A 144,179-nucleotide genomic window follows, 5' to 3' on the forward strand; every position below is an offset into this window, starting at 1 on the left:
TATACTAGAATTAAAGGAGACATACTGGTGGCCAGGGATGAATGGTCACATTCACACATTTGCAATTAACTGCCATGGCTGCAACAGAGATCGCAGCAGAGAACGCCGCCAGATACCTGACTACAGTGTAGCCAGCCCAGTACAGACACCATTGTTAGACAGCATTAGACTTTCTACACGCAGACGTCCCTGTGGACAAATGCGGTCCCACAAATATTAAGACAAGATTCATTTGGATGTGGCCTCAGCGCTCGGCTGACGCTCGAACTGTTATAAAAGCTTTGCGAGTCTTTATCGGCACATACGCAGCCAGCATGCTACATTCTGACCAGGGTGCTGCGTTTACCTCAAAAGCTTACAAGGAAGCCATGGCAAATCTGGGCATTGCATTGAGGTATTCCATCCTGAGGGAAATGTGGATGTGGAGAGAAAAAAAACGGGACATAAAGCAATCTATAACAGCTAGGGTATTAGGCTCGGGTGACGGGAGGGTCAAACATCTAATAAGTGTCCAATGAAGTCTTAACAATCTGCCAAGAAGTTCTCTAGGGGGATTCACTCCATATGAAATCCTTTTTGGAACTAGAATGATTGTTCAGGACCTTGATCGTCACGCTTCAGTGGTGGAACAAAAACCCTTTGTTATCAAAGACCGTTCAGCTGTTTTGTAGGACTAAAATGAAATAAGAAAAAGCCAAAGCAACGTGTTAGTGAAGCCAACGACCACTGAAGAAAAACCACCCGTCCTAGCAAAGCCTGCCTGGGTTCCAAAGATTGTGGATCTAGTCAGAGAAAAGATCGCAGACAAGAAGGAATTTAGGCCTTCTTACAGACAACCAGTACCTGTCCTATCAATCCAAGGTTCAAGAACAGTAATACTGCCGCTCCTTGCTGGTAAAAAGGAGAACAGGTTCGTGTCCATCAACCTGGTCAAAAATCTACACTAAGGGAAGTAACACAACACTTATCTTTACTTAAAGATGGCGCTGATCTGAGGGACTTCTTAAAAGGACCTACTAAACCGCGTCATAAACGTCTTATATATGCAGGTACCTATGCTGCTTATAATGAAGCATGGAAGATTACACAAGCAGAAACAGCAGACCGAATATGAGAAATTGATCGTATTAACATAGAGAAATGTCTCTCTGTAGTTGACAATGGGTTAAAGACTCTGTCATCCAGAATATAAATGTCTCTCTGTAGTTGGCAATGGGTTAAAGACTCTGTCATCCAGAATATATTCTTTGGATAGCATAGTATCCTCTGCCATAGACATAATGGAACAGGACTTGGTCATGTTACAACATGGTCAGTCACAATTGTGTTCTATGATGCTATTGGGCTGGACGTTACAAAACCTTTGTTCAGGCTATGTGCCTTGTCGTCTAATCAACACCACCTCATTGTTTTCTGAATTCAGCCTTACAGATAAACAAATCACACTGGCACAGAGGGGAGCAGACTATACGATGCTGAGCATTGAAAAACTGGAAAGATTGCCATTATCTGTTTCTGAGAACCAGCAACAGAATGGAAAATACACGGTACAATCACTCCACCTGTTATAATTTTCCATTTTCAGTATTGCTTAAAACATATACCAGCAGGCGTGTATGAAAGGTTGAGTAAAGAATACATCAAGACATCCTGGGATTTACCTTATACACACAGATGTTGTAGTGGGGGGAAAGAAGTGTTTCTTAGTGGTACAAATTGTAAAAACGCACCAAGCGGTTCTCTCCTATGCCAGGGTATGAATTTACACGGGGTCTGCGATGGTTCCTCGAACAACTTATCCTGCCACCTGCAAGGTTCACCAGCTGTGGTGATTGATCCAATTATTAGGCAACTTTCTAATGGAAGTTACATTATGTTGAGTGATCATAGATGCTGTGGCATGTTGCCAGGAATACCCTGTCTCGTAACAGTGTCAGCCAGGGTCACTTGCTGTATGCAGGTATTGTTTCCTAAAACGAAGACAGACGGGGAGTCGCCGTTATGGCCTTCACTGAACATCTCTTCTATACGAATTGATACTTCAAGCAGAATGAAAGCCATTCTTTTACAAAAAACTGTGCCACTGACATCGGCCAAAGAGACGTATGATCTGCAAGTTCCAAGGACTTCTGCAGCGATAAATGCCCTTTTATCCACAAACTGCCCTATACATTTCTCAGAAATGTTAGGACGTATCTTAAACATGTCTGATGTGAGTGGTATTGTACATGTATTTAAGACAGTTTTTTTAGGGACTGTTAGCACCGTTTGAAGCAGTCCTAGGAATATTTCCAAACTTCGTACACTCTGTGTTTGGCGGACTGCCTCTCATTTTGGGACTCGTAGCAGGGATACTATTTTTGCTCCTTCTGCTCCAATATGGCGTTTTAGGCTCTGGGTGAATTTTCCCTATTCATGCCCTTATATAGGTAATATTCACATTGCCCTTATATAGGCATTGAAATCAAGCCCTTATTTAGACATAGCTCATGCTACCCAAATACGGGCATGGCTACTTCCACCCGTACAAAACAACACAATAATTTTTTGGAAAATCGGCTTAAGCAGTTAGGGAACTTCCCCATTGCTTTAATATTGATTTGTCCAAGAACTCATGTACTTTGCAAAGAAGAACTATTCCCTAGGGGTTCTTTCCTGACGTTATTATGCCCAACTTTACTATGGCATTCCTAGACACCTTCAAGGTATAAATATACCTTCACTTGTTCTAGCAAGACACAGTGGTTCGGAGCAGTTTGACTATCTACTTGCAATCAATCAATCAATCAATCATGACACTTGTATAGCGCACTACTCACCCGGAAGGGTCTCAAGGCCCGATGCAGCTCGCTACAGCAAGTGCCGAAGGAAGCCGACTCTCCAGCTGACGCACTGATCAGGAAGCTGTCTCTTCCCCTGCCGAGAATCCAGCTCCAGTGTTTCCAAGCTCTCCTTGCGGGGTGTTGGGAAATCGAGTCCCGAGACAGAGATACCATACCTCCTTCATTCTAACTAAGGCATAGAGCTGATTAGAACCTAGAGAAATCTTGGATAGATTCTTGGCAAAGAAAACTAAACCTATGCTACACAATACTTACTCCTTCCCTAGTACTAGAACTTAGGTTAGGTACATTGGGGTAGGCATATTTTAGAAGCATCAGTTGAGTATTTTAGTCAATGTTATTTATGTATGTATTTTTATATGGCTTAGAAACCATACAATGCTCTTACAGTATTATTTTATAATATTTTTCTCGCTGTACGCGTTATACTTTGCAGTCTGCATTACGATTGTAGCAGTTCACTTCTCTTGCATGAGAAAGAAGACTGTTCAATAAACCCTTTTTATTGAAAACGCCCGTCTATCTATTTCTCTGCAACTCTGTAGAAACAAAGCATGCACGATTGATTGAGTGAAATACTTATCTATTGTGTCCGCGAATCTAGAGATATATTTCTTATTCTTGGGAAACAAAGTTGTCATGTTTATGCGGTTGTCAGAAACTAATCCCTTCTTGTGAATTCGAGAAAGTTTCTAGTGACCTCTGAGCTAGCTGGCATTCACTATTAAGTTTAATATATTCAATAGAGACCTAGTCAACCTCAGTCCTACGTCTAATCTATAGGATATATCATTCCAATGAGCAGAGCCTAATGGGAATATAGGAACTACACTACAAAGGGGAGCATAGAGATGGGTCTGTAGTTCTTGAGGTCCGTCAGGTCGGCAGAGGGTTTCTTTAGTAGGGGGTTCATTAAAACAATCGAATGTTGACAGCTTCATTGAAGACAAAGGGGTAGCTCCGGGCTTAGAGTGGTTGGTATAACTCTTCTGCTTCAACATTCCGATGTTTGTCTTTCTGTTTGTCACTTTTAATTTAGGACATTCTTTCCTTACTGGGTGGAATGTTCTAATAGCCTTATAGCCCTTCTGCCTCTTTATAGGCCCTTGCCTGTGGCTCAGCCTGTTAATCGGGTTCAGGGCCTTTAACAACAGGGATAGCCATCAACAGCTGGCTATAAGGCAATAATAGGTATATTTAATGAACATAGGTGCAAAAAACACTACAGTAAAAAAGGCACAAAAGAGCAAATACTGTGATTGGGTCAGAATAGTCTGTGCTTTCCATTATATACATGATAATTATAATGGGTCAAAAATAGTTGTCTTGTGGAGCAGGAGGGAAGAATTTAGAAGGGCTGTTTGGAAAATTATAGTATTAAACTGAGATTTGGGGTGATTCAAACAGGGATATAGGAGGGAAGGGTCTGGAAAGGGTTATTTAGGAGATCATAGTAGCAGAGTGAGGTTTCGGATGAGTCAGAGAGTGGAAGTAGAGGATATATTGAGAGAGGTATACAGTGAAATATAGAGTAGAGCATTAGAGAGTCGACGTTTTTTTTTACAGTAGCAGTAAAGAAATAAATATATAGATACATAAGTACATATTAATATACGCATTTATATCAAGAAAAACACAAAATGTAGATACATTCATATAAAAAAATTAAATGTTTATATACCCGGGGATATACTGTACATTTTTGTTTGAGTATGGTGGTTATGTAGGAAAAATCCAACTCTTGAGTAGCCTGCTGAAGATAAGATAGTTATCTGTGGCTTTTATGTTTGGGGGTAATGTATTCAATAGTTTGGTTGCTTGAACAGAGAAAGGTGTGCCACCTATGATTTTTTTCTTGTATGGTGGGATTTTGAGGTGAGATGCTAATCTGGAGTGGAAGTTCCTGTGTTGAATGTATTTGATTTTATTCCTGATGAAAAGTGATCCTGTTCCATGTATTGCTTTGTGGTTTATACAAAGCAGCTTGAATGTGGATCTTCTGGCAAATGGTAACAAATGTAGGGCCCTCAAGGCAGGGGAGATATGGGTTGGTGGCTTTCCATGTAGGATTAGTCTGACAGCAGAGCTCTGATTCCATTGTAGTCTTTTTATAGATGTTGAATATGGTCCTTGGTGGAGACCATTGGTGTAATAAAGATTAGAAAGTACAAGAGAGATAGTGTCTTGGACCTTGTGTGAAAATCCCAAGTGGGGGGAGATGAATCACAGAGTTTTCATAGTAGTGAAGCTTGATCTTGCTAATTTGTTCACTTGGGCATTCATTGATACCTCGGAATCCATGGTAAATTCAGGAGGCCTCATTTATGAAAAGTGACGCATCGCTGCGAGAAAACAGCGATGCGTCACTTTTTATTGCGCCCTCCATGCGACACCAATGATGCGTCATATTTACAATATGACGCATCATTGCGCAAGGATTTACAGATACGTCAGTATTTCTGATGTATCTGTAATCGCAAAAGTGACGCATTGCTGGAGTGTGTCACAAAAGTGACGCAACTCCAGAAATGCGTCCTTTCACATGGGGCAAGCCCCATGTGAAAGGGCCTGCATCAGTCTTACGCCTGCTGTGAGGCAGGCGCAAGATTTTGACGCAATGGCGTCCTAGAAGAGACGCAGTAAATCTCATAGATATCACTGCGTCACTTCTACGACCTTTCTTGCGTCAATACGCCCCCCTTGCATACATTATACCTGGTGCAGGTATAATGTGGCACAGGGGTTTACAAAGTGACGCATCTACCTAGATGCGTCACTTTGTAAATATGGCGCAACAAGGCGCATTTTTTACGCCACTGGTGCGTCACAAAAAGTGACGCACCGGCGGCGTAAAAGTGACGCACAGCCTCATAAATGAGGCCCAACGTTTCTTACTTCCTTCAATATTTTAGGAGATGGTCACAGATAGTTAGGCCAGGCGCAAAGTGGGTCTTAATTTTCCCTATCGCTACATGTGAGCTTTTGTGTTTTGGAAGCGTTCAATTTGAGATGGCTCCATGTCATCCACTGATGTGAATTTCCTATATCTTTGGGGTTTTCCAGTTTAAAGAGTATTTGTACGCCATCTGCATAGTTATAACATGTGAGCTGAAATTCATTGATGATTGCTTGTAATGACTCCATGTGGATGTTGAAAAGCATGGGTAAGATGATAGAGCCTTGAGGGACCCCTGCTTTTGTGAAGTACAGCTTGTATAAGAAAGGTGGAGTATGAATGACATTTGTTCTGTTTTAAAGGTAGGAAGTGTTCCAGTCGAGGGCCGGCTTGTAGAGTGTCACGGTCAATGTGTTGAAGGCAGCTCAGAGATCCAAGAGAAGTAGTTCAGCAACCCCTTTGTGGTCTACTATGTTTTTACGGTCCTCCCAAATGGTGATGAGGGTAGATTGCTACTCTTCCTCAAAGTTTACCCTGAAAAGGTTCTTCGTAATCAGTCTGTGGTTGACATGGTCAAGCAGGTCTAGGTTCGTTTTCCTTAGTAATGGACATATGTTTGACTTTTTTAGGTGTTTTGGAAAGATTCCCGTAGTTACGGAATTGTTGATTAATTCTTCTTACTGGTGTGGCAGCAGATGTAGTTAGAAACATTTTCTTAAATATTTTTGGTGGGGCAGAGGCAGAAGGGCGGCGATAGGCCTGCTTGCTTTTACCAGATCCGCAAAGTCACTTTGTGATATTTGTTTGAAGGAGAGGCCTGGTCAGCCTGCTCTTGGAGGCTCTTTTAGAAATCGGTTGGTTCTGGTGGCTTTTCTTTGTTTTGAATAGGAGTTCAATGTTTCTGCTTTGGTTGTGTAATGATTTGCCAGTTTGCCAGTTTATCCATGAACTCTTGAGTAATGCATTTAGTTTTAGGAAATTCTGTGAGAATTTTGTAAAATTCTTTATTTGCATTTTTAGAATCTAATTCTGCACAGTGCCTTTTTCTTGCTTTTTTGAAAGCTGAATTGTATAATCTGTTACGTTTCTGTAGGTGAAGTTTGTAGGTGAAGTTTGTCCTACCATAATAAAGCACTCACAGAATAGGCCAAAGGTCCTATTGTCTGCATAGAAAAGAAATAAGCAATTGTGGTACTGTGTCATGGTGGGGGGCACACGAGGATGAATTTTTGGTGAGTATGGTATTTACAGAACAGGAATGCAGGAATGAATGACCTGAGTTGAATGAGAACAGGTGTATACAGTGTAGCTAATTGTGTAATCAATACCACATTCTACCCATTCTACCATGTGTTGGAATAAGTCAGGCAAAGAGCAAGGTAAGCACAATTGTTAGAAATGGCGGTCTCTAGTTGGCAGAGGTAGGTACCTTTGTCCTAATAGGTACACTTGGTTCTAGTCAGGGTAAGTGGGATACACCTCTAAAATAACCCCTGCTCACCCTCTTGGTAGCTTGTCACGAGCAGACAAGCATATCTCAGAAGCAGTGTGTTAGACGGACCGGGAGGGTCGGACGAGGATAAGGGGAGAGGTCTCCGGGGAGAGCCGTCTCCAGCGATCGTACAGACAAGTAACTTCCCCCCCACAGACGGACACCACACAAGGGTAAAGTTCAACAAGACTTTATAGGCAATTCTTTAAGGTTACGATGGAACGGTACAAGGAGGTCTGGACTCAGGGGTCCCCTCGGTTCTGGTCTCTGGCTTGGGAAACGGGTAGCGGGACAGTCTTGTTACCAAAAGATGAAACTAGCTCTCAATCCTCGAGCTCGGCGTTCTAGATGATCGGGCCGCGGCGGAGCCAGCAGGTCCCGAGATGGACGAAGGAAACGACGGGTCGCGGCGGAGCCAGCAGGTCCCGATGAAGATGGTGAATGCAAACGGTCCGCGGCCACGCCAGCAGGTCCCGACGACGATGAAGGATATGAAGGTTACGAAGGTTGCAGCAGCACCAGCAGGCAAGACGATGGTGCACGAGACAGAGCTATGGCAGCGCCAGTAGTCCGTCAAGGATGAGTTCTTCTCTGCGTCTCTCGACTCCAAGATACAACTGCCTTCCTGCTCTGGAGCTGCCCCAGTTATAGGGCTGGTGTTCTTTGATGTCCGGACCCTCGCACTTGGAGGTCGGGAGGTCCGGGATGAGGGAGTTCAGACACCCAGCAGGGGGGTGGAGCCAGCGCCCGGGGAGGCGATGGGCGAGCGGCACCTGGCGGGGGAGAGCCATCGACACCTCTTTCCCCCAGTGACTTGCCAAGTAGCCCGCTCACCTCCTGGGTGGATGGTGGTGCCGGGATGTCTGAGACCTGGCCAGGCCCAGGGTTGAGGTCGATCTGGGGCCAGGCGGCCTCGTGGTGGAGTGTCCATGATGGCGCCCAGGATGGGCGCGCAGGCCGGCAGTGAATCAGGCCCACGAGGCCGACATGTTCGAGGGTAGGGGTCCCGGAGGGGACGGAGGACGTGTAATGGTGGGGTGTGGTACCTGCGTGACCGGGCTCGGGCCTGGTCGGGCCGGGGGAGAGTGGCCCTTCATGTGGCCTGTCCAACATGCGTCCCCCCCAGCTGAAGGCGGGGAGAGTCACCCATCCTCTTGGGGACTCTCCTCGTCGAGGCGGAAGAACCGGGACAGGCCATCCGCGTTGGCGTGATCTGGCCCAGGCCGATGTTCAACTGTGAAGTCCATCCCTTGGAGGGAGATGGACCAACGTAGTAACTTCGGGTTTTCTCCCCGCATCTGCATCAGCCACTGCAGGGGTCGGTGGTCGGTCTGCACCCGGAAGTGGGTGCCAAAGAGGTAGGGCTGGAGTTTCTTGAGGGCCCATACCACGGCGAAGGCCTCCCTCTCAATGGTGCTCCAGCGTTGTTCTCGTGGTAGGAGTCGCCTGCTGATGAAGGCCACTGGCTGATCAAGGCCTTCGGTGTTCACTTGAGACAGGACTGCCCCGATGCCATGGTCGGAGGCATCCGTCTGGACGACGAACTCCCGGCTGTAGTCGGGGGCCTGGAGCACAGGGGCGGAACACATGGCGGCTTTCAATTGTTCGAATGCTGTTTGACACTCTGGGGTCCAGTTGACTTCCTTGGGTTGATTTTTTGACGTGAGTTCCGTGAGGGGACCCACTATAGTACCATAGTCTTTCACGAACCTTCGGTAGTAGCCCGTGAGGCCCAGGAAGGCTCGTACCTCGGTCTGGGTGATGGGGGGCTGCCAGGACTGGATGGCGGCAATCTTGAGCTGCAGAGGGGCCACCAGGCCTCTTCCCACCTGGTGTCCGAGGTAGGTTACAGACCCTTGACCAATTTGACATTTGCTGGCCTTGATCGTGAGGCCAGCTCGCTGAAGGGCTTGTAGCACGGCTCGGAGGTGGTGGAGGTGCTCGGTCCAATGGTGGCTGTATACAGCGATGTCATCTAGGTAGGCGGCGCTGAACCCTTCGAGCCCCGCCAGGACTTGATTGACGAGCCGCTGAAAGGTTGCTGGGGCATTCTTCATGCCAAAGGGCATGACCTTGAAATGGTAATGGCCATCGGGGGTGGAAAAGGCGGAACGTTCTTGGGCCCGGGGTGTGAGGCCGATTTGCCAGTAGCCCGCCGTCAGGTCGAAAATACTGAGGTAGCGGGCAGCTCCCATGCGGTCGATTAGTTCATCTGCCCGGGGGATGGGATGTGCGTCTGTTCTGGTGACCGCATTTAAGCCCCGGTAGTCGACGCAGAACCGGAGTTCCGGCGTGGTGCCAGGGGCGGCTGCTTTGGGGACCAGTACTACAGGACTGGCCCAGGGGCTATCTGAGGGCTCGATGACCCCGAGCGTGAGCATTCTTGCTACCTCTTCCTGGATGCAGGCCCGTACCCGATCTGGCACGCGGTAGGCCCGGTGGCGGATAGGGGGGCTGTCCCCTGTGTCCACATCGTGCACACACCAGGAAGTGACACCTGGGGTGAGGGAGAACAGGCTGGCGAACTGTGACAGGAGGACTCGACACTCCTGGTGTTGCTCTCGGGTGAGGGCCTCCGAGAGTCGGACCCCATCCACGGAGCCGTCTTTCTCCTGAGTCCGTAGGAGGTCAGGGAGGGGCTCGGAGTCCTCCTCAGCCCCATTGTCTGTGGCCATCAGGAGGCTGAGTTCTGAACGCACAAAGTGGGGTTTCAGTCTGTTAGCGTGGAGGACCCGGAGGGGGTTCCGGGAAGATTCCATGTCGATGAGATAGGTGGCAGGACCCTTGCGCTCGACTACTTTGAAGGGCCCTGTCCACTTGTCTTGCAGGGCGCAGGGTTCGGTGGGGGACATCACCCATACCTGTTGCCCAGGTTCAAATTCGATGGAGGAGGCATTCCGGTCATACCACTTTTTCATGTCCTCTTGACTGGCCTCTAGGTTGGCTTTTGCCAGCTCTCTGAACCGCCGGGTCTGGTTGCGGAGGGTTAGGAGGTATCGGAAAACATCTGGTGGGTTCTTTAGAGGGGGCATCTCCCAGCCTTCCTTGACTAGGCTGAGCGGCCCCCGCACTGGGTGTCCATATAGTAGTTCAAACGGGCTGAAGCCCAGGGACTTCTGGGGAACCTCTCGATAGGCGAAGAGGAGGCACGGCAGCAGCACGTCCCACTGGCGGCGGAGGGGCTCTTCCAACCCCCCGATCATCCCTTTGAGTGTGCGGTTGAACCGCTCAACGAGTCCGTTTCCTTGAGGGTGATAGGGGGTCGTGAATCGGTAGGTAACCCCGCACTGTTGCCAGAGGGACTTCATATATTTAGAGATAAAGTTCGTGCCTCTGTCGCTGACGACTTCTCGGGGGAAGCCCACACGGGAGAAGATCCCCAACAGAGCCCGGCCGACTACCGGGGCTGTCACGGTTCGCAGGGGAACAGCCTCGGGGTAGCGGGTGGCGTGGTCCACTAGCACCAGGATGAATCGATGGCCTTGTTTGGTGCGCGGGTCCAGGGGTCCCACGATGTCTATCCCGACCCTCTCGAACGGGGTGGTGACCACGGGAAAAGGTTGCAGGGGGGCTTTTAGTTTGCGGCCGCTCTTTCCACTGGCTTGGCACGTGGGGCAAGATCGGCAATGTTGGTGTACATCGTTCCTCATTTTGGGCCAGAAGAAGTGGGTCACCAGACGACTATAGGTTTTATCTTGACCCAGGTGTCCCGCCAGGGGGACATCGTGGGCCAGGTTCAGCAGAAAGTCTCTAAAACGGAGGGGCACCACCAGTACTCGGCTAGCCCCCAGCTCCGCGATTCTTTGCTCACTGTACAGCAGTTCATTGTCCCAGTAGACCCAGTGCGTTCCGGAGGTATCCCCTGCACTTTGGGCGAGCGCTTGTTGGCGGAGTCCCTCGAGGGAGGGGCAGGTCTTCTGTTCTTGGCGAAATTGTTCTTGCTTGGGCTCCCCCTCTTGAGGCCACTGGTCGATGTTAGCGAGGTCTGGAGGTTGAGCTGGTTCTGGGGGGACGTCACGGTCGGTGGTTTCGGCTGGGGCGACCGGAGGCGGTGGCGCCGGCCATTTGGGTTCCTCTGGACGGGGGTTGGCACGGGCGGCCATGGACCGGGTGGTGACGCACGCCCAGTCCGGGATGCCTAACATCCCCAGGTGTTCTCTTCGTTCTACGGCTGCCCACGGAGAGCTTTCAAGGTCATTCCCCAGGAGGCAGTCTACGGGGGCATCGTCTCGGACCGTTACCTTTAACATGCCGGAGACCCCTCCCCATTCGAAGGGGACGCAGGCCATCCGACACAGACTTTCCGAGTTATCGGCTGAACGTACAGGGCAGAGAATGTTCGGTAGATATTGTTCTGGGGTCACCAGGTGACAGCGGACGGCTGTTACACTGGCCCCAGTGTCACGAAGGGCTTCGGCCCGGCGTCCATTGATGCTCACCCATTGGCTGTATTTCTGGGTGTTAGCGGGTAGGGGGACCCGCGGAACCATGTCTCTCCCCCCTAAGCAGGCTAGAGCCATGGCGGCTGGCTCCCATTCTTGGTGTTCCTGTTCATATTCCTCCTGTTCCTCTGAGATCTGTTCCTCCCCCAGAGCAGCAGCGGCTACTTGGCGGGGTCTTGGGCTCTGGTACTGGGGGCAGTTTGGGTCGTTTGCATAGTGTCCGACTCGTTGGCATCGATGGCACGTAACATTGGCTCGATATCCCGGTCGCGCCGGGGTGCTGCCCCGGTTGGCCGGGGGGGTGGTGCTGGTAGCGGGGGCGACCGGAACGTTGTCTCTTCCGCGTCCTTGGCCTCCTCCTCCTCCTCGGGGACGGTGTTGACCACTGTTGTTCCGGTTTTGTTCGTAGGACCCATTTCGGCCCACTCTGGTGATTTCCCACCGGTCAGCTTCGGCTGCGAGCTGCCGGGGATCCGTTAACTTGCTGTCGAGGAGGTGCTGGCGGAGTTCAATGAAGCAATTGTTCGACAGATGCTCCCAGACCATAAGATTGAACAGTTGTTCGTAGGTTGTGACCTTGCTTCCTTTGATCCAGCCTTCGAAGGCTCGGCTAAAGTAGTTTACATAGTCCACCCAAGTTGTACCCGGGTTGCGGGTGCAGTCTCGGAACCTCTGACGGTACATCTCGGGTGTGAGGCCATAGCGGGTGAGGAGGGCAGCTTTCATATGGTCATAGGAGGTCATCTGGTGGTCCGGGAGTTGCAGCAGGGCGTCGCGGCCCTCATTGAGGAATCTCCCCCACAGACCGGCTCCCCAATCGCTTCTATCGATCCGGTGTGCAGTCATAGCGATTTCATAGGCCTTAAACCATTGCTGGATGTCGTCCTCTCGGAAGTACTCTCGAACGACATCCTTGGGGATGTGTACCTTTTTCTCTGTTACCCCTGGGGTGTGGGGTTGCTCGGACACCCCTACTTCTTTATTCTGCTTGCGTAGGTCGATCTCAGCTAGTTTCCGCTCATGCTCATATGCCAGTTTCTTTTCCTCGAGCTCCCTTTGTCTCTGTTTCTCCTCTCTTTCTTCTCGGAGACGCAGGTGCTCTAAGTTGATTTTTTGTTCGGCCAATTTAAGTTCAATGTCCATTTTGAGCCGGGCCATTTCCAGCTCGTGTAGTCTGGTTTTCTCTCGTTCCTGGATCTCGTCTTGCGAGAGACCCGTTCTTCGCTCCTCAGGGGCCGTGGTGGTTTTTGCTGCGATGCTTTGATCCGAGGTTCCGGCAGCCCCGGTTTCTGCCCAAGATTCTAGGGCCTGCTTAAAATCGTCTTTGGTACTTAGTCCGGTGGTAGCGATACCTAGTTCGATGCAGAACTGCTTTAGTTCACGATGGCTGTACTCGTTCAATTTCTCCATCTGGAATTTCTCCGTTGATCCGCTTTCTTTAGTTGACATCGTGATTCGCCGTGGGGTGAGCTACTCTCTGTACGGTTATGCGGTGATTCGGATCGCGCCGCTGGCCACCAATGTTAGACGGACCGGGAGGGTCGGCCGAGGATAAGGGGAGAGGTCTCCGGGGAGAGCCGTCTCCAGCGATCGTACAGACAAGTAACTTCCCCCCCACAGACGGACACCACACAAGGGTAAAGTTCAACGAGACTTTATAGGCAATTCTTTAAGGTTACGATGGAACGGTACAAGGAGGTCTGGACTCAGGGGTCCCCTCGGTTCTGGTCTCTGGCTTGGGAAAAGGGTAGCGGGACAGTCTTGTTACCAAAAGATGAAACTAGCTCTCAATCCTCGAGCTCGGCGTTCTAGATGATCGGGCCGCGGCGAGCCAGCAGGTCCCGAGATGGACGAAGGAAACGACGGGTCGCGGCGGAGCCAGCAGGTCCCGATGAAGATGGTGAATGCAAACGGTCCGCGGCCACGCCAGCAGGTCCCGACGACGATGAAGGATATGAAGGTTACGAAGGTTGCGGCAGCACCAGCAGGCAAGACGATGGTGCACGAGACAGAGCTATGGCAGCGCCAGTAGTCCGTCAAGGATGAGTTCTTCTCTGCGTCTCTCGACTCCAAGATACAACTGCCTTCCTGCTCTGGAGCTGCCCCAGTTATAGGGCTGGTGTTCTTTGATGTCCGGACCCTCGCACTTGGAGGTCGGGAGGTCCGGGATGAGGGAGTTCAGACACCCAGCAGGGGGGTGGAGCCAGCGCCCGGGGAGGCGATGGGTGAGCGGCACCTGGCGGGGGAGAGCCATCGACACCTCTTTCCCCCAGTGACTTGCCAAGTAGCCCGCTCACCTCCTGGGTGGATGGTGGTGCCGGGATGTCTGAGACCTGGCCAGGCCCAGGGTTGAGGTCGATCTGGGGCCAGGCGGCCTCGTGGTGGAGTGTCCAAGATGGCGCCCAGGATGGGCGCGCAGGCCGGCAGTGAATCAGGCCCACGAGGCCGACATGTTCGAGGGTAGGGGTCCCGGAGGGGACGGAGGACGTGTAATGGTGGGGTGTGGTACCTGCGTGACCGGGCTTGGGCCTGGTCGGGCCGGGGGAGAGTGGCCCTTCATGTGGCCTGTCCAACACAGTGTGTAAAGCATTTGTGAACACACACAGTAATACACTGAAAACACTACAAATGGACACCACACCAGTTTAGAAAAATAAGTAATCTTTCTCTAAACCAAACAAGACCAAACGACAAAATTCCACAATACAGTAAAAAAAAATATGACTTTCAAATGGTAGAAAGCAAATTGCAGATGCAACACTTTTCATACAAAGTACCTTTGATGTGTCTTGCACACAGACAAAAAGGGCTGCTGGGAAGGTGATGCATTGGTTCCTTACACTCAGGGAAGGTGATGCGTTGGTTCCTAGCTCCGGGGGAGATGATGCGTCGGTTCCTTACTGCTGCGCAGGGGATGTGATGCGTCGGCTTCTTTCTGCATGGTGAGGTGATGCGTCGGTTTCTTACTGCGTCCCCCAACTGTTGCTAGGATCCTGCTGCTACACAGAACTGTGCACAGAGACCCAGGACATCATTGAATTGTGGTGTACCAGAAAACCACAACCTGCTAGCATCAGTGTCACATTTGCTCTTCGTCTATAGCAAAGTAACAAATGATTAGACAACCTAGAACATGCGACTTAGGACCAACTCACGAATGGTGGGAAGGGAGAACACTCTTTCATTATACTCTCATATAAGCATGGGCGGAAAATCCGTTCCACTTGCGGATTTTGCGGATTTTTGGTAAATTCGCAATCCGCGAACGCTCTCAAATTTACCGAAAATCCGCAAATTCACACGCAGCGGATTTTTTTTCTTGGTGATACAATTTTGCGGCGGGCGGCGTTCACTTACCGTCATTCAGCGTTTGCCGAGTTGTTTTTCCCGATATTTTGCGAGTGCTGCGCCATTTTGGATCTTGCTGCGAGATCCCGCGGGAGTTTGGCGACCGCGATTACGTCATCGCGCCCGCCACCTTGCACAGCGAGAGTTTGTCAACGCGAGTACGCCGTGATCACGTATCGCGGGAGTTCGCAATTGCGAACCCGTGCATGCGGCGGGCAGCAACAATCTCGCACTCGCGAAAACACAAAATTTGCAATTCTGCACAAGAAATCCACCAGCAAGCAGCATAAACCTTCTGAAAATTATGATTTTTATCAGAATAACTCCTCAAGTTGACATTTGCCTGCACTTTTTTTTGCAAGGAGTCCATTTTGGGGGGGGGGGAAGGAAGTGCCCCACAGTCTCCAACTTCCTGTTCCTGTCCAGCAGGCTCCTCCCAGTGCTTTCTTCATGTGCTGGTCACTTTCATTCGGATTCTTCACCTGGAAGGATTACTTTTTGTGGATGCTGCTGGATATTTGGATTTGAGGCCTTTTTGACTTTCTTTGGATCAATTTTGGATTAGAAATTTCACAAGTAAGTTTGTTTGGGGCATTACAGTTGCTGCAACTACAATTTTGTAATTTTCGATTTTTGGGCTGTTGTTGGGGCCTTTTGCCCAGGGGTACTCAGTGGTGGGTGGACTGAGTCTTTCTGTGGGGTCTCTTTAATAAAAACATCATGGAGGGCCTGGATGGCTTGGGATTGTGCTGATTTTTCTGTGATTTTCGTTTTTTTGGGCTGTTGTTGTGGCCTTTTCACCAGGGGTAGTGAGTGGTGCATGTGCCTAGACTTTCTGTGGGGTGTCTTGAATTTAAACATCATGGAGGGCCTGGATGGCATGGGATTGTGCTGATTTTTCAGTGTTTTTCGATTTTTTGGGGTGTTCATGGGGACAGGCCATGTGGTTGGGGGCCATTTTTAGTGCTGCTACAGGCAGGCCCTGGCCATGTGCTGGGAGGCAGGGGGTCATTTTGAATGCAGGCAGTGTTCTTAGGTCTGCAACCATTTTGCCTAGCTTTCAACCTTTATACCCAGGGGTAGTGAGTGGTGCATAGGCCTAGTCTTTCTGTGGGGTGTCTTGAATTTAAACATCATGGAGGGCTTGGGATTGTGCTGATTTTTCTGTGATTTTCGTTTTTTTGGGCTGTTGTTGTGGCCTTTTCACCAGGGGTAGTGAGTGGTGCATGTGCCTAGTCTTTCTGTGGGGTGTCTTGAATTTAAACATCATGGAGGGCCTGGATGGCATGGGATTGTGCTGATTTGTCTGTGTTTTTCGATTTTTTTGGGTGTTCATGGGGACAGGCCATGTGGGTGGGGGCCATTTTGAGTGCTGCTACAGGCAGGCCCTGGCCATGTGCTGGGAGGCAGGGGCCATTTTGAATGCAGGCAGTGTTCTTAGGTCTGCAACCATTTTGCCTAGCTTTCAACCTTTATGCCCAGGGGTAGTGAGTGGTGCATAGGCCTAGTCTTTCTGTGGGGTGTCTTGAATTTAAACATCATGGAGGGCTTGGGATTGTGCTGATTTTTCTGTGATTTTCGTTTTTTAGGGCTGTTGTTGTGGCCTTTTCACCAGGGGTAGTGAGTGGTGCATGTGCCTAGTCTTTCTGTGGGGTGTCTTGAATTTAAACCTCAATGGAGGGCTTGGGATTGTGCTGATTTTTCTGTGATTTTCGTTTTTTTGGGCTGTTGTTGTGGCCTTTTCACCAGGGGTAGTGAGTGGTGCATGTGCCTAGTCTTTCTGTGGGGTGTCTTGAATTTAAACTTCATGGAGGGCCTGGATGGCATGGGATTGTGCTGATTTTTCTGTGTTTTTCGATTTTTTGGGGTGTTCATGGGGACAGGCCATGTGGGTGGGGGCCATTTTGAGTGCTGCTACAGGCCCTGGCCATGTGCTGGGAGGGAGGGGGCCATTTTGAATGCAGGCAGTGTTCTTAGGTCTGCAACCATTTTGCCTAGCTTTCAACCTCTATGCCCAGGGGTAGTGAGTGGTGCATAGGCCTAGTCTTTCTGTGGGGTGTCTTGAATTTAAACATCATTGAGGGCTTTGGATTGTGCTGATTTGTCTGTGATTTTCGTTTTTTTGGGCTGTTGTTCTGGCCTTTTCACCAGGGGTAGTGAGTGGTGCATGTGCCTAGTCTTTTTGTGGGGTGTCTTGAATTTAAACATCATGGAGGGCCTGGATGGCATGGGATTGTGCTGATTTTTCTGTGTTTTTCGATTTTTTGGGGTGTTCATGGGGACAGGCCATGTGGGTGGGGGCCATTTTGAGTGCTGCTACAGGCCCTGGCCATGTGCTGGGAGGGAGGGGGCCATTTTGAATGCAGGCAGTGTTCTTAGGTCTGCAACCATTTTGCCTAGCTTTCAACCTCTATGCCCAGGGGTAGTGAGTGGTGCATAGGCCTAGTCTTTCTGTGGGGTGTCTTGAATTTAAACATCATTGAGGGCTTTGGATTGTGCTGATTTGTCTGTGATTTTCGTTTTTTTGGGCTGTTGTTCTGGCCTTTTCACCAGGGGTAGTGAGTGGTGCATGTGCCTAGTCTTTTTGTGGGGTGTCTTGAATTTAAACATCATGGAGGGCCTGGATGGCATGGGATTGTGCTGATTTTTCTGTGTTTTTTGATTTTTTGGGGTGTTTATGGGGACAGGCCATGTGGGTGGGGGCCATTTTGAGTGCTGCTACAGGCAGGCCCTGGCCATGTGCTGGGAGGCAGGGGGCCATTTTGAATGCAGGCAGTGTTCTTAGGTCTGCAACCATTTTGCCTAGCTTTCAACCTTTATGCCCAGGGGTAGTGAGTGGTGCATGTGCCTAGTCTTTTTGTGGGGTGTCTTGAATTTAAACCTCAATGGAGGGCTTGGGATTGTGCTGATTTTTCTGTGATTTTCGTTTTTTTGGGCTGTTGTTGTGGCCTTTTCACCAGGGGTAGTGAGTGGTGCATGTGCCTAGTCTTTCTGTGGGGTGTCTTGAATTTAAACATCATGGAGGCTTGGGATTGTGCTGATTTTTCTGTGATTTTTGTTTTTTTGGGCTGTTGTTGTGGCCTTTTCACCAGGGGTAGTGAGTGGTGCATGTGCCTAGTCTTTCTGTGGGGTGTCTTGAATTTAAACCTCATGGAGGGCTTGGGATTGTGCTGATTTTTCTGTGATTTTCGTTTTTTTGGGCTGTTGTTGTGGCCTTTGCACCAGGGGTAGTGAGTGGTGCATGTGCCTAGTCTTTCTGTGGGGTGTCTTGAATTTAAACATCATGGATGGCATGGGATTGTGCTGATTCTTCTGTGTTTTTCGATTTTTTGGGGGTGTATAACTGAACTGATGTTCCTCTGTCTTCCATTGCTTTTAGGTGCACAAGACTCAAGAGAACCACCAGTGCCAGGAAGCAGTACTGCAGCGGTGTGTGTGTGCAGCATAACGTCACGCGTCGTCACGTCTGGCCACAGACAACTCTGCAACTCGTGCAACTGCGGCCTGCTGTTCTGACCTGCTCTGAAGAAGATGGCCCCAAAAAAAGTTCCCCCGTAGCTCCTCTAGCAAGAAAGTTGCCAGTAAGGAGCAGAAGAAGCAAGTTACCAAGGAGACTGGTGTGCCGCCCGCCACATTTTTTGGGAGTAAAAAAAAAAGTACACCTGCAGCAGCAGCGGGATCTGCTGGGGACCAAGCTGGGAGCAGCACCCCCGCTCCTTTGGGCTCAGTGCCACCACCACCACCACGCCAACTTAAGTCCAAGCCCTTGAGTGCTGCAGAGGCACTTAGTCTAGTTGTTCAATCACCATCGACCAGTGATAATGGCTCATCGCAAGAAAGTAGCAGCAATGTCCCTGAATCAACACAGGTTGTTGTAACTTATCTGACGAGTGTTGAACAACCGCAGCCGCAACAACCACCACATGTGCAAGTACAAGCCCAAGTACATGTGGAAGGAGAGGCAGCGCAAGGAGATGCGCAAGCAGAGGTGCATGGAGGGTCACAAGTGCCCACAATAGTTGTTCCTCCCGAAGTAGGGGCACATCAGGAAATCGACAATCAAGCCAAGGTATCATTTGAGGAAGCCACTCCTCCTGATGATTATTCATTGTCTTCCACATCCCTAGCAAGGAAAAGATCAAGGGTGGTGTTTACATCTTCTTCAAGCCCACCTCCTTCTGATGATATGGATGAAAATTGGGAACCACCACGGCCGTCTGAGAGTGAGGCACACCATGATCTGACAAAGGTAGTTAAGCGTAAAAGGATGGTCGTCGAAAAACTCATAGTTATGGAGTGTGATGAGGCTCAACAAGAAGTGGCAGATACTGCTGCTGATGAAGACTGTAACAACGTCGACCCAGTCATCATAAAGGTCACTGAAGCCCCAGGGGGCATGCAGCAAACAGACATTTAACCCTAGCCTGAGAAGCTGCTGAGCGTGATGATGTTGTCGATGAGGAGGCAGTGGAAGAAACACCACAATCATTGTAGTTAACTAGTACACCAACACGTACCGCTTCCATATTTCTTCCTCGCCAGAAGGGACCTCCATCCACCTCAACCTCAATTAGTGGTGGTGAAAGTGCAAAACGTACTAAAGTTCGGCAATCCACATCCTCCACTTCATCTGGCATTAGCAGCAGGACCACCACCACCAGTATTGCCGCCTCCTCCGGCCCCCAAAGACATTTGAAGTCCGCAGTTTGGGACTTCTTTAGTGTTTGCCCAAAAAAGGAAAACCTCGCAATTTGTAGCATTTGTAAGCATGCAGTTAGTCGTGGTAAGTTTGGTACCAACTATGGTACCGGAGGCCTGAGAGGTCATCTTGAGAGACAGCACGCTGTCCAATGGTTTGCGCACCTAAAGGAGATCAAGGAAGCCCGAATTGCAAGTCAAGAAAACGTTGATGTTTCATCTGATGATGACGAGGAGGAAGAAGACGTGTCAAACACTTCACTTACCCCGAGTACCCCTGTCAGCAGCACACCCCATGTGAGCCACACTAAGAGTGTGGGAGAGAGTGACACACCAATGCGAAAAAGTTCATCAGCGAGCGTAACTGGGTCGAAGAAGTCATCATCATCATCCCGTAAATGCTTGGTCCAGGGCAACATTAGAAACATGTTGTTTAAAGAAGCGCCATATGAACGCAACCACCCACTGACGCGTCTGTATAACACTAAGCTGGCTAAAATGCTAGCTCTGGACCTTCTCCCTTTTTCTTTTGTAGAAGGGATTGATTTTCTAGAATTAGTGGCAGCGCTCTGCCCTAAATGGAAGGTTCCTAGCCGGTTCTATTTTGCCAGAGTTGCGGTTCCAGCACTACATGAAGATGTGCTGGAGGTGATTGGGGCAGCTTTGCAGAAGAGTGCTGTTCACACTATACATCTGACAACAGACATGTGGACCAGTGGCGCAGGCGCTGATTACATGTGCATCACTGCACACTGGGTCTCTTTTTCAGGGGTTAAAGCAAAGCTAAACGCAGGTGTTGACCCGGACCAAGTTTTTAAAGCTGCTCGGAAACATGCAACACTAGCCATGTTTGGCTTGGAGAAACGTCACACAGCACAAAACATTTTGGATGAGTTTAACACAAAGGTCCTTCACTGGCTGTCCCCAAAAAAACGCCAGATTGGTTATGTTTCCACGGATAATGGCCACAATGTAGTTAAGGCCATGGAGCTGGGTGACTATTTCAGAGTGCCATGTTTGGCGCACTGTATAAACCTGGTTGTTAAAAAATTCTTGAGTGATAAAGACAGTCCAGCGTGCGAGGTAGTGGACACCTGCCGAAAAATGTGCAACCATTTCAGCCATTCTTTTAAGGCCCGGAAGCATCTGAGGAGCCTGCTACATGAACGTCGAATGCCAGTGAAAGCACTCATCCAGCAGGTGGCAACACGGAACTCAACCTTCTGCATGCTTGAGTGTCTGTATGAGCAGTATACGGTACTCGATCACTATTTCTTAAAACAGGGTACAGCTCAGAAGGACCTGAGGATGGATGCGGCGCAATGGGACATAGTTAAAAGCCTGACAGACATGCTTCGTGCAGTCAGCAAGGAGGACTGTAATTTGGGAAAAGCTATCCCATTGTTGTACATGCTGGAGCACCAACTGAAGGCGGTGTCTTCTGTGTTTCAAAAAGATGAAAAAAAACCAAGACCCTTTTGTTTTGGCGGAGAAATTATTAGAGCGCCTACAAGGTGATGAACGTCTTAAAATGATCCACTCAGAACAGCATTACATTTGTGCTACTATTCTGGATCCACGCTACAAAAAGGCGCTGGCAGGCCGAGCATTCTTTCCTTTTGCTGATGAAGATGTTACAACAAAGTACAAACGTTGGCTAGCCTTGTCAGCCAAGAGGTTTGAAAGAGAACGGCAGCTCATTGAAGGAAAAGGCAGTACATCAGCATCAGCATCAGCAGGCCATCCCCAGTCAAAACAATCCACTTCTGCACCTGTGGCTGTGGCACAAGTGACCTCTCAGCCGTTAAAGACACCGGCAACCGGATCATCTGCACCAGACACAACTGTAACATTGGATGCTGAAGAGGATTGGCTAACTCTGCTTGGGTTTGGTTCTCAAAAGTTCACAGCAAAAGCTAAGCAAAGTGGAAGAACCTTGGAGGACCTTGAGTCGATGGTGCAGGACTATCTGAATGACTCAACAGAAGTCTATGTTAATGCTGACCCATTGGCGTATTGGCATGGGAAAAAAGAATTGTGGCCACCGCTCTCCAACCTGGCTTTAAACTACTTGTCTTGCCCACTCGCAAGCGTGTCTTCTGAACGTGTTTTCAGTGCTGCTGGTGGCATTGTAACTCCCAAACGGAGCCGCCTCCCGCCCAAAAATGTGGAGAGGTTAATAATGATCAAGATGAATCAGCACCTCATACCATCAGATTACAAAGTACGAGAAAGCACGCCGGATGAAGACGAGGTGGACAGCAACGTAGATGAGGGAATTTCTTCTCTGTTAGGTGACACTGAGCTCACCCTGCCTGAATTCGCAGAGTATGATGACGAAGCCTTATTCTTATTCCCTGACACCGAGCCCTGAAAATGAGACAATAAATCAAAAACTTTCTTTTTCGTCCTTATTCACTTTTATTCCTGTGTGTCTGTCTTTCTTTGTTGTGCACAGTTCATATAATTCAAACTTTAATCACCTAATCACAAAACCAAGCCCATCAGCAGAACTGTCTTCACTTGTTTGCTTATTGATTTGAAGGTGCCGCAGTCTGCATTCCTCAGGTTCACAAGTTCAGAAGAACATGCTCCTCTATCCTCCTCCTCCAGACTACTATTTCCCTCAAAGCAGAGGGCTGGATTACGCCCAATGAAGAAAGACTCAGCACTTGTGGGGGTGTTCTACTTCTTTGCGGGTGAGTTGACGGCTCTGGGGCCATTGCTGGGAAGCTCTAATACCGGATAAAAGTGGTTTGGACCAAATCGGAGGTGGAATTTTGTTTGCGTTTTTGCTGACTTGCTTGCCTTTCAGGTGCTCTTTGGGGCGGTTCCGGGTGTTTGTGGGTGAGTTTTGGGGTCTGGGAGCACTGCTGGGCTAGTCTAATCTTGATTGCATTTGCTTTTCAGGAAATCCGTGGTGGAAAACGGGAGTTATGACCTAGCTGCACAGCGCGTTTGGACCGAAGGCCAAGAAATATTGTAAGTATGAGATTTTCCTTTTTGGCTGTTTGGGGGTGTTGTGCTTTTTGGCGGGTGGGTTGGCGGGTCTTGGGGCATTCCTGGGAAGGTCTAATACCGGATAGAAGTGGTTTGGACAAAATCCATGCAGAATTTCTTTTTGCTATTTCTGTCATTTTGCTCAATGTAGCGTTTTTGGGGGCCTGTTTGGGGGGCTTCCTGGTGTTTGTGGGTGGGTTTCGGGGTCTGGGAGCACTGCTGGCTATGGATACTTTAGTTTGCAAGAGGTTTGAAGCAAATCCATGGTGGCAGAGGGGAGTTAGGGCCTAGCTGCAGAGCGCGCGCGGAGTGATTTTGGAAATTGGCAAGAAAATGACTAAGTCCACATTTTTGTACTTTTGCTTTTTGGCTGTTTGGGGGTCTTCTACTAGTTTTCTCCTTGGTTGACGGCTCTGGGGCCATTGCTGGGAAGCTCTAATACCGGATAAAAGTGGTTTGGACCAAATCGGAGGCGGAATTTATTTTGCGTTTTTGCTGACTTGCTTGCCTTTCATGTGCTCTTTGGGGGGGTTCCGGGTGTTTGTGGGTGAGTTTTGGGGTCTGGGAGCACTGCTGGGACAGTCTAATCTTGATTGCATTTGCTTTTCAGGAAATCCGTGGTGAAAAACGGGAGTTATGACCTAGCTGCACAGCGCGTTTGGACCGAAGGCCGAGAAATATTGTAAGTATGAGGTTTTCCTTTTTGGCTGTTTGGGGGTGTTGTGCTTTTTGGCGGGTGGGTTGGCGGGTCTTGGGGCATTCCTGGGAAGGTCTAATACCGGATAGAAGTGGTTTGGACAAAATCCATGCACATTTTTTTTTGCTATTTCTGACATTATGCTCAATGTAGCGTTTTCGGGGGCCTATTTGGGGGGCTTCCTGGTGTTTGTGGGTGGGTTTCGGGGTCTGGAAGCACTGCTGGCTATGGATACTTTAGTTTGCAAGAGGTTTGAAGCAAATCCATGGTGGCAGAGGGGAGTTAGGGCCTAGCTGCAGAGCGCGCGCTGAGTGATTTTGGAAATTGGCAAGAAAATGACCAAGTCCACATTTTTGTACTTTTGCTTTTTGGCTGTTTGGGGGTCTTCTACTAGTTTTCTCCTGGGTTGACGGCTCTGGGGCCATTGCTGGGAAGCTGTAATACCGGATAAAAGTGGTTTGGACCAAATCGGAGACGGAATTTTTTTTGCGTTTTTGCTGACTTGCTTGCCTTTCAGGTGCTCTTTGGGGGGGTTCCGGGTGTTTGTGGGTGAGTTTTGGGGTCTGGGAGCACTGCTGGGACAGTCTAATCTTGATTGCATTTGCTTTTCAGGAAATCCGTGGTGGAAAACGGGAGTTATGACCTAGCTGCACAGCGCGTTTGGACCGAAGGCCGAGAAATATTGTAAGTATGAGATTTTCCTTTTTGGCTGTTTGGGGGTGTTGTGCTTTTTGGCGGGTGGGTTGGCGGGTCTTGGGGCATTCCTGGGAAGGTCTAATACCGGATAGAAGTGGTTTGGACAAAATCCATAAGGACAAGCCTTTTGGCACTTTTTGTAACTTAGGTTTCGTTAGGGTTAGCCCTAGCAGCAGGATTGTATGTGTTTCGGGGTGTTCTAGATTTTTGCAACTGAGTTCTGGGGTCTTAGAGCACTCGTGAGAATGTGTAATTTTGGTTGCAAGTCATTTGAAGAAGATCCATGGTGGGAAAGGGGGGATTTGGCATAGTTAAAGAAAGCCTTTGTCACTATTCTTAACCTAGGGCTCGTTAGGGTTAGCAGTATTTCTATTGCATGTGTTTGGGTGGGGGGGTTTTCGAGTCTTGGAGCGATGTGGATACTTTTGCTTGCTTGCAAGTGGTTTGAATACAATCCACGGTGGGTAAGGGGGTATTTGGGCCTACTTTTACTTTCAAAGTACGTTTTGTCACCAGTTTTCTGCTAGGCCTCGTTTTTTGAGATCTGATTGGGGGTCTTCTACATTATTGCGACTGGCTTTAGTAAGGGTCTGGGTGGGAGCACTGCTGGGAAGGTCTAATTTTGTTCTAAAACACAGTTTACAGTACACCTAGCTTGACGGGAAAGATCCGCTAAATTAATTTGCCCATACTTATTTATCCTTCAAAAGGTGACTCAGACAGAGTACGCACTTTCAAAAATATTGTACTGTCTATTAGGAAAATCAAAGTGTGACTTTTTGCACTACACAGCGTACATACCTTATATTTATTTATCAGTGGTGTTGTAATATATCACTTCCTGTTTTTCGTTCAATAATTACAGGCCGGGTTTCAGTCTGTGCAATGGGGAAAAAAGGATGGAGTCAGGCTTCACATTAGCGAGCCGCAATTCAGCATCCGCCAGGCAGGCAGTGGACAGGGTGTCTTCTGGTCACCACATTTGATAGATGAAGCGTCAGCTGGAATGGAGGAGTGCCGCTAATAAGAGGAATTGTTTGCTGCATGCAACTTACTTACCAAATTCAACAGGACAACTACAACAACATACAGATACAGTATCCATTGTTTTCTTCTATGAGTGTGACTGCATTTCGTGGATCTCTCTCTGCTTCTAAATTGATCCCTACAGCCATTCTATAGGTTTTACTTCGGCTATTTTTTAAACCTAATTTAATGTAAGAAGTGTTTCTCTGAGTGCAGAGATAGGCAAGTGAAAACGCTGCAGCCCTGTACTGTCGCATTCTAGTACTACTTACTTTTCAGTAACAATGCATGCAGTAGTGCATTCACTTCCTTTATGTCACTTAAAAGATTTATGGTTAGCTTTGTACCCAAAGATTTCTTTATCTTCAATTATTGTTTGTCCATGCTGTGCTTTTTTTTTCTTCTCTCAACAAAGCCTACCCAAAAAGAAACCCCCATTCCCATCCATTTTCCAAACCCTAACCCTCTTCCCCCGGGCTGTGTGGTTTTGCTTGATGTGTGCCTAAATAACATCAATAATTCCACACACTTGCTGGGGAGGATAAGGTCATAGCAACAGGCTGGTGAAGGAATCCGAGGATATCTTCAATACTTAGTCAGCTTCAGTACTATTTCTTGTAGTAGTAGCCAATGTCAAAGAAATTCAACGCAAGTACTAGTTATACTTTCAATGCTTTACCATTTGTTAGGCTACATTGTGGCACTGTTCTAGTGTACTGTCACCTGCTATATTCTCTATCGTACCGTTGTAATGCTACAGTAAGGTCAAACCAGGTTTCATTTTTTTTTTCCATAGGCATGCAACTGCCACTGTGTCACACCACTAGTACCACCGCAATGAGGAGGACATTTCATCCGCCCAGGATTGCCAACCTTAATCGCCATTTCCCGTGGAGCCAGCCCTGGGCCTAGCCCTACTTTCAAACACAAATTAAAGGTAAGATAAGCGTTTGGTTTGAGGTAGTATAATGGAGTATTAGGAGAGACGAGAGATTGACGGTAGTACTACTAAAGTCCTAGGACTATTCAGGAAAACAAACTTACTGTTAAACCCCCACCCACCAGACGCAAAAGCAGTAAAAAACAGGTATGGTCAGATAAAGTTTCAAAAAGTATATTTTTGTAGCCCTAACAAAATAATCTCCCGCAAGACCCTCCCTAACCCCAACGATTGTCCTTCAAAAGTCCCAAAAACAACCCAACTCCCAATTCCCACCCCCCAAAAGTCTCTAAAAAAGGGGCAAGGGACACTACGGCAGGGTGCTGTTGACTTTAGCGGCCAGGGCATCATGCTCCTTGCGGAGGGTGGCATGGTCGAAGCGGAGGCCCTCCACCAAGTTCTTATAGGTTAGGACCTCCTGCTCCAGGTAGGACACTCTGAGGCATAAGCGGCGCTCGCGTGCCTTGCAAATCCTGTGGGGGGCAGCTGCTGTCTTTGCTGCTCGGCGGTGGTGGTTGGCTTTGGTAGTCTGGCTCCGTACCGCTGGAGCACTGTGCTGGCTGGCAGCCCGTGGGGGCACGGAGGAGGATGCAGCTGTCCCAGTGGATGTTGTTGTTGTACCGGTAGACTGCGTGTCCTCCTCCTCCAGGGCCACCAGCCGCCGATATTCGGCGACAGTGGCATCCAGCCTCCGTTGCCGGGCCATTCGAGCCAGCTCCCTCCTCCTTGATGGTCTGTTTGATTTAGAAGGAGCAACTATATGAAGAAAGAAAGACATAGTCTGTAACCAATGCTCCTTAAGATTAACAGAAAATGATTGAGCAGAAAGTTGTGTCACAGTACAAGTAGCAAATTGAAAGCACAGTACATAACTATTGAGGACAGTAACTATGTAACCTCCGACTTCTTCATCCTTGCTCTAACATTAGTGGGAGTTTAAGGAACAAATTCTACGAGCACTATGGACTTCCATTACAGTCGACTATGACAGTACACCAGTCTTATTCTTCTTCTTCTCTCTTGTTTAGGAAAATTGGTACGTTATCTTATGCAAGCCGGCATAATGCCAGCGCAGTGAACTTGCACCCGAGAAAAACAGACGCACACCATGATGAGTGAGACAGACTTGCGTTACTGTACCGGTCCAGTACATGCAGGTGGTGAAGCTCTTACATTTCTATTACGGGTGGCACTGAGAATACTCTGTTAAAAGGGCTACTGCTTAATTAATTTAGCTTTCACCCTAGAGTGCAAATGAGTATTAGAAAAGGAAAATGAAGAAGCTAAATAATCTGATTATCTATCACTTCACATGGGATGTATTTGATGACATATGGGATGACTTTAGGTGCTTTGCTTATTATTGAGTGAACAGTGATACACTCACACATGAATGACGTACTACTACTATACTAAAGTTATTAAGAGAGGTAGGGAGTGTCCACCGTAATAACCGGATATATGCTGTGCTTGCAGTTGCAATACAAACTACTGCTACTATTCATGGTAGTATTTGGACAAAATTACAACTTCTTTTCCTTGCCTTTCCTACACTGGAACGGACGTGCGGGTGCGGTATTACATGCTCTTCAAAGTAACACTTAGTTCATCCAGTGACCGTCTACTCTCTCTAGATACACATATGCTATCTAAGAGTCAGATAGTACCATGATCCAGGCATCCATCCATTCAAAGTATATTCACACATACAGTTTCTGTTTCACCCACCCAGGTTGTTCTCCTTTTACCCATCCTTGCTTCATCATTCACCCAGCCATGCACCATACCATATTCTTTCCTTCCCAGCCACCTCGAAGACCAAGCAAACACATATCATTCTTCTTTGCCAGTCATCATTACATTTCTCGTCTTTCCACACTTACTTACACCCTTCTTTCGCTTTTCGTTCATCCCATCCATCAAGTTCATCTCAGGTCTGATTGGGATTCTTCTCGCCAAAAACTTCACAGCTAAGTCGAAGTACATTTAGAGGAGGCTACTACCTGGTTGATTTATAATACACCCGTGCAGAAAGCACACTCTGCAGTCTTCAATCTCAATAAGTAAGGAATATATAGCTTACCTCTGCCCGCCACCACCGTGTTATCCCTCACAGGCATGTCCGGCACTTGCACCGCCTCCTCCCCAGAGTTGTTCCCCTCGTCCAATACCACCACCTCCGCGCTGGCCCCGCCTCCAGATGTTCCACCTACAAAGTACATTTAAGAATGTTAGAATACACCACTCACTACTATATAATATTTGGTCTAGGAGGAAGAAAGAAATGTGAAAAAAACAGAATACAATGTAATAATTTGTGACTGTCTACTCTAAAGTAAAAATGTCCCTTTTTCCAGGGAAGGCTGTTGTCTTGCTGCACTTTTTGGCACAACTGATGAATGCTTGCTTTTTATTTTTAACACGCACCACTTTTTCTCCTAACAGACAGAAGCTTGACTTCTAAGAACACGAGCAGGATCAAGTTCAAACCAGGTGAGAGCTCAGCTCGACCACAAGAAATGTGTCCAATTAATTGTCAGCACTAAGCACTTTTCCATTTTCAGTAAAACGTTTACTTTTATGACACTTGATTTTAATAAATGTGTTTACTTTTAATAACGCTATTAAACTTAAATAGACTCTGTGGTTTTTGATCCTCCAGACTATAGTGGATGAGCTAAAGGTTTTGGAATTTTTGCAAGCATGAGACCGTGCCTCTGACATCATTGGGGATCAATCATTGGTGACTTTGGGAGCTAAATGACTCTGCCACACTATCTAGTCAGTAAGGAGATTGGGGGTTCAACTACAAAGTCTGATATCACTGAGGTATGTGGAAAGTCTAACAGCACCTATTATAATTGATAAGCTAAGCAATGCATTATTTAGTGTCCATAGTTCTGTTTGTGCAGATTTGTCCCTGCAACAGTAGTAGAATGGATTGTCCTACTATCCAAACTAAAAGTAAAGTAGTATCTTATTCTTTCTTGGTGGTCATTCACCTTTTTATTGTTGGCAATTGTCAAAGCATAAACATTTAAAAGACTTGAAAAGACATTATGGACAATCCCAGAGGACTGCACTCAGTGCATAGAGCTATTGCTGACTAGAATGGGAGTCCAATGGAATTGCCAAATGTGCAATCTTAGTTAGCTACACAGACAGACTAATAAGAAGAATCTAGTAATACCACAGGGAGTCATAGTCAAGGCAGGATAAGAATTGTTATGTTATGTTATGTTATGTTATTTTGTGTCTTTTATAACGCTCGGCTACTCAAAAGAGTGTCCCGGCGCTTTTAGATCCAGTCTACAAGAAGATCAAAGACGATTTAGAAAAAATCGAATGAGGAACGCTAGGAAAAAATAAGTACTCTATATTAAAATTAAAACTTACTGGGGCCAGCAAAGGAGCCCTCGCCTGCCCGATCCTGACCTGCATCCTGAACAGCACCCTCCTCCTCCTCCTGTGTCCTCTTGCCCCTGGGGCGAGCTGATGTACAACATGAAAGAAAGAAAGACCAGAAAACATGGATGATATTTGTCAACCAAATTAAACATTTCAAAAGAACAATAACAAAATATTTTGGCGAAATAGCAAATAGACATCTATTCCACGGGATATATTGACCGATCTCATGTGGTCTACTACGTTATTAGTATTGCTTGATTTGCGGACTGTCGAATTGGAAACTTCTTATGTAACTCACTAAACAAAGTACTAAAAAGGTTTTCCTAGGATTGGCAGGCAGCAGTCCGCAGCACGCAAAGTGACAGACAAAGTCCATCGTGATTGCAGATCAGCGACAACACTAAAGTTTCCTACTACATTAACCAGTCATTAAAATACTCAAACTATCAATCCACCACCACTATTTCTTCTTATCGCCATGTGTACAAAGGAAGGACTGGACTTGAGTCTGTAGGGGCTGATTTAAAGGCCCTTTGCGGCTCTTTTGCTCCATTGTTGCGTGACTTTTGTGACGCAGCGGCAGAACAAAAGAGGCGCAATGGTGCGGCGTATATTAACAACGTGACGCATATGGGAGATGCATCATGTTGTAAAGCCCTGCGCCATCAGGGGGCGTTCCTGCGCAGGAACGCATCCTAAAAGTGGCTGAGGGAAATCTACAAGATTTCAATCACTCACTTTAACGACAATGATGCGTGACTCAAACCCTGCGCCTGCTTGAAGCAGACGTACGGCTTGACGCAGCATTGGGGAGATAGGGCACCCCAGAGCATTCATGGAGCTGCGCCATCATTGCGATGCAACTCCAGCAATGCGCCGCCTTTACGGCACAGATGCGTAACGCTTTGGTGACGTTTTGGGCCCATGGTGCGCCGCATTGTAAATACGGCGCACCATGGGTGGTGGTGGCGTGGCGCACAATTACTGGCGCATCCCTGCTACTTTGCAGGGATGCGCCGGTAATTAAAAATCTGAACCTTAGAGGCAGATTTATGTTAACTGGCGCATCCCCAGGGATGCGCCAGTTAACGTGCGCCACAGTGCGCCACAGCTCCACCACCCATGGTGCGCCGCATTTATAATGCGGCGCACCATGGTGCAAAAACGGCACAGATGCGTGACGCATCTGTGCCGGAAATCTGGTGCATTGCTGGAGTTACGTCGCAAGCGCGACGCAGCTCCAGCAAGGTTCGGGGGTGCCCCATCTACACAAGGCTGCGTCAAGACCTACGCCTGCTTCAAGCAAGCGCAGGGTTTTGACGCAGCATTGCCCTGAATGTGACTGAGTGAAATCTCATAGATTTCACTCAGCCACTTTCAGGAGGCGTTCCTGCACAGGAACGCCCCTCCCCCCCCTGCGCTGGAATGCCTCCTTATGGCGCAGTGCTTTACAACATGACGCATCTCCTAGATGCGTCACGTTGTAAATAGGGCGCATTGTTTGCGCCGCAGTTGCGTCAAATAAAGTGACGCAATTGCGGCACAAAGAGGCGCAATGGTCTCATAAATCGGCCCCTTAGGGGCAGATTTATGTTAACTGGCGCATCCCGAGGGATGCGCCAGTTAACGTGTGCCACAGTGCGCCACAGCTCCGCCACCATGGTGCGCCGCATTTATAATGCGGCACACCATGGTGCAAAAACGGCACAGATGCGTGACGCATCTTTGCCGGAAATGTGGTGCATTGCTGGAGTTGCGTCGCAAGCGCGACGCAGCTCCGGCAAGGTTAGGGGGTGCCCCATCTACACAAGGCTGCGTCAAGACCTACGCCTGCTTCAAGCAGGCGCAGCGTTTTGACGCAGCATTGCCCTGAATGTGACTGAGTGAAATCTCGTAGATTTCACTCAGCCACTTTCAGGAGGCGTTCCTGCACAGGAACGCCCCCCCCTGTGCTGGAACGCCTCCTTATGGCGCAGTGCTTTGCAACGTGACGCATCTCCTAGATGCGTCACGTTGTAAATAGGGCGCATTGTTTGCGCCGCAGTTAGGTCAAATAAAGTGACGCAATTGCGGCGCAAAGAGGCGCAACGGCCTCTTAAATCTGCCCCTTAGTGTCTAGCATTACGCAGTTCTTTAAACTACACTCATACATAATTTCACAGGCCAATGAAATGAACACTAAATCGAAAACAAATAAGCATAGTAGCAACACTACTGAGAAGGAGAGCAGTGCACCTGAAATGCACAGAAGATTTTGAAATATAATTTACCTACAATGTAATCAGCAGCATTATTGCTCTTGGTAAAAAACAAAAATTTGCAATATAATAACAGACAGAGCAGGAGAAAACAGAGTAGTAAAGAAATAGCTACTACTACTCACCAAGCCCGGGGATCTCAAGGCCAAGCAGGTCGAGCAGATCGCGTTCACGGTCCAGGACATCCGTCCAGCGGTGGGTGGCCTGGTTGTAGGTGCGCCGGACCCGAGAGTGGTGGTACATGGCCCGGCACACCTTCCCCTACCGCTTCCGGCGCTCCCGGATCCCGTACCCGCTACCGATCCTGCCGCCTGCCATGATGGTCCTGGGGAGGCGGCGCTGAACATAAAACACTAGTGCGGCCACCTCCTCCAGGCTGAAGATCTCCCGGGGTGCGACTGTCTCCCCCCTCAAACGCCCACACGGGAGCCGGGCACGGGGTGCGGGACCCTTCCCCTTCTCGGGATGCTTCCCGGCTCACTTCACCATGGTCTGGGCGGAAAGGAAGCTAAATATTAAAGAAAATAGAATAGGGAAGAGAAGAAAAGAAAAGAGTTTAAAAAAGTAGTTTAAAATTAACCAAAAGTAGCAGAAAACACAAAAATATAGGGCTAGAAAAATAGAGGGATAGATAATAAGTAAAATAGATCAAAAAAAACTTCAAACAAGCAAAGGATGACAGAGATTTAGAGAGGATACAAAAAGCATGCCCAGAACCATAGCAATGAATGAGAAACAAGATGGCCGCGCCCGTTCACGACCGCGCGGGTAAGTTCGCGGGAGATTTTCCTCGCGAACACACGCGAAATTGTACTAGCGAGCTTCACACTTTGCGAGATTACACTTCGTGCCCGGAAACGGAAATACGTCATGCAAACAAGATGGCCGCGCCCTTGAACGACCGCGAGGGTAACTTCGCGCCTTGCGCTACAAGCGGCTCGCTAAAACGCACAAAACCTTGCGAACTAACACGCCGCAAAAAAACCAAATCGCATATTCGCACGAATTCGCAGCTTCCGAATCCGATCTCGCGCAAGTTCGCGCCCCGCGAATCCAGCGAAATTGCAGAAAAACGAGTTTTGCAAAACTGAAAGCACTCAGCAGGTGCAAGAGTTCAAACTCATCATTAGTAACCATTCCCTGTAGTGCTTCCTGACTGGGGCCCCTCCAGAGTTCAGTCGCTAGTTGCAACAATTGTATGACCCTGCTCTGACCCTCACAGCAGGCTCATAGAATAGCTATAAGTAGGCCACAAAGGTCCTGGAAAAAAAAATTGCACTGCAGAGAAAGCAAATTACTGATAAGGAAGCAGGTGCCAGACCTGGAATTTTAAAACAGTGACACATTAATAAACCAACCCCAAATTAATTCATGTCAGTTGAAGCAGGGCAGGTGTGCTTGTTTTTCCCCCCCATTATCTACAGTGATGATGTACCAGAGGGTGGCATTGATGTACCAGAGGGTGGCATGGGTGAAACAGAGGGTGGCAGTGGTGAAACAGAGGGTGCTGGGAACCTGTGATGATGAACCAGACGTAGAAACAACATAGTCGCGACCGTTGTGAGCCGACAAGTAAGTTCGCAATTGCGAACTGGTACCAAACCCTCGCGAACTGGCAGAAACCCTTGCGAATACAAAAAAAAAAGAATCTCCAAATTCGCGAGAATTTGCGCATTTTGCGGATTGCAAGTTCGCAAATACGCAAATTCGCGAACGCCAGATTCGCAAAATTCGCCCATGATTACTCTCATACCAGTCCACAACAGGAGTAAATAAGAGACACAGGTACGGTTAAAATATTTATTTTAACGAAGTGCTCTCAGGTGCAGTATCTTTGCCAACATAAGCAGACATATGATTAGAAATAATATGATCAGCATTGTTACAATTCCATAAAATACAAAGGGAGAAATCATATTACAATGATGGTGAAAACAGGTTTTATAGTGCCTAGTTATAACACCCTCCTTATCAAGGAACTATGGTTTATAAACTAAAGAAGGTCTCTTAGGTTTGGAAGTGGGAACCCATTACCTCTCAGCTCAGCAAGAGTGAATCACATCAGGATCAGCAAAAGCTCTCTGCATCCTTGGAAACGGAAAATCTTCCAAGTGTGTGAAATCATGGCTATTGTGCAATAATAAAGGCGCCAGAAACTCAGTTGGCTCTCAGCTGCCATTTGTTGTGTCTAAAAAAGTGTTAGCCGATAAGTTCGAAAACAGCTACCATGTTTTGATAACCTTGATGGCTTCAGCACTCACTGTGCAGACTAAGGTCACGATGTAAGTCTAGGGATGTCGAAAAACAAGCCTTTCTCATGTGAAGACATTTGCGCAGCCTAACTTACAAAAACAGCTATATGCAGTGTTGTGTGCAAAAGCAAAAAAAAAGGCAAAATGGCGTTTAAACTTCTAATAAGCCATGCTAACATAACATGTGTGCAAACCAGGCTTAGGCCACACTACACCCTCCCTTGATCGGAGAACACACAAAACGAGGGCGATATTTGTAGAACGCAGAGTTCAAGTTTGAATGAGACAGAATCAAGTTCAGAAATGTTGCCAAACATGGTAATTGGGAGTAAAAAATCTGAATTAATAATTATCAAACCTATCAAAAGTTCATGGGTGGCCATGGAGTGAAGAAGACCTAAAAAAAATGTAGACAGAATAATGCATCAGGGAAAGAAAACAAATCACGAGTCCAGTGATGGAGAAGTGTGGCTCAATGGTTAGAGCGGCAGACCCTGATGCAGAGTTCTAGCCAGAGTTCGGGACCAGGGTTCAATTCCCGCCTCAGCGGGTCCTGGGCTCAACTTCCTCGGGCCTGATAATTCTCGCCTTGGTGCCTATTCTAATCATGGGTTCCACTCTGCAACTCTGGGCAATAGTTTGCTTAATCTCCACAATAAGCATGGGCGAATTTTGCGAATCTCGCGTTCGCGAATTTTGCGGATTTGCGAATTCGCAATCCGCAAAATCCGCGAATTCCCGCGAATTTGCGGATTTTTTTTTTTGTGTTCGCCCGTGTTTCTGCCAGTTCGCGAGGGTTTTTACAATTTCGCAATTTGCGAACTTACCTGTCGGGTCGCAAGTTTTGCGAACTTGTTGTTTCTACGTGTCCAGCCTGTTTGGGACACTCTTCTTCATCACTGCCACTCTCTGTCACCACTGCCACTCTCTGACTACTCATGCCACCCTCTGGCCCACCCATGCCACCCTCTGTTTCATCACCACACCCTCTGGTTGTCCAGTGTACATTATTTTCGGCAAAGCAAAGCACACCTTCCCTGCCTCAAGTGACCTGAATTAATTTGGGGCTGATTAATGTGTCACAGAATATTTTTTTAGATAGCACCTGCTTCCTTAGTGCGCCCTGATTAGTGATCTTTTGCACTTGCTAAGTGCTTTCATTGTTGCAAAATTAGTTACAACACCTGCCCTGCCCCAACTGACAATAATGAATTAGGGGCTGATTAATGGATTTTAACTTCCAGCCTGGCTCCTGCTTGTCTCCCTTAGCTGTAATTCAGGACCTTTGTGGCATATGTGTAACTATTCTGAGGTTCAGAGCAGGGTCACATAATAGTTGCAACTGGCAACTGAACTCTGGAGGGGCCCCTCAGGAAGCACTACAGGAAATGGCTACTAATGATGAGCCTGAACTTTTGAACCTGGTAAGTAGTTTCAGTTTTGCTAAGATCGTATTTCTGCAATTTAGCACTTATTCGCGGGGCGCGAAGTTGTACTGGGAAGCCGCGAACTCACGCGAACAGTGCGAGCAGTGCGAGCAAAATCCGCTGCTCGCGGATTTGCGGATTTTGCGGGAGATTCGCAAATCTCGCGGATTGCGAATTTCCCGAAAATCCGCAAAATCCGCGAGCGAAACGGATTTTCCGCCCATGCTTACTCCACAACAGCCCCAACAACGCTAGGATGCCTGGCTTCACCTTGGGGGTGAAAATTGCAAAAAACACAGTTGATTGACAGAATGTAGAACAATGTCATACATTCACCCCAGTACAAGGATCTGGACCTAAATCCATCGTTTTTTTGCACTCCACACCACCCTGGGTTAGACACTGGCTATATGCAAATCAGCTCTGACCCTGTGCCTCATGGGAACAGTCCAGTCCGAACTACCAAGCCATGTCTTTCCCAGACCGGAATCAAGCATCCAAGGACCGGTTTCTGGCTATCAGCCTTCATCAGCCTGGATAGCTTGACTCCAGTGGTGTGGAGAGCCTGGGACTCACGTCTGAGTATACCCAGCACACTCGGGGTGAAAATTGCAAAAAACACAGTTGATGGACAGAATGTAGAACAATGTCATACATTCACCCCAGTACAAGGATCTGGGCCTAAATCCATCGTTTCTTTGCACTCCACACCACCCTGGGTTTTTCAATTTTCACCTTGGGGGTGCCCAGGAGTGGGCACTTCACTGGGAAAAGCCAGGAAGGGTTCCTCAGCGATATTCGTACAAGCGCCTAGATGCCCATGGGTGATTTGTGCGCTATACAAGTACCACACATTTACATTTACAGTACGTGTCTATGAAGCAGAAAATATGTCACATCAATCCAACAGCGTAAAGGCACAGTATATTGCAACTGCCTCCAATAGGAAGCCGTTGATATAATCCGTGAACATTTCAGCCATCCAATTCAGTAATGGAAAGAAACATACATGTTCTTCAATAGCGGGAGCCTCTAGCACCATCAGAGGACAAATCGGGCTTTCTTTGATGTAACTGCGTGCCAGAAAGTCATGGGCTGCAGTCCATATGTTCCAATTGCCCAGGGCCCCATGAGCTGCTGCGCAGGCCATAATCCCAATTCCAGAACAATCAAGTACATGAGCAACTAAGAGACTCATTAGTAGATCATAATCCGGGTCAGGAGACACCATGTTGCAGAGACCCAAATCCAGAGCCCATTCAAATCTGCAATCCAGGCAGTGGAATACTGGTTGCACGCATGTAAAGTAAGAGAACCGGAAAGATAAACCATACGCCACACTCAGAGTCACCAGAAGTAGTGATCCATAGTATTCAAGCATCCCGTTACGAAGCTGGAGCAGCCAGGGCAGACAGTCGTGGGGCACAGAATGTGCTACCATTTTGGAGGAAGCAAATTAACAGCAGTACGCCGGCACCCAAAGCAAGAATTAACAGGAAACCGCCAAAGACGCTGGAAAAAAAAGAATGAAAAAATGCAGGTATCACAACAAATATAGTTTGGAATGAGGTCACAAGGCAAGAACTTACTACTTTAAAAAAGTGTGCCAGGCCCGTGGTGGAAGAGGCATTGAAAATTGTGTGAATCAAAGCACCAAAATGCAGGGGCAGATCTGTATTTAATAAGGCATTTACCTCAGTACGAGTGTTAGCAACGTGATGCACGAATGTTTCACGCACAGATGTAAGGGCCACTTCTTTCTGGGACAAAAGAGTCCTTATTCTACTCATCTTTTTGAACTCTGCTTTCAAGGTCAGAATAAAAGGCCAGATGGAAACATCGAGTCTCTCATGTGGAGGAGGAAACAGAACATTCCTACAGCAGACAACACGTTGGGAAACAGTAACGATGTACGGAATTCCCGCAAGCATACCACAGCAATCTTCATTATTTAATAACAAATAGCTACCATTTGCTAACAATGTGAAAGTGGGAGTAATAGCCGGGGCGGGGGTGCCTTTTAAAACACACGCAAGATTTGGTGCTGTCATATTACACGAACCGTGCAATTGAAAATTTCAACAGACTAATGAGTGATCAGTAGTGGAAGTACAGTCTTCACCCTTTAAATAAACTTCATTTCCTTCCCTCAAGCACCTATATGTAAATAGGAGATTCCACACTTCATGGAGAAAAGCGCTACCTAAAGGCTCAAATCTGCCAAACTGCCGAATTTGGCTCGGCCACAGAAAAAGGTAATGGCTCTAATTTCCCAAAATGCAACAGAGAAAACGTGGCGTCTTTCATTGACATAAATTGTTGTTTAACAGTCAAATTAAAAGGCAAAAATAGTGAAGTCGTATTCATGTAATCCCAAGGCACTTTCCCAGCCTTTAACGTTTGAAGAGTCCATGCAAACTGCATAATAGAACGTATCTGATTTTGGCCGTAGTACAAAACTGCAACATCTTCTTGTACAATATCAACGACAGATGAAACAATATTATCTAACGTGTAAATACGGGAAGAAAGGGTGTTAATGCTATTATCTACAACTGCAAGCACTTTTTCTAAATTGGCCTGATCAATAGCCCTGAGCCTAGAAGCAGCTTCAATTTGGGACAGTTTCCAAACTTCGTTGTAAACAGCATATATCCATCTTTTCGATCTGCCAGATGCAGGACCTTTCACAAAATCATTCAAATCGACGGTGTCAGTTAGTTTAGATCAATGTAATTTCACTGACACCAAGGTCGAGTGTTTGAGCCAACTCTGACACAGAATAGGTGGTGACCAAATGTTGACTTTCAAATCGGGGATCTATTCTAACCTCTGTATAGCCAACGGTCAGACCCAGAAAACAGTGCTGGCAGGAATCTGCACTTTGTTGCCACAGCAGCCAGCCTTCGGGATTCATGCTCGAAACAATAAAATAGGAGTTTTGCAACGGGGTCTGTAAATCACTAAGGGAAGTACTGGTGTTATTATTCCATTGGGGGTATTCACCCAAATCAGGAACTGAAGGAGCATTTCATTTTTTAGACGTAGTCAATCCAAAGAAGGTGGTTTGTGAAATAGTAGCATTCAGAAACAACATATGGTTTGGGATGGGACATGCACGATGCAAAGCCTCCGTACCTTGCACTTGCCAACTTTTAGAACCCCAAACAGATTTAAGATCAACTGTATCTTTCCACAGCTCATAGCCCCCAACAGCCAATTGGTCATTAAAGGACTTTGAATACAGTAATTTAGTCTAACCTTGGAAGAGGACTTCTCAGTCATCCTAAAATAAAATGCACCAGGGTTGGTTTGAGTAAAATCAGTAAAGTAAGAAAACGTCTTTAAAAGAGTTTTAGAGCTGCCTTCAACAGGTGCGGGACAATGTTCCCACTGAGTGTAATTAAGCACCGTTCTAAACGTGTTTGCTTTGTGCAAAAAGTGATTTCCATAGGGATGGTAACAGAATAAATCGGCATAATTAGCAGAATCTAGATTCAAATCCTCAGCATCAAAGGCAGCATAATATTTCAAATCAGAAAATAGAGCCTCTACGGCCTGGACATCCCAATCATCAGAGCAAATATTTTGTTTAACCACATCCCCCATAGAAACACAAAGTATATTAGGGAAATTAATAACCTCTGTGGGACCATGAATCTGGAACTTTACAGCATCCCATACAATCCCATCTAAGACAGGCCAAGCAGTTATGTTCACAAATGTCTGGTCCCTCTTTATTCTGTGTGAGGAGGAGTGGGGTGCCAAAGTTCCATCAATTAGCCTAATCGTAGATCTTTCCTTTACATAGTGTCCGTTGACAAGACGGAAAAAATACACCACTAATCCAATGGACATGAACAAAAATGTTTTAAAAAGTACCAGCCAAATGTAAGTCCAAGGGGGAATCAAAAAATGTTTTTTGAACCAAGCAGTAAAAATCTAAACTTTCGAAGGGGACTTTGAAGTGGTAGAGCCAGTGTCAAATGAAAAATGTGATTGATTAGCCACACAAGTCTCCAAATCAGGCATAGACAGGTCAGTGGGGTAAGTGTATTCAGTATCATTAAGAGGATCACCAGCCGGTGGATTTAACAAAGGATTCTTCTCAATGGCAACATCAGGCCTGATGGTATAATCTGGGGCCAAAACAGAGTTTCATAGCATTGCTGGACAAGAGACTGCAGGTGTCATACTAAGAAGAATCGGCCACTCTGTGCAGTTTGACATTGTCAATGGAGATGTACCTGTTCCCCTTTCATCCAGGAAGCGGTGATAAAATGACTGTTCTTGTACCCTGCATGCCAAGCACAGGAACTGGAGCTCAATAGGAAGGCCTGAATTCCTTCTTGTTCTCAACCTTCTCTCGGACCAGTTCTCCAACTCGGGGTAGCCAGCCAACTACCGGAATATGCAACGCAGCATCAGATGTGGAGGGCAAATGTTCCTTTGCAAGACTGTCTCTGGTCTTTTGTAGGTTCTGTAAAACATTAGAATGTTCATCTACGTCAAAGGATGTGGCAGACGCCGCCATGTCCAGACCCTCAAGGTCCGTAATGAACATTTTGATGCCAAAGAGCATTTTGTATGGGGTCTGCCCACCCAGAGACCTTCTAGGGAGATTATTAAGTGCACGCTGAACACTATTGAGGTGGGTGAGCCATTTCTGGCCTGTACCTAATACCTTAACTGTCAAGGATTGCTATAAGTCACGGTTCATCCGCTCCACAACACTATTGCCCTCAGGCTGATATGGGGACAAAAATTTGACTCGGACCCCCAATGAACGCATGGCATCCTTGTATGCCTTAGAGGCAAATGCTGGACCCTGGTCCGACAGGAAGGTGCCACATGCAAAAATTCCCACAAAGACACACAAAACCCTTATGACAGTTCTGGAATCAGCACTGCGTTGTGGCCACACCCACACAAAGCACGAACAAGAATCAACTGCAACTAAGATGTACTTATACGCAGTATCAGAGGAGAAAGGACCGCAGTGGTCTAAATAAACACACGCAAGTGGTTTATTAGATATGTACAACGGTGTCTGGGGCGGGCATGCATCCGTAGAAGGTTTAATCTGCTGGCAAGTGTCACAATGAAGGACATAATCATGGGTCTGTTTGTACAAACTGCGCCACCAGTAACGCTGCTATAGGAGAGATACAGTGGCCGACAAGCCGGCATGCGCTGAGGCCATACCCTCGCGAGCCGCTGTAATCAAAGTCTGTCTGCGGTCCGCTTTGGGAATCAACCTGTCACCAATGTCATTAATTCTCACATAAGGAACTTTATCAGGACTTAAATGATAAGAGTATTTAGAAGGGAAACCTTTCGGGTAATTACCTCCCTTCTCTGTTGCGGCAATAGCTGCCAAGATGTCATCATCAATCTTACTTTTGCAACGTATAACTGCTGCTACTGAATATGTTGCAACTGCTGTCTTGGCGGCTTCCTCTGCAAGACTATTGCCAACAGCATGAACTCCGACACGCTGGTGACCCAGAGTATGCATTACAAAGACAAGTGGGAGCCTCTCTTTAAGCTTGGCCACTCAAACCCAGATCATTTTATGTTTTTTTATGCGACCTTTGGAGTCACAGTAGTCATTTTGAGTCCAAAAAGATAAATTGTCATTGTATGATTGAACACAGTAGTAAGAGTCACTTACGATAAGAGTAGTCACACAGGGATCGGAGTACTCCAATGCAAGCATCAGAGCACAAAGCTCTGCCAATTGGGCAGTACAGTCCCCTAATGTCTGTGTATGCACGACATCGGACTTGACTTCACCATCCTCCATAGTACCAACCACTATTGCGCAGGCCGAAACATATGCATGCTTTGAACCGGTAGCAGCTTGCGCACTACCGTCAGTGTAAATGATACAATGAAAATCCTCAAGTGGGCGCATAGTGAGAGGAGCAGGGTGAACGAATTCATACGGCAAAAACTCCTGAGTCTGCAGAGAGGAATTAAAAATGAACGTGACATTCCAAGATGTCAATGACGTGGCCCATTGTATCCACCGTGGGTGCAAAGCCTTTGAATTTGGTACACTGGCTTTCGTCACTGCCTCCAAGGCAGGATACGGAGTAACAACCAAAATGCATTTTCCCTGCGCCAAAGCACGTTCCTTAAGAATCGCCATTTGCACTGCTGTCAAAACTTTTTCCAGAGTGGAAAACCACAACTCAGCCGAAGTGTACAAGTGTGACTTGTAAGCGATAGGGACTGTGTCACCCTCATTAAAAGTGAGGTACGTGAAAACCCACCACCCCTGGCATGATTCAAATCACCAGGTTGGTGTGGTTATCACGAGTCAACAAGAATTTAGATTCTAGAAGATCAGCCTGCAAAGATTGCAAGATGGCTGTATGTTCAGGTAGCTAGCACGATATGGAGTAAGTTGGTTTTATCAAGGCTTAAAGAGGCTTGATACGCTGGGCATAATCGGGAATATAAGTATGCCTGAAATTCAAAAAGCCCAGCAAAGATTGTAGTTTGTTCAGTGTTGTTGGAGCGCGCAGCAGTGCACATTTCTCCAAGAACTAAGGAGCCTCTACCTTCATTGTTGTGCTCGTAGCCCAGGAACAACACTGTGCACTCTGCAATGTGAGATTTCGCAAAGATGAATTTATAGCCAAAATCTGCAAAACGGCACATAATGCAGTCTACACGACACAAATGCGGCCATAATTCGTCGTTTGTGAGATAAATGTCATCCACATACGAACATGCATCTGAGTCGAGTCCCTCTAAAAGAGAGCCTATGCCGGCGGCAAAGACGCCTGGACTGTTTTTATAGCCCATAGCCAAATGACGAAATTGGTGTTGTTTGCCACCACTGGGTAAAGCTGTCAATTGTCTACGAATAGGGGACAGATTATGGGCAAAAAAAACATTGGATATGTCAAGTGTGGCTTTGAACCGTTTGCGTACGGGACTATCCACAAGTGCAGAACTGTGAGCATTCTGTACCGCACACGTACGACAATGGGAGTTTAAGTGGCGGTAATCCTGTACCAAACGGTACAAATCATCAGGCTTAGTCACAGTAAAAAGAGGGTTATTCATCGGAGAAACACATGTTTCAATTACACCCTGATATTCAAATTTTCAAGGATCTATGCACCAGGAGCTTTTGCTTCACGCGCATGGGGTATTGGGGTTGAGGCTGTGGCATAGATCGTAAGGGAATCTCATGTCTGGGGGAAGATTTGTCCCAACCGCAGTGATTTTGATACAAAGCCGGCGCAAGCGCCTTCGCCCAATCTTCTGCAAAATGCATGGCCTGCTCCTTCGGCACTGTGTGCGCGAAACTAGGGAGGATCACTTCCTCCCCTTGCGGAGTTGCTAAAACAAAAGGGGGAGGCCAGTCGACCTCTGCCAACAAATGTCATAGGTAGTAGTCAGATTATCCCAAAATACCCCTTTTATGGTACGTTGTATGTCACTTTCAATTATAAGGACAATGTCATAAAATCTTTCAGGGGGAGCTACCCTAGTGTCAGCTGTCTCAACCACAACAAATGTGTCAGTCGCTGTCACCTTTAGTAGTGGACGCAGGTCCTCTCGCACTATGGTAATCTCTGCCGCGCTGTCCAACAGCGTCAGCGCCCATGTCAGATTCTGAAGCTGCGTTCTCACTATCTGTGGCATATCTCGCTGTTACAGCAGCAACCTTCTTCTTTTGAAACTGAGGCCTCGTCCTGCTTGCCTTTTACATCAGCCTTGCAAAGCTGCTCACGGCTCTGTTGGGCACCTTGTCCTCTGCTTTAGCCTCCTCCACCGGTGGGTGAGACCGATGTTTCCTGCAAAGAGCGAGGAGAACATTGTTCAGGTACCTGAAATCTATCAGGTGACTTAATCGTAGTGCGGTCGCGCAACTCATATGTACGCTCAGTAGGGGCAGGTATTGGTGAAGCAGGACAGGACCCCTGTTTCTGTTGCTACTTTCCCTGTCTTTTATTATTACTCCAATTTTGTTTCGGAACTATCTGGCGATCATCTTCATCAGAATTCGACTGAGTCTGCTGCTGTGCTTGTTTTTTAGCAAAAAGCTTTACACCAGTCCTTTATTACTGCTGTGTTGATGCCTGCTTTTAAGCTTCACTTTCTTTTCTTTGTCCTGCATACCTGCACATTAAAATTTTAAACGCACTGGAACTTTGTTCCACAATTCTTTTTAACTGTAGAATCGTGCTGTGACTGGGCATTTCTTAATCCCTGCGACGTTATCTCAGCCTTTAGGGAGAACTACACCCTTTTAACTCGGCGCCCTCCCCTTCTCGCTTCAATTGCGGGATAGAGGAAGGACACTGCCGGCTTCTAGGATGCCCCTCCTGCGCTGACCGGCAGGTATTTAAACCACCCGATGCAAACGCGCAGCGAGGACAGTCCTTTATTACTGCTGTGCTGATGCCTGCTTTTAAGCTTCACTTTCCTTTCTTTGTCCCGCATACCTGCACATTAAAATTTTAAACGCACTGGAACTTTGTTCCACAATTCTTTTTAACTGTAGAATCGTGCTGTGACTGGGCATTTCTTAATCCCTGCGACGTTATCTCAGCCTTTAGGGAGAACTACACCCTTTTAACTCGGCGCCCTCCCCTTCTCGCTTCAATCGCTGGATAGAGGAAGGACTCTGCCGGCTTCTAGGACGCCCCTCCTGCGCTGACAGGCAGGTATTTAAACCACCCGATGCAAACGCGCAGCGTGCGCGTGCAGCGGGGGCGCCGATGGTGCGCCGGAGGCGCGCCAGAGGCAAGCCCGTCTGCGCCCGTCCGTGCCCTGCAGCGCCCAGCATCCAGAAACCCTGTCCGTGACGAGGCAGAAACCCGCTGCCCTGCCTCATACTCATACTCTGCTGAGGAGCTGCGCCGGTTTGGAGGTAATTCCCTCACTTGCCCTCCCGTTGACCTATCAGCTAAAGTCCCGGCAAAACGTCCCCACTGTCATCTTGCTCTCAGGAACGAAACTGGGTTTGCAGTGCAATCATCTCAATCATATAAGTTTTGTAGCATTAACTGCCGCTCACTGCCAAAAAACAGAGATCACATTTTTGACCTACTTACCTCTAACCAGCCTGACGCCCTGTTTTTAATAGAAACCTGGCTTCATGCCAGTTCCGGACAAGATGTGGCCAGTGCCCTGCCACCCGGCTACGTTATTGTCAGACAAGACAGAGACACTGGGAGAGGGGGAGGGTAAGCAATTATTTTTAAGTCCACTCACTCCTGTCATCTGGAAGCTCTCCCCTTCCCTGACTGTGAAGCCGCTCTGTTCAAATTAGCGGTGTGCCCCCAACTGACATTGTCAGGAATGCTGATTTATTGTCCCCCTAACAAACCAAACCAGTGGCTACTAACCGTTGCGGAGCAATTAGCTTCACTTGCTCTGAAGTCAGCCAATTTTACTATTTTGGGGGATCTGAATCTCCATTTAGAAGACACCCAAAATAGCGTAAGCAATATGCTTCTATCTGACTGCGAAGCCGTTAACTTAATACTATGCAACCAAGGCCCAACCCACCAGGCGGGACACTTACTTGATCCCATCATTTCTAATATCTTGTTTGATTGTAGCGTTCCCGCTCTTCCCCTTCACTGGTCTGACCACTTTGCCATTCATTTCAGTCTGGCTGCAGAGAGTGCTAAAAAAGCGACTTTTTCTGGCGCTATGGGCAATTACAGGGCCTTGACCAAGCTGAATATCCTGGCGTTTAATGCCTCACTATCGGCTAGCCGCCCAGACATGAAGTTAACATGTACTTCTCTGAATCAGGAAGTTTCCCACTGGTTGACCTCTAACATTAACCGCCATCTGCCATTATGCTCTAGACGACCCATTACACACCTCCCTTCGGCCCGAGGTTCACGGACGACCTGAAAAAATTGAAGTCCAAATGCAAACATCAGGAGAGAGCCTGGAGAAAAACATACACCCCAAGTGACAAACTGACATATCGTTCAGTTCTCAGGCCGTACCATCGAGCCTGTAGAAAGGCGAAGGCCCTATATGTTTCGGAGACCATCAATAGTGCCACCAGCCGGCCGAAAGCCCTTTTTTCAATGGTGAAGAAGCAAGCTGGCTCAAACACTTCCCCTACCCTATCGGTTCTGGGAGAAACCCAATGCAATGAAATCGCCGACTTTTTCATATCCAAAGTCGACACAATTTATAACTCTAATTTCTAATTTAAAAATATTTCTAGAGCGCAGCGTGCACCTTACGGTTTCTTGGCGCTAGGGGGATCGGCACGTGAGGGAAAAAGACCAGAACAAGAGATGCTCTCAACTGCTTCCATCGGGTTACTTCATGACCCTCCAATTTTGGGAACTCATGGTTTTCCATCTTCTACGGCACAGGTCACAGAGTGGCCCCAGTTAGATCAGAGTTCGCTTCGGAACTGTATGGCCAGGGTAAATTCAGGTTCTCCCCTGGATCCTATTCCAATCGATATTCTTCGACAGCTATCGCCTGATATACTCCTGGTCATTCAAGAGCTCCTCAACTCCTCATTACGGGAATCCATCGTCCCGGGTGAATGGAAAAGAGCCATGGTGGTTCCACTCCTAAAAAAAAACCGGCGCAGACCCTAAGACGCTTTCTAACTTCCGCCCCATCTCGCTGCTGCCAATGTTCTCAAAGTTCTTGGAGAGGCACGTTAACACACATCTAACCTCCCACGTGGAGACTACTGGCTTCTTGCATTCATCTCAATCTGGGTTCCGTACCCACTTCTCCACGGAGACCACTCTCTTGGGGGTCACTGAGAGCCTTCGCTCTCGCCTCGATCAGGGCGAAACCTCGGCGCTAATACTTTTAGATCTAAGCGCCGCATTTGACACGGTCTCGCACCCTGTCCTCTTGAACGCTTTGAAGGCGGCTGGGGTGTCCGGTTCTGCGCTGGCCTGGCTGTCCTCTTTCTTGAGCGGACAATCATTTCAGGTTGTTTCTTCTAACTCCTCTTCCTCTGCCCGCGCGTCTGCGCATGGGGTGCCCCAGGGGTCCTCACTGAGCCCTATGCTCTTTAACATCTATGTGAGGCCCCTGGCAACCATTGTGGAAGACACTGGTCTTTCCCTTTACTCCTACGCAGACGACACTCAAATCATCTTTTCCCTTTCCTCGGCTGAGTCAAGTGCTCCATCTGCTCTCAAACAGGGACTCAGCCTAGTGGCAGAGTGGATGCAGTCGAACCTCCTGAAACTGAATGGCGACAAGACGGAGGTGGTCATATTGGGCAAGCATAAACATCTCTGGGGCCCCCAACATTGGCCGCCTGAAATGGGCTTGCTACCCATGCCTGTTACGCAGGTAAGAAACCTTGGTTTTGTTCTGGACGACTCGCTTTCTATGCGGCACCAAGCGGTCTGAGTGGCAGCCACCTGTTTTTCCATCTTAGGGTGGCTCCGGAAAATCCTCTGGATGCTCCCGGACTCAACAAGGCGCACTGTGGTCCAGGCCCTGGTCATCTCCCGCCTGGACCACGGCAATGTGCTCTACCTTGGAGCCACCGTGGAAATCCAGAGGAAACTACAGCGTGTCCAAAATTCAGCTGCACGTCTCCTGTGCAATGTCCCCTGGAGATCCTCCATCTCCCCCTATTTAAAAGACCTACACTGGCTCCGTATTGAAAGCCGAGTTAAATTTAAGGCCCTCTGCTTCATGTTTAAGATCAAGCAGGGGTCTGCTCCGGCATACCTCCAGTCCCTGGTCCAACAATACTCTCCACCTCGTCTTCTTAGATCTTCATCTTTAGGGAACTTTTTGATTCCACGTTTTAAACTGACGAGAATGGGCGGACGCTCCTTTTCCTGTCTGGCTCCTAAGCTATGGAATTCTCTCCGTGTTGCGCTGAAACTCGAACCTTCTTGGATGAAATTTCGAAGAGATCTTAAAACCTGGCTCTTCCCTCAGTGATAATTGTTGGGACTTTACCGCCACCACTATCGCCGCCGGGAGACCCCATGTGGGTAGCTGAGCGCCCCTCAAGTTTAATTACAAATCCCCAAACTATTATGGCCAAGGGTCTTATAAGCCTCCATAATAATTTTCAGTAACTGTTGGTTTTTTCGGCCTCGGGAACATCGCGCAAAGCATTAAACACTTGGAAGCTTACCGCATCACCCTCAACATTAGGAAGGACGAGATCGCGAACCATGTCAAACGCTCCCACGAGGCGCATTCCCAACTCAACAGCCGCCTCCGGCCCGTGTTCATCTTGAACGCGTTTAATGACGGAGGGTAGGACAGCCATTGACGGGGTGCCCAAGCACCTAGTATAGACTGCCGAAAAAATCACACCCCATGTGGTACAGTCATTTACATCCGGCACTAAGTATTTCTGCAAACTTAGAGTCAGGATCCTGTGTTTTTCCACATGAGTGGTATTAGGAAAAACTGCCTCCAGTTGGTCAGATTTCTCGGCAAGCCAGAAAGGCATCTCATCCTTACCCTGGGGACGCTTGCTCATAATCGCATTACCCATAACGGGTCTAAGCTTCAGCCCATTTGGTCCAACTGGATGCGCCGCGCCTCCTGGGACCCCACCCGGGAGGTTGCGGGAACTATAATGAACCAGACCCCTTATCACTGCCACTGCAGAGGTATAAAGGGGCCGTAATTCATCAGCTGTACATCGCACCACAGCAGGGTGCGGGGTAAAACCAGCTAAAACAGGCCAAAACGCGCCTGGACTTGACAACGGTCCCATTCTACCCGATGTTAAAGTGTGGGGGAGGGCGCTATTAAAGCAAACGCTGTGCTGCCAAGCATAAATCGGAACCTCCTGTGTTCTATATGGAGCCTACTCTGCATCACGGCAGTCGGAGTGTAAGAATGAAACACATTAGTATTAGCATCAACCGCAGGAAACGTAAACCATGAGTAAAACAACTCAAACGGGTGAGCTGCGTCAGCAGGTACAACAAAAACCACTGCCATGCCTTCTAAAGAGACATTGAAATCCTGCAAATGATTGAGCACAGACAAGCGACTGTGAACTGGGATATCAACAGCAGCCATAACAACACAGAAAGATCTAAGTACAATGCAATAAAATGAAGCACAACTGGGTAGTAATTCAATAGAAACTGTTTTAAAATATCAAGCTTGAAAATACCTATTTAACTATAGGAAGGTTCATCCGTCACCACTGTTAACCGGAAACAATAGTGAAGGGGTCGTGGACTGATACAAGCACTACTCAAGAGTCTCACAATAGGACCACTACGTTAGGTGCACCATGTTGCAAGGATCCTGCTCCTACACAGAACTATGCACAGAGACCCAGGACATCAGTGAATTGTGGTGTACCAGAAACACACCTCAGTACCTAGAAAACCCCAACCAGCTAGCATCAGTGTCACAATAGCTCTTCGTCCTATAGCAAAGTAACTAATGATTAGACAACCTAGAACATGCGACTTAGGACCAACTCAGGAATGGTTGGAAGGGAGAACACTCTTTCGTTATGCTCCCATACCTGTCCACAACAGGAGTAATTAAGAGACATACTAAGGTTTAAATTTTTATTTTGACAACGTGCTCTAAGGTGCAGTATCTTTGCCAACATAAGCAGACATATGATTAGAAATAATATCATCAGCATTGTTACAATTCCATAAAATACAAAGGGAGAAATCATATTACAATGATGGTGAAAACAGGTCTTATAGTGCCTAGTTATAACACCCTCTCTATCTAGGAACTATGGTTTATAAACTAAAGAAGGTATCTTAGGCTTGTACGGAGGACCCAATTACCTCTCAGCACAGCAAGAGTGAATCACATCAGGATCAGCAAAAGCTCTCTGCATCCCTGGAAACGTAAAATTTTCCAAGTGTGTGAAATCATGGCAAATGTGCAATAATAAAGGCGCCAGAATCTCATTTGGCTCGCAGCTGACATTTGTTGTGTCTGAAAAAGTGTTAGCCAATCAGTTCGAACAACAGGAACCATGATATGATAACCTTGACAGCTTCAGAACCTACTGTGCAGACTAGGGTTACGATGTAAGTCTAGGGATATCGAAAAACAAGCCTTTCTCATGTGAAGACATTCGCGCAGCCTAACTTACAAAAATAGCTATATGCAGTGTTGTGTGCAGAAGCAGCAAAAAGGCAAAATGGCGTTTAAACTTCTAATAAGCCATGCTAACATCACATATGTGCAAACCAGGCCTAGGCCACACTACATAATAATGCAACAGACCTGATGCCTCGATGTGATGCGGCGATCTGGGATGATGCGTGGGTTCTTGCAGCCACACAGCAGGCCTACCGTCAGAATCAGTGCGGTAATCCCGGACTTCGGAGACTTCAGAACAGGATGCAAGCTCAGTTTCAAGCCCTTGCAGATCTTCCTCAAGCAGGGCACACAGCAAAAGATCCTTTCTCCTTTCCTTGGCAGCAAGTAGCCACTGCAGGCCAACCTCAGACAGCAAATAGCACCGGGGCAGTATTGCTCCTCAGCCTCTCCAGCTCTTCTCCTAGGCAAAGTTTCCTCTTTATTCCCAGAAGTGTTCTAAAAGTCTGGGGTCTGGGCCCGCCTTTTTATAAAGTAAATCTCTTTGTTCTCGCCTGGGCTCTGAGCCCAGTCCTAACCAGTTCTGGGGAGCACTCTGCAAGTGAAGTAGTGTGGCTCACTGGTTAGAGGCGGCAGACCCGAGAGCAGAGGACGGCCCGGGACCAGGGTTCGATTCCCGGCGTGGCAGGTTTCTGGACCAGGGTCAGCGGACTCGATAATTCTCTCGCCTCGGTGCCCACTCTGATCAGCGATCACACTCGGCAACTCTGGGCATTAGCTTGCCTCATCTTCACTAACGGCCCCCCAGACCGCCGGGGATGCCTGGTCTCACCCTGGAGATACCCATTAAGGGACCATCTCTCAGGGAAGCCAGGAAGGGTTTCGCAGCGGTCGAAGCGCCAGGACGCCTACGGGTAGCAGTGCACTATATAAATGCCTACACACAAGTGAACAACAACCTCCATTGTCAGTGCGAGCCCTGGCTACAGACACACCACAGAGGGGCGGAGCCATCATTATGGAAGGCACACACAGCTCTATTCAAGTGCAGGTGCTACTCTTCCCACCACTCCAAATGCAGATCAGGCCTATTAAGCCTGGCATTGACTCATCTAGACTCTCTAAAGCCACTGCACATCCCCAGCCCCTGTCACTCTAAAGCCAGACAGTCAATATGCATCCTAGGAGAGGCACATTGGATGGCTAAGCAAGAAAATACCTTCCTTCTAAAAGTGGTATTTTCAAACTCAGAATGTAAAAATCACCCGCACTAGAAGATGCATTTTAACATTCTGAGTTCAGGCATACTAAACTTTATTTACCTATCTTGTTCCCAGTGGTAGTTATGCTTATAAGATGTTATAAGCAAACTCCCTATTCTCTCCTATGGAAACAGATAGCCTTACAATAGTGAAAAATTAAATTGACAATATTTCACTATCAGGATGCCACACACATCAGGGCATGTCCTACCTTTCACATACACTGCACCCTGCCCACAGTGGTACCTTGGGCCTACCTTAGGGGGGACTAACATGTAAAACAAGGGAAGGTTAGGGCCTGCCAAGTGGATGCACTTGCCAGGTCAACATGGCAGCACTAGACTGTAGGTCAATGCTAGGGCCTGTGTTGAGGATGTGTTGCTAGCAGAGGTTTAGATGAAGCTGCAGGCTGCAGCAGCGATGCAAAGTGCTTGCAATGGGAAAGTATACTCAGCAAAGCCGATGCATTGATTCTGCTTGGTGTTGCAACACGCAGCAGAGGAGATGCGTCAGTTCTGCTGGGTCCAGAGATGCACTGGCAGAGCTCCTTAAGGCCCACTTTTAAGGGTCCAGGTGTGGGGTGGCAACACTTGGCAGGGTACAGCTTACAGTTGTAGAGTCCAGGTGCTGGTTACAAGCGGCTAGCCCTTAGAGTCACGCTGGTAGTCCTCGGTACAGGTTGCAGGTCCAGTTCTTCTCACCCAGTTAAGAGGGGATGCCCTGGGCAGCACAGCACAGCAGCATTCCTTCAGGTTGCAGTCCAGCAGAATGACAGTCTTTTCAGCAGCACAGCCATCCTTTGGTCCAGAATTCTACTGAAAAGTTGGTGTCTGAGATCCAATATTTTTACCTGGTGCTTCCTTTGAAGTGGGAAAAACTTCTAGAGGTTTCCTTTTGGAGTGCACAGATTGGCTGCCTCCCGTGATTTTGCAGCCGACTAACTACAGGGGATATGGTGCCCTTTGTGTGAATGCAGGTCACAGCCGATTCAGGTGTAAGTGGGGCTGTGTCCAAATCTGCACCCCATCCTGCTAGTGATGGTCCATCCAAGCAACCCTAAGCTCTCTATTGTGTGTGGCTTTCTTGGAGGAATACACAAAGACCAACCACCAACTACATCTAGTCATGTGACCCAGAGACAGACTACAGGCACTAAATGATAACACAGGAAAATGTCAACTTTCTAAATGGGCATTTTCAAAATTGTAACTTGAAATCCGACTTTACCATAATATTTCTCATTACAATACCAAAGACACCAAACATGAACTGTTTACCTGTTCCTATTTGAAAGTTAAAGCTTATTAAATGTAATAAGGTAGCTCCAATGTTATCCTATTGGAGAGGCAAGCCTTGCAGTAGTGAAAAACGAATTTAAGGGTTTTTCACTACCAGAACATGAAAAACATAAACGTACATGTCCTATTTATTAAATACATGGCACCCTGCCTTGTGGGCTGTTTAGGGCCTACCCTAGGGGTTACTTATATGTATAAAAAAAGAATGCAAAGGGTTTATTTTTCCAGTTCAAAATCACAGTTTAGAACTGCACACACAGGCTGAAATGGCAGGTCTGAGACATTTTTTAGAGCTATCCTTAAGTAGGTGGCACTATCAGTGATGCAGGCCCCCTTGTAGCATTTAATTTAACTGCCCTGGTCACAGGTAGTACCACTTTACTAAGGGCTTATAAGTAAGTTAAATCTGCCATTTGGGGAGAAACCAGTGGTCCTCACAATCAGGAGCATAGAGGGAAAAACAAAGGACCCAGGTTACCCTCCACTCAAAGTGTACTCAACAACAAAACCTGGTCCTGATTCTCAGAGGTGTTTATTCTCACATCACCTGTCCACTACAGTGTGTGGATGTACTTGAATCTACCAACCACATTATTTCCCTAGACAGAGTGTACCTCCTTTTTGTCTTACTAAAAACCGTTGTGTGTCTACATATGTCTGCGTGGCTACCATCCAGATGCCATACTCAGTGTCTATGAAAAAATGTGTGTGAGGAAGGAAGGAACCTCATGGGAGCAACCACCAGGGAACTACTGACTGGTACTCGTCAGTTTGTTCCTCTTATCATCATTGGCTCCTTCCAAGAAAGAAAACGGTGTAAAAAGTGTAAGTGATATTAAGGAACACAAAAAGTGATTCTGCCTACTTACATCTATATTCACCCTACTCCCAGGGTGAGAGAACCGCTATTCAGTGCTCTACCCTATTAAAAATGGGTTCGATGTCCCTAGCTAAATGATACTCTTTATTCTTGCTGGGTATCTACTCCTATTAAAAACCTATGCTCCACAGTTGAGCTTCGTTTTAATCTATAAGAAGCCAACATGTTTCGTTGCCTGTCTTACTTGGTCGGCAACTTCTTCAGGGCTGGGGGTTTGTCTTGCCACACACTGCTGTAAATATCCAGTGCTCAAATCTTTTTGTGGTCACCTGCTGGCATACCTATGGCCACCCGTGGACTGGACTTAACTATGGGTCCTCTTTAATTCCTTGCGGTCGCTGTATGTCAACCATCACCTTGGATAGGCTAACACTCTATCGGGCTCCCGATAGAGCATTATGCTCTATCGGTGCACAGTCCACTGGTGATATTTAACTCACAAGCCCAGGGTACACTGAGGGGCATATTCTCAAGGACTTATCACAAGTTATCGGCACTTTATTGCAGCCAAAGTCATTATAAATATATCACCCCATTCACAAGCTGGTGCTAACAGTCCATATCACCAGTTTACCCACGATAGCAGCTGCAGAAAACATCGCCACAGACGACCCCGGCAACTATAGCTAATGAGATGCAGAGTAGGCGTTTCTGTGCAAAAAGCAGCGACAACACCAGTCCGCAATATTCTCAATGACCAGCCAGATCGGCGATAAAAACACAAAACATGCGATAAGGCGCGTTAGCAGCAGGAAACTAACACCTGCTCTGACCTGGTGCAAAGTCGGACTACAACCTGCACCACAAAAAGGGAGCCCAGCCCAGAGCCACACCTGAAGGGCAACAGATGCCATGGAGCCACTGATTATGCAGCTTGGAGCCCCAACAGGACCAAAACACCCACTGCCACCCCCGCTGGACCTCTCCCAGTCCCCCCTCCTGGCAAAGACATGCCACATCATCTGCATGGAATCATGTACCAAATAATCAGCCTGATGTCGCAAATCACATCTGGTGACATGCATGTGTCATCATAAAAATGAGCATCACACATTTGCCTTCAAATCAACAAATGAAACTTTATTCAAATAATCACAAAACAGAGAAGAAGACACATGGTGGCTCCCCTTGTGACAATCCGTAGGTCACAGCCTGCAAGACAAAAATCATGATGAGAAGGTGTGTCCTGCACACATCAAGGGACAGAGAGAGAGCGAAGGAGAGAGGGAGACAGAGAGAGAGAGAAAGAGAGGGAGAGAGTGATAGACGGACAAAGAGGGGCAGAGAGTGATAGTTGGACAGAGAAGAGGTGAGAGTGATAGACCGACAGAAAGGGGGAGAGAGTGATAGACCGACAGAGAGGGGGAGAGAGACACAGAGAAAAGAAGAAAGGGGCACGGAGGAGAGTGCCGACACTGCGCACCCAGGCCACACTGCTCACCTGCTGCCACCAGTGTGTCTCTAACCACGTGCCGGTATGTAGTGCAGCTCACCAGGTCCCACATCTGAAACATCCGTCATCTGAAACAGAGTCCAGATACATGAATGGCAAAGTACATACAATTGCACACAAGATCATCGCCTGTCGGCCCCTGCGCACACAGGCAGATGCAACCCATCCCCTCCCACCGCCCAGCGGTGCATGCCTGCCCCTGCGCATCCAGGCCTCTCTGCTCACCATCCGCCACCAGCGTGCAGAAAAGAGGGCATAACACTTGCTAGTGCAAGCCCCAAGCCTGGGGCCCGAGGACAGGGCATCCTCAACATCATGCAGCCCCGCTCCGCAGGCCACCAGGTCTGACATTTGGTGCTGGGTCTTGATTACCTCATGGCAGAGGATATACTACTGCACAGGGCATCATCGCAGGCTGCACTCCCGCTCAGACCTTGAGGTGCCACTAACTCCGTGACCAGCGAGGCAATACCACGTGGCGGTAGGCCTGCACTGCCCACTGGCTCTGGCCTGCACTTTTGTCCAGCAGAGCACAGAAAACCTGAGCTGTCCAGTCCACTGGGACGGGGCATCATCGCATGCTGCACACCCGGTCAGCACTTACGGTGCCCCTACCTCGGTGTGCCGAAAGTCACCGTCCCAGACACCCACAGTCCACTCCATGCGCTCCAACGGACCATGGCTGACATTGCTGGAGCCCTGACTCAGAGACCAGAACAACTGTCCAGTCAGAGTGGCTCTAGCGATGTCACACAAGAGTTGGGAAACATGCAGAGGTTAATGGAGACCATGAAGCAGACCAATGTGGAAAGAAGAGCTGCTATTGCTGCACACCAGCAAGTGGTTGCTGGGTTCCTCAATGACCTTAAAACCATCCTCATGGCATTGCTGCCACAAGGCCTGGCGCTGATGCATGCTGCTGCTACCACTACATCCACATGTCCGCCCCTGAAGTGTCAGTGCCAAACAGTGCGACAGACATCCCACCTCCAGTCCCTGAGGTGTTACTGCTACACAGTGCAGGAGACAGAAAATCACCACACGTGAGGCACACGTGAGGCACATGTAAGAGCAGGGTATGAAGATACGGATGATGCCTCATTTGTGGTAAGAAGGATGCAGTAGCATTCATCTCCGCCATGTGGCTTGTGCTAGCTGCAGTGCATCTGATGCCACCAAGTCTGTGCCCCAAAAGCCATGGACCCCTATGGTTGGGTATTGTTGTGCGGATGCCATCATGTCACCTCCAGGCCTGCGGAATGTGGTGTCGCAGGGCCCTGGGTCCCTTTGTCCACATGCACACCACACGGATACACCCCGAGAGAGGTCGGAAATGGCATTGAGCATGTGCGCCCGGCCCTTTTTATTGCGCGGGTCACATGTCCTGAGACGCGTGTGCTGGATGGGTGTGGTGTAGGTGTATACCAGCCATGAGGGAGTGGCTGTGGCATGCTGACAACTTGACCTGTGACCAGAAGATCACTACAGGGAAGTCCTGGCATATGTAGAGTTGTCGTCCCCCGCATGAGCAAGTGTAAGGGTTTGTACAAAGACCCAGGGCTCTGGGCATGGTATCGTAAGGGGCTGGACAGGGAAGTAACAAATGCGTGTGTCGCTGTTATGGCGTGGGCACCACCTGGACAACATTCGGCAATGTGTCACCCTGTGACCCAAGTCCAACGACATGAGCCTCATGGACGTAAGAGGAATTCTCCGACCCTACGTTTATCCATGCTACCACACGACAGATCATAGACACAACACATCTGTGTGATTCAGAATGTTTAATGCACATTCAGTGGAGTGTATTATCTAGAGCAGTACAGGGTTGTACACACCACACATGACGATGTTGGCCCGTGGAGTGCCAGACAGAGTCCTTCAGGGAATGACAAGTCCAAAGGAAGGGGAAAAGTACAGTCCGCAGTCTGATTGCTGTTTCATTGGCGATCAAACAGGACATGGCAGTCCATGTCGAGGTCTAAGGTGAGTGTCGCAGGGTGAAGCTGGGGACAGTGGAAGGTGATGATGCAGAGGGCAGTACCAAGCTGAAACCGGCCACATGGCGGAGATGAATGCTACTGCGTCCTTCTTACCACAAAGGAGGTGTCAGCCGCATTTTCGTCCCCTGCTCTTACATGTGCCTCACGTGTGGGTGGTGGTGTTCTGTCTCCTGCACTGTGTGGCAGTGACACCTCAGGAACTGGAGGTGGAATGTCTGCCGCACTGTGCGGCACTGACACTTCAGGGGCAGACATGTGGATGTAGTGGTAGCAGCAGCATGCATCAGCGCCAGGCCTTGTGGCAGCAATGCCATGAGGATGGTTTTAAGGTCATTGAGGAACCCAGCAACCACTTGCTGGTGTGCAGCCGTAGCAGCCGTTCTTTCCGCATTGGTCTGCTCCATGGTCTCCATTAACCTCTGTATGTTTCCCAACTCTTGTGTGACATCGCTAGAGCCACTCTGACTGGACAGTTGTTCTAGTCTCTGAGTCAGGGCTCCAGCGATGTCAGCCATGGTCCGTTGGAGCGCATGGAGCGGAGACTGTGGGTGTCTGTTAGGCACCGTGAATGGTCCCTGATGGGACTTAGACACCCACGTATGACACCTAGTTTGTCTGCCATGCGATCGAAGCCCACCCGCACCTGTTCAGCCAGCTGCTCCAGGCACCCCAAAACATGGCATTGGAAGGCCATATTTTCTTCGTGGGGGTCCTGGGAGGCAGCCATAGTGGTGGCTGCTGCCTGCTGTGTGGTCCGTTAAGTGGGTGAGGTATCCTCGATGCAGCTGGGCTGCCCTTCCTCTGGAGGTGTGTTTGGGAGGCTGTCAATAAGCTCTTGGAGGGCGTCGGAGTCGAAGCTGTGGTGGTACTCTTTGTCCTCAGAGAAGAGAGGGTGGGGCTGCTCTGCAGGAGGTGTTGACTCTCCCTCTGCAATGTGAAGAGGAGATGCAGTTTAACACTATGTTCACATGTATGTTATCGCATTGTCCATGCTTACATACAGACTGCATGACTGTGTACATCGTGGCTGTTTGGAAGGAGCTGCCTATTTGAGGGGGGACAGTGGACATTTTGTCAACAGGCGTGTGTGTGTTTGTACTTGTGGATTTTCAAACCACATTTCCCTGCATAACCACTTGTGATTGGCCAGTGCGTTCATCCAGTCAGCACCAGTTGTGTCCTGTATTCTGTTGTGGCCGTGTTGCGGTTTGTGCCATATTGTTGTCAGTGTGGATGTGCTTTGCCTAATGTGTACGTGCTGCATTTTGGGAGAGTCGCCCCTGCAGCTCTGATTTTGCTGCCCCTTCTCTATTTCATGCAATGTACCTTTGACTTCCGTGCTTATGCAGTGCTGAGATGTTGCACACTTGGATACATTGGTCTCTTGGTGGGATTTGGCGGCTGGGGCATGGTTTGTCCGCAGGTGTACTCTACTTAATTGTACATGTGTGCCATTGTGCCCATCTCCATCCCCCCAGTCCCTGGTCGTTACTCACCCGGGTGCTGTTGTGCCCGGTCATGTTGAGCAGTGTTTGGTCCCCCGACTCCTGCCACAGTCTCCCCACTGATGACTGTGGACATCATTTCCTCCATCTCATGCAGCTCCTCCTGTGGTGCTGGACTCCCACCTCCAGTCTGCATTGCTGCGTTCCGGTTGTTGGCGAGTTTCTGCTTGGTTTTGCTCTTCACATCATTCCAGCGCCTCTTGACCTCTTCCATTCTCCTCTTCAGTACTCCAACTGCATTCACCTTGTCCACGATGGACTGCCATAGTCCATTTTTGGTTGCCAATGACACAGTGGAGGTGACGAACAGTTGTTGATGGTGTTCACCACCGCCGTTATCAGGATCCTGTTTTCCTGCGGCCTGAAGCGCTTCTTTCTACTCTTCTTCTCCTTGGCCTTCCCTGATCCCGAGGTCCCAGGCAGGTCCTCCGGGGGGCTTTCAGGGTTCTGATTCTCCTCCATACTTGCTCCGGCACCATCCATTGTGCTTCGCTGTTGTTTGGCATTTGTTTGTCTGTTTTTTTCTTCTTTTATGGTGATTTTTCCTGCCTGACACATGTTAATTGCAGGCCTGTAGCTGATTTTCACAGATTTTTGTAACGCAATTAGCCTAATTGCAGGATTTTTTGAATTCATATTTCGCATTTATGCGGCGTGGCGTTGGATTTAATGCGGACATTTGCCGTGTTACCTGGTGACCATCGCATGGGGCCGCCGTGTTGAGAATGCTTCGTTAACATGGTGTATTTTCCCACAATAGACTGCTATATTGGGAGTTGCGTTAAGTTACTTTTGCGATGGTTATCACACGTTCTTGAGAATATGGCTCTTTGTACCATATCCTGGGGACTTGCAAGTAAGTTAAATGTGCCAATTAGGTGTATAATCAATTTCGACGTGTTTTGGGAGTCAGCACACATGACATGGGGCCTAGTTAGCAGAGTGCCAGTGCACAGAGTCAGAAACCAGCAGCATTAGTCCACAACCTAACACCAGGTTACCAGCCTCAACGGCAGCCCCACGCCACCCTAAAAGAACTATGCAACAAATCATTGCTGTGATGGTGAATGTGGCTCATTATTTGCAATCAGTGGGTGACTTAAATGTAAAAAACAATTGTTATTCTGCGAAAAAATCAAACTTCATAGCAAGCTTTTTAAAGGACAACTTCCCACCATGTAATGTGACCACCTCGGCAAGCAAGGGGTTACATTTAGAGCGTTCCTTCATATATACTTACGCGCTGTGTTATTCAGATTTAAAGATATCAAATTGCTGCAATTCAAACTAAAAAGAACCAACAATTTTGTCCTTGAAAACTATTCAAATCCTTTCTCCATCTGTTTAATACAAGCAGCGAAGTATGTTTATTCTGCAATTTTGAGGCTTTTAAAAGTGTTTCGAGAAAGCAGTTAACAAGTAATAGCCCGAGGAACCAAAAGCTGCTCTTTCTTACAGGGCACATTTCCCTCTTTATAGAAACTCTCAGGCAGCATGCAGCAATTTCTGCTGGCAGTGAGGTATTACATTGCAATTACCCCAGATGTAATTGTCACACGGAGTATTTCGCAACATTCTGAAGTGAAAGTGCCTCCAAGCTGTGCCTTTATTGCGGAAGCACTGCCAGGGGCTGTGAGTGAGCAGCTCACAGAACCCGTCTTTTGCACCATTGTAGACCCAGACAAGATTGTCTCTGAGTGACTGAAATATTTTCGTCTGCGCCGATCCGCATTGTGCAAATACAGAGTTATAAAACATCCGCGGGCATAAACTCCATTTTACATAATGAGCACGCGGATGCAGCCAGCGCCATCACTCGCGGGAGCGGGATGAATCACTGACAGTTTATTGTTTTGATGGCAGCCGATTCCGTATGCAGCCAGCCAACTTTCCCGCGTTTACACATCACCATTCGGGCAGAATTGCCTTTGATGTTATGTTCTGTTTTGACAGGAAATGGAGTTGTGCGATGAATGCGTTGTGTAAAATGTTCAGAGGAAAATCGAGGATTTAGGATCTGCATTTTTCGCAGAGCAATCATGTTAGATTTCGTCAGTGCTTAATTTGAGCCGGTGGTTGCAAGTGGGGCCCATCAGCACTCAGTTTTGGCCCGTATTTTTCCCTATCAGACTTAGGCCGGAGCAAGAGAGAACAAGCATTTGCAATGCAATAGGTCACGCATTAATTAAGTTTGAGCTATTGGCATTGCTAAATATTGCAACACAAATTGCAACAAAAGTCTATAAATTGTAGGCCAAAAAAAGTGTATTTATTTCTGTAGCAATGGTGGCATGCTGCGCTTTAGATGAATATGTTTAAAAGTAAAGTGCACCACACTGCGATTGCTATAATAGTTATTTGTGGATGCGTTAACAATTGACGTGTGCCCTGATGGCTGGTGGTGTGTGTGCCTGTAGAGATTGTGCACTGATGGCTGGTGGTGTGTGTGCCTGGTGGAAGTGTGCACTGCCCGCTGGTGGTGTGTGTGCCTGGTGGTAGCATGCACTGACAGCTGGTGGTGTGTGTGCCTGGTGAAAGTGTGCACTGACGGCTGGTGGTGTGTGTGCCTGGTGGTAGCGTGCACTGACGGCTGGTGGTGTGTGTGCCTGGGGAAAGTGTGCACTGACTGCTGGTGGTGTGTGTGTGCCTGGTGAAAGCGTGCACTGATGGCTGGTGGTGTGTGTGCCTGGTGAAAGTGTGCACTGATGTCTGGTGGTGTGTGCCTGGTGAAAGTGTGCACTGACGTCTGGTGGTGTGTGCCTGGTGGAAGAGTGCACTTATGGCTGGTGGTGTTTATGCCTGGTGAAAGCATGCACTGACGGTGGTGGTGTTTCTGCCCGGTGAAAGCGTGCACTGATGACTGATGGTGTGTGTGCCTGGTGAAAGTGTGCACTGATGGTGTGGTTGTGTATGGTTGTGTGTGTGTGGTTGTGTGTGTTTGTGTGTGTGTTTGTATGTGTGGTTGTATGTGTGGTTTTGTGTGTGGTTGTGTGTGTGGTTGTGTGTGCATTTGTGGTTGTGTGTGGTTGTGTGTGTGATTGTGTGCGTGTGTGTGTGGTTGTGTGTGTGTGTGTGGTTGTGTGGTTGTGTGTGTGTGTGGTTGTATGTGTGGCTGTGTGTGTGGTTGTGTGTATCGTTGTGTGTGGTTGGGTGTGTGTGGTTGTGTGTGTAGGTGTGAGTGTGGTTGTGTGTGTGTGGTTGTGTGTGTGGTTGTGGTTGTGTGGCTGTGTGTGTGGTTGTGTGTGTGGTTTTGTGGTTGTGCATGTGTGTGTGGTTCTGTGTAGTTGTGGTTGTTTGTGTGTGTGGTTGTGTGTGTGGGTGTGTGGGTGTGTGGTTGTGGATGTGAGTGTATGTGATTGTGTGTGTGTTGGTGTGGTTGTGTGTGTTGGTTTGTGTGTGTGGTTGTGTGTGTATGTGGTTGTGGGTGTGCTTGTGGTTGTGTGTGGTTGTGTGTGTGGTTGTGTGTGTGGTTGTGGTTGTGTGTGTGTATGTGTGTGTGGTTGTGTGTGTGTGTGTATGGTTGTGTGTGTACAATTCACTTTGTTCACACTGAGCTCTGTTTCCAAAGGTCATGTAATTTGTACATGTGATTTTGAAAGTATTGTATCTCTGAGAGCAGCACCCACTTTTTTTTAGATACCTGCTTACTAGACGACACATATCTTCTTACAAAGTAAAGGAGGCCCTCCCTTTGTCGGGAAAACAATATAATTCTGTTTTTAAATGAGTGAAGGAAATGCACAATTGGTTAACAACAAACAGGGTGCCCATAGGAACGTGCAATAATTAAGGCCAAGAGACTGTCTCTAAGTTAACACCCGCAATAACCTCCGAGAAAGGGACTTGTCTAGAACAAGCATTGTAGGCAAACTCTAGGAAAATAAACGTGATTACCTTAATATATGTGTTGGGGGAAACTGATGGTCTGGGGCTTTGCTTCACAGCAACAAACTACAACCGTAAGTGCAAATCCAATAGGAAAGAAAGATTTGCGGGAACTGTTCGGTTCATCATTCATGCCAACGTATGTTTACAACCCAGTGTTCTCAAAGCACCAGTTATTTTCTCATGGCACTCAAGTTAGGAAGATTGAGTCCCAAACATGTTGTATTCCTTTTTAAAGTCCTATAGTTTTAATCAGTAAGAGCCTCGTGGAGAAACACATATATAATTGATATGTAATATACACAAAATACTTTGTTGTGTAGATCTTTTCTCTGCTTATAGAGGCCCTACGTAGTGAGCACACTGTAAATCAGAAATTTCGGACACACGTTTTTCAGTGGGGTCAAGAGAATTCGAAAGAAATGCCTTTCATTAAAAAAAAGACGGCTTGTACATAAGAGAGTACAACGAGAGACGTGTGGCGAGTAGCAGAGATTGTCAGGAAAGGGGTCAACTCACTTGTGTGATAGACACAGGGCAACAGCGCTAGGAAGGGGGCAGAGTGACATGATGCTGAGGCAGCCAGGGAGCAGGTATGGAGGTACAAAGATCGAGCACACGGGAAGGGGTGCTGTGACAAGGTGTAGATGCCGTGTGGGTAGGGAACAGGTATGATGTATACAGCCAGCTGGAGCGCAAGGGATGTGGCATAAGTCTTGAGAGGGCTGGTATGAGTAGAGAGAACCAAATCATGGATTTTGCAGTACGATCATCCTTCGCGCCATCATAGACCGCATAAGCCTTTAACCCAGAGTGTGCTTGCTTTGTAAACAAGCAATGCGGTGATAAACACACAAGCAAATGCTGAGCGTCGGATTGCTTTACATGAAGCCAGTGTTTTTTATTTTTTTTAACCTATGCCACCAATGAAAGGAGGAGACCCTGCAGAAGATTGTACATTAGAATTTTGGAACAGTTACCCTACGCTTCTGATTAACGTGTATATAGATCAACTGCTGCTCCAGTCACAAAAGTTGCAACTCCACACAGCAGCACAGAACCCAAAGCCCTCCTTTCCAGATCTCCAAATGATTTGACGTGAATGAAATGGAATGAAAAGAATGTATAAAGCCCACTATACCCGGAGGTGTCAACGGGCTAACGGAAGGCGCCCATAGCTTAAAAAGTGCTGTTTGCAGCATACATAAAAACGGAAGAAAATGAGAAAAAAAAGGGAGTGTGACGCGCGTGGAGCGCACGCGCGTCACCACAAGTGCTACCTTGCCGGCGATGAGCTTGCTATAAGGCGCATGGGCGCGCTCTTGTGCACTTTCTAGCAAGCTGATCGCCGTCAAAGTAGCATTTTTCAGAGCTACAAAATGTCTCGGAAGAGTACAGCGCATGCGCTGCATCAGGTCGAGACCTAAAAATACTAAAGTGGAAAGAATGAGGAAGCGAAAGATGGAAAAATATTGACAAAGAAAGAAAGCAGAGATGAGAAAGAACCTGGGAGAGAGAGATAAAGCAGCAGGCTGTGCCTGGTGGTAAATCAAAGAGGCACGAGGTGGAATCAAAACTACGCACCTTTGGTATTTGGCAAACCTAACATTAAGCAACACCCGCAGCGGGATTCTGCGAACCAAGGGGCATATTATGAAGAACGGCTTTAAAATTATCGCTGGTTTAGCGTCAGAAACTGCAGCTAAAGCGGCGATAATGGGCTTGATAATATGCCTTGGAGAATTCCAATAGAAGCCCATGTTGACACCAGAACATGGACTTCTATAGGAATTCACAAGGGCGTATTATCAAGCCCATTATCGCTGCTTTAGCTGCAGTTTTCTGCGGCTAAACCGCCCATAATTTTTAACGTAGTTCTTGATAATATGCCCCCAATTTGGGCCGCCACTTATTGTTTTACAAGGTAAGTCCTGGATTTCAAGCTCAAAAGTCTAGTAATGTGGGGGACCTTTTGTGACGTAAAGAATATGCTGCCACCTGGCAGGTAAATGTCTATTTATTCATTTTGTCCAAGTTGTTTTAGGAGTTATCTTTCAAAGGAGTTGCATGTTGGTGATTGTTGGGTTACTCTGTGGGTATTTTGAAGTGTATTGGAATGCTGGTGTTTATGTTCCTATGGGTCATTGGCAACCAGAGGTTCCAGATGTCAGATGGCTGCTGGGGGTCTGGTTGCTGACGGTTGATTAAAGCTTTCCTCTACCTACCTGCGTGTCCTCTTATTTTCAGTGGTGACGACTGCTGCCAGTACCATTCCCTCTGTCTTCATCGCTGTGCAGAAGTGTTCTCAACTTTTAGGTGAGCTGTGTCTCCCCTTGTTCATTGCTGATTCTGCGGTCCTGGAATTTATGTTGTAACCCCTGTGCCACTCCTTCACTGCTTTGCACTCCAGATGACGATGACAATTCTTCCGGAAGATCCTGGTATCGGTTAAACTAAAGCTCTGCATAGCCTTCTGGGGTCAGCCTTAGCGCGGGTAAGTGAGAGCTATTGTCTCTAAAAACACGCAACACAGCACATATGACAGAACGTATCCCAAACTTACGCCTGAAACTGTACGTGAATAAAGCGACTGGTGGTCATAATGAAAAGTTGGTAGGTCTTCCATTGACTTCCATTCTATTGCAGGGTAATGGTATTATTTACACTTTACTACCGGCATTATGAGTGATAGGCACCACTGTTCAATAAAGACAATTGAAAAGTGTCATTCTAGCCTACATTTCAAGTGACAGGCACAACTCCAAAGTTTACAAGCATTGGTAAATGCAATAGGTTTCGCCTACGTGATTATTAATCATTTTGAAAAAAATACGTTTTAGCTTGGTGAGCAGGTATATTATTTATATAGCAAACTAATATTAAAAAGGGGGTACCTGACTGCCAGAAAGTAAGTGTGCAACATGCAAATGGTGTACAGGCTCACCGATAGATGTAATGTAAATAATAATACCTTACTGTATGTGGGACACTGTAGGAGAATAAGGGACAAGTAGATACAATGGGCTGAGCCAAGAACAAAAAAATAGTTGCAAGGAAAGAGACATTTAACTCTCATAAGCCAACAGTAGAGTAGCCTAGGTTGGAACAGCAAGTTGAGTTAGAAGAAATAAACACCTGGTGTAGGAAAGAAAAAGAGTGAACTCACAGAAACATTGGATATTGAAGCAACATCACAAAGATCAGATTGAGCACCGAAAAGTGAGAAATCAGACAATGGTGATGAAGAGTTATCGTAGATCACCTCAAAGATGGCAGATGGCTTGATCTAAACCCATTAAAAGTGTATCCCAGAGCAGCCATGAAAACAATGCTGGAAACCTGGTAAACAGAGGGTTTTAACAGGTTCCACAAGTAAGACTCTAGTCATGCCCAAACCATAAGCGGATCCAAGGGTGGTCCAATTGTATCAAGAAATAGGTCATGGTTTGTGCAGGCAAACGTAATCACATGCACAGTACAAGCACTGTGTAGGCGAAACCTAATCACACTCACAGCGCAAGTGCTGGGAGAGGAAGATCACCATACTCACGAAGGGACTGGAAGGATGTTAGCGCTTGATGGTGGGTTTTAGGGTGGCCATGTAGGTGTCATTTTCTGCTCTGTGAGGGAGAAGATGGAAAAGAGGGAATAGTGCCCTGGAGAGAAAGGAACAGTGTCAGTGCAAGTCGATGATTTGGGACCGAGGGAAATTCAGAAGAGGTGTAGCTTGCTTTATAGAAGTGTGTGCGTATCACAGAAGAGAGGCAAAGAATGTAAAAAAACTTTTGCCAGATGTGAACAGTGCTACAACAGAAGTGGTCATAACGTGTTGAGAGCTGGAGGCAGATTTGTAGGTATGCTATGCCATAACAATGTACTAGTTTCCCAGTGGCACTTCCTAGATGTGGAACCTGGGAAAACCCAAGGGAACATTTAGCGAGGGTAATCAAATGCAGCAGGCAGCACTAGGCAGCATTGGTCAAGTATTTTCCAATGGAAGGACTGAGAGTGTAATGGTTCATATCTTTGAGGAGACACATGTATTTATGGAATAGAGGCCTTACGGAGTAAGAGGCTTGAGGTTGACCATTGTGTGGGAGAAGGGAAAAACAAGCTTAAGAAAGGTAACTTAATAAGGAGTGTCTAAAATGTTTAATAATAAAGCTGCCTCTGAGTGGTTGAGACTATGGAGGCTCAATCCTGGCTCTGGACAGAATTCTGTATCAGCCTTTGGTCTCGAGGGACTATACAAGACTAATAAGAATGAGCTGGTATCTCAAATCTCAACATTCTTGGAACTAAAGAGAAATCGGCATTCTGCAAGGTACAGTTGGTCTTAGCAGCTATGCAGTGGCGCAGTACAACAAGTAAAAGTTAGCAAAAAAGGTCAACAGTACCCACCCTGCAAGTGGCACCCATCACAAGGGGGTATTAAGAGGCGGTGACTGAAATAAAAGGCAGACAAGTATTACACTGAATTACCACATTAATCACAAGGAGGCCACCATGTTCTAGATGCCAGAGTTGCACCCTTCTTTGTGCTGGTGAGGACCTAGGGCCTCTTCAGTGAAAAACGAAGGGCACAGAGAAACAGCGCTTTAAAAGGATGAAATGCATGCAGCCACGGGGAGATATTATGTAGCGCAGTGTAGGCAAAATATTTTTTAAAAGGTCACCTAAGTGGATGAAAACAGTATTTGGGCCTCGGGACACTGATAAGAACAAACACATGAGGAACAACAGGAAATAGTATGCTACAGCCAATAAAAATTTGTTGTGGGGTTGTTTTCTTTGCCGGCTGGTTGTTCATTCACCAGTACCATTTTGGAATTTGCCTACGGTTCTGCAGGGTGTACAGGATGCTTTGTTTGAGACTGTGGAGTTGGCTGACTTCAAGTTTCTTTCAGCAAAGGTTGTTTTTTCTGGTGGCTATTGCCTCTGGGAGATGGGTTGGGGAGATTGAGGTGCTGTTGTCCTCCCCACCCTTCCTCTGTTTTATTCCAGACAAGACAGTGCTTTGTCCTAGTCTGGCCTAAAGTGGTGTCCTCTTTATATTTGGATTCTGATATTGTTTTGCCTACCTTATTTACGTCTCCTGTGTCTGATGATGAGGTGCGTTTACATTCTCTGGATGTACATTGTGTGCTTTCTGTGTAATTGCTATGCACTGCTGTGTTTCACAAGTCTGATGAAGAGGGGTTGAAAGCCTTCTCTCTCTACCTTGTCCCATTGGATTAAGTTGGCCATTTCTCATTCTTATTCCTTGACTGGCCAACCTGTCCTGGAGTCTTTCCCTTGGAGGTCTACTAGGGGTAGTTCTGCCTCCTGGGTGGCATTTAACGAGGCTTCAATTTGGGACATTTGTTTTGCTGCCACTTGAGCTTTTCCCTACATATTTATGACCCATTACCATTTGCAATTGTGTGGTGATGTATCCTCTGTTTTTGGTTTGGCTTTCTTGAGTTCTGTGGGTATTCCTGCAGTTTACTGTTGTTTCGGTCATTGAATTAAATTCACTTGTTTTGCTATGTTCATGATGTTCTTGTCGAAATCAGTTTCTTGTCTACGTAAGGACAGTGAGAGGAAGACAGACGAGGAGGTAAGGTCTGGGTAATTGTCCATCTCTTCCTCGTCACAGTCCTGAGTTTCCTCCCACTTCTCCTTCTTGCTCAACTGATTTTTTCTATGCTTACTTATTTTAGGAATTCCTTCCCAGTAAATGAAGTATTTGAACTCATTTGGATCTTGGTTTGGTAATTATGTTCTGCATGGATGGAGATAAACTTGGATTTGGAGTAATGAGATTTACTGTTAAGTAGCCGGGCATTATTTAATGACACTTGGGGCCCGATGTAGGTAAATCTACATTTACCACTTCATAAATACCGAATCATACCGAATCGGTATTTATGAAGTGGTAAATTAGAGGGGGGGAGATGTAGGTATTTCAGATTCGGTAAATACCGAATCTGTAAGATTCGGTATTTACCGATTCTGTAAATACCGATTCGGTATCCCCCATTGCTTCCTATGGGCCTTGAGGCCCATAGGAATCAATGGGCATTACCAAATCGGTAATTACCGATTCGGTAATTACCGATTTGTGCAAGGGTGCAGGGGGTGTCACTTTGACACCCTCTAGCACCCCAAAAAAAAGGCATGTGAGCCATGTGGCACACAGACATGCCCTAAGGGCATGTCTGTCTGTCACATGGCATAGGTGTGCATGCACACATGTGCATGCACACCTGGATTCGGTATTTTAACACCCAATTGGATTGGGTGTTAAAATACCGAATCTGAAAGTGAACTGAAACTGTAGTCCCACCTACATCCCAAATTTAAAAAATCGGTAAAATTACCGATTCGGTATTTTTGCGATTCGGTAATTTTACCGAATCGGTAAAATACCGAATCGGACAAAAAAAGGTCCCCTACATCTCATTAGGCCAAATACCGGTCGGTAACGGCAGAAATCGGCCGTTTCCGACCGGTATTTGGTACCTACATCGGGCCCTGAATGCCTAGGTTAGATGATTGGGGAAGATGCAAGCCAGGCAGGTCAAATGAACATGGAGACTTTACAGTTTTAATTCAGTGGTCATTATGAGAAACCAGCCAGTAATTGCCTACTGGAAGATTGACAGTAGCGGGGATGAAAGGTTTTACACCTCCAACCAATAAATAAAAGAGCAGTTCATCCTCACTGCAAATACACTTTAGCTGCAGTTTCCTGCCAATAAAACAGCAATAATTTTATCGCTTGTTCTTGATAATATGGCCCGTGGTCTGCTCAGAAGTAACGGAATCCGTGCATCTTAAAAAAAATGCGATCAAAGTCAATCTACTTGCCAGATCCGCATTCCTCGCATTACAAACTCAACATTTAGTAAACTTGCGTTTTGAATGTCCTGTAAGAAAAATGCTTCTTGGGTGTATTCTCTGGGATCATTTTGAACACCTTTTGATTTTGTAGCAATTGTAAATTATGTATGGCATTTTGCTGCAGGCACTGTGTTATTGTTAACTGCAGTCAACGTAACGAATAGGCTGTTTCTTGATGATGAACAGCCATTTTAGAGCTGAGAACATGAAACTATATTCTTTTGCAATGGAAAAACAGACCCTTCGGTGATAAAAGTGTTCTCTTCAAGCTATGAACTGAATATTGACTTAGCACACAATGGTGGTGGTAATATGCTTTTTTAGGAAAGGAGAGGAGAACCAGGGCCGGTTAACTCAACCATAGAAGTCAGTAACATTTTATCACTCAGTTCACCTGTCTGAAATGCCTTCCACAAAGCCCTGTGAAAAGTACCAGCACACCTCCTATCTTTCAATGATAATGGTAAAAAATGCAGCACAGAAAAAATAACACATTTTCCAAATATATTTCACTGAGGCTTAGTGAGATTGTGCATCAGTCCTGCAGTCCTTTCATTCTTTCCGTCTTTGCTGTATTAATGATAGCAGAGGGTGAGTTAGCTTTTCATGCATGGGAATCATTCATTGAGCAAATAGGTCACTGGCTTCGGGCTATTCTTCCCGTTTTGTGACATTTTCAGGGAGATGGATGGGTCATAGAGTAGCAGCTGCTACAAACAAGGTGGTGCCTGCCACAGGGCTTTGGATAAGCCTTGAAAAAAAGTCATTCTTGAAATATTTTTCAAAGACTTTCATGGATAAAAAAGATTGTCAAAGGAGCTGCCCTACAGATGGCATTTAGACCCACAGTCAGGAAAATATCAGCAAATAAAATAATGTTGTCTTTACAAACAGAATTAACAATTTTGTGTCAAAAATCATGCTCTCAAATTAGATCTGTGCCCACAATGAAATTGCATCCTTTCAGTGTGTAAGACTTTAGGTGAAAGTGCTCCTGCGTGACCCCTTCACTTTTCCAGAGCCCCATGTATTAATATTATGATCACAAATAAGTTACTGGTTTTTGCACACTGAATGCATTGCGACCCAAACTTCATTGAACAAAATGGCCATTTGGTAATATTCACAGATTTTTAGGCCTGTAATATGAATGAGGCAGCCAGGATGCTGTTTGCTAATCCCAACGAACAGTCTGTGAATGCAGAGGTGGAGGCCTGCAAGAGTCAACAGACCTTCCTCCTTGCTTTCACATTCAGACAATGTCTTTTTATAATTTCAGTCCCTATTACCAAAAAAAGGACATGGTTGCAATCAAATAGCCATTCTGTGAGTTGCATGGTGAGAGCATTCAGAGCTTCCCTGGAGCCAATTGAGTAGAATGTGGGAGAAGAAAAGAGAAATGGGTAATACCCTAATTAAAAATATTGGTGTGAGAAATTTGATTATTATTTGAAGTGGCTGGTAGTCCTTACTAGGCCAAGTAAGTACTCAATAATTTTAACCTGAGCTAAACCCTTGGTAGCTGTAGCACAGAGCAGACAGCTAGGAGAAACAAGTGTTAAGCATTTATCAGTAACATCCCAGTTAATAACTAGAAAATTCAACACAATAGAAATGCCATTATAATTTATAACAATAGATCAAACCTTACGGAAGAGGTTTACATCAAATAAAAATCTGCTGTACCGAACCAGAGATATACATTTTCATAGTTGTAGATGTTTCTACAGCGACTTCTTATTGATTTTGGGGACCCCGGGATAAACCTTTTTTGAAGGCCCCTCTTTTCAACAACTTTGAATTTATTATCCATTTTCAGCTAAATCACGTCTATTTCAAAACCGTAAAAGTTAAGCAAGCAATAGTAAATAAAAAAAAGACAAATAGGCAATTCGTTATTTCAAATCAGCACTTGTACCCTTTAACATTCCTCCTTTTCTTGAGTTGCTCTTGGACTGCCACATACAGCACACATATTAGCATGGAACTAGACCATGGGGCAGCCTTGTATGAGGCTGTGGTATGCTTGCCAATATTCTATGACCAAAGGAGGTAGAGGTAGTTATTACAGCTTTAGAATTCAGATAAATTAGTGAGGGGCCCTGTCATGACCAAATAACGAGGCCCTTTAAGGTGGGGCCCTCAGCCAAAGCCCAATTCGCCCATGCCTTATACGTCTCTGTGTTTCTAGTGCCAAAAATTGCAAATCGCAAACTGTGGTTACCTGGTCGCCCTGAACTGTGTCACATTCAAACCTTAAAGCCGAGAGCAATAGGGCGTGGGTTGGATACAGCGATCAGGTTTAGTTCAGTGGCACGTTTACCTTTTGACTTGTTCTTTGTTTTGGAGAAAATCCTCATTGACAAAGCCGTCAATGGGTTAGGGTGCCAGTTGAATCCTAAGAGGGGCATGCCATCCAAGGTGCAGGGCCTTGGTAGGAGTCTTGGCCTTGGCATGACGTTCGGGGCTCTGTGTCTGATGGCAGCAAAGTTCCAAGCAGGCAAAGTTTGAAGTTTGTAGCTGGGGAGGTCTGTGGTCTGGAGGTCAACCTTCTTTAAGGTGGGGCAAACCAGCACTTAAATCAGAGAGGTGATGCAACTTCAGCCACTACATCCAGCTTTACAGTTCTTTATGGGAAGAGAGTCGAATCTTTGCCAGCAAAGGGCACCTTTTGGGAGTTGGGATTCAATCTCATAAAAGGGTTCAGGGCAAGCCAAGTAAGAACTAGTCAGATGGTCTCAACGGAGTTTGGGCTTCTTGCAGCTTTTGAGTTCTGGGGGCTTAATAGGAGGCTAGTCAACTAGTTTAGGAGATCACTCTTAAGTCCTAGGTACAGGTGGGAGCAGGTCCAGTCCTTGGGATTTTTCTCCACAGGTTAGTGATTGCAGTCCTTTTTTTGAAGTCTGTGGTTCAGCAGGTGCAGTTACTCTTCTGTCTTCCACTGGTCAAGAGGTATTCTGAAGATGGTATCCAGGGTTGCCTTGGCAGAATCTTTCTTCCCTTGGTCACAACTCTGGACAAACCCTTGAGGTGCATTTTAGGTAATGCAGAACTCAACCTACAAAATCAATTTTATGACAGGTACCCCCACTAGGATTGGTGCCACTCTGGCTACTTTGACAATGGCAGGGGCATGCCAACATGTGAGCTACATCTAACTTTGATAGAGGCTGGTCATTTGAAGCATGTACAGTTGATTGTCACATCCCCTAGGCCATCCAGTCAAGAGGAGGTCACACCTCCTCCCAGCCAAGGCCATTTTGTTCGCTTTCCTGAGAGCAATTCATACCTCCCAGCAGGCTGCTATGGGTGGAAATATCCATTACAATGCAATCATTACAATGCACTACCTTTACAACGCAGCTGTTACAACACAACTGCCTTTACATCGCATGCCATTACAACACATGCCATTACAACGCATGTACCTACAACGCATGCCATTACAACGCATGCCATTACAGCGCATACCATTACAACGCATGCCATTACAACGCATCAAAAGGTAAGTAAGGTGGGTATGGGTTTTGAGGTACATGGGTATTGTATTTTTACCCCCACACTATCCAATACTTACCCTACTGTTGCACTCACTGGAATGGGAATATAATTTTTTACCCCTACACTATCCAACACTTACCCCAATAGTATTATGCGTTATAATGGGATGCGTCGTAATGTTATGTGTTGTAATGGTATGCGTTGTCAAAGTAGTTTCTAAAAATGCATTGTAATGGCATGCGTTGTAAAATCATGAGTTGTAATGGTAGTTGCGATGTAAAACCCGCATAGTAAAGGCATGTGTTGTAATTATTTGTATTGTAACGTCGTATATTTGCTAGGGACACTTGGGGATTTAATGAGAAAGGGCTACTAGAGGCTTTAGGCAGGAACATGTCCACTTACAAAAAAAGACACCATGCTTGTGTCCATATGGGTGCCACAATATATTCAGGCAAGTAAAACATATTCTGGCCACCCACATATGTCCCACACATATGAATGGGCAATTGAATTCTTTTAAATGTGGCCTGATAGACCTTTACAGGGGAAGCTGCTGCACAGTCTCTCCACCAAGAGTGCAGGCAAAAAAATCTGTGTAACTCTCAACAGCAATTACTGCCAGGTCAGACAGAGGCATTTTAGCCTGGTAAGATGTAGTAGTGCCCAACCTCACTCGGATTGGGGTGTCACTTGGGGTGACATACATCAGAAGTGCCAAGTTCTGCTGATGAACCACATACTAAATAATTAAACACTGTCAAAGGACTTGCAGGTTTTGCAGCTCACTGGGGATAAACAAGTACAGGACAGGGTGACACAAGCTTTTCCAAACCATGTAGCATACCTTCGTCCCAGCTCTGGCATGCACATATTTGAAGGGCAGGAAAATATATGGAATTACTGTTGTTGTTCCAAGTATACCTACTCTCCACCATTTGTTAGTGCCAGCTGGATGTGTGCACAGTTCCTTGCACCCACCGTATTAAATGGTTTGCTACTGCATGAAAGCACACTTTGACTGGAATCACCTAATGGGAATTTGACTTGTCACTACACATGCCCATTGTGCATATGCAGAAGCCAGTGGCACAGTAGTGTATGGGGCTGAAGTATGACTGTATCAGTACAGATAAGAGGTTACTTGCCGGCCTCAATGTGTCACAACATTGATATTAAGCATTCCATCTTAAATTTATATGGAATCATGAACTGATGGGCTGCCACACGCATTAGGCTCCCTCAGGTTCAATACTCTCTTGTAACTCTCCTTGGCTTCCTATTGCCAATCATATGCCAGCATCAGGGGTATGTTGTTAGGTTCAAAGAGTGATGCTGGTGAAGTGCATACTCTTGTGTGATATATTCGTAATTGGTTTTCTCCCTTGTTGAGTGCTGAGTCTTTGCACCTGACGCAGGAGTGCTACATTTACTTACCACAAGCTTTCATGGGATGTATGACTGAACCACTCATGCATTTATCACTCATGCCGTTACAACTCAGCCTCTGCCCTGACTGTGATGTTACCACGCATTACCGTACCACGATAGTCATTACAACGACTTGCCTTGGGGGGCGATGAAATTCAGAATAGTATAACTTACTATTCCGACTACAGTCTACCCAAAGGTGGGGAAGGTGTTAGCCTATAAATGCAACACTAGTCCAACAACACACCCCCTAAAGCAAGTTGTTGTAATGATTTGCATGGTAAAGGAATGTAAACAGCCTGCCGGAGTGTTGAAAAAGGCTTGATTAGAGTTAGGGCCAGATTATGAATCTGGCGATCCTTGTACCGCCACACACATGGTGGCGGTGGCAGATCCAGCCACTACCGCACCCGCTGTCCGACCTCCCGATTACAACTTGGGCAGTCAAACCACACAAGAACCGCCGGCTCTGCCAGGGAACTGCTGTCACCTGGCATAGGAGCGACCATCAGATGCTGCAATATGCTTGGCGGGACAGCATATTACAAGGTTTCTGGCAGAGAGGAAGCAAAGGGGACCCTACAGGGCCCCCCCTGTGCCTCAGAAATATATGGATGCACACAGGGGGGACATAACATGTGCCCCCCAGTGTGCATGCACATAGTTTACTGCTCGGCATAGACTTACGAGTCCATGCCGTGCAGGAACCTTTCGAGGCATTCCCATTGCGGTGTCTTTTGAAAAGGCACTGCCGCATTCTAAAGAACACCTCGAGGGTAACTGCCATGTCGCCCACCTGCCAGACTACGAATAAATCATAATCTGTTGGACGGACAGCGCAAGCTTTGGCGGATCGGTGGCGCAGCGGTTTGCACCGCCGCGCCAAAATATCATAATGTGTCCCATAGTGTTATTTTTATCAGGAGGTTCAAATTTCTTAACTGTCACAAATAATTCTTTAGATGAGTTTTTAGATGTTTTAATCTTTGAGGGAAGTACAAGTTTTTTTTCTTTAAGATGAGGGTTTTGTAGTCACTAATTGTAATTGTTCGTAGATGTCTTTAAAGAATCGTCATTTGTTTCTCCATCTACGCTCCTGTCTATGACAACGTTGTTCCTGAGCTTTTAGTTTGTCTGAGAAACAAATGATATGGTGAAAAACGTCCCCAGTTAATGTGCGCTCTTTCAGGAGCAAGCTGATTAATCACAGGCCCGTGCCATGGAGAGAAATCTTGAATGGCTGAGTCTAGATCATTAGAAACATCGGGCTTTGAGCTAGAGAGAGCTAAATTAAATTGAGATGTCTCTGTTTTATGCTAGGCTCAACCCTTTGCGGCGGTTTAGGAGGTGTTGATTACAGCCAAAGTTCAAACATAACAGCCGCAGTGAGGGGGTAGATTTAACCCCTTCCATGCTGATGACGGCCCCCGGCCGTCATGCACCACGGTGGGCGTGTGCTGATTGTAATGGTCAGCGGTCTAGTTTACACCCTCATGCACCCATACATCCGCAGGCCAGGCGTGGCCTGCGGGAAAGTAATAAAAGGGGTGCGCCTGCACGGAGGCGTCACTTCCGGCCAAGAGTACGAGTGTCCGAGGGTCATTTACTGCCGCTGCGCGCTCTTGCCCCTGCGGCCTATGCAAGTGGCCATAGGCCTTCACCCCCCCAAAAAGCAAACTTAACACTGGCGACAGAGGGTGGGATGCTAGCAAGCACCCTGGCACCCACAAGACGAAGAAGCGAAGGTTCGTACCTGGGCCCCGCAGGAGCGGCACACTGAAAGCCGCGCGTCGGCGCTGATAACAGAAGTGCTTGAAGTGAAGCACTGGCCTGAGAGGAATCCCCTCTCCACCGGTAAGCAGGGGGCATGAGGAGCGGCGAGACGGCCTGACTGGGAAGGGCCCAAAAAGAGCGCAAAAACGGGAAGCGGGTGGTGCGTCAAGAGACGCCTATTGCTGACAGGAAAAAGGGCGCGCATGCGCAAAAGAAAAGCGGCCTACCACAGACACGCGAACCGCGTGAGGCAGCGCTGAAGGAACGCTGAAGCCCAGGACACTAGAAAACAAAGGGCAGAACGCCTGTGGGGATGAAATAGCAAGAGAGAAAAAAAAAACATTGGCAGCTACAAGAAGCCCAACCACAAGGAAAGGCCAAACAACCATTGGTAGCCACAAGCAAATCAAACACCACGAGCATTGGTTGCCAAAAGACAACACTAGGGACTATCGCACAGGCACAACAAGCATTGGAAGCTACAAGAAGCCCAACCATAAGGAAAGGCCCAACAACCATTGGTAGCCACAAGCAAATCAAACACCACGAGCATTGGTTGCCAAAAGACAACACTAGGGACTATCGCACAGGCACAACAAGCATTGGCAGCTACAAGAAGCCCAACCACAAGGAAAGGCCCAACAACCAGAGGAAGTCACGAGCAACACAAGGGACCGTCAACTAAGCACGAGTAGCCACCGGAGCAAGGAGTAAGGAAGTAGGATAAAACCTCTGACAACTAGCCATGGTAGATGAGGAAGCGCCCGCTGCCCAGATACATGTCCCTTACCAACATGCTGCGTCTGGGGTACTACCACCTTTTAGCGAAATGGAGGACACATCCACTGCATCCCCGCGCTGGAGAATATGGTTAGAGCGACTAGAGAACTATTTTATGGCCACCAGGGAGACGGACAATGCAGTCAAGAGGTCTCTGTTACTCCACTATGCAGGAAATGAAATATTTAAATTATTCAAACACCTGTCCAATACTGGCGCTGCAGGAGACTACAACGCAGCAGTAAACGCCCTCAACGGACACTTTGACCCGTAACTAAATCTTGATTTTGAGGTCTTCAAGCTGGGGCAAGCCAGGCAAAGGGAGGGCGAGTCCATGGACCAGTTCTATGCCCGAGTGAGGGAGCTTGCCAGCACCTGCACGATGAAGATCAACCTAAAGCTATACGGCGACAACTGATTCAAGGGTGCAGGGACAAAACGCTACGAGCATTAATCCTACGGAAACCAGGGATCACATTAGAAGACATTCTAATCCTGGCCAGGTCGCATGACCTATCAGCGGTCAGAGCCACAGCGATGGATCAAGCGTTCAACAAACCTCAGGGAAAAGCTGACACGATCAAGACTGAACGAGCTGACACAGTGAAGACACAAACACGAGGTCGCTACCCCAAAGAGGCCAAGAGGGAGGGTCCTCGAACCAAGTGTGGATACTGTGGACACGAGCCCCATGCCGCCAAGGACTGCCCAGCCCAAGGAAAAATATGTGCACATTGTGGGATCCCAAACCATTTTGCATCAGTATGTAGACGACGTAGTTACGCAAGAACGTCCAGGAAACCAAATCCACCAACAAGGGCAATAAGACATCTAACTTTGAATGACACACCACCCACAGAAGGAGCCCAAAGGAATCCGGGAAGGTACCTACCAACTGTAGATGACGAATCATCAGACTCGGAGGACGAAGAAGTACATGTCATCTCGTTTGCAAGAGAGTTGAAGCAACGCCGGCGACCACAGCCCACGTGCATCGTCCAGATGGGGGGGACGCAAGTCAAGGCGGTGATCGACACGGGAGCCACAGTAAATGTTATGGGGTTGCAACAATTCAAAAAACTACGTCCCCGTCCGTCGATACTACCCTCCAAAACCCGGATTTTTGCCTATGGAGCGGATACTCCACTTCCCCTAAAGGGAAAAATTACGGTCCCAATCAAAGCGGATGAACTAGAGGTGATGGCGACCATTCACGTAATTGAGAGAGAAGCTGACACACTTCTGAGCAGCCACACAGCCGAGGACCTCAAACTGATAGCTTTTGCCAATCGGATCCGAGATCATCAGGTAGATGAACTTTTAGGACAGTTTCCCGAACTCTTCGTGGGACTGGGCTGCATCAAATGCAAACCAGTGAGATTGCATATTGACAAGACGGTGACACCTATCGCCTTACGACATCGCCGGATTCCTTTCCACTTGAGGCCACGAGTGGAAAAAGAACTAGAAAAACTGGAAAGACAAGGGGTCATTGAAAAAGTCTCAGGACCTACACCATGGGTGTCCCCGATGGTGATCGTGGAGAAGCCCCGGCAACCAGGAGCGATTCGTCTGTGCATTGATATGCGACTACCAAATAAGGCGATCAGAAGAGAGCGTCACCTAACGCCTATCATGGACGACATCATCGCAGACGTGAATGGGTCAAGGTGGTTTTCTAAAATCGACCTAAATGCAGGGTGCCACCAGTTGCCCCTGGCTGAGGAGAGTCGCTTCATTACTACATTTAGCACCCACCTTGGGCTACGGCGCTATAAACGATTACATTTTGGCATTTCCTCAGCGGCGGAGGTATTTCAGAACACTATCAGAGAGCTGCTGCCTGGTTTACCTGGTGTCATCAATGTCAGCGATGACATTCTTATCCATTCCAAAACTGCGGTGGAACATCACAAACACCTACGAGATACACTGAAAAGACTGCGTGACTATGGGGCAACGCTTCACAAAGAAAAATGCCAGTTTTTCCAATCCACAATTGAGTTATTTGGCTATGTTTTCAGCCAGGAGGGTATCCAGGTGGATCCCAGAAAATCTAAGGCCATCAAGAATACCCCGGCGCCACAATCCCCGATGGAAGTTAGGAGTTTCCTAGGCATGGCCACTTATTGTGGCCGTTTCATACCCTGCCTAGCCACATGGAGTGAGCCGCTACGGGCATTGACCAAGACTGACACTGCATGCCAATGGGGACCGAAAGAGGATGAAGCTTTTCACGGGATAAAGGACGCCCTGTTAGAAAAAGCCACTCTGGCTTATTTTGACCCTGACAAGCAGACAGAGGTATTAGTTGATGCCAGTCCCGTAGGTTTGGGCGCGGTACTAACTCAAGAACAAGAACCCGGCCGTTTGACGGCCCTAGCTTTTGCCAGCAAGGCTCTCACCCCTACAGAGACCAGATATGCGCAAATTGAACGGGAGGCCCTCGCTATCAAATGGGCATGCAGTCACTTCCACCTATACCTGAGGGGCCACCCATTTGTCATGGTCACCGATCACCAGCCACTGGTATCCCTTTTCAAAGTGACAGCCCCACACCCACCTCCGCGCATAGAACGATGGGTGATTCAACTACAACCCTATGAGAAGGAAGTAATATATCGTCCGGGTGCCAAAAACCCAGCGGACTTCCTCTCCCGCCATCCGGATGAACAAAGCCAAAAGGGGGAAGATGGGGGCTGTGACGAGTTTGCCCAGTGGGTGGCGCTTACCGCGTGCCCCCAAAGCATGACCCTGGACGAAATCAAGGAAGCAGCTGCCACTGACGCAGTGTACGCCCGTACGTTGAGAGCCGTACAGGAGGGATCATGGGCTGAATATCTTCGTCACACTCACAAAGATGTGGCGGATTCGACATGAGCTGAGTGCCACCTCAGACAACATCCTGCTGCGAGGATCTCGACTAGTCATCCCACAGTCCCTGAGGCACCGAGCGGTACAACTTACCCAAGGAGGACACCAGGGGATCACAAAAATGAAAACCAGAATGAGGGAAAATATGTGGTTCTCGGACCTAGAAGCGATGGTGGAAGAATATGTGCGAGGATGCATGCCTTGCCAATTGACAAGCGACCCCGAGAGGCCCCAACCTGTCATCACCGAAGAGGCCTGCTCAATGCCATGGACCAAAGTGAGTGTAGATTTTGGGAGCTTCCCGGGGGAAGGACATACCCTGGTAATCCTGGACACTTATTCTAAATATCCAGTGGTAGAAAAGGTGGCCTCCACTGCTTTCAGCCATGTTGGACCAGCACTAGAGAAGGTTTTTGGGATGTTTGGATACCCACAGGAGGTGCGCAGCGATAACGGCCCTCCATTCCAAGGAACTGATTTTGCCACCTTCCTCCAACAGCGGGGAATCCACCATCGACGCATAACACCCCAATGGCCTCAAGCCAACGGAGACGTAGAAAGATTTATGTGCACGCTTAACAAGACTTTTTGCATCGCCCTGGTAGAGCATGTTAACCCCGAACAAAGACTGCATGAGTTCTTGCGTGAGTATCGAAGCACTCCTCACTGCACCACTCAGAGGAGTCCCTGGAGCCTCATGTTTCAGGGGTCCCGACGAGATCTTCTCCCTAGCAGACCGGGGGGAATACCAGCCCCAGCCGTCTACGAGGAAGCTCAGGAGAGGAGGAGACAATGCAATGAGCGAGCCAGCTATCGCCGAGGAGCAGCTATGAAGAAGATGACACCGGGAACCCCAGTGATCCTAAAGAACAGGCGCCCTGGGGGAAAATTCCAAACCCGTTTTGAACCAGGTACCTGGACTGTCACGTCAACCAAGGGAACCATGGTGATGGCACGGAAAGGTGAAGAAGAAGTGGAACGAAACACCTCATGGTTCACAAAGGTATCACGGACCAATGACAGGGGAAACACCCCGGAAAACCTGCAGCCTGACGGGAGCATATTTACAGAATACGAAGATGAGACAGCAGGAGCAGAACAGCCACGAGAAGCTGGTGAAACAACAGGCCCGCTGACATCTGATGTCCCTACCGGTAGCCCCAAACAAGATGTTCGGAGTGGGGGTGTCCGTTCGCAGAGATACGGTTTGAGACCCAATCCGCGACCAAGCCAGAGACTCAGAGACTATGCCTGTTTGCTGAGACCCTGAACTCTCACCAAGGGACACACAAGTATCATGCATGATTCCCTTGTACCTCATTGAATGTAACACGTTTTGGACTTTGATGTTTTTGTTAAAAACAAAAAAAAAGTTATAGTTGGATAGGGATGTAATGGTCAGCGGTCTAGTTTACACCCTCATGCACCCATACATCCGCAGGCCAGGCGTGGCCTGCGGGAAAGTAATAAAAGGGGTGCGCCTGCACGGAGGGGTCAATTCCGGCCAAGAGTACGAGTGTCCGAGGGTCATTTACTGCCGCTGCGCGCTCTTGCACCTGCGGCCTATGCAAGTGGCCATAGGCCTTCACCCCCCCAAAAAGCAAACTTAACACTGATGACGGCTGGGGGACGTCATGAACCCACCCACTCGTTAAAAGTGCCGCACAGGCTCAGAATCACGGCCGAGACCAAGGGGTCAAGAAAAGGATTGTTGGTGAAAATGCCATCCAACATGTAGCCTGCCAGGTGTGTTGGGGTGTCTATTATTTGAGATAGAACTAAACTAGCTGTAGTGCCGATTAAAAATCAGGAGTCTCTCTCTCAGGGAATCTTTAGGTAAAAACTGAAGTCTTCAAGAATTCTAAACTCTGCAGAATTTGCACTGGATTCAAGGTTAGGTCTGATGTCCTAAGTGATGATAGATCTAGAGTCTGGGGGACGATAGAGTAGCAAGCCATTGAACTAGTGGTTTTTAGTTAGCTGCACTTGAAATGAATAGGAGGACTTAACACTTGAGATTCGTGGACATAGCAGAAAAAGAGGCAGTGTGCTGATCACGATAGATTATTGCCAGTCCTCCACACCTCTTAGCAGCTCTGTCCATTCTAAAGACAGAGTACTCCATAGGGAATGCTGAAACCAAATCAAGACCAGAAGCGGAGTCAGCCCAGGTTTCAGTATTACACGCAACATCTAGCTTGTAGTAGTCTAATAAGTCAACAAAATCAACTTTATTTGTTTTATTTATTTATTATTTATTTAATTTTTATTTAAAACACTTGTAGAGCGCGGCTGTCACCTGGCAGGTATCCTGGCACTGAAAAGCTTACTCCTGAGTTAAAAAGCAATGGGAATTTGATTAAGGAGGGGTGAATGTGGCGGGGGAGAACTAGGGGAAGAGCCATGTTTTTATTCGTTTCCTGAAAGGTAGAAGCTGTGGAATTTGACGAATGTCGGCAGGCAGACTGTTCCAGAGCTTGGCAGCAGCCACTCTGAAAGATCTTCCCCCAATCCTGGCCTTCCTAAATCTAGGTACCGTCACAAGGCAGGCATTCGCGGATCGTAGAGTTCTGGTTGGGATATACCAAGAAAACATTTGTTGTAGGGGTCTTGGTCCTGATCCGTGTAATGCCTTGAAGACCAAGCAGAGGGCCTTGAAGGCTATTCGTTGCTTCAAGGGAAGCCAATGTAGCTCGGCTAAAGCAGCTGTGGCCGAGGATCTCCTGGTCCAGCCAAGGGCCAATTTGGCTGCTGCCGACTGGACTCGTTGGAGTCTGTCCAGAAGTACCGTAGGAGATTCGAGCAGGAGGGCATTGCAATAGTCGAGGCGACTAAGAATAGTACACCTGACTATCAATGCTCGGGCCTGGGCTGGTATAGTGGCAAGATTTTACGTAATGAGCGCATAAGGGCCGAGCAGGTAGCGACTGTTCTGGTAACCTGCGTTTCCATGCTAAGGTTGTTATTTAGCATGACGCCCAGATTGCGAACACCGGCGATAGGTTGAGCTTTATCTGGGTTTTCCGGGGGCCAGAACTCCACAGGCAAAAGGCGAGGGATTCGGCTCGCGGGACAGAACAAAACCTCGGTTTTCGAGGAGTTGAATTGGAGGGAATTACGGTGTAACCAGCCTGCAGTGTCTCTTAGGCAGTCGTGGAAAGCTTCCAAGGGGGTGGAGTTTTCCCCTTCCCATGAGAGAATGAGCTGGGTATCGTCCGTATAGTTTACTGTTTTCATTTTATGAGTTTTGATTAAAGTAACCAGTGGCTTTAAGTAAACATTGAAAAGGATCGGACTGATGGAAGAACCCTGGGGTACACCGTGAGGGACTGGGGAAAAAGCAGATTGGAAAGGGGGGAGGGATACAGCCTGTTTCCTATCTCTAAGATACGAGTGGAACCAGAGCAGGGCAGTGCCGTCAACCCCAGCCTCTATCAACCTCTCTAGCAGAATCCCGTGGTTAACAGTATCGAATGTGGCAGACAGGTCCAATAGGATCAAGGCCACTGCTTGCCCCTGTCTGCCCGCACGCAAAGTTCTTCCATGGCAGTAAGCACTGCTGTTTCGGTGCCATGGGCTGGACGAAATCCAAATTGGAAGTCGTCCAGAACGTGATTCTGCTCGAGGTGAGTTGACAGGCAGGCGCTGACCCATCGATCCACCACTTTCGCTGGAAAGGGTAGAAGTGATATGGGTCTAAAGTTGGAGAGGCACTCTTGATTCAGAGATGGTTTTTTCAGTAGCGGGGTGATAAGAGCTTGCTTCCAGGGGGTGGGAACGAGTCCACAGCATAGAGATTGATTGCAAATCCTCCGAAGGGTGTGGAATAGCTCCTTTCCGCATGCTTTCCAGGTTTTAGGGGGAAGTGGGTCCAGGGGGGACCCGGAGGTGATACCAAGTGCCAGTCTCTCAAATTCTGCTTCGGGGATGTGGGGAAAGGCCAGGAGACTTTCCCTAGGAGGGCATACTGGACTCGGAGCATCACGGTTGGCGGTATCGGCTCCGGGGGAGGTTAGTATGTTTTGCGATGGGGGTGTTGCCAGGTTGTTAATGATAGTCTCGATTTTGTCCATGAAGAACTGTGCGAGATTGTCACAGAGGGTCTGCGAAGGGGGGATAGTTTTCTTGGCGCAGTTAGGGTGTATGAGGTTATCCAGAATCTGGAATATGCTTTTTGAACTGTTAGCTGCGTCAACTATAGTGGAGCAGTAGTAGGACGATTTGCTCTCTGCGATGGCAGATTTGTATTCACGGAGCTTGTTTTTCCAGAGGGTTTTGCTGTTGTCACAGTATCCCTGTCTCCACTTCCTCTCAGCCTGTTTGCAAGCTGTTTTGAGAGTTTTCAGAGAGTCATTGTACCAAGGAGCAGGTGCTCTGCCTTTAGGTTTACAGTGTTTTAGTGGGGCAATAGAATCCGTGATGGAAGTTATCCTCGTGCTGAAGGCTCTATAGTAATTTTCAACCGAGCTGGTTGGAGAGAAACTATCTTCCACATCGAAGACAATGGTGGTAGAACTCAATTTTTCCAGGGCTTTCCAGTTTCTGTACGTAAATTCTGATAGAGTGCTTTTGTTCAGCTTTCTTGTAGTAGTGCTGGTAATGTAAAATTTGATAAGTGAATGGTCCGTCCAGCTCATAGGCAAAATGTCACTTACGTGTGTTAGGTCAGGACTCGAAAAAATAAAGTTGAGTCGATTGCCTGCTGAATGGGTGGGTTGCTTAACCAATTGGTGAAGCCCCACGCTGTCACAGGACAGCAGGAGATTATCTAGACCCGTATCTAGGCTGCCGTTTGGCCAGAGGTTAAAATCTCCAAAAATGATTAGTTTGTTGTGGGAGGTTGCCATATTTGTAAACGTTGTGAGTAGTGCTTGCTGTTGCGGGATGGAAAATGCCCCTGGAGGTCGGTAGCAAATGATTGCCGTGAAAATGTCTCCTAGGTGGCAATTTATGGCCAGGCCAAAGAGCTCAATCCCGGGCACTGGGTCTATGTCTATGGTGTTTATTTGCCAGGAGGCTCGGAAGATAATGCCAACTCCGCCACCGCGGCCTTTGGGTCTAGGGAGATGCAAAATATCGAAGTTTAGAGGGCAGGCAGATGCTAAATCAATATCGCAGTCGGCTTGAGTCCAAGTCTCAGTTAGGAAAAGGACATCTAGATGGTGGGATTCTATAAGGAGATTGATTTCAGTAGCATGCTTAGGTAGCGATCTGACGTTCAGCAGGCCTCCCATGAGCAGGCCCTTGTGGGTGAAGTCAAGTAGAGGAAACGCTGTGTCTTCAAAGGTGAGCTTACCTTCGTGAGCGGACCCTCGTAGATTAAGCAGTGAGTCCCGGGTATACCGTAAGGTCTGCGGGCAGATTTGGGCATAATTGGCGGCGCTGGTCGCGTCCTCGTCGCGGACGAGCGCAGACGAGCTTGCCTTGAGCGCGCCTTCGGCGCGCAAACGGCGTGCCCGCTGCGCTTCCGGTATTCACTCATAATTTGTAGTGGCAGCTACAGACGTAGGAGAGGGGCGTGGCCAGCAGAGGTGGGCGTGTCTGTAGGCTCCGTCGGCGTGCTAATGGTTATCAGTGATCTAGTATTTAATAATGTACAGGAAATGATACGCTGTCTAACCGGGTTGTTGAATTTGACTAACCGTCTAGTGCAGATGGAACTAATTTTGTGGTATGCAAGTGTGAGGGTGCACTCTTGACACCTCAGAATGTCCATGACGCAGTGTGGTTGGAAAATAGGACAGCCAGGGTTCTCACCTGAAGTATTGAGAGCTAGAAGTTCATCCCTGGCGTATCTTAATTAAGGCTCCCCGTTTTCCGTTTTTACGGATTTTTACACATAAATACAGACAGAAAACAATGTGTTTTCAGTCTGCATTTATTTTTAAAAGTGGATAAATACAGAAAATTGTGGTTCTTCTAAGTGACTGTCCGTGCTTTCTTTCATGAATAATTGGAAAGCAGCTGAACAGATAGACAGCATGGGAAATTAAACACGGGATGAACTTTCTTTATATTACAGCATATGTCAACATACATAATGTTAGTACTTACCAGTGGATGTATTGTTAAGTAATATTTGACAGCTTAAATAGCTAAAACACGACAGACATCAAAGGTTGGATGCACGCCTATCAGTTAAATAGATATGGAAACGTACAGTTTTACAGCTTCATTTATACGCAAAACACAAAATAAATATGGATAAATACAGATACAATGTACAAAAATAAATATGGATAAATACAGCTGGAAATTACCAAAAAATAAATACCTTCAAACCGGGAGCCCTAATCTTAATATTGGGGATGTGTCAGACTGGAAACGAGCAAGGGGTCTAAAGCTGGGTGCTGTCCAGGCAGGGTCAGGCGCATGCGGGCTTGCCTTTGCAGGCCATCTGTGCCCTACCGTCAGGCCCGCTGTGTGGATTTACTGTGAGGCACATTATGAAACTGTCATCCAGGGGTGGCTTTGAGGATTGGCGTTACTCAGCGCGAGTCAGAAATTATGAGGGCAATTAAAAATCTAAATTGGGATCCAGCAACTCTGCCATCCTAATACTGGCTCCCCTGTGGAGGAATAGTAATGGTAAATGAGACACAACTAAATTAAAAGGGTGACATTAAAAATATAAAACAAATTTAAACAGGCAACAACCCTTTACATATGGTGTCAGGAGTCAGGCACCTACTGAAAAGGAGACTGCTAGTGCCTACAAGGAATTGAAGGACAAGGTGCCTACCGTCAGCATCCCTGGCTTGCAGCACCCTTGCTATTCCAGTGGTAAGGCATCAGTAATGCTCTGCAAGGCAATCTCATTCCTAACATAGCAGCTCCTCATTTAGCTAGACCAGTGCATCATAAGACTGGGTCGTGATGTAGACAAATATGTCAGAACTGCAACAGGTCCAGTGCGCACATTTTTATGTGAGCAAGTGTGCCTTGCTTAGGATAAAAGTGCTGCGGAGGCACAGAAGACCCACCGCCAAATTAGGAAGGCGGTGGGTCTCAAAATCCGTCCGCTGCTTTTCCGCCGCAGTCGCCTTCCGACCGCGGCGGAAAAGCCCTAACATGGCTGGCGGTGTCTGTCAGACACCGCCAGCCATATTAGGATAGCGGAAAACATATGCTTACCATGGCGGCTTTTCCACCGTGGAAAAGCATACGGAGATTGCCTTCGGGGGCCCGTTGCGGGCCCCCTTGGTGACGGGGGGGTGGGGGGTACCTATGGTACCCCCCTGCCTTTGCGTGGACAAAGCGGCGGGCACCGCGCGGTGCCTGCTGCTTTGTGCACGCAAATGCCGTGCATGCTTTTTTAACATTGCGGCGGGTGCAGCTTGAAGCTGCACCCGCCGCAATGTTAAAGATTGAGGATGTGACCGCCACCCTGGCGGTCACATCCTAATCCGCACGGAGGGACCTCCGCAGCCCCTGCGGACGGTCCCTCCTACTCTATGGTGGCAGACGGACTCAGGTCCGTCCGCCATCATAATCGGCCCCCAGATATATAAAGCTGATAAGTGAGTGATAAATTGTGTGGTGAGACATTATTATCATTACTTAAGTGCCAGAGGCATTGCACCTGTGGCTGCTTTGTACTATTCACGCAGAGGCATTCCAATTGACAAATCCTTTTTTACATTACTGCTGGCAACCGTGTCAGATGCACCGAGGTAATCACTACCAGCAATTTTAAATATGATAGCCACTAATGTAATCTTGCCTGATGTGGTGACTATTGCAACATTAATATTAGTACCTTTCAATGATTTTCACTGAACAGAAATAGCTCTTATTACATGAAAGATTGGAGACCCTTGGTTTATAACATACCATACCATTGTTCCCAAACTCACAAAAACGTCATGCTTTCATATACATTAGTTATACATGTTGAAAGACACCAGTGTGTCATCAAACAAAAACTGACCCAAGATATGAATCTTCCAAATTGAAGATTCTGGAAAAGCAAAAATGAATGAACTTCAACTTCTTGTGCAAGAATCATTATGAGTACCAAATGGTGATTTTTCACAATTCGCATTTACAATTTGAAGGTTTCCAATTTGCTAATTGTTTCAATTAAAATTGAAAATTGTTAAAGTAGCACTGGTTGTGAATAGTGACAGCACAAGCAGGAAGTAGCCAAAGCTACCACATTTAGGAGCATATGTAAAAGGAAATGGCGCAGCATCGTGCATTGGCAAATTTTGCAGTGCCACGCTGCTCCATTCCCAAAAGGCAGGCGCGAGCCGTATTTACAAGAATACAGCACAACTCTGTGTTTTTGTTGGGGCTAAAAATAGCTTCCTAGTGCCAACAAAGACACCCTTGCACTATAGTGCAAGGGTGCCTGCTTTGCAGGGAAGATTGTTTATGTGCAGGAAGGTGCACCTTCCTGCATTTAGCCAATCAGTAATGGTAATTTGCTACTTCTATGTGTGCTGCATTCTGCAAATTGCCATTATTTAATGATTGTTTTTGTTCTTTTAGGGACACCTTCCTGCACACAGACAATCTTTAATGGCGTTTTGCTTTTTCTATGTGTGCTGCAGAAAAAAGCACACATAGAAAATGTAAAAAGGAGGAGAAATAAAAGTATTTCTCTTCTGTGCGCCTATTTAATGCCTGCTTTTGCATGGCAATATTTTTGGCGCTGTTACAGATCCTTGTAAATCTGGGCCAGTGTCAAAAAGCAATGGGTGTTGCAGTGGAATGCCCACAGCAGCACCCAATGCAAGCCCCTTTCACGCCGATACCTAGATGAAAGGGTACCATATTTACAAAGTGTGATTAAGTCACATACCCCCACATGCATCATTGTTCCATTTTGAGATTCCTTAATTGCGAAAATTAAGGAATCGCAATTAAGGAATAGCAAAATGCAATTCATTAAGAAATTCGCAAAAAAATTGTGATTTCTTAAAATTCCTTAATTGCGATTCTCTAATTGAGAATCGCAATTAAGGAATTTCTACCCATGGGAGGGCATTCTCAATTTGCAATTCATCATTGTGAATTCGCAAATTGAGAATGCATTTTCAAGGGTGCAGGGGTGTCCAAATGACACCCTGTTGCACCCCAGAAATTTGCTTTTGGATATATCTTACACACACACATGCCCCAAGGGCATGTGTGTGTGTAACATGTAACAAAGAAAAATGCATTTAAAAGCATTTTTCTAGATTTTCGCAAATTACCATGAAGGTCAACTTCATGGTAATTTGCATTTCTAATTTTCGAATTCGCAATTTCTAAAAGTATGATGAATTGCATTTAATGAATCTCAAATTGAGATTCCTTAAATGCATTCGCAATTTAGGAAATCGCAATTGTGCGATTTCTTAAATTGCGAATTTCTGAAAAAGATTGGTGCATCCCAAATCAGGAAATTGCATTTGCAAACGGCCGAAAAATGCGATTCGCACCGTTTGTGAATGCAATTTACCTTGATGCATGTGGGCTAAAGAGTGGCTTAACTCCACTTTTTAAGTATGGAGTAGGGCATTGCACCACTGGAACTTCTGTAAATGAGACGTTCCAGTGGTGCAATCCTCTTGTGCATATGCCCCCCAGTTTTTTAACTTCTGTCCCAGTGTCGCAATACTTCTTACAAAATGAAATACATGTGCCAGTTTTGAGGGAAGTTCAGGTGGGCACAAACACCAGTAAGATGCTGCAGATGGCTTCATCTCCATCGAAGATCACATCATGTAGCATGAGACGAAGGAAGGCATCCCTCGGTATGCACTGGTGGTACCTCTTCTCACCTTCTGTCTGACAGCCAGAGCCGGTCCTTGCTTGGCTAGCACTCCAGGTGGATGGACATGTGTCTTACTGCTGCTGGTGAACGCAATGAGGCAGCAGGGTTTCCTTTTTTGCATTCACAGATCAGTCACAGGCTGATTACATTAGAGCAGTGACTGGCCTCTGTACACGAACACTTCTCCTAAGCTAGCCTGATTCATTGAGAATTTAGCTCCATCACGCTGGTGCCAAGTTGTTTCTGCGGTGGACAGGGTTGTCGGTGTGTGGCAGCAGGGGGTGAGACGGACATGGGAGATAAGGAATGGGGCTAAAGAGGTGTTAAATTGTATCTGCAGTCAGACAAAATAATTATTGCAAGCCGTTTAATTGCATATTGTAGCCAAGTGAGAGGGACACAGCTGTCTAAAGGACCACAATACCGACATCTCTGTACTCCGGATTTGTGCCCTGGGCCTTGCCCCCGCTTGCCCATGCCAAAATCTGGCCTGCTGACAGCGCGGCAGCACCCCTCAACTTGGTATGACCCGCCATGCCTAAACTGTCAAACTATGAGGACCTCTTTACATGGGAGAAAAAACAACATATGGTGTGTGGTAGCAGAGTGGAACATTAAGTAAACTTTTCATTGTTCAGCAAGCGTGTTGTCAGATGTCTTTATCAAAATATGCACTTTTGAAGGAGACCACGACATTAGCCTTCATTGTTTAGTGTGTGGTTACCACAAACACAATATTTGTATGTGTTAACAGGATATATTGTTAGATTTAAATATGAAGTCTACATAGCAATGTCTCTGAAATTGCATGTTAGTGCAGTCCTATGGTGATGAGAGGTATTAGTATAGCCCGATGCGGTCCCTGCCATTTTGTACTCCGACTTGTACACATATTTATATAGTATGTTCCGGTTTTTGGATTAACAAATCTGATCACGCTAAACACTTTACAACCCAAAGGAGATCTTAGGAGAGGAGGTGAGTGTGAGCCACATTGAGGCAATAGAAGAAATGGCAAAACTAGAAGACGTGGGAAGAAAAAGCAAACACATGCAGCCGCGGCCCGGGCAGGTAAGAGCAGAGGGCCGGGTGGGGGGGATTTCGATGAGCCATGACGAGGGAAAATTAATTATTCATTTAATTTTCCCTTGCCATCGTCTTTCGAAATCCCCCCCACACGCGGTCCTACCGCCCACCACTCTTACCTGCACAGGCCACGGCTGAACAAATCTTTAGTGATCTCAGATCGTATTATGCATACTCAGGCCCGGACTGGCCGTAGCGGGCACCGGGCAATCCCCCGGTGCGCTGCAGGGGTGGGGGCCGGTTTTGGGCCCCTGGGGGCCGATTTTGTTACAGGGCCATTTTTGCAGCATAGGGGGGGCAGTCGAGCACTTTGCCAGGGCCGGTTTTGGTTCCCAGTCCGGCCCTTTGCATACGGCGCACATTCCACCATGCATCTTTCAAAAGATGTGCCGGATGCAATTAGGGACAGGTCATCCTATTAAAGACGAACGGGGGAGAGATCTCCTAGTAGGCAGGTGCCCATGGGACCACCTTTCTTCCCTCCAGAGGGCTGCCTTTAGGAGGTGCACTCAAAATGGGCCACCTTTTTGTGGCGTATTTCTAGTGCACCTCCTAAGGGCATGTTTGTTTCCAAACCCATGTTCATTATAGGGTGCAAGAGCACAGGCAAATGAATTCCTTCATTTTCATGGAGCTAAACCCCCATGCATATTAGGGAACACCCTCTCATGATAGCATCAGTATTACAGAAAGGGAAGCACAAGTGTCTGCTGTCCATCCTTCAATACCACTGTGCCCCGGGAGTGCCCAAAGCAGGAGGACACACCTGTTGCACCCACAGGGTACAATATAATATGGCCCCTGGAGTTGGATCAAATGTTAGAGCAATGTTTGCCTGTGAACAGACAGCTTCTTGAAAAGGAGACACTGACTGTGCCTGGAGCCATAAAGTGAAAAATATTGCAGAGGATATGAAACGGAGTTATTGGCGTAGCAATCATCACCGGAAGCATTGAGATCTTTAAAAGCTGGTATGGCATGCACTCCAGGACCAAAGAAACACCAGACGCTGGAGGGGGACCCTCTACCCAGCCCCTACTCCCTACAATAGAAGAGGCCATTAAAACTACCCAGTTTCATAGACTGTTAATGTAGTCAGTGCATTTGACATATCAGCAACTCCTCAGTCACCACTAAGTTAGTGCTTACAATCCAAACACCATTATTAAAAGTGCACTACCATGCAGGAACTGTGTCTGATTATGCCGTTTCCAGTCACATTAAAAAATTACCATGTATATTGTCTGGTTCACATACCAGTTATTATGTATCCCATTCAAATGCAATTATGGGACTTGTTCTATATAACACAGGTATCAGCAATTATGCATGGACAGTGCACACATATCTCCTACAAACAAGTATTGTTTGAAATGTTGCTTTTTACATCACTTCATGAATGTTCAGTAGTATACACATGATACAGCATACATTATCCATCAAACGGCTTGGCACTGACATATATGTTATTGAAAAACATGCCTTTTACCAACAGAAACATGATGATGCACACAGCAGAAGCATGAGAGGAGGCAGTAGTTAGAAGGAGGAAGAGGTGCAGGGCAATGAGATTCCAAAATGCCCCTGACCACAACCCCAACTCCAACTACACAGACAAGTGCAAAAGGTCACAAAGCAGTTCGTCACAAGACTTCATTATTAGTACTTGCAAGACCAATCATACCACCTTCAAGATAACCTATGGCAAGGTCTTGCTTGCCTCAACAGAGATTGAGAAGGCACCAAAGAACAGCCAGTAGACCCAGGGGAAGTAAAGTGGGCAGTCGAGGGCCATCCATACACAAAGCCATTGAAGTCATTTCCCACAGCGTGTATTTCTTAACAAAGGCAGTCCTTGCATTGTGTGATGCACTGCATGATGACAGCGTAAAACAAAAATAGTGCCATTTCCCTATGCTGATTAGGCTCCAAAGATATGGAAGGTCTGCTAACTTGTCATGCCACTGGTGTTTTCTCATAGACAAATGTGAATATACACGGTGAAATGACACACTGGAAGCTGAGACGTGGCCATAGTACTGGACGAGGTACCTTCTGCTGTAGAAGTGCCTCACACACTGCTGTAGAAGTGCCTCGCACACTATGTGATTTGGAGCAGAGAAGTAGACTAGGAAAGAGAGGAGGTGGTGACCTTCAATTTGTGCCAGACATACACATGGCAAACAGCCTCTACCACCAACAACTACGACACGCAAAGAAAAAGGCCCTTAGTCTCAGACACACAGCCAGCTCCAAAAACGGCAAATAATTGTTCACCATATTCAAGGAGTTCTCCAATACTGCAGCTGCCAACAATGACATCATCCCATCCCAAGCACTCTGCAACGCTGTCTAATGTCTTCGAACAGAAGATTGCTAAGATCTACAACAAATTCAACCCACAGCATACCGATATATAAACTCCCCTGCCAGCCAGACACCTCCTACCTCACCAAACGGTAGCTAAGCAACTGGAAGCTCCTACTGAAAGAAGGAAGGACTGCCCTGATAAATACGATCCACTCAAGAGCCTCCTCAGACCCTTTCGCAATTCACACACAATTGTGGAAGAACCATGATCCCACCCGGGCTCACAGCTATCATTAACACCTCCATAACCGTCAACACCTTCCTCTCTTGCTGGAAAAATGCAGAAGTCAATGCACCACTGAAGAAACCAACAGCAGACCCCAACACCCTCAGCAGCTACAGACCAATCTTACTCCTGCCTTTTCCAACTAAAGTCATTAAGAAAGCCATCAATACCGAAGTCAGAAACCACCTAGAACTCTGTTAACTCCTAGACAGCTTTAAAACAGGACCCGGGGACCTAACCCAGGACCTGGGTTCGAGTCTCGGTAACAACGCCAAACATCCTGTGATTCTGGGCAATTCACTTAATCTCGCCGTACCTAACAAAAATGAATGTGTGTCCTCATGTAACATAACTGGTGCTATGTAAAGCACTCTGATACCTGATTCGGTTCGGGTCAAGTCCGCGCTATATAAAACTCTGCAAAAAAAAAAAGAGATAGCCCTCATTGTATCATCAGGAACTTGCTCGACCGAGAAGAAATGTCCACCTCTCCACAGCTTTCGATACGGTCTCCCACAAGTCCCTCATTAGAAAGCTACAGCATGTGGGTATCTGTGGACCGGCCCTCAAGTGGATATCCTCCTTCCTCATTGACAGAACTCAATGATTTAGACTTTGCTCCTACTCCTCAGAACCCAAGAAACTTTTCTGTGGAGTCCCTCAAGAGTAATCGTGCATCCCAACACTCACAAGACATCCCTCGTACACATCGTCAGAGCCCAAGGCATCAACATACCATCCTATGCTGATGACACACAGCTCATCCTCTCCCTTGCAAACTCAATAATCACCACCAATGTAAACTTTACCAACTGCATGAGCAACGTCGCTGCCTAGATGAAAAACAACTGCTACCAACTCAACACAGACAAAACTGAAGTCCTTATCTTTGGCAACAAACCTCTGGGATGCCTCTTGGTTGCCATCTGAACTTGGCCCCACACCAGATCTTTCCATGAACCTCAGGATCGTCCTGGACACCAACCTCTCCATGAGTAGATAGATCAATGCTGTCTCCTCACCATGCTTCCACATCCTGCGAATGCTACGGAAGCTTTTAAGGTGAATCCCACTGAACAGCAGACGACTGGCCACCCAGGCTCTTTTCACAAGTAGATTACAGAAATGCCCTATACATTGGAATACCAGCCTACGGCCTATGCCAACTCCAATCCATCCAGAAGGCCACTGCCAGACTCATCCTGAACAACTGTGAAATAACTACATCTCTCCACACCACAATCTCCACCGGCTACCAGTCCAGGAAAGATGTCATTTCAAGCTACTCACCTACACCTACAAATCCCTCCACAACACCGGTCCAGCTTACCTCAAAAACCACCTGAACTTCTACCAATCCACCAGACACTTTCTATCTGTGTCCTAGAAAAGAGTACACCTCCCTGTCATCAAGAAGACCAGAAGCTGAGGACACTCCTTCTCATACCTCTCAGCCAAGACTTAGACGTACCTACCTAAACACCTCAGAACCTCCCCTTTCCTTATGGAGTTCCAAAGGAACCTCAAAACATGGCTCTTCCAGACGAAACAGGAATGAGCTCCTCCTCCGCACTCAGACCTGCCCTACTCAGCACCTGGATACCCTCATGGGTGATTAGCTGGGCTCTACAAATGTCCATAACATAACATGGCACACAAGTGGCTATAGTGGAGAGGCAGAATAGGAGAGAGCATGGTCTACCATTATCAGGCCCACTTGTGGTAAAGGGAGAAAGACACACTGAAGATTTAAGTGTTGCACATCCAATGGTGTTTGAATACAGTCATGGTAGTTTCATCATGGAAGATAAGCAATATATGGAAGTTATGTTGTTGGTATGTTGAGATAATCATCTGGTTAATTAACCATACAGTATTCATGTATTATTATTTCATCGTTAAATATGATTTGCGCTTCTGCAGGAGTGGTTTGAGGTGGTGTCAGACTTGTGTGCTTTTCCTTCAACAGCTGCTGCTGAATCCATGATTTTAGGGTGGAGTATGATGGTCATAATGCAAAGTAATTTTCAGGCAGAGAAGGTTGTGTACCTTTGCATAGAAAGCAGTGATTCTTCATGTAGTCTCATGAGCTTATTGAAGGGAAATTACTACTTTTATGTAGACACAAGGGTGCTGATTCACAAAGGTAAACTGAGATAAAAGTCTACCTTTACAACTTTCGGTATAGATAAAAGGCATTTACAAGTAGGCCATATGTGGCCCCAGGGACCCTATCCCCTGGGGCCCGGTCAATTCATGAAAGGGGAGGAGGTGTTGTGGCCCCCCTCACTGGCCAGATGTTAGCCCCGGGAGCCCAGCCCATTAATAAAAGAAGAGGTGGGTCATGCGGCACCCTCCCCAGGCCAATTATTGCCCCATGAACCGCATCCCCCAGGACCTGACCTATTAGTGAATGATGAGGACACTCGTGTGATCCCTCTCCCGGGGACGATTTTGGCTCTGGAGCCAGTCCAATTAATGAAAGGGGAGGGGAGTGATGTGGCTCCTCACCCTCAGATGATTTTGGCCCCAGGTACCCCATCCACTGGGGCCCAGCCAATTAATAAAAGATTTGGTGGGTCACACAACCCCCTCCTCAGGCTGATTTTGGCCCGAGGGACCCCATCCCCCGGGGCCTGGCCAATTAGTGAAAGGGGAAGTGAGGCCATTCGGCCCACCTCCCTGGGGTGATTTCAGCCCCAAGGACCCCATCCCTCAGGGCCTGGATTCTTCATCTTGGGTGCCCTAGCCACATCTAGGGCACCCAGTGTTCACTGGTGGAGACTGCAGGAGGGGTCCCAATGCCGGCTACCACCTCCAGCATGAGCTGCTATTTCTCCGGTACACAGTGAGCAGCAAAAAAATACGAGGATCAATTCTTTTATCAAAGCGGTTAGAAAAAACAATTAAAAAGATAGAGCAGTTTTCCTGCCCGTTGACAGTGGACTTTTTTTAATATTATTTTCCCAACATTTGCAGATCTGCCATGATTATTGTGGGATTTCTTTTAAAGAAAAATGCTTTTTGGCTTTGGCAGGGTCCCTGGGCCAAAAAGTCCAGGCCTAGGGGTCAGGGTATTCTTCCCCAGCCCCCTTTTCTTTAGTTTTTTAACTTTTTGGGGAGGACTCGACTGAGTCCAAGTTTCTAAATGGCTGTTACAGCTTCCTGGTTATAGTGTTGGCAGCCATTCAGATCTCAGCATGAGATTTTCGAATCTGCTGAGGGTTTGTACCCCTAAATATCTATATTTCTTTTTTCTTAAATAACTCCAAAACTGCTGAATGGATTTACACCAAATTACAACAAGCATTGGCATAGCCAATGGGTCTCGCGTTTGGGACCTTGTAAGTGATTACAACAAGATGTTGTTTAATGAAGGATATTGTGCTGGATAACTAAACACTTATAATGTCTCAAAGGCGAGACCTATTGGCTATGCATTGGGGGTCTTATAAGTGTTTAGGTAGAGCTATTGACTTTGCCAATGTTTCTAAGCTGTGCTGTAGAGAAGTGTGGCTGCTGTGCAGCATGTTGAGAAGTTGTAATTAAAAAGTGCAAGAAGCACTAGTGATACTGCGGTGGTTGAATGATGCTGTGCTGGCCCTGAGTTATGCAGTGGTGGCATTGAGTGATGCTGTGGTGGCCCTGAGTGATGCTGTGCTTGCCTTGAGTGATGCTGTGGTGGAGCTGACTGTTGATGTGGTGATGTTTTTTTGATGCTGTGGCACTGTAGAGTGATGCTGTGATAGTGCATAGTGATATTGTGGTGGTACTGAGTGATGCTGTGGTTCTGCTGAGTGATGTTATGGTGAAGGTGAGTGATCCTGTAGGTGCCCTGAGTGATGCTGTGGTGGTGCTGAGTGATGATGTGGGGGGGGCTGGGTGATGCTGTGGTGGTACTGTGTGATGCTGTGGAGGTGCTGTGTGATGCTGTGGTGGTGCTGAGTGACACTGTGGTGGTGCTGAGTGATGCTGTGGTGGCCCTGGGTGATGATGTGGTGTCCCAGAGTGATGCTGTGGTGGTGCTAACTGATGCTGTGGTGATGCTGATTGATTATATGGAGCTGCTGAGTGATGTTGTGGTGGTATTTGAGTGATGCTGTGGTGTTCCTGAGTGATGCTGTGGTGGTGCTGAGTCATGTGGTGAAGGTGAGTGATGCTGTGGTGACCCTGAGTGATGCTTTGTGGGTGCTGAGTGATGATGTGGTGGTGCTGACTGATGATGTGGTGGTGCTGACTGATGATGTGGTGGTGCTGACTAATGATGTGGTGGTGGCCTTGAGTGATGCCATGGTGGTGCTGATTGATGCTGAGGTGGTGCTGACTGATGCTGTGGTGACGCTGAGTGATATTGTTGTGTTCCTGAGTGACGCTGTGGTGGTGCTGAGTGACACTGTGGTGGTGCTGAGTGATGCTGTGGTGGCCCTGGGTGATGATGTGGTGTCCCAGAGTGATGCTGTGGTGGTGCTAACTGATGCTGTGGTGATGCTGATTGATGATATGGAGCTGCTGAGTGATGTTGTGGTGGTATTTAAGTGATGCTGTGGTGTTCCTGAGTGATGCTGTGGTGGTGCTGAGTCATGTGGTGAAGGTGAGTGATGCTGTGGTGACCCTGAGTGATGCTTTGTGGGTGCTGAGTGATGATGTGGTGGTGCTGACTGATGATGTGGTGGTGCTGACTGATGATGTGGTGGTGGCCTTGAGTGATGCCATGGTGGTGCTGATTGATGCTGAGGTGGCGTTGACTGATGCTGTGGTGACGCTGAGTGATATTGTTGTGTTCCTGAGTGATGCTGTGGTGATGCTGAGTGATCCTGTGGTGTTGTTGAGTGATGCATTCTTGGCTCAGAGTGATGTTGTAGTGGTGCTGAGTGATGCTGTGATGGTGGTGAGTGTTGCTGAGGTTGCGTAGAGCGATTCTGTGGTGGCACTGAGGGATGCTGTTGTGGCCCTGAGCGATATTGTTGTGTGCTGAGTAATGCTGTGGTGCTGCTGAGTAATGCTGTGGTGGTGCTGAGTGATGCTGTGGTGGTGCTGAGTGATGCTGTGGTAGTGCTAAGTGATACTGTGGTTGCGCTGAGTGATGCAGTTGTGGTGCTGAGTGATGCATTCTTGGCCCTGAGTGATGATGTGGTGTTGCTGAGTGATAATGTGGTAGTGCTAAGTGATCCTGTGGTGTTGTTGAGTGATGCATTCTTGGCCCTGAGTGATGATGTGGTGTTGCTGAGTTATGCTGTGGTGGTGCTGAGTGATGCTGTGGGGGTGCTGAGTGATGCTGTGGTGGTGGTGAATGTTGCTGTGGTTGCTATAGCAATGCTGTGATGGCTCTGAGTGATGCTGTTGTGGCCCTGAGCGATATTGTTGTGCACTGAGTAATGCTGTGGTGGTGTTGAATGATACTGTGGTGGTGCTGAGTGATGCTGTGTGGTGCTGAGTGATGCTGTGGTAGTGCTGAGTGATGCTGTGGTTGAGCTGAGTGATGTTGTGGTGGTTTTGAGTGATGCAGTGGTGGCGCAGAGTGATCCTGTTGTGGCGCTGAGTGATGTTGTGGTAATGCTCTGGGTGTACTGAGTGATACTGTTGTGGTGTTGAGTGATGCTGTGGTGGTGCTGAGTAATGCTGTGGTGGTGCTGAGTAATGCTGTGGTGGTGCTGAGTGATGCTGTGCTGGCTCAGAATGATGCTTCAGCATCACATAAGGGCACAACTGGTGCACGTTCACATGCAGAATGTAAAGAAGTTGTGCTGAAGGTACCTTTAGGATGCTTTACAGCTGTCTTAAAAGTACTATCATAATCATGGACTGTAAATAGAAGCAGGTTACTAAAATGAAGTTCACTCGATGGCTTCCATAAAGAAAGACGTGCAGTTCTGTTAGCCAAAATCTTCGAGAAAATAATTGCACAGACGTGCCGTTCCGTTAGCCAAAACTTTTGAGAAAATAATTGCACATTTACTAAAGTGGTCGATAGGCCAAACACTCCTCTTGCCCCTTCCTGAGTTTATGTATTAGAATGAGCTCAGCGTCTCTCATTGTGGGGAGAGAACCTGTCTGCAGGTCTAATGAGTAATAGAGGGTTGGCCTAGGTTTCCCATTGGCAGAAAAATACTTTAAAAACCTAGTATGGCCTCATTTTACTGACAATGGACTACTGGCCCAGTCATGGGTTTAGTATGAATTTTCTTGTCATTTCTCTTCATTAGTTTCTTATCTCATTCTTATCTGTTGTTCTCTTCCTGCTTTTCACGAAAAAATAAACTTTGCAAAATACCCCTCCTACCCCCCCCCAAAAAAAAAGATTTATAGGGTGTCAGCAACCTATACAGGGCATTATAATAAATATTTGAATATCAAAATGCCTCTGGTGGTGTGTACTAACGGTTTCCCAACTGCAGGCATGGAGCACCGTATCGCAATTTACACACATGCAAAAGTTCAATGTGCGATGAGAAGGTAGCAGCAAGCAAGGCAGTCAGCCCCCAAGCTGTCCACCTCTTGCTCTTCTGAACAATAATGGTGTTGAGGACAGGTTGAGTGGGCAGCGCTAAGGCACAAAGTAACTGAACTGACACTTTCAGACCCCAGTCTCCTCAGAGGACTACTTTGACTATCATGATAACAACTTCTGCCAATTCCTCTCCTAAATCGTCCTTACCCTTTTCCTTCTGCCCACCTCCCTGCACCCCCCAAGAACAGGGGTGGATACAAGTAACCTACTCTGTGAGGAGGAGGAGTTTTTGAGGAGGAAGCTGCCTCTGAGGTAGCGATCACACTTTTTATTGAGTCTCAATGTTTTGAGTAGTTCTTCATCAGGACAAAGATACCCTAATGAGTTCATAATGTCCTGTTGAGATCATTACAATTCAAGCCAGTTTGGCAAAGGGGCATAGGAAAGATAAAAATACAACTCCATATGAGGAAGGGTATAGAGCTCTCTCGTCCGCCTTGAACTAGTCAAACAGGTTCACCGCAGATGAGGCGTGTACCAGAACCTTTTGCTTGAGTTTTTTTTTGTTTTTTGCCCAGATAAAGTGACGACATTGAATCATGAAATACGTTTTGGCAAATTCTTATGAATGCCAAAAAATATAAATTTTGGCAACTACCTGGTTAATTGGAAGGAAACAAAAATAGTTTGAAAGAAAAAGACAATGTTAAATTATAGACTAGTCAGAGTATCACTCGTACACTTGATCACTGTCCTTATGACTTTGCAAAACACAGGTCGACTGAGTCTTGTTTCTACTCACAAGTGAATGAGACTTTCTAAACAAAGGCGGGAGAGGCTCTTAGAAGCACAAGTCTTTAGGCACCAGGATGCAGCTGCTGCTGCAAAGGCAGGACCTGGCCACAACATGCCCCCGGCCCATGCCACCAGGGAAAAGTGAAGAAGCGCTGGCGCAGACGAGTGCTCCTCTGCATGCCGAGATGGGGCCAAGGGAGGATAGATAATATTAAAATGAAGGAATGCATTTTCAAGTGTTTGTGAATCACAAGCTCAACCTCAATTTCTTGCTTCTTTCTACACCTCCGTTGCTTCTTTCAGCAATTCTCTTGCCTCTTACTACACTTCTCTTGCTTGTTTCTTCACTTCTCTTGCCACTTTCTGCACCTCTGTTGCCTCTTTCTGCACCCCTCTTCCCTCTTTCTGCACCTCTCTTGCCTCTTTTTGCACCACTGTTCCCTCTTTCTGCACCTCTCTTGCCTCTTTCTGTACCCCTTGCGCCTCTTTCTGCAACTCTATTGCTTCTTTCTGTACTTCTCTCTCCTATTTCCTCACCCCTTTTCAATCTTTCTGCACTTCTGTTGCTTCTTTCTAAACTTCTATTGTCTCTTTCTGCACCTCTCTTGCTTCTTTCTGCACCCCTGAGGTCTTTTTCTGCACCTGTGTAATCTCTTTCTGCACTTGTCTTCCCTTTTTCTGCACCTCTATTGCTTCTTTCTACACTTCTCGTGCTTCTTTCTGTACCTCTCTTGCTTCTTTCTGCACCCTTCTTCCCTTTACTGCATCCTTCTTGTCTCTTTCAGCTATTCTCTTGCCATTCTCTGCACCTCTCTTGCCTCTTTCTCTACCTCAATTCCCTCTTTCGGCACTTCTCTTGCTTCTTTCCTCACCTCTGTTGCCTCTTTCTGTACTTCTCTTGTTTGTTTCTGCACCCTCTTGCGACTTTCTGCACCTCTGTTGCCTCTTTCTGCACCTCACTTGTTTCTTTCTGCACCCCTCTTGCCTATTTCTGCACCCTTCCTTTCTCTTTCTGCACCTCTCTTGCCTGTTTGTGCACCCCTGTTCCCTCTTTCTGCACATTTCCTGACTGTTTCTGTACCTCTGTTGCTTCTTTCTGCATTTCTCTTACCGTTCCACATACTTCACACCTCTTTCTGCACCTCTGTTACTTCTTTCTGCACTCATCTTCCTTCTTTCTGCACCCCTCCTGACTATTTCTGTACCTGTCTTGCCTCTTTGTGTACCTCTCCTACTTTTTTCTGCACTTCTCTTGCCTCTTTGCGCACCTCAGTTGCTTCTTTCTGCACTTCTCTTGCATCTTTCTACAACTCAGTTGCTTCTTCCAGCAATTCTCTTGCCTCTTTCTGCACTTCCCTTCCTTCTTTCTGTACCCCTCCTGCTCTTTTGTACCTCTCTTGCCTCTGTCTGCACTTTTATTGCTTCTTTCTACACCTCTGTTGCTTATTTCTGAAATTCTCTTGCCTCTTTCTACACTTCTCTTGCTTATTTCTGTACTTTTCTTGCATCTTTCTGTACCTCTGTTGCTTCTTTCTGCACTTCTCTTACTCTTTCTGCATCCTTCGTGCTTCTTTCCGCACCTCTGTTGCTTTGTCTGCACTTCTCCTTCTTCTTTCTGCACCCCTTCTACCTCTTTCTGTAACTTTTGTTCATCTTTGTGCACCTCTCCTACCATTTTCTGCACACCTCTTGCCTCTTTTTGCACCTCTGTTGGTTCATTCTGCACTGCTCTTGCTTCTTTCTGCACCTCACTTGCCTCTTTCTGCACTTTTATTGCTTCTTTCTGTATCTCTGTTGCTTCGTTCTGCACATCTCTTGCTCTTTCTGCACTCTTTGTGTCTCTTTCAGCACCTCTGTTGCTTCTTTCTGCACTTCTCTTCCTTGTTTCTGCACCCCTCCTGTATCTTTCTGTACCTGTCTAGCCTCTTTGCGTACCTCTTCTACCTTTTTCTGCACCCTCATGCCTCTTTTTGCACCTCTGTTGGTTCATTCTATGCCGCTCTTGCTTCTTTCTGCACATCACTTGCCTTTCTATGCACTTCTCCTGCTTATTTCTACACCTCTGTTGCTTCTTTCAGCAATTCTCTTGCCTCTTTCTGCACATCTCTTCCTTCTTTCTGCACCCTCCTGCCTCTTTCTGTACCTCTCTTGCCTCTTCTCTTTGTGCACCTTTCCTACCTTTTTCTGTATCCCGCTTCCCTCTTTTTGCACCTCTGTTGGTTTTTTCTGCACAGTTCTTGCTTCTTTTTGCACTTCACTTGCTTCTTTCTGTACCTCTCTTGCTTCTTTTGGCACCTCTGTAGCCATTTTCTGTACTTCACGTGCTTATTTCTGCCTCTTTCTGTACCTCTATTGCTTCTTTCCACACTCCTCTTTTTCTTTCTGCACCCTTCGTGCCTCTATCAGCACCTCTGTTGCTTCTTTCTGCACTTATCTCCTTTCTTTCTAGATCCCTCCTGCCTCTTTTTATAGTTGACTTGCCTCTTTGTGCACATCTCCTACCATTTTCTGCACCCTCTTGCCTGTTGTGGCACCTCTGTTGGTTCTTTCTGCACATTTCTTCCTTTTTTCTGTACCCCTCCTGCCTCTTTCTGTACTTCTCATGCCTCTTCGTACACCTTTCATACCTCTTTCTGCACACCTCTTGTCTATTTTTTGCACCTCTGTTGCTTCTTTCTGCACTTCACTTGGTTATTTCTGTAACTCTCTTGCTCTGTTGGCACCTCTGTTGCTTCTTTCTGTACTTCACTTGCTTTTTCTGCCCCTCCCTTGCTTCTTTCTGTACCCCTATTGCTTCTTTCTGAACTTCTCTTGCTCTTTCTGCACCCTTCATGCCTCTATCAGCACCTCTGTTGCTTCTTTCTGCACTTCTCTGCCTTCTTTCTGTTCCCCTCCTGCCTCTTTCTATAGTTGTCTTGCCTCTTTGTGCACATCTCCTACCTTTTTCTGCACCCTCTTGCCTTTTGTTGCACCTCTGTTGGTTCTTTCTGCACGTTTCTTCCTTCTTTCTGTACCCCTCTCTGTACTTATCTTGCCTATTTGTGCACCTCTCATACCTCTTTCTGCACCCCTCTTGTCTTTTTTTGCACCTCTGTTGGTTCTTTCTGCACTGCTCTTGCGTCTTCCTGCACGTCACTTGGTTCTTTCTGCACCTTTCTTGCCTCTTCCATTACCTCTGTTGCTTCTTTCTGCACTTCTCTTCCCTCTTTCTGCACCGCTGACTTAGAGGTAGTTTTAATCCCCCTACCCTATTATGTACTAGGGCCTTACGGTGAAGGTCATGCCAATCACAGGGGTACTCCAACCGATATTGTACCCTAGTGTATGTAGGTGTTGTCACTGTATTCTAAGTGTCTTTCAGCATAGCACTGTCTCCGGGCCTGGTTAATCAGAGTCAGTTACCACCAGTACCAGTCAGCAAAAAGTTGGGGGCACAGGATGACTTTCCAACAAGGCCTCTTTCTGCAGCTCTGTTGGTTCTTTCTGCGTATCTCTTGCTTCTTTCTGCACTTTTCTTTGTCTTTCTGGACTTATGTTGCCTCTTTCTGCATTCCTTTTGTTTCTTTCTGTGCCTTTCTTCCTGTTTCTGCACATGTTCTACCTCTGTAGGCATAGTTAGAAATTAGCATTTATAAAACCTTAAAAAATTCACTGAAAGAACCAAAGGTTTCAAGGACCTTATAGTTAGTTGGGCATTTCACTCGTACAAAACCTTAGAAATTTGTCTGTAATAGTTAATTAAGCTAACTATAACTCGCTACCCCGCAATGCACTGCTGATGACGCCACATATTCCATCATTCATGACATGGTCAGTGACATCACCTTTAACATCACTGATGACATCCCAAATGACATCACTGATAACATCATCCACGTGATAATCTGATGCACCTCCTCACACCCTAATATAACCTTTGATACACCCACTCTAAAATACAGACTACCGTTTTCGAACCATAGACACACCAATACCAGTTACTACATTCCCACTCCCTGATTCCTAGGTCCTGTTGGTAGGAAAAGATCAAGAGCTGTGGGGGGAATGGTGGTGGCTGTCCATACTGTTCTGTGCACCTACCCCTAAGCAGTTGGTGAAAGATCTAGGTGTCTGGGTTAATTCGGCCCTCAGCTTTCAGTTTCAAACCAAGAAAGTTGCAAGGACTTGCTTTGGCATACTTCGAGGGCTTAAACCATTGCTTGGTTTCTTCGACCCGTCCATCAGGCAAGTGATTATCCAGGCCTCCATTTTGTCAAGACTGGACTATGCCAATCCACTGTATTTAGGAGTTAACAAGACCAAAACCCTGAGACTACAGCAAAGTCAAAACACTGCGGCTAGAACCCTTCTGGGTTACCCTAGAACCTTTCCCACCTCTAGGGCAATTTGTCGGCTACATTGGCTGCCTGTTGCCAATTGACTGGAATTTAAGGACCTTTGCATTGCATTCAAAATTTTGAAATCTTCCTCTCCTGGCTTTCCATCTAATTTGCTTTCACTTTATTCTCCTTCACGCCATTTTCGCTCTATTGGACAACATCTGGTGACCGTGCCTCATATGAGGAGGGCAGGATCGGTCAGGCACTCCTTTCGTTTACTGGCTGCCAAGCTTTTCAATGCTGTGCCAGTGTCCACCCATGCCTTGAACAACTACATGGTCTTTTGTAGGGCCATCAAAACTCATCTTTTCCCCTCACTCTAGTACCTTCTACTGATGACCAGCTTCCAAGTTCTGCTTCAGCACTGGGACGCCTCTTTGCTGAGGCAGCTGTGCACTATACAAAACATGCTAACATAACATAACACACACATCCACTTATTCACGCATACAGTCACTCATCAATACAGCACTATCATTTGCACTCATTCACCTATACAGACACTCATACACCGCCACTCATCCATAGAGTTACTCACTCACCCTAGTCAGTCATGCAAAAAATCAATCACACTCCCATTTGCTCACCTATACAATTTTACGCACACCACCTCACTTATTCATACAGTTACGAACACATACTTACTCTCTTATACAATCACTGATACAAGCACAGATTCATTCATACAGCCACTCTCACAATCACTCACTCTCACATATAGTCATTTATATACTCCAACACTCACATATACTGCCCTTCACATATGTAGTTACTTATACATGTACCACTGAGACACCCATTTACTCACTAACACACCCGTACACATATTAACCCACCCATGCAGCCCTTCACAGATGCACTCTTGAACCAATACACCCTGTGAATCACCCACTCATGCATCTATACATAGAGTCACATACACCCACCCACTCACACAGACACTCAGGCACCTATACAGATACTCAGACAACCAATCAATAACCCATATAGACATTCATGTAGCTACTCACCAATCCATGCAGCTGTTACACACCAACTGAAAGATTGATACAGACATTCACACAGTCACTAACCCATGCATGCAGTAAGACACATTTAATTACTCACTTATACAGTCAGTCACACACCTACTAAATCATCCATTCAGACACTTATACACCAACTCATTCTTCAATACACCTTGGCGCATATATATATATATATATATATACGCCAAGGTGTATTGAAGAATGAGTTGGCGTATAAGTGTCTGAATGGATGATATATATATATATATATATACTCATGAGAAAATAAACGCTACTGCTTGCACTTACTCTGGGCTCGTGTCTGCTTTTTACTGGAGATTGCATGCTGCACCTGATCTCTTCAAGCGGCTTCTGAGATATATATATATATATATATATATATATATATATATATATATATATATATATATATATATATATATATATATATATATATATATATATATATATTCAAACAAAGAGTTTAGCCCTCAGTGGAAGACGCCACAAGAATGGTAAAATTTGGATCCATTTCTTTAAGGAGCAGCTGCAACAGGAGACGCAGAGAGAACAGTCACCATCTGTTCGTGTACAGCCAGACCGGTTTCGGGAGTCTATCCCTTCTTCAATGGCTCCTGCTTGGCAATGATGATGCAGTATGCACTCGTGATATTAAAGACTGCCTTCAAGGGCGTGGTCAAATGAAATGGCCTTCTGGGTCTTGTAGTGCATACACCATTTACCTCGTGTGAGTTCATCATTGTGGCAGTTAATAAAAGTACGATTAAAACCCATGTGGGCTGGTGAGCATGTGGCTCTGGGTGTCCTCTTGTCTGTGGTCAGCTGCTTCTGGACACCACTCCCCCGTGTACTGATCGCACCGTTGGGCGCAATCACGGGTCCGCAGCAAGCGGCAGGCTTTGCTTCCGCGACTGGGCTCAGCCGCAAATTATTCAAACAAAGAGTTTAGCCCTCAGTGGAAGACGCCACAAGAATGGTAAAATTTGGATCCATTCCTTTAAGGAGCAGCTGCAACAGGAGACGCAGAGAGAACAGTCACCATCTGTTCGTGTACAGCCAGACCGGTTTCGGGAGTCTATCCCTTCTTCAATGGCTCCTGCTTGGCAATGATGATGCAGTATGCACTCGTGATATTAAAGCCTGCCTTCAAGGGCGTGGTCAAATGAAATGGCCTTCTGGGTCTTGTAGCGCATACACCATTTACCTCGTGTGAGTTCATAATTGTGGCAGTTAATAAAAGTACGGTGGCATCTTCCACCGGGGCTAAAAACTGTGTTTTGGATGTTAGCGGCTGGAGCCCAGCCGTGGAAGAAGCCTGCCGCGTGGTAGCGGACCCAGATGACGCCTGAACGGTGCCATTAACAATGGGAGGCTGGCTTCACTAGGCATGCTGTAATCAACACCAGGCATCATCAGCGTGACATTTTACCGACCCCACAGAGGTTTTAAAAGCACATTAATTTTCTGTTGAACTAAACAAGACAAACTCACTGGAGATGAAACCGGAGCACTACGAGGACCACAAAGCTGTGCAATCAGCCACGCCCACAAGGGTAGGTACTGTTGAAATTAAGTGCAATGGAATCGCCGCTTTTCAACAGTAAGCCATTGAGGAAGGGAAGATGCCCGAAACCGGTCTGGCTGGCTAATACTTGGTGACTGTTGCCCTGTGATTCCTGTTTGTAGCTGCCTTTTCAATAAATGAAGGAATGCTGTACCAACCTTGTGGCTTCTTCCACCGGGGCTAAAAACTGTGTTTTGGATATATATATATATATATATATATATATATATATATATATATATATATATATATATATATATATATATATATATATATATATATATAACAATTCCAAAGTTCTGCAGTAAAGCAAAAGTCGCGCACTCAATTCAATTCATATGCTTTTATTCGATTTGAAAATACAAATCATACAAGCAACATTAAAAATACAACACCATATATATACAAGTAGTACACAATATTCACATTAAAAATGCGGAAAAAGGTAAGGTAAAAAGCATATACATCAGTTATTGGGCAACAATGATTTAAAAAAGGAAGTGATATGGGAATATATACAGATATGTACAGACAGGAAATCGGTATATTTAACACACAGATGACGTTTCCTGGCAGCTGTACATGAAATTTCTGAAATGTAAAAAGGGACCTTACAATACATACTGTGGACGTAGAACATGAGTAACCACTCAATATTTACAACTGATAAAAACATTTATGTACAGACAGGAATGTATAAAATAATAGCAGCACTATACACTTCCTGGCAGCTGTACCTCTCAAAAGAATTACAGACAGGTAAGTATAAGGGGGTTACAGCACTATACTTTTCCTGGCAGCTGTACATTTCAAGATATAGGTAGCCAAAAAAAAGCAAATATCCAAATTCTCCATTGAGCATAATAGTATTAATGCTATCTTTGTGGTGCGAATATTATATTTTATAAAAATAGGCTTAAGGTATTTTAACCTAAGAGAATGATAAAATTTACAAAAAAGTAAGAAGTGGCAACAACTCTGTCGCGAAGTATTATCACACGGGCAGGGAGTCTCTGATCTGACTTTCTGAGTTGGGAACGCAACAAGGTGGTGTACGATACCCAATCTAACACGGGTTAGTACAAATTGGTGAGATGGACGGGTCACGTTCACAAGGTAAGATTGTAGCCCCGGAGTTAGATTCAGGTCTTTATAAAACTTCACGGTGGCTAGCTTACCATACACTTTGTCTCGCTCAACCTTTTTAAAGTTTAGAAATGTTGACTTAATTTCTTTTTTGGAAATGGCAGCAGCCTGCTCTGGGTCAAGAAAAACATCGATATCAAATAGAAGGTTAAACCAGAAATGAATGTATCTCATCCACTTTATACGTAATGAGTGGTCAAGACCTATACAATCAAGAATAATCTCTTGAGTGAATCGAGTCTCTGGCTTAGCCCAAATAGAACGCCACAATAAGAGTGGCCGAACGGCTGCTAAGTCAGATATAAACTCGATCCCTACCTCATCATGGATCAGTTGTACAGAGGCAGAGGGAGGAACACATAACAATCGCTTTAAAAATGTATTTTCGTCAACTTGGAGCGAAGGACCTTCACTATGGCCCCATACACCTGCCCCGTACAGTGCAGAAGAGACACAGCGAACATTATATATATTAATCATATCTGGGAAGCTTCTAGAGCCAAGTTTGGAAGCAAAACGAAATATGCTACTGGTGGACCGTAACATTTTCAGTCTGATGTTGTCAAATTCAGAAATCCAAGACCCACTGTTGTTATACGTGATTCCCAAATAACAGAAAGTTTTAACGTATGTCATTTTATCTTTGTCCAGGAAAAAGCTATGCTTCGTCTTATTTGCAGCCTGCCCGCATGCCATAACATAAGTTTTGGATTTGTTCACACAAAGCCTCCTGTTTTGAATGAACAACATAAAGCTATCGATTAGGCGCTGGAGGCCAATCTGTGTGCGTGATAAAAGAACAGTGTCGTCCGCATAAAGTAAAAGTGGGACAGGTGTTCCTCCAATCAAAGGGGCATCAGCAGGGGTATTGACCAAGTTACGGTCAACGCCATTAATAAAAAGGGAAAATAAAAGAGGGGCCAAAACGCATCCCTGGCGTATTCCCCGTGAAACTTTGAACAATGGTGTGCATTCGCCTAGGGTGCCATAACGGACCTTACATGAAAGTTTTTCATAGAGCCTGGCTAAAAAGTGGACTATTTCCTTCGGTGTCCCCCAGATTCGAGCAGAACCTCCCAAAGAATAGCATGATTAACTAAATCAAACGCGCTGCTCAAATCAGCAAAACATAAAAAGAGGTTGCCTTTTTTGGCCACAGTATATTTGTTAATAATAAGGTCCAAATTAACACATTGTTCCAGGGTGCCCATACCTTTACGGAATCCAAATTGTACTTTAGTTAAAATGTTCGAATCAGTTGCCCAGGTTTCTAACCTTTTAAGCAGAATCCGACTCATAACCTTGACTGAGGCATCCAACAGAGAAATTGGACGGTAGTTGGAGGCCTCAGATTTACTGCCTTTCTTGAATAGGGGAATTATAACTGATTGGCCCCAGGAAGGAGGAAAATTATCTTCTGCCGCACAATTAAAGATCCTAGCTAGGATGGGGGCCCACAGATGCAATTCGGCTTTTAACAAGTCGATCGGGACCCCATCCGGGCCTGGAGCTTTTCCTCCTTTACTATCAGAGCCCATCATAGACTTCCTCCAACGTTACTCCCAAAGGTAGGGGTGTCCAAGGTGTGGCCTCGATAGTTAGTGCCTCGAGGGGTATCCCTTCCGGGTTGAAGATGATGGAAAAGTGGGTAATCCAATCATTGCATGCGACATAGGAAGTTAATTCCGGAATGTCTTCATTATTGAGAAAAGGGCTATTAATCGTTTTCCAATATAATTTGCAGTTTTTGGTCTCTGCTGCTTCCTTTAGCTTATCCCATGCCTCACATTGTAGGAGTTTTTTCCTATTGATGATTGCCATTTTATAGTTGACCCTAAGGAGTTTAATTCCATCCCTATCTCGTGGTTTGATACCCAATGCCTTCTTTAATTCCAGAAGGGCAAGCATACAGGGTTTATCAAACCACCCCTGCTTTACACCTCGGGCGGAAGAAGGTGCCCTAGTAAAAATACCTTCGATAATGGTATTGATGTTGATGAAATGTGACAATAGGGGCTCTGGGTTAATTACATTGCTTAAACAATAGCTTATATGGGATTTACAGCTAGTTATAACCTCCTTCTGCTTGGCCTTTGAATTAGTTCCAGACCATCTAATCCTTAGACCATTAGGTCTGATGGGTACTAGGTCAGTAGAGCATTTTTCTCCTAACTCTGATGATAATGTACCATGACCCAAGAGAGTAATACAAATACTATTGTGGTCGCTGAGACTTTCTTCTTTAATATATAAATTAGAAAAGTCTCCGGTACTGGACAGCAGGATGTGATCTATAAATGTCCCAGCATCCCTTCCTGTGAAGGTAGGACATGTAATTGCCTGTGTGTTTCTATTACAGTTTAACAGGTGCAGGTCTAGCTTAGTTAACATTTTGTTAAGCAATGTGCCATAATGACAGTGTGGGAAGTGGAGGAATTCCTCCTTCTCTCCCGTTCCCCCCCATTGGTTGGACATTGCTACTCCTAAACCACAGGAATTCCCATTGGACAGATGGCATGGCTGTAGGTTAAAGTCCCCTGCCCATATAACCTCAGCCTTTCTATTCGAAATGCCCATGACCCTTACAATTTCCTTCTCAAGGGGCTCTGGAGGCATCGAAGATATTGTTATAAAAATTAACAATAACCAGATCGATCCCCTTACTTATATATATATATATATATATCCAGCAACACAAAGCAACAAGAAATTGCTGGCGCACTCCCCTCCAGACAAAAAACGCTACCACTCCATTTCCAGTTTGCAAAATAAAACGGGTTTATTTCTCCATAGTCACACGCATGGTAACACGAGCTGGATGTAAAACCCAACGCGTTTCGACGAAGAACTCGTCTTGATCACGGGTACCACCTATGTCTACGGTATTGCAATACCGTAGACATAGGTGGTACCCGTGATCAAGACGAGTTCTTCGTCGAAAACGCGTTGGGTTTTACATCCAGCTCGTGTTACCATGCGTGTGACTATGGAGAAATAAACCCGTTTTATTTTGCAAACTGGAAATGGAGTGGTAGCGTTTTTTGTCTGGAGGGGAGTGCGCCAGCAATTTCTTGTTGCTTTGTGTTGCTGGATACACGGAAAGGGTGACCTTCGACCCTTGGGCGCACCGCTGTCCTGGTGTCCCGGCTACTTCGAAGGAAGTGTGGAACCGTATATATATATATATATATATATAACAATTCCAAAGTTCTGCAGTAAAGCAAAAGTCGCGCACTCAAGGATTTCAGTTGTGAAGTTTTTAATCACCGGATATCGCTACGCGTTTCGACACACCAAGGTGTCTTGATCACTAGACTAGACCGCCATCATATACAATAATTTTTGTATGTTGTCTATTTTTGAAGCTCAGGCACTGCACGGGGATCGTGTAGTTTAATCAAATGCTACACCTATCAGTATTAAGTGGGCACTAGACCGCCAGCATATGTGTTCTAACTATGAAGTTCATAGTACGGCCAGGACAATTCTGACACTATACGTATTGTCAATTTGTTTTCAAATATACATGGTTGAAATGTTGATTAGTAAAATTACCTAATCATTTTACTTTAACCCGTTATGCAATATGAATTTTTGTTAAATCACTAAGAATCCTGGTTGATTTACAGTATGCTTGACCCTTCACAAGGGTTTCTAGATACCTTTTCTTACGAGTGACCCCACTCCAATATGGCCGACAATGTATTGACCTGCATGTATGGAGGGCTGATGACCTTTTCTATGTTTATGAATTGTTTTCACATTCTGTATTTAACATGTCGAATATGGGAAAATGGTTATCGTGTGATCAAGACACCTTGGTGTGTCGAAACGCGTAGCGATATCCGGTGATTAAAAACTTCACAACTGAAATCCTTGAGTGCGCGACTTTTGCTTTACTGCAGAACTTTGGAATTGTTATTGAAACTTTCGGCTGAGGGTTTGCCGAACTTTCGCGCCACCTGACTACGGGAGGAGGTCCCAGCAGAACCCAGTGTGCTTTGGAATATATATATATATATATATATATATATATATATATATATATATATATATATATATATATATATATATATGTGTGTGTATATATATATATATATGTGTGTATATATATATATATGTGTGTGTATATATATATATATATATATATATATATGTGTGTATATATATATATTCTCCATGACTGGTTCCTTTTGCCACTCCGACAGCGCTCGATACGGGTGCGGCGCCCTGCAGCTGAATATGCATGAATAGAGTCAAATCTGTTACCACACTGCTAACTAATCCCACTAGAGGGATCCCAATATCACCAGCATGTCACAATACCTTTAATTGCAATTAATGAAATGTAAACTGTGAAAAAAATTGGGCAATATGAAGTAATGTTGACACTTTGGTAAAAAAACTACATGTCCCATAAAGCTTAGAGGCTCTGACATACCCCTAACAGGAAGTGATGTATTGAATACAATGTACTGCAGTATATCTTGAAGGGGTAGCCCAGAGAACGGTTGATCGTGAGCAAGGTATTTGTAATACCGAAACGCGTAGATCGGAATATCTGCCTGTGGAATGTAACTAAAAAATAAAAAAACTGCAAAAAGAGAACCCGTGGAGTGCGACCCATTTGTTTCCTGTGAGGGAGCTGTGGAAAATATATATATATATATATATACTAGCAGCCCGCCCCAGCGTTGCCCTGGGCAGAAGGGGGCTGGGGGCAGCATTTCAGGCTTGCGTGGACTCCCACCCCGGCCCCCGCCCACCACAACATTGTCTGTGTCCCGGACAATGTTGTGGCGGGTGGGGGCCGGGGCAGGAGTGCACGCAAGCCTGAAATGCTGCCCCCAGACTCTGAGCCTTACCGCAGTTGTTCCGGCCCAACCTCCCGCACTGGCTCCCTCCCGTCTCATGTCCCAGAGCCTTACCTGAGCCGCCGCTCCTCCCCGAGCTCCTCACTTCACCGCCGCTCCTCTTCGCAAGCCTGAAATGCTGCCCCCAGACCCTGAGCCGTACCGCAGTTGTTCCGGGCCAACCTCTCGCACCGGCTCCCTCCCGTTCCATGTCCCAGAGCCTTATCTGAGCCGCCACTCCTCCCCGAGATCCTCACTTCACCGCCGCTCCTCCTCGTCATCACGTACGTTGCGTCCAGCGCTACTTCGTGGCTGTCAGCGTCGCGGCCAGCGCTACTTTCAGTCGCTACTTTTTTTTAAAGTTATATTTTAAATTTATGTTTTTTTTAATTTTCTTTAGCCTATGTCCATCTGCACACCCTGAGGATTACAACAATGTATTGGGTGTGTGGATTGGCGCTGTGGTTCCCGAGTTTACCTTGCCAAAAGGTTTGTGTTCTCTCTTTATATTAGTAGTATATATATATATATATATATATGTATATATATATATATATAATATGTGATGTCATCCACAGTTCATTGTGGGGGTGCGAGTTATAGTTAGCTTAACTAAATCAGTGAAAAATCTGTGAATTATTTAGATCTAGAAGTATTTCTGGAACAAGGCACTCCGCAAACACAACTATAAAGAAAGCCCACAGCGGGCAATGTTGTGTTACACGCAGCTAGCCATCACCCCAAGAGCTAAGTGAATAATATCCCATATGGGGAGCTACTGCATCACAAACACAACTGCTTGACCAACAAGATTTCCAGCAAGCAAGGGAAGAGACTCTGGGGAGGTTCAAAAGGAGAGGATATACCAACTCAATCTTGAAACAGGCGAATGACAGAGTAGATAAAGTAGAAAGAAGCAACTTACTGGTAATCAAAGTATAAGAGAATACTAAACAAGAAGGACCAGCCAGAATGATAACAAACTACAATGAGAATTCGGGGGACACAGTTAATATTTTTAAGAAAAACTAGCATATACTTAAAACAGATAATGTTCTAAAAAACCTGATTCAAGCGTATCCCTTGATCACATATAATCGAAGTCAATCACTTAAAGATCATTTTGTCCATAGCCACTATGATGTGATACCAAGGGTGCAGAACAAAATCGGTGCAGTAGGGTTTTATCCATGCGTGCATTGCAAGAGATTTAAATATAGCAATAAAGTTACAAGCTACACAGGGAGATCAGGGGACCCTAGGACTCTAAGAAACATCAAACAATTCCTAAACTGCAATTCAGACTTTACGGTGTATTGCTTGGAATGTCCATGTTCCAAGCAATACATAGGAAGCACAATCCATTCCACCAAAAAACGTGTTCTTGAGCACATGCGTGTGATAACGAATAAGGATACAAACTATCCAGTTGCACGCCATTTTGAGAAGTTTCACAAAAGCAATCAAGATTTGTTGACATTTTTCTGTATAGAGTAGAAATTGAAGAGAGAGGAGGTCATCTCAAATTACATCACTGATGACTTTAAATGCTAATTTCTAACTATAATGTGCCTGAAAACAATGTTTTTTTTCAGTGAATTTCAAAGGCTCTTTAAATGCTAATTTCTAACTATAACATGCATGAAACCTATGTTTTTTTCTGTGAATTTCCAAGTGAATATATAACTCAAGAACTGCATTATGAGTAACAGAGTGATTGGTAGACTGTATGGTTAGTACCTGAGGTCTTTAAGACATTAATGAGCAGTAAGTAGGTGGTTATAGGTTTGTATAGGTAGTGCACAGGTGAATGTAGTACTGGATGGATAGTGTTTGGACTATTTAATCACCTTTACAGTAGTAGATATCAAAATATTCAAAACAAATTGCAGTTGCTTTTTATAATTTAAATTTTAAAAACTTTCAAACTTTAGAATTAAGGTCTGTAAAAGAGAAGAAAAAAATATAGTTATAATATATAATGTTATAATTTTAAAAACACAACATAATTTTAGCATTATATAAAATATTTAGGGGCTGATTAGGATGGAGGATTTTCCGCATCCTACGGGCCGGCGGAAGCCACAGCCGGCCTGGAGGATGCGGAAAATCCTCTGCGGACCCACCAAGACCCACCGCCACATTAGGATGGCTGGTGGGTCCTGGTTTCCGTCCGCAGCTTTTCCTCCGCGGTTGGCTTACAACCGCGGCAGAAAAGCACTAATATGGTGACGGTGTCTCTCAGACACCGTCAGCCAGATTAGGATGTGCTTGGAAACATGCTTTTCCGCCGTTGAAAAGCATGTGTAACTTCACTGCGGGGGCCCGTTGCGGGGTGCACATGGGGGGTACCTATGGTACCCCCCTGCATTTGTATGCAGTAAGCGGCAGGCACCGTGCGGTGCCTTCCACTTTCTACATTCAAATGCAATGCGTGCATTTTTAACATTGCTGCGGGTGCAGCTTGAAGCTCCACCCGCCGCAATGTTAAAAATAGAGGATGTGACCGCCACCCTGGAGGTCACATCCTAATCTGCACAGAGGGATCACCGCAGCCCATGCGGACGTTCCCTCCTACTCAGGGGTCGCGGACGGACTCAAGTCCGTCCGCGATCCTAATGACCCCCTTAGTTTGCCTTTTTTGCTGTTCTCTGAATATATTGATTTTCACTATAGATAGTGATTTCAATGTTACTTATCATATAACAGCAGGCAAAAAAAAACAATTAATAAGATTGTTTAAAAAACAAATCTGTGTCAAAAATATTTTCAACATAGTCAACTATCTCTGCACATTGCATAAAAAAACATCCTCAATAACATTGCATATAATACAAATATCAAATATATAAAGTGCTTCTTACTAAAACAATTTTGTAACCACAATATGAAAGAACAGAAAGAATAATTCAATCAGCAATTCTTCATGATTCTTATATACTCCAAATTATGTTCTTTAAAACATTTTCTTTCAGACTATCCCAAAAAAATGGCTTAATTCATATCAATATCTTTCCTCTAAGCCAAATGATATTCCTGAAATCCTTCATACTGAAATTCTTCAAAATAATCTCATTAATACATATTAACATATTCCCAATGGGCCGAATTATGTTCTTAGAACTTTGGCTTTAAAAATATTAGTTAATAATTTGGTAATTCGTTAGGCAAACAATATTTAAAAACCAATTGAGCATTATTACAATATTTCCATCCTTTATTGCATTTTAAATAGACAGTGTAATGTCCAGATGTTGTAGAAGGTCCATCGTGGAAAATAATTGCTACTGCTACAAAAGTTCTTCTTGATAGTGATGGTTGACTTGCTACAAAAATGTTATGTAAAGTTTCCAAATTTTTTCCATCTGCTCTACAACATTGTATCAATAAAATTATATATTGTCCAAATCTTTGTATAAATAATGTGATAACATTTATGATTTGCATTAGCTACACTCCATGTTTTGATTAGCTGATTTAACTAATTTGTTGAAAGACACTGTTTTACAATCTGGTATTGTCAAATAAATGAAGCTTTCAGTGTCTATGTCAGTGGTGGAAGTAAATCTACAATTTTCACATTCATGTTGCCATCCATAAGAAAGTCCAAACAGATTTTCAATTTCTATTCATTCATCTTCCAGTACAGCAAGCATACACATTAGAAATTCCCGAGCACCTTGTTGCACATTCAGTGTAAATTGTGAAGAACCAGAAGATACATCCAGAAGATTCCAAATATCAGAAACACGTTGGATTTTACTTTATCAGTTCTCAATTTTTCAAAAATAGAATGCGACATTGAACAAAATCTTTTTTCTTGATTCTCCATAATTTGATGTTGGAGATTTTTTAGAAAAAATACAACATTCACCACTACATTAGCATAGCAGTTGATACCTGAACTATTTTTTAACTAATATCCTACATATTATATTCTCATATCTTCATTTTTGACCTACTACACCCTTTTCATATACAGGATATTCATCTAAGTTGGGAGTATTCAGTCTTCTTAACCGATAATACTCTCCTACACAATTTGCATCTGCACTAATCTTTCTCTCATCAAAATCAATCATATGCAATCCAGATAAAGTTCTGACTCGGGCCAAAGCAACATATGCCATACCCTTTTTAAATACGGTACTTCCAATGTTTACCAAAGTACTGTCTACACTTAAACCTTGAGATTTATGAATGGTCACCACATATGCCAAAGAAATAGGAAACTGTTTTCTAAGAACATACAAGTCTTTAATAAGCAAAAAATGAACAGAACAACAAGCAATTTGTTTTACTTCTTCAATATGATCAAATTTGATTTTCAAAACAAAATCTAAATCTTTTCCCATTGCTCCATTTACGAAACCTTTTTCCACATCCAAATTACACCGTAAAATGACCCGACAGTTTACACATACCTATACATTCTTTTCTAAACCAGCAGTTTTAGATATAGATTTTTTCAAAGAATCCAACTTTGTTTTTAAGTTTTCCGTCAAAATACTAATAATTCCTTCATGCTCTATTTTATTAATGACTTTCATTTTAATTATTTGTTCTTTTTCAAGCTTTAAACGTTCTTTATTGAATGTAGAACACTCTTGCAGTGTTGGCATTAGGCAGCTTATAGATTTATTTTCTGCCATTTTTTTGGTATATTTTTTCAGGAACTGGGGGGCATATTATCAAGGGGGTTTATCTCTGCTTTTTTGGCTTTAAAAGCCAAGAAAGCGGAGATAAAATTATCTCCCTATTACCTAGCTGTTGCTAACACCAGTTAGAGACAGCTAGTAGGAGATAGCGACCATCTTGGGCCCCACTTTGCATGTCAGTGATATTTATCACTAATGACATACAAAGTGGGCGTGCCAAGATGTTAGCGACTGAAAACAGTCGCTAACATCGCTATCTCCTATTACCAACTTTTGGAAATATTCGCGCTAAGCGCGAATATCTCCAAAAGCTAACACCTGCCCTGAGCAGTTCTTAGCCATGTTATCCAATGGGAGGTGGATAACATGGCTAAGAGCATTAGCTCGGTAATGCATGAATATCGCTGACTTTTCAGCGATATTCATGCTTTGCGGCGATTTTTATCGCATTTGCGTTAAACCTTGGTAATACCAAGGTTTATTTGCGGTAAAAATCGCCGCAGCGCTGCGGTAAATTTTTGTCTCTAACCAAGCAATAGCGATAATTATCGCTATTGCTTGGTAATATGCCCCTATATTTTCATTTGAAAACAAGTTTGTGAGTAGCTGACTTTACAAAGCTTGTTTGCCATGTTCTGTCAATTCTCCAATTCTTATACCTTGAAGAATGGTTCCATAATCTACATAATTTGCCTGTCGCATATTTTTAATACGTTCTTTATATTCAAAATATCACCAAATGTTAACATTTCCAATACTTCCCAAAGACTTTCTGGTGTCTTTATGCGCAAGCGTTTTAAATACTGGTTGCCCTTTTATAGGAGTAAGTTGCAGTAGATCACCAATTTTTTCCTCCAAATAAGACATTGTATTCTGTTTTTAAAATGTGCTGCATTCTTAAAAGCACAAAGGCAAGCATTACGTTTGAGACCATGCTCACCTCATCAATAATCAGAAGTTTTATTTTCTTTAGCACTCTTGAAACTTCATAACAAGCTTCTCCAGATAGCTTGTGATATTCCGTATTGTTTTCACGCTCTACAAGTATCATTAGTAAACAATGTAATGTAATTCCTTTAATGCTGTGTGCTGCCAACCCAGATGGAGCAGTTACAACACAAGACAAATGTCAGTTGTTTTCTGTAGATAACTGGTCAAAACTTTAATTAAGAAACTTTTTACTGTACCAGCTTGACCACTGACATACATTCGGATAGGTTGAAATTATGTGCATTCTTTATTTTCATGAAGAAAACCATGGTCAATCTGTTGTCTCACTTGCTGATATATTTCTTTCTGTTCAATGGTTAAATGTTCTTCCAAGTTTCCTAAGTCCATCATATATTTTTGAGCTTGATGCATTGCTATTTCCACTTTACTCATGGCGAGTGTTGCTTCATTTTCAAGAATTGGTTGTCCTAGTGGATCTTGACTCGATTGAGCAGAACTTTGACTGTCTTGAGAACTGTCTCTAGCAATCTCAGCAGCTATAGTAGCTTCTTGCTGAATTTCTTTAATTAACATTTTGTGATAATTTGCAAAAACCGTGCATTCAATGCTATCTTTACATGCATTGAAAGAATCTTCATAGCACTGAAAATCTTCAAGTAATTCCAGTTCCGTACACCAAGGCTTGAAGAGTTGCAGAAGTGCTAAATAGTAAAATTCTCTTTTAGTACCACAACTCAGTTTCCTATGATTTATCAGATTTCCTTTATTAAGTTTCACCAAACATCCTTCTGAACCAATCACTGCATATTTTTCTTTATTTATGTTCTCTCTATTATTTCTCTTCAAACTGTAATATTGCAGCACTTCATAGACATATTTTTTCAAGATGAGGACTTCTCTTTGGATAGTATGTATCCAACATGTTTGTTTTAACAATATCTGTGCTTTCAGGTTCATTTAATGCTAAATATTCGATTTCTTGTATAGATTTAAGTACTTGATTTCGCGTTGCAGCAAGACCTAGACTAACTCAAATGATTCCTCTTGACTTTGAATATAAACTTGCAGAGGACAACCAATCTGAGCATTCGTATGCTCCAATCTCTCGATGGGACAGCATTTTCAAATTAAAGCTGCACAATTTCTTAGTTAGACTCTTCTGGTGTGAAATTTCTTCCCACATTTATTTGTTGTTATTGGTATTGTTAATTTGGATTTGTAACGCTCCCAATCACCTGCAGGTCTCTAAGCGCTTAGTCCGTCTTTTCAGGTTTTGTTATGTATGTTGTTACATACTGAGCAACAGCAATGGAATGATCCGCAACATGCTGGATATCCATATTAGCATTCGAATTTGATAGAATAACTGGATTATAATCATTAATATACTTTGATTCTTCACTTCTTTTTAAATTGTAAGTATTTTTGGGAGATTTTCTAGTGATGGTATGTCTGACTGCTGACATGAAACTGTTCACTCTTCCTTTGGATATTACTGGATGTGGAAATCCGAAACGACATTTGGTATAAAACTTTTCCTTCGACTTCTATTTCGGTCAACAGTATTTGCCACATCGATGAGTTTGAAACCTTAATGAAACCTTAGTGAAGTAGTGTGGCTCACTGGTTAGAGGCGGCAGACCCGAGAGCAGAGGACGGCCCGGGACCAGGGTTCGATTCCCGACGCGGCAGGTTTCTGGACCAGGGTCAGCGGACTCGATAATTCTCTCGCCTCGGTGCCCACTCTGATCAGCGATCACACTCGGCAACTCTGGGCACTAGCTTGCCTCATCTTCACTAACGGCCCCACCAGACCGCCGGGGATGCCTGGTCTCACCCTGGAGGTACCCATTAAGGGACCATCTCTCAGGGAAGCCAGGAAGGGTTTCGCAGTGGTCGAAGCGCGGAGGTACCCCTTCGGGAGTGATTCCTGCGCTATATAAGCACACAATTAATTAATTAATTAATTAACACTTGTTGCCTTAAGGTGTTTTCTTCTCTAGTTTTTGGTATAGCACATGTAACATAATCTTCAATAAAAGATAAAACAGTCTCATCTGTATCAGTTCCATTTTTGGGTGCATCCTTGATCCATTAAAGCATATGTATATGAGGAGCACCTCTAGCTTGGTATTCTTTTCTCCCCAAAAAATCAATCACTTTGCCAATAGGTGGATTTTTTTATTGCAGATCAAAGATATCATAGCTTCAAACCTATGATTAAAACATCTGCAAACATTTACAGGATCTAGAGAACACAGTTCTTCAGCTGTTTTCAATTCAATATTGTCTATATTTGAATTTGCTTCTTGTAGAAAATCTAGTAAATCATCTCATGCGTGCTCAACACAACTAAGTGTAATAAACCATGTAGGGGTTCCTAAGTTTCTTAACATACATTTTAATTCCCCTTGACGTTGATACCAATATTCATTATTTCCACATTGACATGCCATCAAGTTAATTAACTGTGATTCTAAATGTTCGTCTCTTTCTTCAACTTTGTACATAAATTCTTTTGCAGAAACATGTAAAAGATGCGTTCCCATTTTTTAATATATGGTTGAATACATATGAAAGTGCAGACAGATCACTCTCAAATAAAAGATGAAACAAATATAGAATACACTGACGGAATCTTGGATCTTGTGAGCACAGTTGTAAAATACGAGATTCTGAAGCTGGAATCTGAACTGGCCGTTCATCATATCGTTCACCTTTTCCAGTAGGAAACAGCTGCGGAAAACAATGAGCTTCCAAACTTTTTTCCCCCACACTTATGGGAGTTCCTTTTGCTTTTTTCAACTGGAACAATTCAATAGTATCTCCTATCAATTCTTTTGAATGTAGAGGGTGTATAGTATAATGTTCGTAATTTTCTTATTTTCTGGAATTCTCCACATTTGTCCACCTGAAATGTGTGTTTCATTTTCTAAAGTCATTTCTTCTTCTTCTACATTTACAGTTTTATAGTAAATATGACTACAGGTTCAATAGCTTCTCTTTCTACACCAACAGTTTCAACATTTATCTTAAAATCTAAAGGTAAATACACAACTCTTCCTTTTAAACCTCTTTGTAGACCTGTTTTAGGCTCCATACGAATTATAGCCTGCAAAGGGTGCACAGATTGTATAAGAATGGCCTCATATGTGTTTAAATCTTTAAGTTCAGGAGGAATAGCTACTAATTGTAAGTCATTATGGATGGATAGCTCTAGCTGGCATTTTGTTTTCTTTCAAGTTATTGTAACAGTATTTATAAATACATTGTGCAGTGCCTAACTCAAAACGACCTTCTACAAACTGATAAGCAGCAAATTCTTTCCATTTCTCATTGTTTTCGTTTTCACTTTTCAAAAACACATCTACATTCCTAATTTGAATTTTAAAATGAGTACGTCGGCAACAAATACAAACATAGTTGACATTTTCACCAGAAACTACTTTAAACTTTGTTATTTCTTTTTTAAACTTCACATTAGTAGTATCTTCCACCTCTTATTCAACACCTACACTTATCAAACTCTCACTTTCTCTACACTCCTCTTCACCAGCAAAGAAACGTAACTCTATATCATCACAGACTTTTTTACATCCAACACTGAGCCATGCAAAAGAGCTGTATTAATTCCATTTAGACATAAAGCAGGGGTTTTCACGTAGTATAATCTTCTAACTAGCATTCTCATTTCGGAATGATGTACTGCTAACATTCTTAAATGATGAAAACAACTTTGACACTCTTTCCTAGAAAGACAAGCCAGAGAATGACCTTGCAACCCTGAATTTTTTCTCACTTTGCAAGGATCCAGTCCTTGTAATATCTTATTCTTTTGTTACACAGATTTTCCTTCCATATTCTCTTAATAAATTTAGTAAAATATCAATAGATTGATGATGTATACTACAAATACTACTACAATCCCATGTAAACACTGGAGCCTGGCTACGTCTCCCTTTAACTTTCTTAGCTATTACTTCTTCAACATTTCTGGGAACTATCTTTTCTTTTTCAATTGGACAACCATTTTGAATTTCGTAACAAAGACCACAGGTATCAACTGCATGCAAGAATCTATTTTGTTGAAAATAACGTTCTTCATTAAAATAAGGTTCCTTACTAGAAGTAAGCTTCCATTCCCCGGAAAATATTTAACAAAAATTTCTTCTATTTACAATACTTTTCTTTTAAATTTGTCCTTCATACGCTTCATTATTGTATTCAAAGGCTTTATTCTCTTTAGAATTAAAATAAATACATTTTTTTCAATTCAAAGACTTCTTTAACGACACTTAGAATCTCCTTTTTTGTCTGTAAAATGCTGAATCTCCTTTTATATATTTTAAATTTATTTAGTACATTTTGGAGTACTCTACTTTTATAGATTCTCATTTGAATTTCTGAAAATGGTTTCTTCCTTCTTCCCACATAATCCTTTTTCCGCTAATCCAATTTTCCACTTTTTTGTACATTTTTCTTTTCTTTTTGTTTCACTGTTCTTCTTCTATCTGTCTCTTCTTTATTTATAAAATTGGAAACAGTGTTTGCAAGTTTTCCCAAAAATTGTTTACTTTTCTTACCAGAAGACTTTTTCTTTAAAGATCCATGTTGTACTTGATCCAATTGCTTTTTTCTTTTCTTTGTTCTCTTTTTCTTTTCTCGTCATAGTAACTCTTTCCTAATAAATATGCAAAATAGCTGTAAAAAAAGAAAAGTTTTGAAAATAATTTAATATAATTAAAATAATTATATGTAAATATTCACATGTATTACTATAAAAATACATAGACATTAACTACATCCATTATTTCAGCAATGGAACAGCACTACCTGCAGAATTGTAGTAGTGTATGAGTAGTGTGAAAGATACTAGAGCACTGCATTAGCAGTGCACATCTGATTGTGGAACTGCATGGTTAGAACCTGTATCATTCCATGAATACTAGTGACTAAAAGAGTTCAATACTACAAGGGGAGTGCCAGAGTGCATTTATAAGTACTTAGGCTTTGGTGGAGTGATAGGATAAGTAGATAGTGCTGAATGGGTGATTAGAAAAGTGCATGGGACAGACAGGAGGATTCCTAGACTGCATAGCTACAACCTGGGTATTTATAGCACGGTACCAATAGTATAAGTGCTTAGATATGAATGTAGAGATAGAATAAGTAGATACTGCTGGATGGATGATTGGAGAGGTGCATGCACTGACAGCAGGATTGCTAAACTGCATGGCATGCAGAGGGAGAGCTGCGGGCTGGCTAGAACAGGAACAGCTGCGGTCCCAATACTATTGTGAAAAGTACGAGGCGTCGCCTTGCAAACTGATAACTGCGATCGGTGATGTTGAAAGAGAATGCATGAATGCAATATCTCGCAAAAAGAACTGAGGGATATTTCTAGTGTTGGCTTGCAGACGACTCACAGACAAACATCTGCAAGCCGAATGATAGAGGGAGAGCTTTGAGCTGGTGCGCTACCTCATAGAGTAAGACCTACGAGTCGACTGGTTGGCTGGTAGAGGGAGAGCTGTGGACCGGCTCACAGAGGAATATCTGCAGGCTGGGAATGCTGGCTCGTAGAGGAAGAACTGTGAGCAGACTGGTTGGGTTGTAAAGGGAGACCTGCAGGCCGGCTCACAGAGGAACAGTTGCAGGCCGGCAGGCTGGCTCATAGAGGAAGAAGTGCGAGCAAATTGCCTGGCTCATAGAGGGAAACCTGGGGGCTGGGTCACAGACGAACAGTTGCGGGCCGGTTGGCTGGCTCGTAGAGAAAGAACTGCGAGCCGACTCGCTGGCTCATAGCGGGAGAGCTGCAGACCAGCTCACAGAAAAAAAGCTGCGGGCCGACCAGTATAGGGAGAGGTCGGGCCATCCACTTGTAAAGGGATATTTGCACAACGGTGATGTGGGGAGAGGAAGCATGAAGAGGGTATCTCGCAGAGAGAGCTGCATCATATTTCCAGTGTTTGCTTGCAGAGGTATAACTGTGGGCCCGATGGCTCGCAGAGAAAGAGCAGCAAGCCAACCAGTGATTCTCAGAGGTAGAGCTCCGGGCCAGTGGGCTGGCTCGTAGACGAAGAGCTCCGAGCTGACTGGTTGTCTCATACAGGGAGAGTTGCGGCCCGTCAGCTCAGAGGGGAACAGATGCAGGTCAACTAGTATTGGGAGAGGTAGGGGCCGTTGGCTTGCAAAGGGATAGGTGTAGGACAGTATTTTGGGGTGAGGGATCATAAAGGGGGTATCTCGTAGAGAGAGAGCTGTGGTATATTTCCAGTGTTGCTTTGCAGAGGTACAACTGCGGACTGGCTCGCAGAGGGCTCGCACGTAGAGGAAAACCTGCATGCCGACTGGCTGGCTCGTAGAGAGAGAGCTGCGGGCCGGCTCACAGAGGAACAGTTGCGGGCCAGCGGGCTGGCTCGTAGAGGAAGACCTGCGAGCCGACTGGCTGGCTCGTAGAGGGAGAGCTGTGGGCTGGCTCAAAGAGGAACAGTTGCTGGTTGGCGGGCTGGCTCCTAGAGGAAGAACTGCGAGCAGACTACCTGGCTCGTAGAGGGAGCCCTGTGGGCCGGCTCACAGAGAAACAGTTGTGGGCCGGCGGGCTGGCTCGTAGAGAAAGAACTGCAAGACAACTGGCTGGCTCATAGAGGGAGAGCTGAGGACCGGCTAACACAGGCACAGCTGCGGGCTGACCAGTATAGGAAGAGGTGTCAGCCGTCTACTTGTAAAGGGTTATTTATATGACAGTGATATGGAAAGAGGGACCATGAAGAGGGATTCTTGCAGAGAGAACTGCAGTATATTTCCAGTGTTCGCTTGCAGAGGTACAACTGCGGGCCCGATGGCTCGCAGAAGAAGACCAGTGAGCCAACCGGTGATTCAGAGAGGGAGAGCTGCGGGCTGGCGGGCTGGCTGATAGAGGAAGTGATCCAAGCTGACTGGCTAGCTCATACAGGGAGAGCTGAGGCCCATCGGCTCTTAGAGGGAGAGCTGCGGTACAGCTCACTGAGGAATAGCTGCGGGCCCACTAGTTTAGGGAGAGGTGTGAGCCGTCCACTTCTAAAGGAATAGCTGCCGTATGGTGATGTGGGGAGAAGGAACGTGAAGGGGGTATCTCGCAGAGAGAGAGCTGCGTTATATTATTAGTGGTGGCATGCAGAGATACAACTGCGACCTGGCTCACAGATGAAGAGCTGCGAGATAACCAGTAGTTTGCAGAGGCAGGGCAGGCGGGGGAGGGGGTAGAGGAGGAGCTGTGACCCGACTGGCTGGCTCGTAGAGGGACAGTTGCGGACTGACAGCTCAAACAGGGAGAACTGTGGGCCGGATCACATAGGAACAGCAGTTGACTCCTATAGGGAAAGCTGCGGGCTATCAGCTTGCAAAGGCATAGATGCGGGACAGTGATATAAAGAGAGGGAGCGTGAAGAGGGTATCTTGAAGAGAAATAACTGTGGGATACCGTTGGGACCCCATGAGCAGCCCTAGGGGTCAGGGTGTTTCTACCCTACCCCCTTCTCCTGTTTTATATCTTTGTTTCTCAGTTTTCTGGTGACTCGCTTCTACCGAGTCACATGATGACTGCCAACACTTCCTGATTTGGAGTGTTGGCAGCCAATCAGATTTTAATGTAACTATCTCAGGGATCTGAGTATATACAGTTACAGATGATAAAGTCACTTTTTTGAACTCGCAGTATACACTTTTTTCTTCTTTTGCACAATCTTTGCACTGTCTCACATGCACTTTTATCCTATTGCTGCTTTTGTAATTTTGCACTAATCACTTTATAGACATCCCAATGTTGAATATTTTCATGTAATAGCATGTGTAATATATAATTTAATGTATTTATACGGACAATAATTGTTTATTTAATATTTATACTTTGCCATTGATTCCTATGGGCCTGGAAAAAGTGTGCAATAGCTGCTAATCCCTGTACATGGTCAGTACTGGTGTAGAGTGATTCTACATCGAGAGTAATTAGCAACATATTAGTATTGCATTTCAGGTTTTTAATTTTGGTTAAGAAATCGCTAGTGTCTTTTACAAAACTTGGTAACTGCTTGACTATATCTTTTAAGAAAAAATTGATATATTCACCAACTTTTTACCCCATACTTGATGGCTGATATGATGGGACGGCCCAGAATTGGGCTAACACCTTTGTGAACTTTCGGGATTAGGTATAGGGAGGGAAGAACGGGAAACTCTACATTCATACATTTATATTCCTCAAAAGAGATTAATCCCTCTCTTCGCCATTGTCCAAGCAGTTTGTTTAAAGTTGTTTTAGCATTAGCGTATTCCTTATTAGTCGATTTAGCATAACACATGTTGTCATTCAACTGTCTATTGGCCTCTGCTATGTAGTCTTTCTCAGGCCAAATTACTAGATTCCCACCCTTGTCAGAGTTTTTTATAAAAATGTCATGGTTGTCGCTCAATTTCTTTATCAAGTTCACATATTCTCGTTTAATATTAGAACATTTCTTACTTTTCTTGCTTCTGGTACTGTGGTATAGCTTCTTAATGTCATTGGTTACACAGTCATGGAAGACATTGATGCTGTCTCTAGGTAGCAATGGTGTATAGAAAGAATTACTTTTGAATGGGCTCAGTCCTGCTCCTTTTTGGTGAATGTCAATTTTTCTTAGCCTAATTTGAGTGGCTAAGTCAGAGTCTATTTCTGTATTATCAGCTCTGGCGCTTGATAAATCTTGAGCATTCAAAAGAGTATGCTTATCTCAGGCACTTAAGGCATTGGCATGATCTATTTGAGACTCATTCAGATTGTTACCGGGTCAGTAGGATCGTTAACAGGTTTGGCAGCGAATATATATATATATATATATATATATATATATATATATATATATATATATACATACATACATACATATATATATATATATATATATATATATATATATATATATATATATATATATATATATATATATATATATATATATATATATATATATATATATTCCAGTACTCTATCTTTAAGAATCCACTCGACAACAGGACTCGGATAGACAAGCGCGGACCCAGTACTTCGTGCTTTCTTCAAAGTTTATTTAAAGAAAAGTTTCGCCTGCATCAGTCTGCCGCCATGACGCGTTTCGGTCCGACCTGGACCTTGATCACATGACGCGTTACTCATGGACCCATGCCTCTTTTAAAGTGACAAGCAATAAATAATGAAAAACAGCTGTAACATTTGCACCGTAGATCTAGAAAACAGACTGTGCAAAGTTGTAAATGTCGACAAGACCGCTAATAGCAAACATATATACAATCCATATAAATGTTATACAATAAAAATGGATACTATTTACAAATAAATTCATAAATATACACTTATATAATGATACAAAAAAATATATCTATGTATATACATCTCAATAAAAAATCATGTATATAAAAATATATAGATATACATATTTAAATAAATTAGAGATATATTAAAAGACGATTCTCCAATGTTATAAGTAAATCATCCAAAATTCTATTATGTATCCATTCACTTTAAAAGCAGTCTAGAATTTTAGCTGTTTCTTTAAATATAGCCCAAGTGGGCGATCACTTTAAAAATAGGCAAAAGGGTCCTGGGATATGAAGGGATCGATGTTATCAACTACCTAAAATGTCTAGGCGAATAAATAAAGTGATAACGAGTGCAACAGTGAAAAAATTATAATACAATCAACAAACATATCAGACCCTGTATAAATAACAGAGATACCATGTAATGTAATGTGTATAAGTGATTTAAAAATTTGAGTATTACTCAAATATGTTATATAGCGCAGAGATGTAAACTAGCAAGAGACATCTAAAAAGGCGATTTATGAGATTCTGGGACATGCTGGCAAGCAAAAGTTACTATACAATTAAACAATTAATTTGTTAACAAATTGTCCTGGAAGCCAGTAAACCCAAGTGTTCAGTATTGAGATATATATATATCCAAAGTTAGTTTTGCGCTCTGGACCCCTGCCCCTTGCAGCGGAGGGCCTGGACGGGGTAGCCACTCCCCAGAAATCCAAAAGCAATTCCACACGGTGAAGAAAGGAATGTCCAGGCCAGCTTTGCAGTTTAAAGAGCTTTAATGTTCAGCTCCTACCCAACGCGTTTCGAGGTAAAACCTCTTGATCACGAGGCCGATCAGCAGGGGTTTTTACAAGTGCATGGTATGCAAAGCATGCCAACATGGTGTTAATACCAAAAGATATACAACAGTGATTCCCAAAACCACCAGGGAAATAAAACAGCATTTAACCTGTAGGACAGAATACTGTGTATATATCTTAGAGTGCGACTGTAAGCTCAAATACATTGGCAGCAGCAAGCTACAAATACACAAGCGTATCTTGCAACATTTACGCGCCATTGTAAATAAAGACCAAAGTTATCCAGTGGCCAGACACTTTGAGGCATGTCACAACAGTAAACCTCAGTGTCTGAAATATTTTGCTATTGAGTCTGTAGCACTTACCAGAAGAGGAGGTGATAGGGAGGCATGCATGCGCAGGCTGGAAACCAAATATATTTTGGAATTCAACTCAAAGTGGCCGGGGGGTCTTAACACCACGGAGGACCTCCACACATACCTTTGACCACTCTGGGACAAGGCCACCCTCACCATATTATTAACACCATGACAAGATCTCAGTCTGAAGAACTATAGGAGTTGGTCCGCACCATGCACTTTGTTGACATATCGTGTTTATATTGTACTATACTATGTATAATTTATATGTTGAGTGTATATATTAGGTGTGTGTATAAATACATTAACTGATTGATTTTAGCCGTCGCTTTAGATATTAGGATAGTTCGTTTTTTATCCTGGTTTTTGATATGGCGACTGATTTTAGTCATGTTACGGATTCCCTCCTTTTTAGACTGTTTTTATGGTGTGAAGATTATCCTTATATGTGCAATATTGATGATGTATATAATTAACTTGTTTTGATAACAGGAAGCTAAGCTCTGTTCTAATAGGGCCTAGACTTCCCTTCCTCTTTTATCCTAGTACTGTATAACCTCCAGCACCAGCCACTTTATTTGTATTTGCACTTTATTGACCGCACATTGTCACTTTAGAGGAAGGAATTACAATTAATAATAATTTTTCCCTTAGAGACACGAGGTCACTTTAAATATATAAGTGCAATAGTCCAGCCAAAGGATAAGAATGAAATAATGGAGCCGGATGTATGTTTAGGCGCCACAATCTTTTTCTTTTTTGAGCTTTTGTGGCTGATATTTTTGACGTCTTGAATTCATTTCTTATTGTTTTTCCCCCTTTTTTAAACAAAAGAGATCCACATTGATAGAATAAATTTCTTCCCCTTTTTTGTTGGATTCTCTTTTTTCACTACAACCATAACACGAGTAGTGAATAGCTGTATAATTTTGTATTATACCTTAAATTCACTAGGGTGAGCACATATCCTTTAAGCACAATAATTCTTGTTAGATTGTGATGGACAAGTTGGTATATTTCTTTCTCAATGCCATCGGCAAGAGTAATATAGGCATTTATGCATTTATCACCAATTTTTATCGAATTGGCAATACTCTTTGCACATTGAATTTGAAAACAGTATATGCATAATTTTAAATCAATTTATAACGATGCAATATTATGACTTATTTATGTATTTATACAGGTATTTTCTAAGTTTTAATATTGGCAGTGTGAGAAAGTGTATGTAAAATGTATTCATACATGGAGTATTTTTTCTATGTCCACCATTGTCTGACATGTGACCACACGTTATCACTTTAAATGGGCAAAAAGCAATCTGTATCGTCATGTGACCAAGGCCGCTTTGACGGCTGAAACGCGTCATGACAGACTACCTGATGACTAAATAAAGAATGCTGAAAGAAAGTTGGTCCTTGCCTCGAGTTTCCTTTGGAAAGGAGCGCTGCTGCGAGGTATTTGCAGAATATATATATATATATATATATATATATATATATATATATTCACTGAAAAAACCATAGGTTATAGACCATATATAGTTAGGAATTAGCATTTACAAAACCTTATTTTACTCACACAAAACCATTGAAATTCGCATATATAGTTAGTTGCACTAACTATATATCGCGCACCCGCAATCCACTGCTGATCATGTCACATATTACATCATTCATGACATGGTCAGTGACATCACTGATGACATCTCAAATGACATCTCAAATGACATCGCTGATGACAACATCCAGTGACTGTATGTTTCTGTAAAGTTAAAATATGTCTTACATATTGAAGAATGAGTGGATCTATAAGTGTCTGGATGAAGGATTTAGTAGGTGCATGACTGACTGTATGAGTGAGTGATTAAATGTGTCTAACTGAGTGCATGGGTTAGTGACTAAACTGTCTTAATTTGTGCATCATTATGTCTGTTGTTCTGTAAACTGCTGCATGTGTTGATTAGTAGCTATATGAGTAACTATATGGGTTATTGATTGGTTGCCCAAGTATTTATATGTAAGACTGAGTGTGTGTGTGGGTGGCTGGGAGGTGTATGACTCTGTGCATAGATGTGTGAGCAGTTGATTCACTAGATGTATGGGTTCAAAGGTGCATGTGGAAACAGCTGTATGGGCGGTTGACTGTGTGCATGAGTGTATTGGTGAGTGAATGGATATCTCAGTGCTACATGTCAAAGTAAGTACATATGTAAAACACAGTACATGTGAGAGTTGACATATATAAATAACTGTGCATAAGAGCCAGTGAATGTGTGAGTGGCTGTATGGATCATTGTGAACTTGTATCAGGGATTGTATAAGAGAGTAAATATGTGTTAGTATATGTTTGAATAAGTAAGGTGTGTATAACTGTATAGTTGAGGAAATGGAGGTGTGATTGATTCTTTGCATGACTGACTAGGTGTGTGAGTAACTCCATGGATGAGTGACAGTCTGTGAGTGTCTGTTTACACTGAGTGTATCTAAGGTTATATTAGAGTCTGAAGAGGTTCATCTTATTATCACATGAATGATGTCATCAGTGATGTGATCAGTAATGTCAAATGAGATGTCATCAGGGATGTCATCAGTGATGTAATTTGAGATGTCATCAGTGATGTCGTCAGTGATGTCATCAGTGATGTCATTTAAGATGTCATCAGTGATGTCATCAGTGATGTCATTTGAGATGTCATCAGTGATGTCATTTGAGATGTCATCAGTGATGTCATCAGTGATGTCACTGACCATGTCATGAATGATGTAATATGTGACATGATCAGCAGTATATTGCGGGTGCGCGATATATAGTTAGTGCAACTAACTATATATGCGAATTTCAATGGTTTTGTGTGAGTAAAATAAGGTTTTGTAAATGCTAATTCCTAACTATATATGGTCTATAACCTATGGTTTTTTCAGTGAATTTTCAAGGTTTTGTAAATGCTAATTCCTAACTATATATGGTCTATAACCTATGGTTTTTTCAGTGAATATATATATATATACATATATATTTATATATATATATAACATTTCTATGGCAAAATGAAACCCCTCATTTTGTTCCTTTGCAAATTAAATGTTTTAAGTGTTAACACTTTATTCCAATCAAGATAACTTCAGGTGTGCTATACTTTTGTCATAAGTAAGACTGTTAGCGCTCTAGTTGTTCTTTAGAACACTCTGGGACATTCTGTCACTGGGCTATAGTTGAGCTACATCTGGCTGATATTTGGGCTACATTTGTTTTTTTGGTATCTGGTGGCCATCTTTGGGCTACATTGGGCTACATTGGGCTGCATTGGGCTACATTTGGGCTCTAACATATATATAGCCCAATGTAGCCCAATATATATTTTTCAAAGTTAATTTTCGTAAAAACCACTGCAGCATATATCTTGAACATAGCAAAGGCACATCGGGCTACCAGTCCCTACAATTTTGTCAAGTTTTGTGGAAATCCATTCAGCCGTTCGAGCTAAAAGTGAGTCCAACCGCCCTATGGAAAACTCAATGTTAAAAACACGTTTTGGGACCCCCCCCTTTTTTCTCAGCCCCTGCTTGACGAAACCCCCCCAAACTTTCAGGGGACGCTCAGAAACAAAATGTGCCATTTTTCTTAAAGTTTCAGCCAATTTCGTCCATCAACGTCAAAGTTATTCAACATAGAATTTTCAGAAATCCCTATTCAAAAAAATCCTAACTATATATACCTACTGGCGACCGCCAGTAGGTAATATATAACATTTCTATGGCAAAATGAAACCTCTCATTTTGTTCCTTTGCAAATTAAATGTTTTAAGTGTTAACACTTTATTCCAATAAAGATGACTTCAGGTGTGCCATACTTTTGTCATAAGTAAGACTGTTAGCACTCTAGTTGTTCTTTAGAACACTCTGGGACATTCTGTCACTGGGCTATAGTTGGGCTACATCTGGCTGATATTTGGGCTACATTTGTTTTTTTTTGTCTCTGGTGGCCATCTTTGGGCTACATTGGGCTACATTGGGCTACATTTGGGCTCCAACATATATATAGCCCAATGTAGCCCAATATATATTTTTCAAAGTTAATTTTCGTAAAAACCACTGGAGCATATATCTTGAGACATAGCAAAGGCACATCGGGCTACCAGTCCCTACAATTTTGCCAAGTTTTGTGGAAATCCATTCAGCCGTTCGTGCTAAAAGTGAGTCCAACCACCCTATGGAAAACTCAATGTTAAAAACACGTTTTGGGACCCCTGTAATAAATAAGGAGAAATCCAAAGATATATTGATAAGTCCAGGATTTATTCAGCTGCAGCACAGTACTTCCAACCATCAAGTTCACAATCCCAGTATCTCATTTCAGATCATAACAATTCTAAATGGAACCACCTGAATGGTGTGCATGTGCAACATAGAACAAAGGTTCTATTAAAAGGGAAATATGTACAGGGTTGGATTAAAAGGGAAATACCAAGAAGTCAGAATATAACACATTTCCCCCCTTAAAGAAAAGGAAAAGACATTAACCTTAAAAGCTGTATATACAAACATCAGGATGCGTATGTATAAATCAACTATGGTACACATTTCGAAACTCTTCTAACATTCCATCTTTTCCCATCTTGAGTAACAACACTATTATGATAGACTCGCATAACTTTCATTGGCTTACCAAATTTGTTCTCTCCTTTAGCAATGAACCCTGGTTTGCGAATCCTGACAACATCTCCAACCATGAATACTGGTTGTCTAACCTTCATCCTAGAATCATAATTGCATTTGTACTTGTTTTGTTTGAGCTCCACTTTTCCAGCCACATCCTTAATATTCACATCAGTCACTTGTTGACTACAACTTTTCTTAAACCACCAAGGACATAATCCCGAAACAGGATCTCTACCTTTTAGTAAACGGAAAGGAGAGACTTCAGTAGTGGCATGAGGTGTAATACGGTATAACCATAATTTCTCTCTCAACTTATCTTTCCACAGACCTCCTGATTTGCGAGCCCAAATCAAATCTTCCTTGAGGACTCTATTATATCTCTCCACTAGTCCATTACCTTGTGGTTCATAGAGAGCTGTGGTACAATGCTTAATGCCATACGTGCTCAAAAACTCTGACATAAGTGAGGACTTGAACTGTACCCCATTATCTGATACAATACACTCCGGAGAACCTTCTCTGGAAAAAATCTCTTTTAAAAATAGAATAACACTTTCAGTATTTGGGTGAGGCACTAGTTTGACCTCAGGCCACTTTGAGTGATAGTCCACAGTAACAATGGCAAACCTACATTCTTGTGGTAAGAAATTGAAAGGACCAGCTATATCAATTCCTAACTTTTGCCACGGATGATCTGGCCACTTTACAGGAACTAAAGGTGCAGGATCACACTTACACGATTTATCACTCTCAATGCACTCAGGACATTCCCTGACATACTTATCCACTACTCTATCAACCCCTGGCCACCAGAAGTTGGACCTAATAAGTCTTTTCATAGAAGACATTCCCATATGACATTCATGACTCATTTGTAAAATCACACTTCTTATAGCCAACGGTGGAATACATTTCCCAGCTCTAAACAAAAGATCTCCCTCAATGGCCAAATCATCAGCAACGTTGTAGAATGGTGTGATCTCAGCAGGAATACGCTCTTTGGAAGGCCATCCCAACCTCACATAGTCTCTGACCTTACATAGCAAATCATCCTCATCCATACCTCTCTTCCACATATCCTCCGATATAACTTTGTATTCCTCTGAAAACATTTCAGAAACACTGGTTACCACCTCTGTATCCTCTTCAACCCCAGAACTTGTACATGGCAATCTAGACAAACAGTCTGCAGTCACATTTAGCTTCCCAGGCACGTATTCAATGTCAAAACTGTATTCTTGCAAACGTGACATCAATCTTGCAATGCGAGCTGTGGCATTTAACCCTCCACCAGGTGAGAGAATGCTCACCAATGGTTTGTGATCAGTGCGTATGAGGAATCTTGCACCCCAAATGTAATTCCGGAAATGCTCAACGCCCCATACACATCCTAACAATTCCTTTTCTATGACAGCATACCGTCTTTCAGTTTGATTCAACGATCTGGATGCAAACGCAACGTTCCAATCTTCCTTTCCAGAACGTTGTGAAAGTACACAACCTAAACCATAAAGGCTGGCATCTACTGTCAAAATGCAAAGTTTATTCAAACAAAATGGCCTTAAAGTAGGTGCTGACACCATATCGAGTTTGACACTTTCGAAAGCATCCTGCTGTTTAGATCCCCACAAAAATTCTACCTCCTTCCTTGTCAACTCCCTTAACGGCTCCATCTTTGTTGCAAAGTTTGCAATAAACTTACTGTAATATTCGCACAGTCCTAGGAACGACAACAACTTGTCCTTACAATCTGGTGCAGGAGCCTTTAAGATAGCATCTACCAAGGATCTTTTTGGAGCAACACCCTTACCAGAAATTGTGTGTCCCAAATATTCTATAGTTTTTTTAAATAACTTACACTTCTTACTCTTAATAGTAAGTCCAAACTTATCTAACTTCTTGCACACGTTCCTTAAATGCTCCATGTGTGTTTCATCATTTTTGGAGAAAACCAAGATATCGTCTTGGAAACACTTCACGTACTCACTCATGTCCTTAAATATATGGTACATAGATCTCTGAAAAACAGAGGCTGCTGACGCCAAACCGAACGGCATCCGTTTGAACTGGAACAAACCCTGGGGTGTGATAAAAGCAGTGAGATGGCGTGACTCCTCTGCTAACACAACCTGATGATACGCCGATTAAGCATGAGCGGATTTTGCGGATTGGCAATCCGCGAATTTTGCGGATTTGCGGATTCGCAATCCGCAAAATCCGCGAATTCCCGCGAATTTGCGGATTTTTTTTTTTTTTGTGTTCGCCCGTGTTTCTGCCAGTTCGCGAGGGTTTTTACAATTTCGCAATTTGCGAACTTACCTGTCGGGTCGCAAGTTTTGCGAACTTGTTGTTTCTACGTGTCCAGCCTGTTTGGGACACTCTTCTTCATCACTGCCACTCTCTGTCACCACTGCCACTCTCTGACTACTCATGCCACCCTCTGGCCCACCCATGCCACCCTCTGTTTCATCACTACACCCTCTGGTTGTCCAGTGTACATTATTTTCGGCAAAGCAAAGCACACCTTCCCTGCCTCAAGTGACCTGAATTAATTTGGGGCTGATTAATGTGTCACAGAATATTTTTTTAGCTGGCACCTGCTTCCTTAGTGCGCCCTGATTAGTGATCTTTTGCACTTGCTAAGTGCTTTCATTGTTGCAAAATTAGTTACAACACCTGCCCTGCCCCAACTGACAATAATGAATTAGGGGCTGATTAATGGATTTTAACTTCCAGCCTGGCTCCTGCTTGTCTCCCTTAGCTGTAATTCAGGACCTTTGTGGCATATGTGTAACTATTCTGAGGTTCAGAGCAGGGTCACATAATAGTTTCAACTGGCAACTGAACTCTGGAGGGGCCCCTCAGGAAGCACTGCAGGAAATGGCTACTAATGATGTGCCTGAACTTTTGAACCTGGTAAGTAGTTACTTTCAGTTTTGCCAAGATCGTATTTCTGCAATTTCGCACTTATTCGCGGGGCGCGAACTCACGCTAACAGTGCGAGCAGTGCGAGCAAAATCCGCTGCTCGCGGATTTGCGGATTTTGCGGGAAATTCGCAAATCTCGCGGATTGCGGATTTCCCGAAAATCCGCAAAATCCGCGAGCGGAACGGATTTTCCGCCCACGCCTAACGCCGATCTCAAATCCAACGTGGAAAATATCATACCACCTCCCAGCATACTCACGACCTCGTTGATATTGGGCAGGGGATGACAGTCTACCACTATGTTTGCATTTAGTGCTCTCAAATCTATGCACAACCTCAAAGATTTGTCAGGTTTGCGTGCCAAAACCATTGGCGAAACCCATTCGGATGACTCTATTTCTTCTATGACATCATTTTTTAACATGTCATTCAGTGCATCACTTAATTCTTCTCTAACATTAAGTGGTACTGGCCTACGTTTTTGTACAACCGGCATAGCTCGTTGTTTAAGCTTAATGACATGAGTGAACCCACTTAATTTACCTAATTTGTCTGAAAACACACGAGGAAACTTATCAGACAGAGTCTTCCAAACATTACTCTCTTCTACTGATCTGATTTTATCCTCTGACATATCACAATCATATGACACCATGACAGGATCTTTGTTGCGTGGATTCAACGTAATGTGAAGTCTGAATTGATCCCGCCACCTCAACACATTCACTCCCTTCACAACCACATACAGTTTGATAAATGCAGATTGATCTTTAAAATACATCATGGAGGCAATGTACCCTATAAAATCAATACTAGAACCATTAAAACCTTTTGCCATGACATCGGGGGGACACAATTCACTCTTAGAAATTATGTTCTTGTACATTTCATCAAAATACCTTTCAGTTATGATGGTCCAAGGAGACCCCGAGTCAGCCATCAACTCTAACTCTACTCCTTTAAACCTAACGGAACATTTTGGAGACTCCAAATAATCCTCTTCAAGCAGACTTATACTTATAATAGACACAATCATCCCACTTACTCTGTTGGGTTCATCAGACACAACAGGTTCATATCTAACTAAACTTGAATCATAGTCTGTTTCATCTCTCACACAAGAAACTTCCTTTTTCTTGAAATAACTACCTTTATCCCCAGTTTTCTTTCTGTCTTCTCTACATGAGTTGGAAAAGTGACCCACCTTTCCACACTTGTTGCACTCCTTGCCCAAAGCAGGACAACATTTAAACGTAGCAACATGATTGTAACTCCCACATCTAAAACACACGATGCGGTTACGTGGTCCAAACTTATGACTTGGGGAACCTCTTGCAACATTGTTCATTGCACACACTTCTTCAGTTAACTTATCACTCTTACTACTCTTATTGTTTGTCTCCTCTATCGTTTTCATCCATTTGTTAGACTGTTCAAAAGCTTTAGCAGTTGAGATACACTCCAACAAAGTTGGGTTGCCTACAATCCACAATTGTTCTTGTGTTTTCTTGCATTTAACATTCACAATAATATTATCTCTAAGCATCTCATCTGTCATATTACCAAAATTACATGGCATAACTAGAGCTCTCAAACCTGTTAGAAAATCATCAAAAGATTCATTTTCCTTTTGTGTTCTGGTATAAAACTTGTACCGGTTTAAAGCTAGACTAGTGGTGGGTTTAAAGCGTGTTTCTACACGAAGCATAGCTTCATCAAAAACCCCATTGTCACCAGGAACGGATGGTAAATTTCTGAAAATAGCTTGCCCCTCGGATCCCAAACAATGTAAGAAAATGTTTTTCTTCCTTTCATTTCCCATCCTTTCTCCATCAATAGCTTTTAAATATGTCATAAACTCCTCCTTCCATCTGTTCCACGGAATGGGAGGATCACCTTTGCTTTGCAAAAATTTTGAAGGAGGGTCGAACTGCATGTTAATTAGTAAATGCAAATATCACAGCATTGAACAACAAAAAAAAAAAAAAAATAATAGCAATATAACAGTATAAATAATAGTAATGCAATAAGAACGAAATTGCACTAACTGCTACAACTTAATGACAGATAAGTTAATGAGTACACAAGCTGTGTACATCAGCGAAATTGAAATGAAATCAGCGTAGGATTCAAACTTGCAACATGTGGTAATTCTTCCTGAATTCAGTCTAAAGTAGTAATTTCGTTGTTTAAATCACTTCTCACGCGCTTTCAAAGTACCTTCAGCAACGTTGTAAATAAATGCCCGCTCTTCAGCAGCGCTTGGCAGTAGCGTTAAGTCTTGTTTTTAAAGTACCTTCAGTTTTCGTTGTGAAGCAATGCCCGCTCTTCGCAGCGCTCGGCAGTAGCGTTGAAAACAAAGTAAACAAATATGGCCGCTACCGACGCGTTGCGCATTACGTCATGCGTTGCGTGTAGCTTCCTTCGTTGCCATAGGTACAGCTTGCCTGACAGCGCATGCGTGTAGCTTCACTCGTTACCTTGGATACAGCTTTCTCGGCGGCGCATGCGAGCTGCAACCGAAGACTCCGCTTTTTGAAGGTAAACACTCGTAAAAATAAAATATTAGTTTAAAATCTGCAGGATTACACAGGAAAGGTTCCAAGTCAACGCAATTTTTGTAAAATGGAAAGAAATCAGGAAGCTTGTAATAAATTGAAATTCCTTGTAGTAAATCCACAATGAAGAAGTTGAAAAACGAATCCTTTCTTGAATCTTTCCCAGTAGATTTACAGGTCACACTCCAGGTCACACATCAAACGATAGTTTCTGGAGGAAAATCCAAGTACCTTTGGAGAATAAATCCTCAATCCAAAAGCTTCTGGAAATGGGTAAATACTGCAAACAGCTCAAAAATTTCCCAAAATTCCAGTTTTGTACCACGCCTGTGCTGCTGATGTAGAAGTAGTAGGTACTGGTCACCCTCGTCGCCAATTTTGTAATAAATAAGGAGAAATCCAAAGATATATTGATAAGTCCAGGATTTATTCAGCTGCAGCACAGTACTTCCAACCATCAAGTTCACAATCCCAGTATCTCATTTCAGATCATAACAATTCTAAATGGAACCACCTGAATGGTGTGCATGTGCAACATAGAACAAAGGTTCTATTAAAAGGGAAATATGTACAGGGTTGGATTAAAAGGGAAATACCAAGAAGTCAGAATATAACAACCCCCCTTTTTTCTCGGCCCCCGCTTGACGAAACCCCCCCAAATTTTCAGGGGCTGCTCATAAACAAAATGTGCCATTTTCCTGAAAATTTCAGACAATTCCGTCCACAAACGCCAAAGTTATTTGACATAGAATTTTCAGAAATCCCATAGGAAAAAAATCCTAACTATATATACCTACTGGCTATCGCCAGTAGGTAATATATATATATATATATGAGGTATGTAGAGCTCCAGAAGTTAACCACTGCAGCGCATTCAGCCACTCAGGAAAACAGGAACCAGCAAGACCCAAAGATGGTGCAAATTTTCTTTTATTGAATGTTAGCCCAGCACCAGTCTGCCATGACGCGTTTCGGCTAGAGATAGCCTTGATCACATGACATCGTCATGAGGGCTGACCACCCATTTAAAGTGCAAAGTGCCATCACATGTGATGGAAACAGAAAAAATACTTTAAATGTTTCCATACCATTGCAACTGATACATTATGGCATAAATGCCGGTATTGCACACAAATGTCAACAATTGATCAAAAATTGCAGTAAAATACAATTAACATTGACCAGAAAATGACTCTCAGGTAAGTAAATGCAGTATAAATATACATGGCAACGGCTATGAAAAACTTTTAAAATAGTATAAAAGTTAAAAGCCGAATAAATAATTATATACAATTAATATATAACCATTAAAATACCAAAGCCCACTGCTATCATGTGCAAATGGAGATGTGCAAAATTGCTCTAATTGTAATTCCCCGTTGTCATGGAATCAAAACAATATACGATAATGCCCAAGGGGGCAATTTCATAAGACCTGAGGTAGAAACTGCAAGTTGTGCAAATACGCTGTTAGTGCAAAACATTGTAATGGCAATAAAGTGCTACCAAGAAAGTGAAAAAGTTTGATAAATCAAAATAATTAAACAAAAAGGGCATGAAGGGTATAGGGAGCATGTTTAAAATACGGAATTTGTAATCCACAGTTCATAAACAGACAGGCTTATTTACAAGATTGAATCACTTAAGGTGCAGAAAGCTGGCAACAATTAGAATCAAGGTACTTAGAGATAGGTGTGGCAATCCTCCCCAATATTAAGGCCTTGCGGTGCCTTGGTGTCAAGTAATATTATATAGCGAGTCTCCAATTTACGAAGTAGAGACTCACTATCACCGCCCCTCCTTTGGGGAGGAACACAATCTATCGCAAAGTACCTCAACAGAGAGGCATCTTTTCCATGTTTGGTCTCGAAGTGCCTGGCTACAGGATATGTTGTATCTGCGTGGGTGATAGCTCGCAGATGCTGTAGTATTCGCTTGTGCACTTGTGGTCTAGTGCTACCTACATATCTCAGCCCGCACGGGCACTCTAGAACATAAACTACAAACTCAGATTTGCAGTTCAATTTCTGTTTGATTTTGATTGGAAAAGGCGATAGAGGAGTAATGACCTCCGTTTTACTGATACCATGTTTACAAGCTTTACAGGTAGAACACCTTAAAAAACCTTTACTGTCATTAAGCCAAGATCCAGAAATCACCTCAGGGCTACTAGATACCAGACTATCATGCATTGAACGGGCTTTACGATAGGTAATGCTAGGATGTTTGGTCAAAAGAGGGCCTATAATGGGATCACTGGAAACTAAAAACCAGTTATCCCTGACAATTTTATTGATACTTTTGTGTTGGTTACTGTATTCCATAAAAAGTCTGGTCTCTTCACACGATTTCTCAGTGGAAGACCTTTGTTGAACACTACTTGAGCCCAGGAGTGTTGCCCTATCAATCTTATTTGCCCTCTTGATAGCATTGTCTATGGTTTCAGACTTGTAGCCCCGTTGAATGAAACGAGCCCTACAGAGGGATTGTGCCAGCTGGCATTCTTGCTCATTGCTGCTTAATCTCCGGACACGAAGCATCTCCCCGTAGGGGGTACTACGTATCAGATGTGCTGGATGATGACTATCCGCGTGCAGCAATGTGTTCCCTGCTGTGGGCTTACGATATAGTCTGGTCTGAAGGCTACTTTCCTGGACAAAGATCTCCACATCCAAGAACACAATGGACTGTTTGCTAAGGGTACTAGTGAATTGAATGTTGAGATTGTTATCATTCAATTCCTATATATATATATATATATATATATATATATATATATATATATATACATATATCTATACTACTATTGTAAAGAGAGAACTGTGTCCTTTGAGCCAGGTAAACTCGAAAAGTACACCACCAATCAAAACACCCAAGACATCTTTGAAAACCTCAGGGCAAGCAGAAGGACATAGGCTATTAAAAATAAAAAATATACGTTGTTTAAAAAATGTAGAAATAAAAATAAAGTAGTCCCTTGCAAGTAGCGCCGGCCACGACGTCTGCGTGATGACATCATTTTCGCTCCCAACACTTCCTGAACACTTCCTGAAATGGTGGTGAAGATCGCGACCTGCTGGGAGGACTGCTGCGGCCCTGCTTGCTGCCGGGCGAAGTGGGGGCCTGTGCGGGTGGGGCGTCTGGGTCGGGACCGGCGGCTGAGGTAAGGATCGGGCTCTCCGGGACACGGGCGGGAGGGGGCTGGGACGGGCCGGGGCGGGAGGGGGAGGGGGAGGGGGGCGGGAAGTTGGCCCTGAATAACGGCGGCTGAGGTAAGGCGCAGGCTCCGGGACACAGACAATGTCGTGGCGGGCGGGGGCCGGGGCGGGAGTGCACGCAAGCCTCAAATGCTGCCCCCAGCCCCTTTCTGACCTAGGCAACGCTTGTGCGGGCTGCTAGTATATATATATATATATATATATATATATGCATGCAACATCACACGCTGCTTCTGCGACGCAATCCAGGCCACACCAGCAATACTCTTTCAGGTTGTTTTTATTCAGGTTAAAAAAGTTCAGGCATAACGCGTTTCGAGTCCCTTGACTCTTCATCAAATGCCGACAGCTCTTACATCAGTGGGTTCGTTGCAGATTATAAAGGAACGTAACTTTAAACACTGACTAATGTCTGTATTGTTCCGGATTTTAAGGGGACAGGCTTTTAAGTTTTCACAGTTCATTTCAGCTACAGAGGTGGGTACCGTTTGTATTCAATTGTTAATAGTAACGTTTATACAGAATGTTCATTTTTCAAAGGTTACCTTAGCTGCCCAGTCTCTTTGATGTAATGTTCAGATACATGGGACTACAGTTCCCAGAATCAATTGCGCCTGTCCTCCGTGTTCTTCACCGGATTTCAGTGTTTGGTGATGGCAAAACTCCACTAAACACAATGTGTGCCGAATGCGAATCACGCAATAAAAAGGACATTTCCAAAACTCAGCCACAAAGTGCATGTATGGTTTCACGACCATTGATGTAATCAGTCTTTTTAAAACGCCGAGTACGCCGTGCTTCAGACAAATTCTTCAGCATACCCTGGCTGTTTCCAAATTCCGTTCGCCCGAGCCAGGCGGGCCTCACTCAGTAGCCTCATCCATCAGGTTCGTCTCCTGTAGCTTGTTGCAGCCGGGGGGCACCCATAAGAAAAGCTCCTCGCTTCTGTCACATTTTCCTGACAAGTGAGCGCCTCCCCCTCGCGGGTCGTGGGCCTGGTCTCGAAGTGTGTCAGAGACTGCTGTAAGATGCACGCAACATCACGCGCTGCTTCTGCGACGCAATCCAGGCCACACCAGCAATACTCTTTCAGGTTGTTTTTATTCAGGTTAAAAAAGTTCAGGCATAACGCGTTTCGAGTCCCTTGACTCTTCATCAAATGCCGACAGCTCTTACATCAGTGGGTTCGTTGCAGACTATAAAGGAACGTAACTTTAAACACTGAAAAAGGACTAATGTCTGTATTGTTCCGGATTTTAAGGGGACAGGCTTTTAAGTTTTCACAGTTCATTTCAGCTACAGAGGTGGGTACCGTTTGTATTCAATTGTTAATAGTAACGTTTATACAGAATGTTCATTTTTCAAAGGTTACCTTAGCTGCCCAGTCTCTTTGAAGTAATGTTCAGTTACATGGGACTACAGTTCCCAGAATCAATTGCGCCTGTCCTCCGTGTTCTTCACCTGATTTCAGTGTTTATATATATATATATGAAAACAATATCCTGCTGATTCAGCACTCGATGCTGCAATTTTACCACAGGTACAGATCTCTCAGACACCAGGATTCGTGAAATAAAGTGTTTTATTCTCTCCTCTCCACCAGCATGACGCGTTTCGGCTGTTTCACAACAGCCTTGATCACATGGCATCAAAATACCAATGGGAGTGCTTAAATACTGTGTTAATTAAGATTGACACCAAACACATGAATAACTGACATAGAAAAAATATATATACCACGCTATTTACAAGGGTTTAAGAGGGAAAAACAACGAGAATACATTGATGTAACAATACCCACATGTCATTCACATATAATGAATCTAACTTCATGATAATGGGTTCCAAATTTCAAATTACAGTCTGTGAATTCATCAATAATAAATATAATACGAATGCTCATAGATATAATCATAGTGATGAAAAAGTATTTTTCTATTTACAATGAGACCTTTACTGCATATACAGACGTGTAAAACCTCGTGCCCTCTTTCTTTTGATGACATCAATTTATTTATTTGTGTCATTTATAGAGCGCACAGCTGCCCCAACGG

The sequence above is a fragment of the Lissotriton vulgaris genome, chromosome 6, assembly GCF_964263255.1.
Source record: "Lissotriton vulgaris chromosome 6, aLisVul1.2, whole genome shotgun sequence".
NCBI classification, from domain to species: domain Eukaryota; kingdom Metazoa; phylum Chordata; class Amphibia; order Caudata; family Salamandridae; genus Lissotriton; species Lissotriton vulgaris.